Consider the following 115,751-nt stretch of genomic DNA (forward strand, 5'->3'; position numbering starts at 1 on the left):
TCTTCATGTTATGTATATCGATAGCCCTAAATACTGTTTTGCATGCCATAATAATGTCATTATTTGTGCCACAGGCTTTTGTCATTACACGAATGGTTATGTGAAAAATCATGATTATCTTCCAGTTGTTTAGGTTGTGCTAGGAGTATGTTCAACTATTATAAATATAATGAATTGGTAATGTTACATGTAAAATGACACTGATAATAGGAGATATTTGGTACACCTTTTAAGCTTTTAAGTTTTACACTTCATTTTAAGGTGTCATCGTTACAGTATAATTATATATTTAAGTACTGAGTAATAATTAACTATGTTGCTATAGGGTTAATGTAGGATTAGGTTTTATTTAAGGGTTAGTTGCATGTAATTGTGCATACTGTTATTACTATGTACATGTAACAAGGGCACTGTAAAACAAAGTATTACCAAGTTTTCATAATATATATTTTCATCATTTTAATAACTATTAACAATATATATATATATATATCTTTATATATATATATATATATATATATATATATATAATTTTATTTTACTAGCTACATGACAAAATAAATATAAAAAAAGTTTAAAATTCAAATACATTAATTTACTCACCCAAAACTGTAATATTTGTCACAAACAAACAACAACAACAACAACAACAACAACAAAATACATTTGAACAATACTGGTGCATCAAATTATTACTAAAATGAGAAGAGAAATCAGCTATGTGAATTCACCAACTGAAATTCTGAAGTTTAGCAGCAGCATGTTTTCTAGCATGTGGGGAAATAGCATGTAGGAGCCAAAAAATATTCCTTGCACTAATACTGCTGTGTCTTGACAATTTATGCCTTTTCTATTCCACTTTAGTCACAGTGGGGTCAACACTCAAACCACGTGAACATTATGTAATGGTGATAACATTAATATTACTAATATTATTATCAGTATTATTATACTTATTATAAGTCGAACCTTCATCTCATGGGGGTGCCTGCCTCACTTGATATAAGATCAATCACATAATTAGGATTTTTTAAAAATGTCTGTTTGCTATAACTCTTGCTTTGAAAATAAGAGATTATGTGACCAAATCCCTGGCAAACATTTTTCTTTTTCATTTAGAATGAGAATTGATTGGCTTTACCTCTGGTGTACGGCACTAGCACACATTCACCCAAATACTACTTTTGGCTTGTTTGGGGAGGAAAGTATCACAGGGAGCTAAAAAAAAAACAGTTACCGATAGTTCAATTAATTAATTGATTTTAAATGAGAACCCCTTATACAACCCCTTAACATGGCCTCAAACTGCTTTCACCAGTTGATAAATCTGTCAAAAACACACCTTCTTGCTGAAACATTTGCTAAGTTGGTGTTGTGCTGGTCACAGTTAGTAGAAGTGGGTGGATGGTTGTGGTTGAAACTTGTTTGGCTATTTCCCTACCATAAAGTAATGATTATGTAAGTGGAAAATTCAAGTTGTTTCAGATGTAGTATATGTGGTTACATTTTAATGACATTTTATGAAGACCAACTCTGGGACTTCAGTACAGCAATAGTATGCATTTTGGATGTCTTTCTTATAGCACATTCATTTTAGGTCTTGGAGTCTCTACTTAATGAGCAATCAGGTCTGATTATGCCGACATAAAACATGTTGTAAAGTGTTGGGCATACATCAGGACCAGGGTTAAGACCCACTGATTAAGAGTGTGTAAATAGAACAACAGATATCTCAAATAACTTTAACACTTGTCAAAATCACCTACCCATTGTTCACCTCTAGCTGATTGAAGTCCCCAGAGCTAAAGGAGAAAAACATAATTGATTAACAGTGTCAGTCCCAGGGAGCCTGCTTATCCTTTAGCAGACGTACCACTGGGGAGAGTTTAGCCTGAAGGCAGAGAGAGTAGGGCCACAAGGGCCCTTCTGAGGCCCCAGAGGAGCAGCAGTACAGAGAAAAGCATGACAAGAACACATGAAGCCTACTGTCCCTTCAGACTTAACAAGGTGGTGCTTCACATGAGCTCTACTATAAAGGGGACAGATGAACCACAGAAGTTCCAAAGTCCTTCACACATTATGTTTGACATGTTTTATGTTTCCCCACCCTTGTCCTGGAGGACACCCAGCAGTGCACATTACACATCTATTTAAGGTCATGGCGTCTGTGGTAATGAGGTGTTTGATTAAAGCAGGGATGTCCAATTCTGGTCCTGGATGGACATCTTCCTGCATGATTTAATTCCTACCGTAATTAAATATGTCTAAACCAGCTTAAAAAGATCTTCAAGATGATTAGAAACTTCCAGGCTGGTTGGGCCAAGTTCTGCAGGACATTCGCTCTCCAGGAGCAGGAATGAACACCCTTGGATTAGGGAGACGTGCAGTGTTAGGGGTACTCCAGAACCAGGGTTGGAGAAACAAAGTCTTCAAAATAATAATCATGCAATTCAAGATGGCATTCCTGGCCAAATAATTTTCATGTTGAATCAATACTATTCACAATTTACTGCACAAGTGCAGCTTAAGTCTGCCCTTATATATCCAAGTTGAAGAAATGGGGCAGGTCTCATGTTTGTCTTCTATGGACCCTGAATTCCCTCTCGAGAGTTGTTCTCCACAGATATGTTTTTGTGTACTCTGTGCACTTGTGTTTGTGCAGTGGCTCCCCTCCTTTGGGTATATGTAGAGGGATAACAGGAGAATCCTAGGGGGAGACACTATTTGCCATGTACACTCACCTAAAGGATTATTAGGAACACCATACTAATACTGTGTTTGACCCGCTTTCGCCTTCAGAACTGCCTTAATTCTATGTGGCATTGATTCAACAAGGGGCTGAAAGCATTCTTTAGAAATGTTGACCTACATTGATAGGATAGCATCTTGCAGTTGGTGGAGATTTGTGGGATGCACATTCAGGGCACAAAGCTCCCATTCCACCACATACCAAAGATGCTCTATTGGGTTGAGATCTGGTGACTGTGGGGGCCATTTCAGTACAGTGAACTCATTCTCATGTTCAAGAGACCAATTTGGACTTCCGGTTATGACGCGGTGCTGAGTGAACGCGATTCGAACTTCGCTACAAATACTGACTTCAATTTTATTCTAACCCAATAAATGCTGACATACTGATTCAATTTTAAATTTACGATAAATTTACGACAGTCCAATCTACGATTAGTGGGACTCCCTGAAAAAAAGAAGGAAATGATATGTGTGCCTTTCTAGAGAAATTACTCCCTGAGATCCTAGGCCCAGAAAACGTTCCTGGCCCCCTTGTAATAGAGAGAGCGCACCAAATCGTCAGATTCTCCGAAGATCGTTCTGACTCTCTGCCGAGAGCTGTGATAATGAAATTCCTAAACTATGCTGACAATGTCTGCACCCTGAAAGCAGCTCGAACAGCAGGCACCATAATGTTGGACAAAATAAAGCTTATGTTCTTTTCTGACGTGTCAGCTGAACTACACAAGAAACGGAAAAGTTTCGACACGGTGAAGAAGGATCTTCGCAATCTTAACTTCCCCGAATTGCGTTATGGCATCCTGCATCCAGCTACTTTGTGCATGACATACAAGGGAAAGCGCAACTTGTTCGAAAATTCTTCAGATGCCCAGTTTCTGCGAGATCTGAAAGACAAAGTTTAGCGGGAATTAAAGGAAGACGTTTCGCTTTGGGATCAGTTGCATGAACGTAAGCAAACTTATGGTTTACCACTGATGCTAATATATATTTTTCATGATGTTGGGTTGATATCTCGGACTGTTGCGGGCTCGTCTGACCAGCAGTCAAGCTGTTCCTCACCATGATAGGATCACAGGTGGACCGATGTAGTTCCATAATCAGGCTCTTTTGAGAAGACCTTGGGAAGTGTTTTGGGGAAGGGAGGAGAGGTGATAGTATTTCATTTAGGAAATACCTGATTGTTGGCCAGTTGGTCTGTTTGGCTGTATTTTGCTGTTACAATGTTGTTGCTTCCGGCTTTTTTGTTTTGTTTTTTTCCCTCTTTTTGTTCTCTTCTCTTACTTCAATAATAGTCTATATACTTACTTTTGTACTTTTTGCAAGAAGGGGAATATGCTGTATATACAATGATGGCTCCCTTATCTGATATTCATTTTACATCCTGAAATATTAGAGGTCTAAACTAAATTGTAAAGTTAAAACAAGTGATGAATAGAATTCAACAAATGAAAGCTAAAATAGTGTTCTTCCAAGAAACTCATTTAGCTCCAAGTGATGTGGCTATGGTAAGGAAGAGATGGCCAGGGCAAGTGTTTTCTGCCTCCTTTAATTTACAGTCAAGGGGAGTTATTACACTCATACATAAATCCATACCTTTACAAATAATTAACACTATCGAGGACCGACTTGGGAGGTATTTAAATATACCAAACTGAGATCCTTTCTGTTAGACTGAATTTAGTTCATGTTTATGGACCCAATGTGGATAATCCTATTTTTTACAGTAATCTATTTTTACTATTCGATGGACTACCAGGGCATTAGTTATAGGGGGAGATTTCAATTGTGCTTTATATCCAGAATAAAGCTCTCTCTCATGTACAAACCAGAATAGAGTTAAAACAGTATATATACGATTTCAATTTAATAGATATTTGGAGGAACAGACACACAGATAGTTTAACTTATTAAATAATAAGTTAAGCTAATCTAGTACATATAAAACATTTTCTCGTATTGACTATTTTCTTTTATCTACTAATCTGTATTATCTACTTGATATTTATTTATTTATTTATTTATTTATATGTATCTTATTTTACTTTATTTTATCTCTCTTTTTTTATCCAGTTATAATGAAAAATTGAATGGTTGTCCTAAACTGTATGACAGTTTTTTTTTAAATAAAAATTGTTGTTTAAAAAACAAACAAAAAACAGAGAGACCAATTTGAAATGATTCAAGCTTTGTGACATGGTGCATTATCCTGCTGGAAGTAGCTATCAGAGGATGGATACATGGTGGTCATAAAGGGATGGACATGGTCAGAAACAATGATCAGGCAGGCCGTAGCATTTAAACAATGCCCATTTGGCACTAAGGGGCCTAAAGTGTGCCAAGAAAACATTCCCCACACCATTACACCACCACCACCAGCCTGCACAGTGGTAACAAGGCATGATGGATCCATGTTCTCATTCTGTTTATGCCAAATTCTGACTCTACCAACTGAATGTCTCAACAGACATCGAGACTCATCAGACCCGGCGACATTTTTCCAGTCTTCAACTGTCCAATTTTGATGAGCTTGTGCAAATTGTAGCCTCTTTTCCCTATTTGTAGTGGAGGTGAGTGGTACCCGGTGGGGTCTTCTTCTGTTGTACCCCATCTGCCTCAAGGTTGTGGGTGTTGTGCCTTTGCTGTATACCTCGGTTGTAACAATTGGTTATTTCAGTCAAAGTTGCTCTTCTATCAGCTTGAATCAGTCGGCCCATTCTCCTCTGACCTCTAGCATCAACAAGGCATTTTCACCCACAGGACTGCCGCATACTGGATGTTTTTCCCTTTTCACACCATACTTTGTAAACCCTAGAAATGGTTGTGTGTGAAAATCCCAGTAACTGAGCAGATTGTGAAATACTCAGACCAGCCCATCTGGCACCAACAACCGTGCCATGCTCAAAATTGCTTAAATCCCCTTTTTTCCCCATTCTGACATTCAGTTTGGAGTTCAGGAGATTGTCTTGACCAGGACCACACCCCTAAATGCATTGAAGCAACTCCCATGTGATTGGTTGATTAGATATTTAATGAGAAATTGAACAGGCGTTCCTAATAATCCTTTAAGTGAGTGTATTGTCAGATCACAAAATTTTAGATGATCCATGAATTGACATTAAGATTAAATCTGCTCAGATGCCCTGTACCAAATACAACTAATTACCAATTCTGCTCCTTAATGACTAGCTTCCTGCACACTTTCCTGGAACCCTAGACCAACACATAAAGTAATCATGTAATTTTCAAGTAATCCTGAACAACTTAATTTGCTGACTGGGGTTTGATTGGAGTTGGAGCTAAACTCTGTGAGATAGTAGTGCTTCAGGAACATACCCCTGGTGAATACATTTTTCCTAAGTTTATGAAGCTTACAGCAGAGTTGCACATGCACAAATGCCTTTTTGGCCTTACCAACCAAAGTGAAGGGGCCTTCAGGGTAGCCAATACTGTATAGCTAGTTTCCTATACATTTAAAAGCTGCTTCAGATTAATGCAGATGTACTTTCCAGGTAACCATCTGGTTCAGGTGTGTTTGATTAGGGTGGGGGCTAAACCCTGAAACATATTCCTGTTCTGCAGCAGGATAGGATACCCCTGCCTCACTCAGAGGACATAAGTCAGGGGTGTCCATTCCAATCCTGCTCCTGAAAGGCCAATGTCCTACCCCAACACATCTATGTGGTTTCTAGTCAAGACTATGATTAGCTGGTTTAAGTATGCTTTATTGATATGCAGGACAGTGGCCCTCCAGGAGCAAGTTTGGTCACCCTTAACTTAAACAATTCACAATACAGACAAATTATATTTACATGTTAATATGTTCTTCTATCTTGCCCTTTTCTTCTTCTCCAGAATCTCAATCATTGGTTTCAGATACTCAGAATTAATGGAGGGTCGACTACGTCACGACTCAAGAACAAGTTATGTTCTTAAAAGCAACCTGCCCCCTTCTAACGTGACTACCGATTCAGTCAATGCGACGCACGTCTTCAGTGTGTTTGAAGGGTGCGAACAAATGGTGAGTGGTATCATTTTTGATCTAACTATACAATCCTTCAACGTAATCATAGGAATACCTGCCAACATCCTGGTCATAGCAAGCCTAATAAACACCCGGAATGAGCCTTCAACTTCTGACATCTTCCTGGGCTGCCTGGCTTTCATGGACGCCTACTTCGGATTCATGACTATAATAGCTTTCCTTAATCTCTACCACTGGAAGAGTGCTATGGGCTGGATGGCTCTGAAGTTCTCCTTTGGTGTCAAGGACACCAGCGGCCCGCTCTTCCTCTCGTGTGTCTGTCTGGATCGATTTATAGCCGTTCTCTTCCCCATCACATTCGGACAGTTAAAGGACATCAAATACAGGATCGGCCTGTCCATTGTGGTTCTTCTGCTCACGTTTGCTTATGCTTCAGCCAAAACCGTTGGTGGCCTGCCCAACTTTGAAAAGGTTTTCACTGGTGAGGTCTTGTTTGCTTTCACCTGGATGGTGGTGTGTAACATGGCCATCCTCTGGGCCCTGAAACGCTCACGAGGCTCTGGTAAAGATGAGATGCATCCTATGAAAAGAAAGGCGTTTAAGATGGTGCTGTCTATCTTGATCATCATCATGAGCAACTATCTTCCTCCGGTTGCTCTGTTCCCCTTTGAAGACCATTACCCACGTAAGATCTTCACTTGCTATGTGCAACCGGTGGGCTATGCCTTTTTAAACATCAGCAGCACTATCCAGCCCTTAACTTATTTGTCCCGCCTGGAGAAAGTACCATTCTTGCCTGAATCTTGTGTGAAGAAGTTAAGCTGCAAGAAACAAGACAAGCCAAAGGAATGACTTCTGCCTGAACTAATGTCTGAAACACTCAACTTAACACTGCATGTTAAGTTGAAATATTTAACATACTGGTGTAGCCTAGTAGTAATATTTCATAGCTCTTCGGTTTGCTATATAAAAATATATTCTATTATAAATTAAACTTGGATCTTTGTAGCAAAAATAATTTACATGTACATTTACATTTATTCACTTAGCAGACGCTTTTATCCAAAGGGAATTGCAAATGAGGTGAGCAATAGAAGCAACTAAACAAACAAGGGCAACAGCCTGCTAGTGCTGTAACAAGTCTCAGTTAATGGAGCGTACACATACAGCTAACAATCATATGAGAAAGGATTCAAAAACTTACACAGTATAGCTGTCTTCCAGTTGTTCAATGCTTCTCTTTTGTACTGGAGATTTTACACTATTTCATTTATGTCTTTGATGAATTGTAAGGCTGAATTTCGAATTCATTATGCCAATATGCATTGTTTGTAACTTCCAAGCTTTAACATATAACTATATTTTGTGAATCCTAAATAAAACATTCAGTTGTTCATTTAAAGAGTTGTGGCGCCACCATGTGTATCGGATAAAAATTGAATAAAGTTCTTTATGGGAAATTGTTTGTAATGGACCCTAGAAATAAATGTGTTCAAACATTTGTTTTTGTCATCCTTGACCAAATGTATCCTTAAAAGATGATCCCATGAGGTTTTGTTGCTCTGACTCATCCTAAGTTCATCCAGTGGTTTCCTCTTGTCTGCATCTCAGGTTTGTGTTGTTGGTTCAAGAGTTTTCACTGAAGTCAAGCAAAGCTTACAATTGGCCCAAGTCCACTGCTAGGGTATCCTGGCTCTCCTACTCATTGAACTCTAGGTTACAGGTGAGTTAAGATCTGAATAACATTCAAAACATGCACCCAATCAGGGCGATAAGATCTTACATGCAGTGATGTCATGCACCAAGTGACACCAGTGAGTCATGATAGTCTGGTGTACTAATATAGGGCTGTTTTCAAATCCTCATATAATATAAATTCTTATAATAAACAGAGCAAATATGCAGCTGAACACGTCCTGCAAAAGCGGAAATCAACACCATTTGTTAGGACAAATTAATATTTTGTAAAGCAGGCTAGATAAAAAAAAATCAATTCAATATTATTATTATTATTATTATTATTTTTATTTTTATTTTTTGTCTGTTGGAAGTTAGGGACAAAATCAAAATGATTGAGGAATTAGTTTTAATGTTTTTAATAGCAGTAAAGATAAGCTTGCATATCAATGTAAATTGTAAGACAAAGTCAGAGTCACATTAAAGGCACGTTTACCAGACAATGATGTACAAGTGCTAGTCATATAATATAATTATAATTAAAAAGTTTATTTATTTCACTAATTCCATTCAAAAAGTGAAACTTATATATTATATTAATTCATTACACAAAGACGGATATATTTCAAATGTTCACATGTAATTTTGATGATTATAACTGACAACAAATTCAATATCTCAGAAAATTAGACTATTACTTAAGGCCAACACAAATCACAAATACAGGATTTTTAGAAATCTTGGCCAACTGAAAATTATGAACATAAAAAGTATGTGCATGTACAGCACTCAATACTTAGTTGGGGCTCCTTTTGCCTGAATTACTGCACCAATGCGGCGTGGCATGGAGTCGATCAGTCTGTGGCACATAACTCAGGTGTTATGAGAGCCCAGGTTGCTCTTATAGTGACCTTCAGCTATTCTGCATTGTTGGGTCTGACATATCACATCTTCCTCTTCACAATATCCCATAGATTTCCTATGGGGTTAAGTTCAGGCGAGTTTGCTGGCCAATTAAGAACAGGGATACCATGGTCCTTAAACCAGCTCTAAAACTTCTTGGTCTATGGCTGTATTGACCATGGACCTCAGAAAACAGAAACACAGTGGACCTACACCAGCAGATGACATGGCACCCCAAACCATCACTGACTGCAGAACTTTCCCCTCCCTCTAAAAGGCCCCCAACATGCCATTGTTGTGTAAATAAATGTCCAAAACGCATAAAAGGTTTTCTGTTTTTTGTTGAAAATCCTCATTTCATAATTTTAAACGATACTTTCATGTAGACACCAACACAGGCTTGGATAGAATTCGCAAAGGATGCTTGCTTTGCGTGTAGAAGTATGGCATCAGCTTTTCTGTGAAGACATGTTTGAAAGTGAATAGAATTTCCTGACATGATGGCTTTGAAAAAATCACCTCCCCTCTGTCCCAGTTCAGCTGAACCAAGACCCTCTGCAGTTTGTCCTCCACTTTTAGAGCTGTTGGGGGTGATGCCATAGCCTTGTATTGCCCATCACGGAGGCAAATGGTCCAGAAGCCATTCTCTGGTCTCGCAGGTACTTCCTTATCTCTCTTCACTCGCTCGCTGGCCAAGCCCAGGATCCAGTCCTCATTGTCACCAACTTCAACCTCCCAACTGTGGCTTGCCGAGTTAAAGGCAGTGCAGCCCAGCACCTCTGCGCTGATATGGAAACGCTCAGGGTTACTGGGGAGCCCTTGGTTTGGGGTGCTATAGTGGAGACTGGTGAGGTCATCAGACAACGTCAAGCAAGGGTGGGCTGTGTTTGGGTCCAGAATTATTGGGCCTGACAAAAGAAGACATTGAAAACATGCAGTGAGCATGTTTACATATACTGATATGCTATCACTCCGAAAATCAGCTTGATTAAATTAACTTATTGTCCCGGCAATGCAAGTAAAGTGCAATATATGGATAAGACTGTATTAAAAAATTATGTTATTCCAAACTCAATTGTCATAAAAACTGAGTATTCCATTTGTAATGTGAGATTTGGTGTTACATAAATAAACAAGCAGAAGTATAACCCAGTTTTGTTTTGCCATTTGTACTTTTATTTTATGGCGATTTTATGCGGCATAATAACTTACTAATTACTTTTATTTGTCATTTACAGTTTTTTCTCTCTTTTTTTTGTCATTATATACTTTTCAATTGTGAACTCATGCGGGAACACACATAATCTTTGCATTTGGTTCTGTTCAAATCATGTAGGCTAAACAGTCTAATTTTACTTTAAAACAGAGAAATTCAATAAAGGGTGACAAATTTGGGACACATAATATTTGCATTTTATATATATATATATATATATATATATATATATATATATATATATATATATATATATATATATATATATATATATATATATATATATATATATATATATATATATATGTAAACTTTCTTCTTTTTTCTTCACCATGCACCTTTACTAGTTTGGAATTGAATTCTTTGAATGAATGTTTTGAGTCCAAGTTTGTTATAATTTCAATGTTGTTTGATCATGATTCAAACCATTCTTTTTTTATTATTATTATTTTTTTTTAATTTCTTTTAAAACCATCCTTTTTAGAGGATGTCTAATGTCATTTCATACATTCTGACACTTCTCCCAGATGAGCACATGCACATCAACCTGAGTGAGAGAATCAAAAGATATCTAGGGATAATGTCGTGATGTATTGAGTGTGTGTGTATATGTGTGTTTGTGTGACTCTTTAGCTCTGTCCACTGCACTCCACGAGTTTGGCTGTTTCAGAAAAGATCTGTACAGCATATCTGTCTTGTATAAATATGAAAAAACGAAAGACTCTTCAGAGATAGGAAAGTAGTACTAATCCATAGGTGCTCAAGATTAACATGAGACTGGCAGAAAATGTGTGTGTGTGTTAAGTACCTTTTATGTAGTTTGGTTTAATTAAAGCTGCTAATATGACATTACAAAATCCCAATATGCAGTATGTGGTCCTATCAGCCACGAAAGAACCAACTATAAATACTTATAACTTTGCAATTAACAAAGTTATTAACCCAAAAATATAAGTCAACCAATTAACCCAACGTAGGGTTTCAACATGTGTTTCCTCTCACATATAAAGGTTAATTTTTAGGCTATTCTTATCTGTGTCCTTCTGTACTTTAAAGAGGTTCTTACTGTAAGGTGCAACAGTCTGCATGCTCTCCCAGACCTTGTACTTTAGATTCCCAAGATACTTAGCTTCGTCCAACAATGATTTAGACACGCATTCTGGATCCTGCAATGTGGTCCATGTTCTGCAAAAAAAAAAATGAATCTTGCATTGTCAGTACAAGATCTTTGACCAAGAATGAATGCACCTCTTGATGAGAATAAATGTTATCCCCAACAAGAGGAGCATCAGTTTTTGTGCCAGATCTTCTATTGACAACGCAAGAATCCAGCACTCTGTAAAGTCTCATCTAGCAGATCCCAAAGACTTTCAATGCATTTAAGGTCCGGACTCAGTGGAGGAGTCAACTCATGTGTGAAAATTATTCTTCATTCTTTCACAGATTGAGTCGAATGAATCCTGACATTATCCTCCTGGGATATGGCTATGATGTGTCTTCCTACATGGTTGATTGAGAAATGAAAGCTACACACTCCATCAATTTAGGTTAGAAGAACTGTTGCCAAGCATATAACATACTATAAACAAAATGTTGATCCAATCATAGACTCTTAACCATTTGCCAAACAGTGACTTCTTTTATAAAGGTCTTATAGGTCACACACATAAAAAGGATGACATAGAGAACATATTTTTGTATTCTATATGATTCCCCTCGCGACCATTTTTAGGTTTGTGGCCCACAAGTTTCGCAGAACCATTGAATAAGAAGCAAAAGCAAAGACAAAAGGAGAAAGCAAAGAGGAAATGTAACAAAAAGAAAGCCATAGATATACTTACCCATCTACAGTTGCTTTGAAGTTCTGTAAAATATGAAGGCAAATGAATCAATGAAGGAACGAAAGAATAAGAAAATGTCATTCAAAAAGATGCAAATATTCTCACCTGCAGCAATGTTAACTCTTCCGCATTTATGGTTTGATCCATTGTCCTGATCATGTCTGTAAGAGATAATATCCTCCGTGCATTATCTTCATCTCTGTTCTTCACGGCTGCGACCCTCCGCTCTTCCTCCTCCTTTAGTGCTGATAACCTGCGCTCTTCCTCCTCATACAGAAACTGATGAAGCTTGAGAAACTCCTCCTTCATCTGTCTTTCAACCCGCTGAGTCTGATTCTAAAACAAATAACTGCCATTGAAGAAATCTACTGACTGACAAAAGGCACTAATCTGATTAAATCGGATATTTACCTTAATGTGCTCCAGAGTAAAGACTGAAGACTGCCTTGCTTTATTAAATACGTCCAGCTTATGCTGCAGTATCTTCATAGCAGCACACAATTTATCCTGTAAATGAAATATCTTTCTTAAAAGTAAAACCAATGATATATTCCTCAATGTAATATGTGTAAAACTGGAAAAAGATTTTGCTTTGGGCATCAAAAGTTAAAGGAAGTGTATGTAAGATTGTGGCCAAAACTGGTACTGCAGGCGTATACACATACAGTCCCTGACAAAAGTCTTGTCGCTTGTGTACAAATTGACCTAAAGTGCCGCTGAAATATATTTCTAATCAAGATTTTTTTACAAGAAATGGCTCATTTTAATCCCACCAGCTTTTGTGATAATGTTTCAGTGAAAAACTAAACTTTCAAAAAGTATTCTAATATTCACAGCTTGGTAAAGCCCATTGAGTCAATTTTTGCAAAGGCATAAGTGTTGTCACCTTGTCATATGAGCTTCCCCTGTGACTAATAATGGATCAATTAGGTCTCAAGTGTGTATAAAAAGAAACCCAGTATGCTAGACCTTCACATCAACTGCAACTAGACCTCTGCAAACATGCCTAAGATTCACCCAGAGACTAAAGTTTTGATTATCAAGAGGCTGAAGACCAGATCCACTGCTGATGTGGCAGACACCTTAAATGTGTCTCAGCTTCAAGTACAGAGGATAAAAAAAAGATTTGAAGAGACTGGAGACGTTTTTGACAAGCCCAGGTCAGGCAGACCCCGCAAGACAACTGCTCGAGAGGACCGTTTGTTGGCTCGAAAATCCAAGGCCAGCCCATTTTCCACTGCAGCAGAGCTCCACGAGACCTGGTCACCTGAAGTCCCTGTGTCAACCAGAACAGTTTGTCGGATTCTGTCTCGAAATGGCCTCCATGGTCGAATCAGTGCCCAGAAGCCAGCACTAAACAAAAGACAATTTAAAAACCGTGTGGCATTTGCCAAGGCCCACAGCCTGCTAAAAGGATGGACGCTGGAAAAGTGTCAGAAGGTGGATTTTCAGATGAATCTTCTGTTGAATTACACCACAGTCGCCGCAAATATTGCAGGAGACCTACTGGAGCCAGAATGGATCCGAGATTCACCCAGAAAACAGTGAAGTTTGGTGGCGGAAAAATCATGGTCTGGGGTTACATCCAGTATGGGGATGTGCGAGATCTGCAGGGTGGAAGGCAACATCAATAGTCTAAAATACCAAGAAATCTTAGCTACCTCTTATATTCCCAACCATAAAAGAGGCCAAATTCTGCAGCAGGACGGTGCTCCATTGCATACTTCCATCTCCACATCAAAGTTCCTCAAGGCGAAGAAGATCAAGATGCTCCAGGATTGGCCAGCCCAGTCACCAGACATGAACATCATTGAGCATATGTGGGGTAGGATGAAAGAGGACGCATGGAAGACGAAACCAAAGAATATTGATGAACTCTGGGAGGCATGTAAGACTGCTTTCTTAGCTATTCCTGATGACTTCATCAATAAATTGTATGAATCCTTGCTAAACCGAATGGATGCAGTCCTTCAAGCTCATGGAAGTCATACAAGATATTAAATTTGGATCTCACAGCACCACAACTTAATTTGCTGACATATTTTTGTATTTGCAGTAAATTTGTTCAATTTCTGTATAGGCGACAAAACTTTTGTCTTGCCAAAATTTGACCTTTCTGTCTTGATTAAATGATAAATATTTTTTCTGTGAAAATTATTTATTTCAGTGCATTAAACATCATTTGGGAGGGTTTTAGCTTTTCATATGAGCTATTTCTAACACCAATTGATTAATTAAAAGTCAGGTTAATATCAGGTATTTCTAGAAAATAGATAAGCGACAAGACTTTTGTCAGGGACTGTAGGTTTGTTGATGGACATACAATTGTTAATGCTGATGGTAAGGAAAAACAGTTGAAACATCTCATAATGTACTTCAAACTGAGTAGCGTCACTGAGATACGGCCTGCTCAAGTTGTCCTTGTGATGGAGGTTCGGATTGAATAATTAGTTCTCAATGTTTCATCATCGGACTCGCGAGCTCGGATTGATGTAGTAAAATCAAAGTCATCGATACTGTTTTTATGGACGTTTAGCTTCCAACAAGTGCTGTAAAGCGATAGAGCAATCACAACAGGCTGAGCCATCTGGCCAATCAGAGCACAGTAGCTCACAGAAAGAAGGAATTCAGAGAGATATTATGATAAAATTAAAGTTTTTTGAGCTTCAGAGCATGTAAGCCTGTTGTAGATGACCTCTTAAACAACATTAGGAAACTTTAATAATAGAGGCACATTAACTGAAAGCAACTTGCAAAAATATATCAGTGCCATTATTTTTTCTCAAAATGTACACCAGTAAAAACAATTTCTAAGACATATTTATAAAAGCTATTTAAATGTCCTAATTAAACTAGGGCTTAATCAGACTTATTAAAAAGTCTGCCTATAAAACCAAACCTCCTATATGGTTTGTTGCATTTAGCATTTAGCATATATATATATATATATATATATATATATATATATATATATTTTAAACACACATTTTAAAACAAGAGGGGACCGTTCATTTCAAGCTGTGGCACCTAGACTGTGGCACCTAGACTTCTGATTTTTTTTCACAACAGACCTATAACCCACCAGATGAGAACAACCGTTCCAGAAGAACTATAAACGACTTAAGCCAATCTTTTTCAATATAAGCTTCTCTTTCCAGCACTACCCTAATCCAACAGTGCAAGTAACCTTTGAAAGATTTATGTTACATTTTGGATGGAGTTGATCACATTTTCCCAGAATACAATGGGACGCATATGCCACAATGGGAACTCGAAGAAGGCGAATGCAGAAGGTGTTGTTTGAAAGCCTGCCATGATCTTTTTTTGGCCGAACACTGAGATCATGTCAAAGCAAACTTGATAAACAGCATTCTTGTGCTCTGCTGTTGTAAATCTTGAGAACAGCAACACAATGTAACACAGTTTGTCGAAACAATGTGGCTCTATCAAACTCTACCTTGCAGTCCGGAGCCGCCTCTTCCGTGGGAGAGCAGTCGTGACCTTTGTGCATTTTTGAGGCTTGGCACACCACGCAGATGGGCTCCTGATCCACCAGACAGAAGAGTTTGAGCTTTTCCCCATGTCTCCAGCACAGGGCGTTTGATCCAGACACACTGTCCTGGCTTCTTCCCAGCAGAAAAGCTTCACACAGGTTTTTGAGGGCCCGGTTTGAAAGAGGGCTTTTCTTGGAGGCTTTTCTCCTGCAGATGGGGCAGCTGCGAAAGACTGCGCTCTCCCAGAAGTGCTTCAGACAGCTCCTGCAGAAACTGTGGCTACATGGCAAAAGCACCGGATCCTGGAAGATCTCACAGCACACGGGACAGGAGAGGTCCTCTTCGGGAAGGCTTGCAGACATGTCCTTCAGCCGCAGGTACCGCTGTATTCTGGTTTTAAGAGGATGGCTTGTCGTCTGCGTTAGACATCTCAGTTGAAGCTTTACAGGTGTTCTGGTTTCATGGAGCACAGCGCTGATAATGTGTCTGTCTTGACATGCATCAGTAGAGAGGGAGGGGTCTGAGCACACTGAACTAGTATAACTAGAAGTGATTGTTGAATGATGTAGAGACGAGAGGGGACGGTATTGATACACATCCTACAGTTCCTGTAGTCTAATTTGAATAGTAGGTGTGGTTTCAATAGTCAAGTTTTGCTGCCCATATACATCACATTAAATCATTAAATACATTATTAATGCATATTAAAGGTTGGGGGGGGGGGGGGGGGTTCGCAGCGAAGCCATAGAAGAATGGTACCCCAAAAGAACCATTCTAGTGTAAAAAATGTTTTTAAAAATCCAAGCCTTATATAACTTTTTTGTATGTTAACCTTTTGTGTTCAGGTTCCATCATGGATGTTAAAGGTTATGAACCATCAATGCCAATAAAGGCATATTTTCTAATGAGTCTAAAATAAATATAAGCTTATATTTATGCATTATGCAAAACAATCATTCTAATAATCTAGATTGTAATTGTATAATTTATACAACATGGTAGTAAAAGTAAATCAGGGGACCTGTTACCACAACTTAAATAAATGCATGGTTGCAAAAAATCGAATGTATTGTTTTAATTAAACCTTTTAAGTTACAAACAATTATTTTGTAGAGTTCTGTTGACATAATAATGCTGAGGATTACATCAACTTAATATCGTCTGTAATTTAAACTCAAATTTCTACATTAATTGGCTTTTTTTAAAGTTAGGTTTTAGTAACTTAATGAAATTGTCTTGATCCCTTTGGAAATTAGGCAGTGGATTTCTAGTCCCCAGCATGCTTTGTATAGGAAAGGATAAGGAGAATAAATGTTAAAAATTAAGTTTTTTTGTTTGTTTGTTTTTTGTGAAGGGAAGACCTGTTAGTGTTTAACGCTGTTATGTTGGACATTTAAAAGAGTTTGTGTAATGTTAAAGTTTTTGTGGTTACTATTGTGCTGAAGCGATGCATGAAGGTAAAGAAAGCAATAACTGTGCTAATGCCAGTGATGACAAGCTATATCCTGTTTCTTAAATATACATGTTTAATAAGTTATGTTAGCATGTGCTGTAGCTGTTAATTTGAACTGAAATATATCAAATTAATTGTTCCCAGGGCTACAACTGTAGTAGTTATCAACTTTTAAAAAAATGTGTTTAGCATTATTAAGTTCCTCTAACTCAATGTAGCTTGTTTGGTGTATGTAAATTATCTTCTGTCTCCCTCACTTTGAGGGTTCAGCCAGTGGTGTCCAAAACCATTCAATCCCACATTGCACCGTCCGCAATAACGACTGTACAGCCGATGTACACTCAGTGGCTGTCCAACTTCATGCACTCGTTTTCATTCAGTCCTTCAAGTGAACTTAGTGGACTAAAGTAGGAAATAGTGAATGAGAGTTTAGGGGGCGATTTCAGATTCAGCCATGGTTTCACCGGGTTCTGGTCAGGTTCCGATACACTGGCAGCGTGGTACAGTTCTTCTTCTTCTTTTGGCTTTTCCCTTCAGGGGTCGCCACAGAGAATCATCTGCCTCCATCTAGTCCTATCCTATGTATCCTCTTCTCTCAGACCTACTACCTTCATGTCCTCCTTCACTACATCCATAAACCTCCTCTTTGGTCTTCCTCTTGACCTCCTGCCTGGCAGCTCTAACCTCAGCATCCTTTTACCGATATATTCACTCTCCCTCCTCTGAACATGTCCAAACCATCTCAACCTTGCCTCTCTAACCTTGTCTCCAAAAACATGTCAGCGTGGTACAGTTGATGACGTCATAACAGTAGCTCGACCTACAGTAGCTCGAGTTTGCCCTGGTTACGCCCACATGACACTGGCTAACTAGCAATATTGAAGTCTATATATTTTTATTCAACCACCTAGTTAAGATAACATTTGATGGAAAAACATTTAAAGGGGAAACATTTGGTGAACAAAACAAAAAATGTGATGTTGAGAACATGGCAGCTACAGTATTTGGGGGGGGGGGGGGGGGGGGGGGGTTCCCTAACATACAATGGCACTGTAAAATGAAGTGTAACCCTAATCGGTCTCTGTTGTGGTTATATACTTTATAATTGTATTGAGAAGCCATTTCTATTCAACTTAGCACTATTTTACAGACCCGTCTTTAAAAGTCAATGGTCCTTATAGAGAGTCGCCTATCCTCTCTGTCCAGCATCCTATCCGGAGTCTCCACGAGCTCAAGGTCCTCCTTCTCTCCTCCAGCCTTGGTTGCCATGGCGATGACGTCACCTTGCACCACACGTTCAGCCCAGTGACGGAGTTCTTCAGAGGCGGGAGTAACAGAGAGGCGAGCCGGGGAAAAGCAGCTCAATCCCTGAGTGTGCAGAAGAAGACAGCTTTCCAGCTTCCTGCGTCCACGCCAGTGTCCTACCTGCAACACCATGCGCGAGATTGTGCACCTGCAAGCCGGCCAGTGCGGCAACCAGATCGGAGCCAAGGTAAACTGCACAAATAAATGGCTTTTTCTGGGAACGGACGTCTCGGATTTGAACACGCACGCGATGCCATCCGAGGCGACCAGCCCGCCCTTAAAGAATCTTCCAGAAATGCATCGCAGTTCATGTAGATTCATTCTGCCGCTTTTATGAACTGCATGAAGGATCAGGGATGAGCTTTCATTGGGTGAGGACACATCTCATCCATTGTACGGTGAAGAATGAATGAAAGCGTTTATTATTTTTTTCTCTATTCTATAATCGTGCAATTATGACACATTTTTTACAGTCTTACTTTATACACCTTCAGGGTAATTTGTTTTTTTATGGCAATGCGATTGAATTGTTGGATTGGTTCCTCATATCGATGGTAGGCTAATGACCCACTTAACGTTCTAGGATCGGGGAATAAAATATTTTATTTTGATATTTAATATTTTGCAAGATATAGGCTATTCTATATTCAGAGATAAAATAACATCGCATTGATACATTCCTCGGCTTCATTGGAACCTGCAAAATTGACGTAATCCTCAAGATTCCAAACATAAATAAGAGATACACACACACACACATTATATGACTGATTCATATATATATATATATATATATATATATATATATATATATATATATATATATATATATATATATATATATATATATGCACGTGTTAATCATAAAGTTTTTTTAATTTCTTGCATAAAATTGTAACTACATATTTACCTATATTTACATTCTTGTTTTTAATATTTTGTTTTATATTTATATGATTCTTTACTCCATTTGTCTCCGTCTGCCTCTCCTCATCCCTCTCTCTCTCTGGCCTCCGCCCTGTTCTCTCTCTCTCTCTCTCTCTCTCTCTCTCTCTCTCTCTCTCTCTCTCTCTCTCTCTCTCTCTCTCTCTCTCTCTCTCTCTCTCTCTCTCTCTCTCTCTCAGTTCTGGGAGGTTATCAGCGATGAGCACGGCATTGATCCAACAGGAACATATCATGGAGACAGTGACCTGCAGCTAGACAGGATCAGTGTTTACTACAATGAGGCCTCGGGTATTATTATTATTTTTTTTAATATCATAAAGGTTACAGATGCAAGAATTCATCATCCTTATGAAACAATTGAATAAATATTATGATATTTGTCGACAGCCTAAATATTGTGGGATCCAAAAGCCTAAGACAACATTGAAAATCTGGGATGTAAACATAGCGGTTATCGCTAACTATAACTATTAAAATTAAATGAAATAAAAATATCTGATGAAAAAACTAAACTAATCGAAAGAAATGTCGCCAAGCTTGCCAACTTAAGTTCTAAAATTACTAATTGAAATAAAATTACGTATAAAAAACCTGAAATAATAATATACTGAGTTCCTATAATTACCCAGTGTGAAAGCCCCTATGATCATCAGTTTTCAACTGAATTTTTCACTTAAATCATTATGTTATTTGTAAAAATTTGTGTTCTCAGACTTTTAAAGCTTATTGTATGTGCAAGCAAGTGCCTGATCAGTAACCGACTGTATCTGTCTTTTTAGGAGGGAAGTACGTTCCCCGTGCCATCTTGGTGGACCTGGAGCCTGGCACGATGGATTCAGTTCGTTCTGGACCCTTTGGACAGATCTTCAGACCTGACAACTTTGTGTTTGGTAAGCATTCATCAAATGTTTTTTTTTTTTTTTTTTTCATTACCAGCACAATGATGGAAATAAGAAAAGTAATGACAAAAATTAAATTGAATCTAGTAGGAATGAACATGGTGCACAACATGGTATTGCTGTGAATGAGAGAAAGTCCAATGCAAAATATGATGAAATAAGCCCTGCCTTCTAAATAAAAGAGACAGTCTGCAAGTGGTAAAGTCATAGTGCCCTATCATACATCCGGCACATTGCGACGGCCATGTTCAGGTACATTGTTGGCTCGTTTCTATTTTGAAGCAACTGAAAACAACTGCACCATTGACCAACAAAAACCTGGTCTAAAGTCAATAGTGCAGTATTTTTTGTGTTATTTAAATAGCATGTTAGTAAAATGTGCCTATAACACAAAACATTGACTCATTAAGAGACTAGGTACAACCCTTTTGGACCATGAGCCTGGCACACCAATTTTTCCCCGTCATTAAACTAGCAAAAGCAGATACACCATTTGACTTAGATCATTAAAAATGGGGCCCATAGAAGCTCCAGTTCCTATAAAAACCTGGAGCGAGCTTAGGACTACACATGACCAAACTGATGTATACTTTGTTTCATGTTTATGTCAGTTTTTATTGCTGATTTGAAATGTTATTTCAATGAGTTTGTACAGCAGGTTAAGAGATTTCAGCATTCCCCCAGTCAGATAGAAAGGACATGGTTTTGGATGCCCAAAATGGCCGCCAGGAGGCGCACATCCTGATGTTGAGTTAGACATGTTCCTGGGTCAACATATTGTAACGACCGCTCTGAGACAGAAGGTAGGGGATCCAAATGCAGTGTTTAATGAATGAATGGGTAATCCACAAACATAGTCCAAGAACAGGCAAGAGGGCATAACAGGTAATCAGTCCAATAAAGCAGCCAAAACAGAAGGGACAGGCAAAAGGGTAATCCACAGAGAAGGCAAGAAATCCAAGACACATGAAACCAGGGAAACACTCAGAAATGCTGTTGTTACACAAACAAGACTTCACAGTATAAATATGCAGAGGTAATGAGGTAATGAACACAGGTGTAAACATTGAGTGCTAATGAGTCCGAGCAAAGGATTATGGGCAATGTAGTCTGTGAGAGAATGAAAGTCTGGGTTTGAGTGCCCTCTGGTGGTGATCACAGGCACTGGTGAATTGTGATATATTTTGTTGATCCTGAAACAACATTCCTGTCTGAAAATGGAATCCTAACCATATCCTTACCTCAAAACCTAGTCCAAGCCATAAGTTATCCCTAAAATGAGAGGGAAATTATGTGAGTAACACTGATGTAGCAGCACCAAACCCTGGTCGTAAAGATAAACTTGAGATGAACTCTCAAATCCAATTGGATGATTGGAGTGTTAATCCAGGGACATATTGCACTTGGTCAAATCAGCTTCACCGCAGGAGGCGTTCCAAATATGGCCGCAGGGTGAACTGCCTTTCCTCGAAAGGGACTGTCAATGCTCAATTCATATTTTAACGTTTGCAGGTCAGAGTGGTGCTGGAAACAACTGGGCCAAAGGTCACTACACAGAAGGAGCGGAGCTGGTGGACTCAGTACTTGATGTTGTCCGTAAGGAAGCAGAAAGCTGTGACTGCCTGCAAGGTTTTCAGCTCACACACTCTCTCGGCGGAGGCACCGGTTCCGGCATGGGAACCCTTCTCATCAGCAAGATCCGTGAGGAGTATCCCGACCGCATCATGAACACATTCAGCGTGGTGCCCTCGCCTAAGGTGTCCGACACCGTGGTGGAGCCTTATAATGCCACGCTGTCGGTCCACCAGCTCGTGGAGAACACAGACGAGACCTACTGCATCGACAACGAGGCTCTTTATGACATCTGCTTCCGCACGCTCAAGCTCACCACACCAACCTACGGTGACCTCAACCATCTCGTCTCCGCCACCATGAGCGGCGTGACAACCTGCCTCCGCTTCCCTGGCCAGCTCAACGCCGACCTTCGCAAACTGGCCGTCAACATGGTGCCCTTCCCACGTCTCCACTTTTTCATGCCCGGCTTCGCTCCCCTCACCAGTCGAGGCAGTCAGCAATACCGGTCGCTCTCAGTTCCTGAGCTCACGCAGCAGATGTTCGATGCCAAGAACATGATGGCCGCCTGCGACCCGCGTCACGGCCGCTACCTGACCGTGGCCGCCGTCTTCCGCGGGCGCATGTCCATGAAGGAGGTGGACGAGCAGATGCTGAACGTCCAAAACAAGAACAGCAGCTACTTCGTCGAGTGGATTCCCAACAACGTCAAGACCGCCGTCTGCGACATCCCACCACGCGGGCTCAAAATGGCAGCCACCTTCATCGGCAACAGCACGGCCATCCAGGAGCTCTTCAAGCGCATTTCCGAGCAGTTCACCGCTATGTTCCGCCGCAAAGCTTTCTTGCACTGGTACACCGGCGAGGGCATGGACGAGATGGAGTTCACCGAGGCAGAGAGCAACATGAACGACCTGGTGTCCGAGTACCAGCAGTACCAGGACGCCACCGCCGAAGAGGGCGAGTTCGAAGAGGAGGGCGAGGAGGAGGTCGCCTAAATCGCAACCACCTGCCAAAATAGTGTTCTACTCCATCCCCAGCATTATATCCTTCTCAACACAAATCAATGCTATCCATGACAATGAATGGTTTTTTACATTCACTATCCCTCAATGACAGTCTTGCCCCCACCAGTGACATTTTGAGGAATTGTGTACATTTGGTTTGGCTTTGTGTTTCTGAGTGTTGTGAATGCACGCCATCAAATCCCCTCACATTCAAGTGAAACGCAGGTGATTTTAACTGTGAAGCCTTCAGATTCCATAACGATGAAAATATTGTCAATGTCAATCAGAATAAAGGCTAATTCTACATCAGAAATGCTTGTTGTTTTTTTCTTTGAACGTCACAAAGATTTACCTGAATGTCTGATCTACATCACTGGATCTCAACCAGGTTGCCGTGGTAACTAAAATGTGTTCTTCAGAACACAATTAAAGCTGCAGTAGGGAGTTTTTCAGAAAACGTTGACTTTAAAAAGTAAAAAAAATATTTGAACAAGCACAACTCATAGGTCACTCCCCCTTGCTCTCTGTTGCGCTACAGCCCTTCCTCCACAGCTCCTCCCCCATCACAATGGAGCTTCCCGTGAATGTGCAGGCTAGTAAGCAACGATGACAGTTATAGTACATCCACTGTTATGGACGAAACATCAACAATATGATTTACATTGACTATGGCCTGCCCATACTTTTACTACAAACGTGGTCCTCATAAAACTACATATTTTGCAATACATGTAATGTAACTATATGATGTTGCACTATTTCTATAAGTAATAAGTAGCTAGTAAGATAATATAACGGTAACTAACGTTACAGTATGCAAGTAATTATTCTATCGATATGTAATATTTTTCCGTCAATACCATGTATGGTAAATACTGCAGATGTTGTTTTTGCTGTAGTAGTGGGCTATATATTTATGTTTGATATGAAGTATAGGGGTTCCCTTTACATCAAGTAGCAGTAGCAGCAGCAGTGAGACACGCTCCTGGTGTGAAAAGGCATAGAAATCGTCACGCGTATGACACGCAACAGAAACGCTCGTGGTGTGTCTCTGGCCTTAAGAGACTTTCAACTATAGACTGTATACTTTCAAGAGACTTTCGTTATCTGCGGTTCCACCCGCGTGTCACTCAGGCAGTGTGCAAGCTCTAACCTGTTAACATAGGAACCGATATAAAAACGGACACGCCAGGAAGCTGAGACGCTCAAACGTTTGCAGTGTTGTCGGCCTATAAAGTATGAAGATGTATCGTAAAAAAATAATTTTTAGAAAAGTTACCTACTGCCGCTTTAAAGATATTTTTATACTTTCTGACCCCACATAGACTGTAAAGACATTGTTAACTCCTTCACCGCCAGCGTTAACTTCATGCTTTTCTTTTTTATCAACACTTAAATATGGGTAAGTTTCATAAAAGCAACATTTTGAACAAAAGCTAAGATCAAGTTATTGTTAAAGACCACATCCAGATCAGATTCAGAGCGATGATCAAACATATATGGAGTAGATTGAGTCCATCAACACCCATAAATGCTGGTAAGCCTGATACAAATTGTGGTTTTTGCTCTATATGGCTAATTTTGCCCTTCATGACAACTGTAAGGGGATGCTTTTTTAAAAATTATAACTCATTTATTTACATTATATAAAGCCTTAAAGTTCTGCATAATTAAGGGCGTGGTCACTTTGATGGCAACGGCCAGCTCCTCTCTACTTTACACTTCAAAACTGCTCTTCAGAAATCCTATGGGTGACGTCACAGACACTACGTCTATATTTTTTTACAGTCTATGGTTTTACTGCATCTAAATATTAAAAAGTGGGCGCAATAAAAAGTCCCGGCTGAAACATCCTCCCTCACATCTCCCCCTCCCCCCTATTGACAGAAATGAGAGGGGGAGGGGGAGACGTGAGGGAGGATGTTTCAGCCGGGACTTTTTACTGCGCCGAGTCGAAGTACTCTCAGAAGTGCTATTCCGCCATACATTATAGTTCTCCTTTTAAATCCGCATGAAAAGTGCCACGTTTTATGTTATGTCACCATACTTGATCGTTCAACTATTCGTGTAACTGTATTTAAATTTGGTCACTTCTGACTTGATCTCTGTTTGGTACCATAGTGAATGAACTGGGCTTATTGGGCTAAGCTAAATGCTATCAGATCATCAGCGCACGTCAGAGAGAGAAGTGCACGCACTGAGACGAGAGAGGTATGTGTCAACTCATCTTAGTTAAGGGAATAACATAGTTTAATATGAAAAAGCAGTGAAGTATCCCTTTAAGAGTGGACAGCCTTGCACTGTAAAAAGTGAACAGTTGGATCAACTTAAAAAAATTATTTCAATTGGTAACACCTAAACATGTTAAGTTCTCTCAACTTAAATAATTACGTTTTATCAACTTACATTCAATGGGTCAATCACACTTATATTAATTGAGTTCATTGAGTTAATTGAGAAAATTGAGTTCATTCAACTTAATTTCATTTCATTCCTACTTCAATGTATTGGGTTTTCCCACAGTTGGATCAACTTAAAAAAATTACTTCAATTGGTAACACCTAAACACGGTAAGTTCTCTCAACTTAAATTATTACATTTTATCAATCACACTTATATTAATTGAGTTCATTCAACCCTATTATTTACATTAGTCTAACTGAATTTCATTCCATTCCAACTTAAATGTTTTAGTTTTTCCCACAGTTGGATAAACTTTAAAAAAATACTTCAATTGGTAACACCTAAACACGTTAAGTTCTCTCAACTTAAATTATAACATTTTATCAATCACACTTATATTAATTGAGTTCATTCAACCCTATTATTTACATTAGTCTAACTAAATTTCATTCCATTCCAACTTAAATGTTTTAGTTTTTCCTACAGTTGGATCAACTTAAAAAAAATACTTCAATTGGTAACCCTTAAAAAAAGTAAGTTTTCTCAACTTAAATAACTACATTCTATCAACTTAATTTCAATCACACAAGACTCAAATAGCTTTAGAAATATTTATTAACAATTCATTTTATTAAATTTAATTTCCCTTTTTACAAACTTTGAGAAATCATTACAAACTGTTCATATTTGTTGTGCAAATGAAACTTCCTGACACACTTAACATCCATTTCATTCCAGTCTTTTTGAAAAGTTGTCATTGCCTTTCAGGATTAAGCTAAAAACTGAGCCACTAATCTATCTATAAAAATAAATATAAACAGTGGTTATGCGAATAAATTAGCCACATAAATAAAAAGGGATACTTCACAAAAGGGATAGTTCACCAAAAAATGGTTCAAGTTGTTTCAAACCTGTATTTGTTTCTTCCTTCTGCTGAACACATTGGATGATGTGTTGAAGAATGTTGGTAACCAGACAGTTGACGGTACCCATTGACCTCCATAGCAGGGAAAAAAAAAAATACTCTGGAAGTCAATGGATACCGTCAACTGTCTGGTTACCAACATTCTTAAACACATATTTTGTGTTCAGCAGAAGAAAGAAACTCATACATGTTTGGAACAACATGAACCATTTTTGGATGAACTATCCCTTTAATATATTCTATGGAACCATTTCTACCAAGTGTATTGTGATAAGTGCTTTAGAATAGCTTACAGGCAATGCTCTAAACCATGTTAAAAAATCTAATTAAAAAATAAACAGATCATGGAAAATGTTTAACAGCAATGGGTGATTACCCTTTCACCAATCAACTACAGATTCAAACATACAACTAGATACTAGACAAACATATGAAACAAATGGATAATCTTACAAACATAAGAAAACAAATTAAACTAAACTAGATATTCTTTCAAACACAGACTAGACATAAGCACATTCAAACATTACTTCAAGTTCACTGTAGTCTACTGAAAAGACTACTTGACATCTTGTGCTAATGAAGCTGTAAGAGCACTTTCTGGAATGCCGTGAATATAAGCTCACCCTCGAAATCATCTCGTAGGTTATCCTAAAGTAGCGCACATAAAAATAAATTAAAAAACATTAAAAAAAAACATTTTGCTACCACAAATGTAACATTTTCTGAAAAATAAATCAAAATAGAATGTGGCCTTTCAACTCACAATGTATTCCTTGATAAGGTCTTGATTTCCCCCCAGGAAAAGGATGAGCCGGCGTTCTGACATGGAATCCAGAACCTCTGTGCTGAGTTTACTACATGAACAGCATAGGAGACTGCAAAAAAGAAAAGAAACTGTTGAATAAAGTCATTATTTTATTAAAATAAAATATTAAAAAAATATTTAGTTCACTTCAGAAATCAATTTCCTGATAATTTAGTCACCCCAAGATGTTCATGTCTTTTTTTTTTTTTGTCGAAAAGAAATTAAGGTTTTTGAGGAAAACATTCCAGGATTTTTCTCAATATAGTGGACTTCAATGGTTACCAATGGGTTAAAGGTCAAAATTGCAGTTTCAGCTAAGGTCTAATTGAGCCAAACCATCGTTATACGTTTTAACCACAAATGCTTGTTTTGCACTAGCTCTGTGTCTTCTCACATTATGTTATAGCGCTGTAAAGGTCATGCGTGACATAGGTGGAAGTACCGATCCAGTGTTTGCGAAACGGTAGTGCAAAGACTAAGTCAAATCCCCTGTCACCTAAAAAAAGAGGGTCAAACATCGCAAATTTTTTTCAAAGACAGATTGTTTCGTTAGATAAGACCCTTATTCCTTGTCTGGGAGCCATTTGAAGCTGCACTGACACTGCAGTTTGGATCGTCAACCTGTTGATCCCAGTGAAGTCCACTATATTGAGAAAAATTTGGCATGCTTTTAAAAAAAAAAACTTAATTTCGGCTGAAGTTACAAAGACATAAAGATCTTGGATGACATGGGAGTGAGTAAATTATCAAGAAATTAATTCTAAAGTGTACTCTTTAAAAATGCATCTGAATCAGTCATTGCTGGCATTTATAATTTAGTCCGATAATAAAACATACGTCAACAAATCATTTATTAGCTTTATACCCTAATACATTTAATCATTCTTGATTAAAGGGATAGTTTTGTTAAATTTACAGGCCATCCAAGATGCATAAAAGGTGACCTTTTTTCTTCAGTATATCAGTAAAGATTTTTTTAGCTGAAACCGCATTCCTCTGTGATTCATATAAATGCAAGTCAATGGCTACCGTCACTTTGAGAGTAAAAACAAAACAAAAAAACATGTGGACAAAAAAAAACAAAAAAACATGCAGACAAAAAAAAAAAAATACCCGGGGCTACTGACATCACATCGAGTCTTATAAAGTGAAACGATCAGTCTATGTAAGAAACTGAGCATTATTAACATGCAACATTGCCATGAACGTACTTAGGACTGTTTGCTGAGGCTGTTGATTACAGGTAATAATAGATTCAGTTTCCTGCATAGGCCGATCATTTTGCTTTATAAAACCTCAAAGAATCGCCAGGACCCACAGGTATTATTTTTGGTTTGCCTGTATGCATTTTTTTTTTTACAATTCTTTTTGACTTGCATTATATCAACATGGTCCACAGTTTCAGCTAAAAAACAACAACAACAACATATTTACTGTTCTACTGAAAGAAAGAAAAAAGTCACCTACATATTTTGGATAGGCTGAGGGTGGGTAAATTAACAGCATTTTTTATTTTATGACTGAACTATCCCTTTTAAATTGTCCATTTTGTTTGTGTGGTGATGACATTTCAAATTTCTATGCTATAAACAAGTATTTAGCAATTAAATGTTACTGAGACTAAAATAAGATTGTGCAGTTGATATTAATGTAACACACAGACGTACCTGATACAAGATTTTAAAAATTGCAGCAGTCTTCTCACGGGTTGCTCCTCCCTTTGAATGGATTACTCTGATTAGTTGATTCATGTACACGTCCAACTGGGCCAGGAACGTGTCTTCCAGTGGAACAGCCATAAGCCTATAGAACTCTGAATTGATCTAAAATCAGAAAGAAAGAAAAAAAAAAAACAGTCAACAACAGTCAAACTGATTATATCAATTCATAAAAGGTATTTAGCCAGTAAAACCAGAACTTTAAATTATTTTTTCAATACCTTGAAATGTCTGAAAAGCACAGGCCACCTCGCCTTGAAATCCCTGACACTGGCCTCCTGCATCACTACCTCCTGCTATCTGTAAGCAAACGAAAGAGACATTTTGTTCTTGACAACCTTTTAATTTTTCCTTTTTTTTCCAGCCTCTGTTAAAAGTTCAAGTCTGTGGCTGCTTAAGCTTTCAGCAAGTTAACAGACACCTCTACACACACCTGTCAATAATGTTAGATAACACAAGATGGAATTTACTCATACATATCCAACATTAGTAATTCATATCATCAACTATATAAGAAATGATAAATTACTTACCATGTAATATTATAGCAAAGTGTCATCAGTTGTCAAACATTAAGACTTTCGGTCCTAAGAGGAGAAAAAGTAATTGTCAACAATTGTAGTTTGTAAGTGAAAAAATGGTTTGCTACAGGTCAAGGAAGTTAATTAATTAGATGTGGAAATACTAATATTTCTACTAAAAAACCCTGAAAATTTGTCTGGGTGTAACACCATGAGGTAGGCAAATGAACGGCGCTAGTGTTAGGCACAATGACGTTCATCACAGGCTGAATCAGAAATCGCCTCCTATACCCTCAAATAGGGCATTATTTGAAATGACAGTCCTTTGTAGTGGTGTCCGAAACCATAGTGGAAGTTACTGACTGAGTGCACTCATTTAATTCCACCGCAATAACGAGTGTAAGTTAACTTACAGCCGGTGTCACAAACGGATGTCCGACTTCACATCATAATTTTGCCCGAAAAAGTGACGTTTCAAAGACAGATAAAAGAACAGACAAACATTACTTTAAAAGCAAACTCAATATTATACTGCAGGAATTCAAATTCGAGCATTTTGTCCCGCTCCGCGAGCACTTCCTGCCCACAGCATTTCCACTAACTTAACGTTAACTTTTTCTCGCGCGGCACAGACGGTTAAGGAGGCATCAATTAAAAAATATATATTTCATACACATACTCCCAAGATCCAAACTGAACACATTTATATAAGACAAACGAGTAACTTAAGTTACAACATATTGTTACATAGAACATACTCAGAAACGCTATATCGCAAACGTACGTTCAAAAGTTCGGTTAATTTAGATTTCATTAGAATTTATGTTCACAGACAACATCAATTAACTCATAAACAACTAAAACACACGTCCACAAGGTACATTTTCGAGTATAGTAATTAAAACAAACTTCCAACCTACCTTTTTCATTCGAGTCCCGAGAGGGAAAAAAATGGCGGCCGAACAGAACATTTTCCAATTTTCAGACAGGCTCGTGCGTCATGACGTCAGAAAAAAACGTCTGACGCGGGTGTCCTTAAAGGGAAATCTTACTTTGGGTGAAAGTGACATTTTAAAGGGAAATCATACTTTGGGTGAAAGTGACATTTTAAAGGGAAATCATACTTTGGGTGAAAGTGACATTTTAAAGGGAAATCATACTTTGGGTGAAAGTGACATTTTGAATCTATCTGAATTTCTATGCGTTCAAGTTGAAAGAGTGTACAATTATACTTTGAGTGAAAGTGAGATTTTGAATCTATCTGAATTTCTATGTGTTTAAGTTGAAAAAGTGTACAATAATCCATTACAATTAGGAAAGCAGAAATACCAAGTAAATAGACTCAAATAGTTGTAGTAATTCAACTTTCACCCAGGTTCACTTTTTACAGTGTGAAGTCATAAGGGTTGAGAACCTCTTTAGATTTAAATGAACATAGTGTCCTTTGTCATTCAAATATCATTGTTGCCATTTTACGAATCCATATTAATCTCTGTGGCTCATGGCGACACATTGATGTCTTAAGACACGAAACAATTGGTTTCGAGCAACAGGGTTTAATATGGATTCATATGTCTGTTTTTTACACTCATAAAAATACACCCCATTGACATGCATTATACGAGCATTGGATGGAGTCAAAAATCTTCATTTGTGTTCTACTGAAGAAACAAACACACCTACATCTTGGATGCCCTGGGGGTAAGCAGATAATCAATTATTATTTTTTTGGGGTGAACTATCCCTTTAAATCAAGTGAAAAAGCCTTAGCCACCACTAGAGAGCAGTGTTCCTGAAAACAACCTACTGAACAGGTCTCCCTCTGATCTAGTCCTACAAGTCTTGCTTTGTTCTCATGCAAGCAAATCTGAGAAAAATCTTAAGCAATGCTGTCTAATTGCTATAGGCTTCCTAGAAATACACTCCTCCATGCACACCCACATATTTTTGGAAGTGTCAGCAATCATATGACATTTATGTCATATTATAAAGCCTCAAAATAGCCTACACCTTTCCAGCTATATTCCAGAGATATTTAACAGATATCTTAACCAGGCCTTGTTATCCACCATATTTTTTAAAGAGGAAATCTGATTCTTCTGATGTATTAGCCTCTATAGGTAATTATCCAGAGGAATAACATGGTAAAGTAAAATTATATGCACTACAAACCAGTGTGTTTATGATTACGATCCTATGATAACAAATACCAGTTTGCAACATCATGCAGTGTAACAGACTGTTTATGTACACCTTAAACAACTGAAAAAGGCTGACATCGGAAACCTTTAACATTCAAATAAAAAATTGGCCGTTAATAAAACATATAATTACGGTTATGGCTTCCGATGTTTCAATACAGCGTTCCGCAATATAGAAACAGCCACAACATAAACACACATTCATGATATCACAGCACAGCTCCCAAAGAGAGTCAGAAGAGAGTCAGGGCTATATATATATATATATATATATATATATATATATATATATATATATATATATATATATATATATATATATATATATATATATTCAGCAGAAGGATAACACTTAATAGCTGAATAAAACATGTTTTAATAAAAGTGTGTGTCGTGTCCTCAACATTTTTGATTTTTTAATGTAGAGTAACAGCAAAGGCACCCAATTCCATGCTGAATTTTAAATATAGTAATTTTGTTAAAACAACCCTTTATCCATGATTATATTCGCAATATAGCGTAACCTCCCATGCCTTTTTGCTTTCGAATAAACTGCACGTTTTATTGATTTCTAAAAAGCTGGAATTCGAAAAGGCATTCAAGTTAAATAGCATGCATGAAATATTTCAGTGTAAACATTCACGCTATCATTAAAGAATCAAAAATGATTCCAAGTACAATTCATTGTTGCATTGATAAAATGTTCGGAAAATTAATATTAGATTCAAAAAGGCAGATACAGAAATGTAAGTGAAACGAATGCAGCTACTGAAATAATGTGAAATGATCAAAGTGGTTTCAACGTAAAATCATCCTATATTGTGAGCAAATGGATCTCAATAAATATTTAAAGGTGTAGTGTGCAAAATCTAGTGCCAGGAAACAGACATCCTCCCCCTCCCCAGCTTCTATTATTCTGTCAAACAAATATTGATGCTTGTTAAATGGATAGTTCACCTGAAAATGAAAATTAGCCCATGTCATACACCTAGACACCATGACTCAAAGGTAAGTAAATCATGGGCTAATTTAACTTTTTGGGTAAATGGACTGCATTTATATAGATGGACTGCATTTATATAGCGCCTTTATCCAAAGCGCTTTACATTTTTGCATTTTTGGGTGAACTATCGCTTTAAGTCTGGCCAAAGATAATACTATGAATGGGAGAAAGTGAAATCCACAATATGGCGAAATAAGTCACGCCTTCTAAATAAACGAGCCAATTGATAAAGAAATAGTCAGTGTTCCGAGATGTGTGTGCACATGCGCGTAGACTGGTCCAGCCCGAAAAATGATTTTTTAATGTGTCATGATTTGAGTGTTTAGAAACTAAATTTATGAGATCAGATTTCATTGGTGATCTCAAAGATGGCCACCAAGACAAAAGACTAGGGACATTGGTCTGGCCCTTTTCTGGATGCAAAAACAAACATATTACACTTTTGTACCACTAGGGGTGCAGATATTACACACTTCACCTTTACACAACACATATCTTAACACTACATACACATATCAGCATTTGTATGCTTAAAGGAACAATTAAAACACAGCACAAACTGAGAAGAGCTATCCGTCTAAAATAAGAATATCAATGCTAGAGAGGAGCACATGCAGATCTGTACTGTGAAATATGTTGCCTTTTGGAGAGAGTAGTTTTCCTTCAAGTTTCTTCCAAGTAGTCAGACTTGCTTTGTTTCAGTTTGTGCCTTTAGAAACAGTGCTTAGTTAATGTATATCCTTTTAACCATTCTGGAATTGAGTCATTATCGTCATGTGCTGCTGGTTAGATATAAACTAGTGTGTCAAATCAGTCTCTCCTCCTTGGGTAGTTTGAGGGCATCTGGCGTCTCTACACTACGGGTTCCTGTTTGCTCCTCTGCGCTGGGACGATACGTCCCCTCCGTCTGTCTCTTCTTCCTTACCACGCAGAACAGGAACAACAAAACCGCCGTCAAAATAGCCAACAGTCCCACGACCACAGTTGGTACAACAATGGCCACAATATTAAGGCTCTGGACAAAGAAAAGTAGTAAAAGAATGTTAATCCAAACTGAAGAAGTACTACTGCTTTAAACACTGACTTATTGAGATATTGTGGCATTGCGTATGTTTACATGCATCCTCATAATACAAGGGAACAAGATTTAGGCAATATTGTGATTAAACTTCATGTAAACACAATATTTAAAACAAATTAATGTGCCCGCCAGATGCAGCATTTTTGCTCATTTTCACAAAACTTTCATGGCTATGAATAGTTAGTTGTATGAATATCTAAACATGCATTACAATATACATTAAAAAAACAGAGCCTAATTAAAATAAATAATAATTATATATATATATATATATATATATATATATATATATATATATATATATATATATATATATATATATAGAGAGAGAGAGAGAGAGAGAGAGAGAGACATGTGAGTATATATGTATATATATATATATATATATATATATATATATACATACATGTGTAATTATATATATATATTATACACATATATTTCGTTTTTTATATTTTTTATAGTTTTTATAGTAACTATATAAATATATATATATATATATATATATATATATATATATATATATATATATATATATATATATATATATATATATATATATAGTTACTATAAAAACTATAAAAAACGAAATATATGTGTATAATATATATATATAATTACACATGTGACTATATACATGTAATTACTGACACATATAGTCTTCAGTGTCATGTGACATCCAGTCTATCAGATGATCCTTTAGAAATCATTCTAATAATCTGAGTGTTTGAAACAGTTCAGCTGCCTAATATATTTGATGAATAAAAGGTTCAAAAGAACTGCATTTATTCAAAATAAAAATATAAACATTTTCAAATAATATAAATCTCCTTTACTATAATTTTTTTTTATAACAATTTAACAAAATTATTGATTTATTACAAAAAAGAAAAAAAAACTGACCCGAAATTACTGACCAGTAGTGTATATTATTGTTACAAAATATTTCTATTTTTAAAACTTTTTTTTTTACTTTTTATTCATCAAAGTATTATAAAAAAGTATCACAGGTTATGAAAAAATATTAAGCAGCAGAACTGTTTCCAACTTTGAAAATGAATCTTCTGAAGGATCATGTGACACTGAAGACTGGAGGAATGATCCTGAAAATTCAGCTTTGCATCACAGAAATAAATGATCATTTAAAGTATAATAAATTGAAAACCAATTATTTTAAATTATTTTAATAATATATCACAATATTATTTTTTTCTCAATATTTTTTTTAATAAATGCAGGCTTGATGAGCAGAAGAAACTTCTTTCAAAAACATTACAAATAGTAATGTGTCCAAACTTTTGGCCTGTACTATATATATATATATATATATATATATATATATATATATATATATATATATATATATATATATATATATATATATATATATATATAGTACCAGATCAAACAATAATCAAAACATAAATGGAGTAGATTTAGTCAATCAACACCCCTAAAGCTTTAAAGTCCTGTAACTATCCCTGGGTCGATATTTCTTTCAGTAAAGTTGGCCAGTTTTCATTTAAATACTATTGATTGATGATCGCGCTATTTTACATGTGCATACAGAATGCTTCTATCGCTTGTTTCTGCTTCTTCGTCTGTGTTTTAATCTGGAGATCCTGTACTATTTCAGAAGATGTGTAACAGCACCCCCCTACCGTATAACAGTGAAAACATGGATTGGCGGGGAAATAGTTAAGCTCATGATCGTAGTAACCATAAATTCAGTAAAATGTGGCAAATGCCGAATTTTATACGCAATTATACAGGCACAAAAACACTTAATCAAACCTATTCCACTCTGACCAAAGTGCGCATGTGCTTGTAATGTATACAAATGCCAATTTATAAAACATAGTAGTAAAGATGGAGTCACAGTTTGGGCTGTTGAAGAAGCCGAGTTTATGTTGATGTTGTGCGAAGAATGTGATGGAGTATGGAGGTAATAATGGCGGTAAAAATAACCACAGTTCTTAGCGAATAATCAGAATAATGAAAATTGCATGTAAACAGGATTTAAGAGGTTTGTTCATGTCATGAAAACATCTTACTGTGATTAAGTCCTTACTCTGAAATAATCACATTATGTGTGCACATGTAAACATATAGTCACTGTCACTGCAAGGCATGCAATGAAGTTCTTGCCCAATTGTTTTGCATTTTAAATTAGTGATCAATAAAAGATTGTTTAGTTTCTGTGAAATTCAGAATTAAATTGAGCATCCTTTTTACATTCAATGCCTGAATTTAAGCTGAGTGTAAACTGAGGAAACAAGCAGGATTTGAGGACGTTGTAAAATTGACAGATTTATTTAACTGCTGTTGGTTAAAGGAATAGTTTACCCAAAAATGAAAATTAGCCCATGATTTACTCACCCTCATGTCATGCTAGGTGTTTATGACATTCTTCTTTCAGACTAATAAAATCAGAGTTTTATTAAAATGAACCGGCTCTTCAAAGCTTTATAATGGCAGTGAATTGTTGGGTCATTTTTGAAGTCCACAAAAATTCATCCATCCATCAAATAACTGCTCCACACGGCTCCGGGAGGTTAATAAAGGCCTTCTGAAGCGAGGTGGTGTGTTTGTGTAAGAAAAATTTCCATATTTAAAATTTTAAAGACTAAAATAACTAGCTTCCGGCAGTCAGTGGTACGCAAGTCAACTAAAAAAGTAATCCTTGACCCTTGAACCCTTGATGCATGTTTTTTGATGAACGCAGACGCACAAAGGACAGAGCAAAACAAAACACCTGTCATGAATTAGAAGTCTAAAATGAGAATTTTGTCGGAGGATGGGAGAGGATTTCGATATAAGAGAAGAGGGGCTTGGGTTTGTTGCCCAGCACTATCCACGATAGGCGATGCAATGCGTCAGGGTTTACTCTTTCACCCTAAGTCGACCACTGACCGCTCATTATTTTAGTCTATAAACTTTTATATATGGATATTTTTCTTGCACAAACGCGTCACTTCGCTTCAGAAGGCTTTTATTAACCCCGGAGACTTTTATAAAGGATGGATGCACTTTTATGGATTTCAAAAATGACACAACCATTCACTGGCATTATAAATCTTGGAAGAGCCGGGACATTTTTTTATATAACTCCAATGGTATTCATCTGAAAGAAGAATGACTTATACACCTAGGATGAATTGAGGATGAGTAAATCATCCTCCCCAATTCATTAAAAAAATACATTTTACAATGTATTCACATAGAAAACATTTTTTAAATAGTTTTAAAAATCACAATATTCTTTTGAGTTTTTTTTTATTTAAAAAAAAAATCAGTCTTGGTGAGTATAAGAGACTTCTTTCAAAAACTATTAATTCTTATGGACCTTAATTATGGACCGTAGTGAAAGACCAATTTATTTCCTAGAAAGCTCTATTTTACCCTATTTTTTTCAGATTCAATCTTTCATTCAGTCCTTTAGTTTGAGGCCAAATCAATTCAAATGTATTTATGATTATGAATGCTATGGAGCTCTGCACATGACATGCGGACAAAAATATATTTATTGTGGTCACAAATTAAGAATTGGTTCCCTTGATTTAGTAAATCATGATCAGATTGTAATAATTTGTTCCCTTTTTTGGTTTACCTAAAACAAGTGCACAATGTAGTAAATTATTATTTTTTTATTATTATTATATTTTGCACACAATTCACCTAAAACAAGGACACAAACCATGCTGACGTATTATTAAGTCATGGGAACTATTTGCTAGTATGTGGCTACATTACAATATACATATTATACACACAATTCCCCCATTGTCAGTGCAGGCCTCTGTAGTATTCAAAAGAAGGCCAATTCTGATATGCTGGATTTTGGGTCACCCTTATTCTTATTAAGCTAATGAAGAGAATATTCTCCAACAGTTAATCAGATACTTATAAAAGAAAACATCTTGACAGTTGATGCCCTTCAGGCTTATATATTGGAGAGAGGAAAGAAACCCTGGTACTCAAGGAATCTCTACTTACGTCATTACTTGGGCTTTGAGTTGTAAAGCCACTGGGCATTGTGGTGTTTTCCCCTGCAAATAGAAAACATTACAATCAGATGACAACTTATTGTACATATTATTAATTACGGTCTACACACTCTAATATGACTTTTAAATGCATCCTATGGGGGGCTCACAAATCTTCCATGGTCTCTCAATGATGGGTTTGCAGCTACAGGCGCTTTTAGTATCATTTCATTTTAGCTGAAGATTGTTGCGTTTTTGCTTTTAGTCGTGATTGTAACAATAGTTCTGGTTAGAGATGGAAGGCATTTAAAATTAGACTATTAAGAGCAAAATATGAGATAACATTGTAAATATAACAGAGATAAAATAATTGACTGTTTCTTTGAAGCCGGCCTCCGAATTGCAAAGGCCAGCTCTGCATCTGAGATGTTTGTTAGCATTACCGGTAAGTTCATCTACATCCTTTCGCACTCCTAAAAGTTGACAAAATACACTTTTAGCATACATACGTATTTTCCTTCTGGGAAAACTGAAATATTTAATGACTTATCTCACACATACAAATTGTTGTCTAGAGTGACAATGTCCCACCCATTAATCCCACACATTATAAGAAGCTATGAATGGTCACTATAAAATGAAGGACATTGGCTATTTTAAAAAATAGGGATGAGACTTCAGACAGGTCTCCCCCTCCTGTTTTAATGTCTACTCTACACAGGAAAGAAAACTGCTCTTGTCAAGTGATTACATGGTCTTTGAACATTTTGTGGTACTGTGTTACATGAATATCTCCATGAAAGGCCAATAGCTCTCCTAAGAATTGTGTAATTTGGTGATCCATACAGTGGAAATTGCTGTAAGCAAGTTAAGTCAGTTTCCATTAATAGTAATTTATTATTTTACAATCATCAAGTGTAATGATAAGGGAATTCTATAATATGGCATTTTCCATTAGTAAATGTTTTAGTATAAAATGTATGCAGCTAAACATTGCTGTTTATTACTATGCACGGTTATACTGTTGTACATAAGATGCCTTTTTAGCTATAGCACCAGTTCCTATATTGGTAAGCTCTTTCACAGCCTCAGAATTTCTATAAATGCCATTATACTTTATTATAGTGGTCTCCTTGTTTAAAATGAAAGAAGGACCAATAAAGTATCAACTCGTGCCCCATAATTAACCTCAATTCTCTAAGCAAAAACAAATCCCTCAAATAAAAAATCCTCAAATAATCTCAAAGTTTGGCAACATTGTAAAATCTCACTTTTTGATACATGTGATCATTGCACTTTGACAAACCATAATGTGCTTTCGAAGGTCAGAGAACAAGTAATGGTACAAAACAAGTTTTTAAATAAAAGGTACACTTGCAAAGTGGTGATTTAAACATTACGCGCCTATAGACTGAACCATAAAAAATATGGACGTGGTGTCACTTCTGGATAAAAGAAAATGGGCAAAAAGACGGGACGTGGGTGGAGCTAAGGTGAGGTGACGCAATGACAGCGGCTAAATGGCTATCCACCTGTCACTTAAAGTGGCAACGCCATTAATTATACAGAACTTTAAGGCTTTATGATGAAAAGGAAAGAGTAATTTAAAAAAAATCATCCCCCTCACAGTTGTCATGAAGGGCAAAATTAGCTGTAGAGACCAAAACCACAATTTGTATCAGGCTGTAAACATGTTTTTTCTGCTGTAAAGTTGGCCATTTTAACATGGAGCTTTATAAGATTCTGCTCCCTTCTGGAGCCTGACCCTAGTGGCCAGTCGATGAATTGCAGTTTGAGTTACTTCCTTATTGGCTTCAACAGAAACTGGGGGAGGTTGCCGCTTGGACTGAACACGTAACTCCAAGACATCACCATTTTCACAAATTCACATTTTTGTACTTTTTTTTGGACATTTTCCATTTTGCCCCAAAAAGTTGTTGTGTAAATGAACGGCCAAAACTCACAAAAAGTTTTGTTTTTAGTTGAAAACGGTGTTGTGTAAACGTCTAAAGATAATGTTTAAAAGCTATGACAGCACAAAAACATAAATACATAGAAGAAAGAGAAAGAAACAGGATAGAGAGAAAGAGGGAGGATACATATGAAAAAGCTAAAATGTTAATCATTGACAAGAGTAAATAATCCCTCAAGGACAACAGTGCAAAGATAACTTTAGAGAAGAAAAGGAACTTAGCAGGGCTGGTTTAAGCATGTGGTGGGTTTTTATTTTGAGAAATGTTTGTCCCTGTCTTTGTTTTGGAAGAATGTGCTAATGTTGCAATAAAGAAATTATGTAATGGATGTAATAATTTGAATGTCGTTGTTACACTGTAATTATACATTTAAATACAGATTAATATTAATTTACATTTAATCATTTAGCAGACGCTTTTTTCTAAAGCGACTTACAAAAAGGGGAGAGCACTAGAAGCAACTAAAACAAACAAGGGCAACAACACTTTATTTTAAGTTGTCATTGTTACAGTGTAATTATATATTTAACTACTGAGTAATATTAATTAACTACATGTGCTTATAGGTTTAGGGTAGGATTAGAATTCATTTAAGGGGTAATTTGCATCTAACTATGCATCATTTATAGTTATTAATATAGAAACTGCATGTAACATTAGTAACAATGACACTGTAAAATAGTTTTACCAAATAATGTCACAATAAATTATTCAATTTTGTGTATAGAAAATGTAGTTTCTTGTGACTCATAGTTTATGATTACACAGTTCTCAAAAAGTTTTGATTATTTTTTACATCATAATGGCGAGTATGCTTATGACCTCCCAACAATACCGTAAATGTTTTTGCAGAAAACAGACATGCTTGAGCTTGCCTGAAGTGCCTCAGAAACAAACTAGGACTAACTTAGTACAAGTTAGAGCAGTGTTACTCGGCTCGTGTTCAGATTAATCGGAGGCAGATCCATTCAGCTGTTTAAATGCAGTGAGCTTTAAGGGTGATTAATAATCCGGATACTCTCAAAGTTCAGTTTCGGACATGACTGCAGAGGTGGAGCGAGTGACTCACCCTGGGCCGAAACATTCCTGAGGAGCAGCAGCATAAAACTCCCTGCCAAAAGTCCAACCTGCCGTATCATCTGGATGGAGTCAATCTGCACCCCTACCCCCGACCAGAAGGGGCTGATGCTCCGGTTAGGGTGGAGCGAAGGTGATCAATAAATCATGTCTGAGATCAAAGAACAAAAATATAGTCCTATCTGCCTCTTGCGAGCTGCAAAAGAAGAGTAGAAACGTCTGTTGGGATCTGAAGTTGCTTGGCAAATGTGATTGTTCCTATTGTTTAAAACAGTCAAAACAGCCATTCATTTTCAGAGTGTAGAAAGGAACTATTTGTTTTATAAGTAACTTATTTAATTTAGCTCACTAATCTTTTTGGCTATGATCTCCTAAATTAAAAAACAAACAAACATCCAAATGCACTGATTCCTTCCAGTAGACGCCTTATTGTTTGCAGCCAATCTGTGTAAACTTGGATTTTAAAATGGTCAAGATTTTTCTGGTTAAAAATATACATTTGGTAACACTTTTACAATAAGGTTAAGTTAACGTGAACTGATAATGAACTGCACTTCTGCAGCATTTATTAATCGTTAATAATGTTAATTTCAACATTTACCAATACATTATTAAAATATTAGCTAATGCACTGTGAACTAACAAACAAACAGCTGCATTTTTATTAACTAAAGTTGACAAAGATGAACAAATACAGTAACAAATGTATTGCTCACGGACACAGGGTATAGAGGTACAACAGCTATCACTAGGGTAGTTCCCTTAAAAAGACATCTTTGTACCTTTTTTTACTCCTAAAAGGTACAAATACGTATCTTAAGTTAGGCTACTACTAAGAACCTTTTTGTGGTAAAACAAAAAACAAAACAAAAAAAGTACTAATTATGTCCTTTTAAGGGAGCTACGCCAGTGACAAGCTGTTGTACCTCTATAGGTACACCCTTTTTTCTCTGTGTTAATACATTAACTAATGAAACCTTGTTGTAAAGTGTACCAGATATTTAAGAGTTTGTATTGGACGTGTTTGATACTTAACAGCTGAGCCCTGGCCATATGTAGGCAAACAGAAAAAAATATATATTTCCATTTCTGTACATGTGACCTTTATCTAGCTCACGACATGCACATTCCTCCCACCTTATTTGCGTTGCTAAGGAAACATTCATCTATACGATACGATACACATAAACGAAAAAACAAACAAACTCATACCTGTGTGCCCACCTTCATAATCCACGATGTTTCCTGAAGTTTTTCTGGCTGTATGTGGACTATATGTCCAATAGATGTGACCGCAGGTCGCTTCCGCCTCACCTAACCGGTCAAATGAAGTATTTAAACCGAAACTAGCTCACACTCCGGCGTCCTGCTCATAATAAAACATTGTCCTTCGGTATCCTGCCCTTTCAAAGGTGGTCTTGTATTTACTAGAGTGTTGAGTGAATGCTCGAGCTGGGTTTGTCTTCTTCCTAAATTCTCATCGTCGATCACATGGTTCAGTGTCGTGTTACAACACCTGAATCCAGCTACTACCTGTGGCGCGAGACAGGCGCGCTATTGTGCGCCGAAATCCACCTGCGCACTGGAGCGATGCGCGTACTCGCGTCCTCTCTCAGTGACAACTTCACTGACGCACATCATATATGCCCTTACTAATTTTGATAATTTTATTTTACGGATGTCAAATGGTTTGCATTTATCCGACTGATTTGGGGTTTTCAGTTGAAGTTATTTTTATTTTTAGATGTTATTTATTACCTAAAATAAAACTAAATAGGACTAATAATAAATACATTCAATTCAATAAGCTCTCTTGCTCACACACATGATCAATACCTTCAGTTTGAAACGTCCTCTCGTTGTTGCGACCTCCAGTGGTAGCGAATGAACTTTTTAATCTTATAAGAAAAAAATTCTTGACATACCACACTTCTGTTAATCCCCTTTCTCCTTTTAGGAAAATTATTAACCACTTCGTGGCTGTAGTTTCGTTGATGGTCCACACACAGGGAAAACAATTAACATAAAACTTGCTCACTTTTGAGAAGTGCGACAAGTAAAAAGTACGACAACCACAACGAAAATAAAAATATAATACACAAATAGGCTATACAGTAGCCTATATTGATAATAATTCTCTATATTTACAGTCATACAGTGCAGAAAGTGGTTCACAAGTACACCATCCATGGTTAGCCTAAAGATGACCTGCGAATGTAGGGGAAATATTAATTAAATATTTTATTATTATTTTTCATTATTTTTTTTATATATTTTTTTTTCTTCATTTTTTTTCTTCATTTATCCCATCATATATATAGCCTATATATATATATATATATATATATATATATATATATATATATATATATATATATATATATATATATATCAGGCATAACATTATGACCATTATGACACAGTTAATTAGTTAATTAATTACCACTGACAGGCACCTGTTAGTGGGTGAGATATATTAGGCAGTAAGTGAACATTTTGACCTCAAACTGATGTGTTAGCAGCAGGAAAAATGGGCAACTGTAAGGATTTGTGCAAGTTTGATAAGGGCTAAATTGTGCAGTGGTCAGTAGGCTATCTTGCATGCACATCTCTTACTGGGGGAACACATGGCACCAGGATACACTATAAAGAAGGCAAACCGACAGAGGCAGTGTGATGCTTTGCAATGTTCTCCTGAGAAAACTTGGGTCCTGCCGCATCCATGTTATTCCCTGGTGGCTGTGGCCTCTTTCAGCAGGATAATGCACCCTGCCACAAAACAAAAATCAGGAATGGATCAGGAATGGTTTGAGGAGCACAACAACGAGTTTGAGGCATTGACCTGCAAATTCCCCAGATCTCAATCCAATCAAGCATCTGTTAGATGTGCTGAACAAACAAGTCTGACCCATGGAGGCCCCACCTTGCAACTTACAGGACTTAAAGGATCTGCTGCTAACATCTTAGTACCAGATGACACCACCTCCAGGGGTTAAGTGTAATCCATACCTTGATGGGTCAGGGCTGTTAATGGCTGTAAAAGAGGGAACAACACAATATTAGAAAGGTGATCATAATGTTATGCCTGATCTATCTATCTATCTATCTATCTATCTATCTATCTATCTATCTATCTATCTATCTATCTATCTATCTATCTATCTATCTATCTATCTATCTATCTATCTATCTATCTATCTATCTATCTATCTATCTATCTATCTATCTATCTATCTATCTATATAATTATTAATCATTTAAAATGCAGTAAACATTTATTTGTCTTACATGGACTGTTGAAAAACTGCTTTGTTATTAGATTTGTCAAATTTTTGAGCCAAATCTAAAAAACATACGGTGTGAATGTTATATGTGAATGTTTTTTTCATCCATATGTCTGAAAGCAAATACTTTCAAATCAAGAAAGAAACTTGATACACTGAATATTTGTGAATCATTTTTGTAATTTTGTCACTGTCCTCTGGTGTGACACAATCCTGATTTTAAATCAGGCAATTCCACTGACAACTTTAATTACTGTAAGGACCCCCTACAAGGTCATGTTACTGAAGCCCCCTGTGAGGCCCATGATGTGCACATGATACGATTTTGTCTTGTTTGTTGTCCTTTGGTGCTGGCAATACTCCCATATTCTTAATTGTTGCTATGTCACACCGTAGGACACATTTCAATACAAATTTTCAAAAAACAGTGAAATAATTGCCAAAGGGTACACACAGACACACACACCACACTGCTCTTTAAAAGTTTTTGAACAGTAAGATTTTTAATGTTTTTCTAACATTCAATTCTAACATTTCTAATTATTATCAATATTGAAAACATTGTGTAAAATAGTTTTTTTCAGGATACTTTGATTCTTACTGGTCCCAAGTTTTTGAATGGTATAATGTTGCAAAAGTTTTCTAATTTAGATAAATACTGCTTTTTAAAACTTTCCATTAATCAAATAACTTGTAATGTTGCTGTAATATCAGAAAAAAATAAACATTTCACAATATTATTTTTTTGCATTTTTAATCAAATAAATGCAGCTTATATATATATATATATATATATATATATATATATATATATATATATATATATATATATATATATATATATATATATAAGCTGCATTTCGAAAAATCTCATCGGAGGATGCGCTTTAACAGCTGTCACTTTTGTCCAATCAGCGTCCGTCAAATCCGGGACCTTTGGTTTTGCTGACCAATCAGCGCACAAACCAATCCTCTTCCCCCGACGCGTCTCTAGAGCTGTCTGAACAGTCTGGCGGGAGACAACTTGGCTCGTATTGTCTGTCAGTTTATGAACGGGGTTCGCGAAATACTAGTTGTTTTACGTCTACATATTACTCTAGATCATAATTTTGCGTTCTTTGTTCTTTTAATTTGGCAGGAGAGACAACACAGACTTCTTTATTGTGCTGCTTTAACAGTATTCTGTCTTAGGTATTGGGCTTTTACACATAACGTTACATTAGCTCGCAAGCTAACAAGTAAAGCCAAGGATTACAGAGTTTTACTTTAAAACGTCCATTGAGTATTTCAGTTAGTTCTCGGTTCATTGAGTTGTTTTGGTGTTAAATTGTAGCAATTCCCTTGTGACTGTAGTAGAGTTATGGCAAAAGTACAAGTGCTAAATGTAGCTGTCCTGGACAACCCAAGTCCATTTGGAAACCCGTTTCAATTCGAAATAACATTTGAGTGCATGGAGGATCTTCCAGAAGGTGAGTATTAAAGTTTTTAATTTAATTTTAATGGATTTTCTCAATGTCCTTTATTGGCTAGCTAGCTAACGCGCTAACTCCTCCAGATGACGTCAGAATGGCGGGTGATTGAAGCGTGCGTCCTTTATTCTTCTCAATTAAAGCCGAGTACAAATCAATACAAAATATATGTGTGTGCTTATGAGAAAAACATTTTGACATGCGTGAATACAGTTATATTATTATTATATGAACATTTCCAAATAACTAACTGCAATAATACATATTGATGGTGTTTATTACAACCTTCCACATTGGCAAATGCATTATTGCAATTCCACTGTGCCGTACGAAAGCCTTCATATGCAAAAATAATCCAGTCTAAATGTCAATATGAGAAGAGCATGTTTTTGGTTACTTTAAAAACTGCTCTTTTAATTACAACAATGGCATCACACACTACTGGTCAAAAGGTTGAACTGTATTATGCTCACCAAGGCTGCATTTATTTGATGATAAAATACTGTAAAAAACATTGTGAAATTTTACAGTTTAAAATACCTGTTTTCAATGTGAATATATTGTAAAATGTAATTTATTCCTGTGATCAAAGCTGAATTGTCAGCATTCAGCATCTCACATGATCTTTCACAAATCATTCTATGATATGATGATTTGATGCTCAAGACACATTTCTGATTATATCAGTGTTGAAAACATTTAATTAATTTATTCATTCATTTATTACATTTATATAGCGCTTTTCTAGGCACTCAAAGCGCTTTACATTGAAGGGAGAATATTTATACATTTTTGTGCTGCTTCATTTTTTTTCTTTTCTGTAAGCTGTGATTATATATTTATTTCAGAATTATTTTGAGGAATCAAGAAGTGCAAAAAACAGCATTTGTTTAAAAATTGGAATCTGTTGTAACATTATAATTGCTTACTGTCACTTTAGTTTTGATCAATATAATGCATTCTTGCTGATTACAAGTATTTTTTTTAATCTTACCCCAAACATTTAAATTGTTGTATATCATGGTTTCCACAATTTTAAGCAGAACAACTGATTTCTGAAGGATCATGTGACACTGAATATTTGCTGAAAATTCAGCATTATTAAAAAATATATTAAGATAGAAAAATATTATTGTTTTTAAATAAAAAAAAAACAATAATTGCAGCCTCAAAACATTAAGAAAAACACAACTTAATCATTGCAAACAACTGAACGATAGTGTATGTTTTCTGAATAGTTAAGGAAAATGTTATAATTGCATACTGTACGGGACAATCTGATGTTTTGCATTCTGTGTTCTAGATCTCGAATGGAAGATTATTTACGTTGGCTCAGCAGAAAGTGAGGAGTATGATCAGACTCTTGACTCTGTCCTGGTTGGTCCAGTTCCCGCAGGCAGACACATGTTTGTGTTTCAGGTCAGTAACTGTCATTATGAGTCACAAAGGATCTCTTAGGAGTTTAACAGCCATTTGTTCAAATTAACTTTAGTTAATTTCTTTGATTGCTTTGATTTTGATTTTAATATAATCTAGCACAACATTTCTTACAAATAATAAGATCAATTGGCAATATTTGGAAAGTAGAATGTCTGATTAATATACAAACTTCATCTTTAAATCATTTTTGTCCCCCCATTGACGAATGATGCTTCAAAAAATTCATAAAGAGATTGTAAAACCAATCCATATGAATCAAGGTGGTTTAGCCCTAATTTTCAGAGGAGACCATCACTTTATATGATGAACATATTGAATTTAGGCTTTTATTCACATATAAATATTGAAGAGCAAACATAAACAGGCTTAACTGATATTCACTTGACACGTGTGAACAAACCCTTATTGGTTCTTGCTGAAGCTCAAACGTGTTGTGTATTTGAGAATGAACCTGATTGGTTGCTGAAGCTCAAACATGCTGCGTAACACGAGAATTAATCTCATTGTTTCTTGCAGAAGTGATCAGCATTCGGCTTTGTTTACGGTTTGTATATCTGTAATCCTAGTTTCGGTTTCCCTTTTTGAATGAAGAATATAGACTATATATTATACGAAGGCACAGAATGCACATGCTAGTTTACAGTCGCATGTAGTCGACTGTAAAAGTATGTACTTTTGGTGAGTTCAAGCACAGCTTTTGCCTGAGATGCAGCCAAAGCGAACAGTCAGCTTTCGTCGCCACTAGTTCTTTTATGTCAAATATAAATTCACTCTACTCGCCTTCATGTTGATACTAACCTTCGCAACTTGTTTCCATGGAGCACAAGAGGTGTAGCAGAGTGAATTTTTTTTCTTCTGTGTGTTTGAAACTATAGTAGAGGTTCTTTCATAGATAACTAATTATGTAATGTTATTTTGTATTATTAAATGCACACACATAAATACAACTAATGCACTTGTAAATCCTGTAGTTACACCCAGGTAGAGTCATGCAAGTGTTCTAAGTAATTTTTGTCTTTTCTAATCAGGCAGAGGCTCCAAACCCCGCCCTCATACCTGAGAGTGATGCCGTGGGTGTTACTGTTGTTTTGATCACATGCACATACAGAGGGCAGGAGTTCATACGCATCGGATACTATGTTAACAATGAGTATACGGACACTGAGCTTCGTGAGAACCCGCCCAATAAACCTAACTATGGACAGGTGAGTGTACACATTACTTACAGACCAGTTAATGTGTGTCTTATATGAATCTGTCTGTGAAAAATCTACCGTTTTCTCTTTGAGAGAAACAAAAATATTGATGACTCATCTTGCACTCACATGCTCAATACAGATTGTTATCCAATCAAGTGATTTTTAGAATCCCACCCCTTAAAGTCAGCATAAAATAAAAATTGGCAGCTGTTTGTTACTATCTTTTCTCCAGCAACCAGTCACTCCACAACTGATTGAACTTGCATGCAGATTTTCCTCTGTTTAGTTTATAATACCCTCTTTTCAAATGAAGTCCTAAATTCCTTTTTTTTGTTTTGTTTGATAAGCAGTTTCACTGGATATACACAATCCCTATCACAATAGGGACAATTTTCTCTATTGTGACTTTAATACCATCTGTCTTGGACTAGCAATATCAAGTAGCAAACCATAATTCATGGCTGTCACATAAACAAAAATTTTGTTTTAAAAAGCTGTTTTAAAAACGGATGAGCCCCTTAATATGTCCTGCCCCAAAATGTCCTGTTTCATAGGAAATACGTCACCACAGAAAAGAATACTGTACTCATGTTTAATTTAGTTTTACTAAGAGCCACCTCTTTGCTAAGAGCCACCTCTTCAGGCCAGATTTACTAACAGCCGGCACCAGTGCAACCCCTCTTTGGGTGTTAAACTACTGTCAGAATTTAAAGACACAAAGTAAAAAAATGGCGCTGAAAAGGAGTGGACAGGGTTTTTTCTTCTTCTTTTTTTGCGGCTGACCTTATTACTTATGCATTTGTAGGACTTTTTCCCTTAGTACCTATTGTATGGTTTTGTCTTCTGTAACTGTTTTGGGAAATTTAACTTTCATTAATAAGCTAGTATTAGTTTTTGCTGAAGTATTGATAATTGTGAAATTTCACTGATATTTAAAATGACCCCATCGTGAAACAAGACTTTGAAAAGATCACCCACCAATAGGCCTGCGATGGTATCAAATTTCCATGTTGCGATTAATTGCTGAAGCTTTTATCACCGCATAAAGTATAATCACGATGTCCAAATATCCGTTTCATTTTCTTATGACATAAAGAACCAACCAAATACAATAAAGCAATGCACAAAAAATGTATAAAACAAAGTTTCAAACAGATTAAAGTGCAAAAGAATTATAAAGAACGATAGTTAGGCTATCACTTTATTTTACTGTCTCCCTAGTAGTTAATGCATTTGATACAAAGTTATTACTCTTTGATAAGGTCAGTTAAAAATGCAACTGTTAATGTTAGCTCAGGTCCATTTAATAATACAGTAATACAACTTTTGTTTTTAATAATATTAAATGTTGAAATTTAACTAAGATTAATAAATACTTTAGAACATTTTTTCATTGTCAGTTTGTTAAAGGGTTAGTTCACCCAAAAATGAAATTGATGTCATTAATGACTCACCCTAATGTCGTTCCACACCCGTAAGACCTCCGTTCATCCTCAGAACACAGTTTAAGATATTTTAGATTTTGGTCCCAGAGCATAATGCAGTCAATGCCCACTTCACTGTCCATGTCCAGAAAGGGAATAAAAACATCATCAAAGTAGTCCATATGTGACATCAGTTGGTTGATTAGAATCTCTTGAAGCATCGAAAACATTTTGGTCCAAAAATATCAAAAACTATGATTTTATTCAGCATTGTCTTCTCCTCCATTTGCCTCCAAAAAGAATCAAACGGTAATGAATCAGTGAATTGATCAATGATTTGGGTCGCCAATGTCACGTGATTTCAGCAGTTTGGCGCTTCAATGCTGAATAAAATCGTAGTTTTTGAAATTTTTGGACCAAAATGTATTTGCTCTTTGATGCAACACAGTGGTGGTGTTCATTTTAAACTGTAGATTGGTAAATATTCTTAAAATGTTTATTACCATAATCGAGCAGCCCTGTGACCCTAAGTGAGAAAAGGTCGCAAAAATAAGGAAAACAATGTGGGTTTATTAGTATTTCAGAGCTCATTTTTACCACCTGTAAGTGTTAAAATATGTGGGTAACAAACAAATTATAACCAAGAAATGTTATTTTGTGTCTGTAAATTGACCCACAAACGTGATCGGCGGTCAAAACGCATCAGTGTGTTGAAACTTTGCATGCATATTTATGACCCTAAATGAAAAAGAGGGGAATAAATAGAGGTTAACAAGCATTTCAGTCAACTCAAATATCAAAACGGGCCAAACTGAGTGTCTGAATATGCATTCAAACATCTTTCTTAATGTGCTTTCTCTCAGCTTCAGAGGAACATTCTGGCTTCCAATCCACGAGTAACCCGATTTCACATCAACTGGGAGGGATGTGCTGAGAAAATGGAGGATTCGGAGAACGTGGACCCCGCACCTAACGCCATGCTGCCGCCGTCTTGCGCCCCGGGAAAAGCACCTCCACTGGGACTGGTGCCAGACAACTCCATGGACTGTTTGTAGTGACGCAGGCTCCTGTGAATAATCCTCACATCTCAAGGCTCATCCATGAGCTCGGGTCAATCTGGACACTGTGGAGGAGAGGCGGGATTATTCAAACACATCAGAGAAAGAAAAAAAGGGTTCTCTAATTTTGTTACAGTTGTCACACCTGTTTGAAACAAATCAGCGGTGTGCAGAATATCCTCCGGTACGCAATAAACATGCTTGCTTTTCAGTTTGAAAAATGAACGGGGGGAGCTGGTGAGTCATGTATCTAAGACATGATTTGGGTATTAGGATGTGCTGCATCTAATGCCGTTTGATCCAAACCCGATCCATTCTCAAACCGAAAGGGAGTGGAAGATCAGCTCAGTAGATAATATGTCAGATGCATAATTGATTTAACAGACACAATCAGCAATACTTTTGTAGAAGTTTGCAGCTACTCTGGATGATATTTTTGTGGGTGGGACTGTATTATATATATTGTGTGTATGTATGTATGTATATAAATATATATATATGTCTTTTTGTATGCCAGTTCTCATTGAAATAAATGTTTTGTTATGTGATGATGCTCATTGAAGCCGTTTTACTTTGATTTGTGGTGTGCACAAGAGTGGATGCAGCTGTGCCGTGTTTTCATTCATAAAAAAGCTGTTGTGTTGCATTATGCAGGAGTGACAGAAGCTGCTTGCTTGTTGTTGCTTGGCAACATGGACTTTTGCAGCATCTGTGACAAGACCTCAAAGCATTTTTTTTTTTTTTTAATCTGTGTTCAATTAATATCAGTCCCCTCATGGGGTTTACTCCCCTTTATTTTATTGTACAGCATTATCAACGCAGTTGCTATGCACAGTAAAGCACGCAAAGGTGTGCATCACAAACCGACTCGTTTTCCGTCTCTTGCACGACGAATCTCTTCATTGCAACTTATCGCGCAAACCTGTTGCCGAAATGCAATGCTTCTATGACCTCACTGTGGTTGTTTTGCAGAAGACAGACCTCGTTTTAATATTCCATAGACGTAGTGCCTCAAATTCTGACCAACTTTCTAAAAATAGACCGTCTTGACGTCATACAGCCTATCACGGATTAGTCCAGCGGGAGGGGTCTGCGCGGCCATTTCGCTAACAAACACACCGCAGAGGATCATCAAAGGATTGTGAATGAAACCGAATCTGTACCGAGAGAGCAAAACACCGCGGTCGCTTACAAAGACGGAGAGTGAACAGAGAAACTTGTGTTATTGGAATGAAAATAGATGACGTTATTTGTCAGTTTGCGGGGGTGGGATAAAGTTCTACCGATAGTTATCAGTTGGCCAATCACCGCTCTCTCTGTGCTGGATTGCTGAGCTCTCGTCCAATTAGCTTCGGACTCTGCTAGCGCGTCATAAGCATAACGACCATTAGCCGTCGCGTAGGGGCGGGTCTCATTGAAGCAGGAGTTCCCTCTAGCTAGCTGTGGATAGAGGATTAATGGAGGGGGTCTGACTGTCGAATTATGCGAACTACATAGTGCACAAGACCGAATTGCTTTATCAACATAAACAAGCAAACGCTCACGCTTCCGAAAACGCACGGAGATTTCGGCGTGCTGCGACAGGAATCGCGCACGGACGGCGAAAACAAGGGCTTGTGTCGCTCAAGTCGAGGGCCTCGCTGAGGGTTAGCAGAGCGAGGAAGAGGAGCGAAAGAAGGAGAAGAAGACGGGCTCTTGGTACTATTTCGACTGACTGGACCTGACCCAGGAGAACTGAGAGACATTACCGAACCCGAAGCACAGCAATCGGACTGCTACTGTTAGCTAGCTAGCGCTCGCTCGCTAGCTAGCTAACCAACTTAACCAGCCACTATCAACCTCCAGACTGTATGTGATCTGACAGCATACTGTGATCCAGTGAGTTATGACCAGACATAGCTAGTGCGACGGCCGCAGAAATCGTATGATCATTAAGGGGACGGAGTCTGAAGACAGTTGGCGTAAAGAAAAGTCGATTTAGATCTGTTATACCTGGCCTGCAATCATGGGCAACGCGCCCACCGCCAAGAACAAGGGCAATGAGATGGAGAGCGGTAAGTGCTTGTGTGTTTACTTGAATTAGGCTGTGGCTCAAAGCAAAGTCTTCCTGGACTGATCATTGTCATTCATCTCCATTGAATGAATGACTAACGTGATCGGACTGACAGTATGGTTAAAGGGATAGTTCACCCAAAAATTACCAACCTGTCCATATAACGTTATTCTTATAACTTTCTTCCTGGAGCACAAAATTAGAGTTCCAAAAACACACTTCAGTTCATAATAACTTTTTATTTTATCCTTTTGATGTTGTTGTTGTTGATGAGAGCAACGTGATGGTTAAATAGATTTTTTTTGGTGTCACACTTTACATTAGGTGTCTTTAACTACTGTGTACTTGCATAAAATACTAATTTTGTTGATGTTGTAGATGATTAATTATAGCTGTAATTAAATGCAGGTATTAAAAATAATACAATAGTACAATGTAAAAAAAAACATGTATGTACACAAAAAGTGCTTTGTATCAAATGATTAATTTAAATGTTAGTTATGTAGTACGCTTAGTATAAACAGGGACCCAATTTTTCATTAAAGTCATGAAATTCAATATTGCAATAGTCTTTTCTTCTCTTTGTAACATACATCTGAGTGAAACAACTTCTTGAACGAGTAAAAATGTTGGACTGGGCTTATTAATAATAAATTGTCCATAGGCAATTGGTTTGGGTTTTTGGATGGCTCTGGTTTGCTATTGGTGGATCTCATGTGAGTGAAAGGTTGCCCCGCCCTCGTGCCAGTAAGCACATCATCAAAGAGATGAGCTGCAAGGAAGGGGACGTTATTTTGATTAAAGATTACAAGGATAGGGAATTTAAAAAATAATGATGTGCACATATTCATTTACAATAAACACTGCAATATTTCACCAGAAAACCTAATATGCTAGGATCCTGTATGATCTTCTAAACTTAATCGCTTTCACTGAATGTTAGATTAACATTCAGTGAAATGAGATGTTACATTTTCTTTGAGATGTTACATTTAAAAGAATACTTTACCCCAAAATGAGAATTACCCCATTATTTATTCATCCTCAACTGTATATGACTTTCTTCTTTCGGGTGAATACAAGAGTTATATTAAAAACTGTAATTGCTCTTCCAAGCTTTATAATGGGAGTGAATGGCTGCCCAAAATTTGAAGCCCAAAAAAGTGCATCCATTTATTATAAATATAATCCATGTGGCTCGAAGGGTTAATAAAAGCCCTCTGAAGCGAATCGATAGGTTTTTGTAAGAAAAATATCCATATTTAACATGTTATAAAGTAAAATATATTTAGCTTATTGAAACAAAACTGAATTAAAGCGGTGATAAGGTCGGACATAGCGTAAGCAGCAACTAAAATTCTTGGATTAGCCAGGACATTTAAAAATAAATAAAACCATTCATCTGAAAGAAGAATGTCATAAACACCTAGGATGACTTGAGGGTGAGTAAATAATGGGCTAATTTTCATTTTTGCGCGAACTGCCCCTTTAAGTTAGCCTGACAAGCCAGACCCACATCAAGATGTTTGGTCTGGAAACTCACCATAGACAGGGCTCAAACCGAGGGGCGGGATAAACGGTTGTCTTTCAAACTCCCTCTGCACGCGATAGGATAGCGCTACAACCAACCAGAGCAACGAAGGTGAAGCTGAGCTTGTTGATAGATTAAACATTCGCCGTATCCGGTCGGCTAAACTACGAACACATCTTCCCGCTCTTTGTTCTTTTCTCAGAGAAAAGCTTAACTCCTTCCAGAGTCGCGGTCAGAGCTGATTCGAAAGACCGCCGCCGTTCGCCAGTTTCTGTGTTAACTAGAAGCACGCAAACGCAACTCGGCCGTCGCCATTATGGCCCCGCCCGCCGACTCTATTCATGATGTGATTGGCCCGTCCAGATTGAGAGGAACAGCTCAGAAGGGTATTGAAAGTTCCTAGACGACACTTGCAGGCAAATTAAATTTGCTGCCGCTAGGGTGCGTCTAGATTTCTAGGCTAGCTTTAAGTGTGATTTGAAAACGAAAAAAATTTCTAATTCAGATTGTGCACTTCCTTTTCAACTAGTCATAATTTATTTAATAACCTCCTGATAAACACTAAAATCTGGATTTATAGGTGCTAGTTGTTATTATAGTGCTCTAAATCACTCAGTTTAGCATTACATTTGATACTGCAGAAATATGATAATGGATTTGCATTTTCTGCAATCCGCATGATGAGAAATGGCTGGTAAGAGTGATTCTAGGGAAGTGTTTTCAAGAATTCTTTCGTGTAAACACTTGAGATTTTTAGGAAGTTTTGGTCAAAATCTCCAGCCATCATCTTATAATGTTGCACAAGAACCTTTTAAGACACGTTTGTTGGTTGCAATGCTTGTCAGATGCTATATTATGCTATATATATCTAGAAACTTAAAGCAGGTCAAAATGTAGGCTTTTTTCTTTAGTTGATCCAAACACAGTTTCTTTCCCTCATATACAAAATTATATTTTAAAGTATAGTCAAGCTGCTCTTATCCATATAGTGAAATTAAATGAAGACTAGGGTTGTTGATCTCAATAAATGAAAAAAAAAAAAATTGTGTACTGTGCTAATTAATTGAGATTTCTTACAGCTCTTACAGGTTGTTGGCCTTGTCTGTTCCGTTGCTTCTATTACTCTCCCCTTTTTTTGTAAGTCGCTTTGGATAAAAGCGTCTGCTAAATGAAAATGTAAATGTCCAAAAGTAACACGAATCTTATGAATCTTCTTTATTCACTGATAATCTTCCTCTCCGTCACCGATCTCATTTAACAGGGGCTTTTTATGTCAAATTACTATTGGTTTTAGGATTTTAGAGGAATCCTTTTATTTTTAATATTTACAATTTGTGTGCTGTTGTGAACTAACCCTTTAACAGTTTAGCATTTCAGTTACTGTGTGTATAATCTCTAGTCCAGTGTTGTTAACAGACACCAGGTAGAAAGTAACAAAATTTACAGCAATAAACGCCAGCAAGATAGTCTTTTTATATGAGAAACCATAGACCGTTGTCTACAGATCAAGCATAATAGCAGGAACAATTAATCATCTTGGAGAGTTTCATCGTGTTGACTGTCGTAATCGAACGTGACACACAGTTTGAAAGCTGAATGGAGAGTGACTGAGCCGCAGCGGAGGGAAGCATGCATTGACGTGAACTTGAATTTAATGACTTAAATATTAATCTGTACTCACTTTAACTATGGGATGGCTTCAGATCACTTATAATATAGAGCACGAGTCGTTGATGATGCTTCATAATGTTTCTGTGCCTTTTGTGGGGCACTGGGGCTTAACAATAACACAGAATAGTATCGCATTTGGATCGGCCCTGCCTGACCGTTACACGATCTTGCAAATAATGGTGGATCGGTGCCGATACCGATCCTGAGTATTGGATCGGTGCATCCCTAGTTGTGCACCCACCTATAGGCGCATATCACTTATACACTCTTTAAATAACCAAAAAAATACTGTGTTTTTGTTAATGGCTCAGTCGTTTTCAGTTCAATATAGCAACATGCCAACAATGCGCCTGAACACACCTCGTTTTCAGACTAGCACGCCCTTGGGCGCACAATCGCATTTGCCATTTTAACGTGGCGCTCGGCATGAAAATGATAACTGCATCAGGCTAAAACTAGCAAAAACAACTTGCATTACATCTCGTCTCACATTGCGCCAGGTGTGTGATAGGGCCAAAGAACTGTATCTGTGTCTCTTGTAACTTGGCGGTAGGGCCCCGAGAGTGAGAACTGTATCTCTTGGAACTTGGTGTTAGTTTATTCGGCGGTTGAAGCTGCCATTAAACTATATTAAAGTCACGAACAGTCTTCATGGGTGCAGTTCTCTGCTTACAAATCAATTGAGTCCATCCCTCAATAAATTGAATTTATCTCTAAGTCGAATAGCCTGATGTCCTCGCCCATTTTAACTTCATAGCGTGGAGATGATTGCATATCTTACATGGAAGCAAGTTCCAGGAACGGCTGAGGGAAGGGGCCCTAATTCGGCAGCCGCAGTGGATTTCATGAGAATGGAATCTCTGACCCCAAGGGTCAAACCAGCAATAATTGTTTTTATGAGGGGGATGTGAGTGAAGAGGACCCGAAACATAAACACAAGCCTGCCATGAGTCTTCAGAGAGCACTTGGGAACCGATGCGAGAAGGAGGAGGAGGAGGTGATCTGGGCTGGTGGAGGCGGGGTCATATGATGCAGCCTGTGTGATCCAGCCAGCCTGGAGTGCTGATGCTGAACAGTCTCTTGAACATCATGTGATGGCCACTGTTGTTATGAACAAGACCACTTTGTGTGTGGCCTTCTGTCTGCATCTTCAGGCGATGTAATCTCTTCGCTTACTGTCGTCGTCTTGTTGGGAAAACTTTGCTTTGCTTCTGCCTTCTTGTGTGAGTTTTGCTTCACAGCATCAGATGTCTCCAGGACGTTCCTTCATTTTATAAGTGCTTTTTGCCTGCTAGGGATAGGTGGTATGATCATATTTGTATAAACTGCGACAGTAGAACTGTGTCACCTGGTAGAGACTTTGCTATTCAGTTCACCACGCTACTGACAACATAGCGAGAACTTAAAGGGGTACTTCAGCGCTGGGAAGATGAATCTGTATTTAAACTGGGTCATTAATGTAGTAGAAATGTGAAATTATGTTTGAATTTGGTGCTTTCTAGACTGAGAAAAGACAGAAAATGTATTTTTGTCTCATGGGGACGAAAGACTACAATTCCTAGAAAGCTTCGCTGCCCTGTGAGGCCATTCCCAAAGCTACCGTGACTGAGTTCAGAAAGTACAATTAAATACTGAACGTGTGTGTTCAATATAACGATCGAGTTGCCGCGTGAATCTCACACCAGACTCGGATTAGGAGTCCGATTACATTAAACGTCATAAATGAGCTAATGAGCTCTCGTGATGAGAGCTGAGGTATTCGCGACCACATTCGCGGCATACATTCACAACGCGTTTTCAGTTCATGCCTTTGGAAGCTTAACTTTCATAGAAATAAATTTGAGAAGTTAAAACACTTACATTGCTTAGCATCCGTTTAAATTAATGCTTGTAGCTGAGCTGTGCTGTAAGTGTGATCTCCATTCCCCATGCACGAGTTGAAAACATGCGGAAATGGCTCCCTCTGCTGGCTGTAGTCTTTAGCCTCTGGGCAAACATTCCAAAGATCAATTTGCGTCACGAGAGAAATTTTTCCAGAAATAAACTGCATAAATCTGTCATCTCAGGGGGATATAAGAGGGGGAGCACGATCATTTGAATATACTCCAGGGTTTCTACTGATACAAAGCCATATGTTAATCGCTGAAGTAACCCTTTAAAGGGACAGTTCACTCATAAATGAACATTTTCCAATGGTTTACTCTAGGGCTGTCAGTCTTACTCCAGTATCCCATTTGAATTTCATTCATTAGTTTTTTTAAATATTCAAATTATATTTGCATATTAAATGCTCAAATTTGACTTATTAATGTTTACTATGTATCTATATGAGTAGTCTATTTAAGTTTAAACATATTTGACAACGTATTACTTACACAAAAACAAGTAAATAAACTAATGGCCAAGATCGCAGACCCTATTCTCTCTTTCACCCTCACGCTCGCTGCGCATAACTGTTTAAATGAACAGACTTTGAGTGCTGATCAAGAGTTTTGTGCAAGCAATTTTAGGTTGCAACTCTTGTCCCAAATATAGTAGGCTTCATTCAGTGATTAAACAAATATTATTAATATTAATTTAAGTTTTACAGAATATTGAATGTTCCAAGCGAGCTGTGCTGTGGTAAACATGAAACGTTTCCCCCTGAACCCCATGGGCGTGCTCAGTCGCAAAGCAGACAGCCGCGCCTCTACTACCTCATTTTTTCCTGCTTTTTTTATTTTATTCGAATTTATCAAAATTTGTTTTTATTTAAATATTGGATATATATTCGAATTTAGAATATTTGTTGACAGCCCTAATTTACTCGCCCTCAAGCCATCCTATAGATGTATTTGATGTTCTTCTTTCAGACAAACACAATCGGAGTTAAAAATATCATTGCTCTTCCAAGCTTTATAATGGGAGTTAATGTCAGTCATGATTTCAAGTCCAAAAAAGTACATCCATCCATCCATCATAAAAGTGCTCCACAAGACTCTAGGGTATTACTGAAAGGCCTTCTGAAGTGAAGCCATGCATTTATGTTAGAAAAATATCCATATTTAAAAAATATCTAGCTTCCTGCAGACGGCCTACGCAAGTCGACTTCCGGCAAAAGAGTAACTCCCGAAGTGATGTAGGAGTAGTGTAAGCTTTGATACCTCTCGTGGTTCAAACAAATAGGGCTGGGCAAAAAAACTCAAGCTCCTCTGACATTTCTTTAAAAATACCCGTTTCAGACTGTCAGAAGCTAGTTATTTTAGTTTAGAAAGTTTAAGATGTAGATCTCCAGACTGGAACAAGCCTATGGACTTATCTAATTGCACAATTTAAAACCCAGTATTGCATTAAACAATCTCTTGTGGTCAAAATGGTCATTTAACTAGCGTTTTTTTTAAATTTGGCGGTATTGAATTAATATTTATCTAATTTAAAAATTAATTAAAATACATTTCTAAATTAAACGCTTTAACATTTATTCTGCAAAAGAAATAAATTGAAAAAATATGAAAATGCGGTAATCTATAAGGCGCTCGGTAATCTTATGTTTTTACAAGTTAACAATAATCGTACATTAGGGCTGTCGAAATCGATGCGCTAACAAAGAGTTAACGCAAAAATTATTTTAACGGCCCTAATTTTATTAACTCAGCGCACATTTTTTTGGTGTATCCCGTATTTGGAGAAATTGAGAGCAGCCATAGAAGTAAAGGAGGCAGCAGCAAACATTCATAGGGAAAGAAGAGGGTTAACAATAACATTACTATTCTGAAGCAAGGGAAGTTATAGTCTACATAACCTACCATATTTTCTGTTTAACTTTTATTAGACTCCAGGTTAAAAGAAAAGTCCTTTTTATTTACACTGAACACATTTTCTTCAGTCCGATGCGTGAATACACTGCAAGCTCCCTCTCGCTCAAAACCCGAGATAAATCATTAACACCATCACCACTTACAATAGTGTGTTTTATTTAACTAAATACATTACAATCGGCTAAAACGAATACACAGGTTACTTTTCTGAATGAGCATTCCTGCGTCTTTGTTTTTCACTGTTCACTGAGTTCACTGAATCGTGGCACAGTTCGGCGTGCACACACACACACACACAACATACCGGCATTTCAATAGATAGTGCGCAGCTCTTAAAAGGGCCACACTATATTCCTACTTGTCACAACCTCCTCCAGATAAGGTGTGGTTGTGGTGCACAGTCAGGTCTCTATGACCGCTTTCACATGACAAATTTTTCATATGAACTGTGCCCTGTTCTGAATTAAACTGCCAGTGTAAAAACTCCCTTTATGTATATTCTTAAAAGGAGAGAAATCCCTGCTTATTTTGAATTTTAAGCTTAGGCTTAAAGGGATAGTTCACCCAAAAATGAAATTGATGTCATTAATGACTCACCCAAATGTCGTTCCAAACCCGTAAGACCCATTCATCTTTAGAACACAGTTTAAGATATTTTATATTTAGTCAGAGAGCATATGCAAGTGTATGCACACTATACTGTCCATGTCCAGAAAGGGAATAAAAACATCATCAGAGTAGTCCATATGTGACATCAGTTAGTTCATTAGAGTCTCTTGAAGCATCGAAAATACATTTTGGTCCAAAAATAACAAAAACTACGACTTTATTCAGCATTGTCTTCTCTTTCGCGTTTGTGTTCAAACCTCAAATAAAGATTCAAACAGTTATTAATCAGTGAATCGATCAATGGTTCGGATCGCCAGTGTCACGTGATTTCAGCAGTTTCGCAATTTGACACGCAATCTGAATCGTGAATCATATTTTATATTATTTAACGATATATCGTTACACCCCTAGTTGCGATTAATCACAAGTTAACTCATGACAGTCATGTGATTAATCGCGATTCAATATTTTAATCGATCGACAGCCCTATTGTACATACAACACAGTAAAAACTACGTCATAGCAGGCAACTGAATATAGTGCAGCATAGATTGAAGTCAAGGGTTTAAAGTTTGTCGATTGCACGACTCCGAAGCTGAAAACTTGTCCGCGTTCAATTCACACGGAATAAACCATCATATTCCAAAATTTGTTTAAATGGTATAAATGCATGTTTGTTGACGATGCATTAGAAAGTATAATAGTTTGCCTTTGTGTTTCATGATGAATTGAAATAATCTCGATATAAAATCGCCAGAACTCACACCCCTAAGTAAATAATGGAAACCAAAGTTCTTTCTGAACAATTCATCACACAAACCATAATATGATCCAAAACATGAGTTTTGTGATCTGTTGAGCCAGTAGACATGTGCCGATTTTCGATTATGCGATTTATCACGATAATGAATATGCACGATATTGTTATCGTGGGCACTTTAAAATATCGTAAATAATAATTTATTAACAATTTATAATTTTTTTTATAATGCACTCAAGAATACTTTGCCCATCAACCCTATAAATGCTCAACACTGCTGTATTCTGCGTCAAAGGGACGCGCTCAGATATAAACAAGCCCAACGTGCGCTTGTACATGACTGAACCGGTGAAGGAGACGCGCTGCTGAAGTGCCGCTCAGTGACAGCAGAGGGCGCTGATAAACTGCAGAATGCACCGGTTACCCCGGAAACCAGCAAACAAACAAAAACTGTGTGTAGTTTTTAAAAAAGCCTTGTCACTACTCGATCCGTACCGGAAACACGATTTGTTCTGCGCATGCGCGAAAATGTTTCTACTTCCTGTTTGACATGGCAAAGCAATTTACGGCAGTTTTTTGAATTACCACTCGATCCGTACCGCGATAGTTTTTTATTTATTGCATAACTATAAATCAATACAAAATAATCAATAAAGAACAATGAATATGTGATTTTTGAAGAGTTGATAATAAATGTATCGTAAGAATGGAAGAAAACTAAATAAAACTTTGAGAATTGGGAAATTTCTTGTCCTCATGCTTACCTGGATTTAAACATAACATTAATCATAAGCAAATACTTTGCAGTTAGGTTTGAAATTAAGGTAGGTAGGCCTATCTTGCTTTGTCAATATAATATTTACCCATCATACAAATAAAATGTAAGACATCATCCAGCTCTTTACTTTCCTTAGTGACAGAAATATTACACAGTTGGTGAAATACAAGGGCTAATCATTTCCCATTAACCTTAATTGAATAATCACTAACAGTGATGAAGTTCCTTAAAAACTGATTTGTAGCCTACATTTAACATCTAGGATATCAAACCCTTGTAAAACTAGTAGAGGGATATTCAAATGCAAACTACAATTTGCTTTATAAGATGTGACCAAAAAACAACAAATTAGCAGCAAGTATTTGTAAGCTTAGTTGTTTTGATACCATATAGCCTAGTTAAATAAAATCTTTATAAGAATCTAAGTCTCCACATTTACGAGACCTCACTTGGAAAATACAAATGTAGACTATATATTCCAAGGTTATTATTATGTGGCACTAATTACATTGATTAAATAGTTTAGACTTGCTTGACCCCATTTGGGAAATTCAGATGTTTTTGTTTGCATTCAATATTTAATTTTTTTAATGAAAAATTTCATTTTTTCTACTTCAACATACTTGTCTACAATATGTCTGCATTTAAGAAACACACGGGACAATTTATTTATATCAAAAAAATGTTTCCTGAGATGGACCCCCTTTGCTCCTTTTGTGGAGTGGAAGATGAGTCTGTCCCTCACCTTTTTGGGATTGTATTCATGCAGTTACTTTTTTTTTTTTTTTTTTTCGAAGAAATTTAGTTTGTTTGTACGTATTTCTCTCTCAGACCATTTTTATTTGGAATTTAAGGATGTCCCATTTGTATTTTTTTTTTTTGTATAACTCTGACAATAGTCTTAAAGACAAGTTTTTTTTTCCTTATAGATCTATTTATTTTTCTAGCTACTTTTTTTTTTTTTTATACACAAGTGCAAATTATTTTGTCTGTTAAACCTTTCTTTATTATTTGTTTGTTTGTTTAATTCATTTTGCTGCCTCGGTCTATTGTTTATATTTGTTTTGTTGTTGTTGTTGAATCCTTTTTGAACTGTGGCTGTTTGCTTTTGTATTTGTTCAATAAAAATATTATAATAATATATATTTTTTAAAAGTGACACCGTTGTCGCAAAAAAACTTTGGCGATGACAGGAAGTGACGGCAAAAGTACGTTTTCGCGCAAGCGCAGAACAAATCGTGTTGCCGGTACGGATCGAGTAGTGACAAGCCATTCGTTTTTGTAATCTCAATGTTGTTCATCACAGCACCAAATACTCAATACTCAATACTTAAAGACTTAATAGGCTATTTATTTTCAAACTTAAACATTTTTATGTTTTAATCTGGACTACAACATGCCCTAATGATTAGAACTGTTCTAATTATTTGTTATTGTTCAGTAAAACTTTGAGACATACGACTTCATTAGTTAATTCATTATTAATAATAAAAATAATAATAATAATAAATTTTATTTATAATGCACTTTATATTAAACAAAATCTCAGTGCTACAGAATTAAAAAACAATCAACTTATTACCAAACTGACAATGAAAAATACTTTTAAAGAATTAATCATTCTAAGTAATGTTAATTTCTTAGTTACTGTTTAATAACATTAAAATCAAAATAACTTTTTAAATGTACTCAAGATAAAACTAACAATGATCAGTTGACTAACTGACTTAACTAACTTAACTAACTTTAACAAAAACATTATACTTTCTGTACCAAATGTAGCTTGCTCAATCTTAGTTAATGCATTAAATAATGAGACCTGATTGTATTTTGTAAGCCTACCTGTTTTTCTTTATAGCCTAATTCTTTTGCAATTTAATCTGTTTGAAAATTGTACTTTTACAGCTCTGAAAAATATCAAGAGACCACTTAACATTGATTTCTCAATGAGGGGTCTCTTAATTTTTTTCCCAGAGCTGTATATATTTTTGGTGCATTATTGTATTTAAACATTCAGTTATTTTTGTTCTTACAAAAATAGTTCTTAAAGCTGTTATGCTATGGCAACACTTTTTTTTGCAACTTATTTCAATATCATGATAATATCGTATATCGTGATAAAACTTCAGCAATTAATCGCAACATGAAAAATTGATATCGGCACATACCTATGAGCCAGTATGCTGTACTTAATCTAAACTATATACATAAAAAACAAAACAAAAACAGCCTGTATAGTTGTTGTGCATGCAGCTTTTATGCATTGACGTGAACTCCCAGGAATTGAAGTTTAGATATTTGTTTTTTGGAGACCCAAAGACACTAAAGTATTTTGATGCATTTAAAACCAATCTTTTTGCTGAAAAATTGCTTTAGAAGTACACGTGCTATTTCTATGTTAGCCATTATGAATATCTAAAATGTGCATTTAGCATGATCATTTCGACCTGTTTGCCACATGTATGGCAAAGAGTGGCATGAAGGTCCACAGAAAAAAAACAGAAAAGAAGGCATGCTTGAATTAAATGACCTCAAGCAGAGTGAATGACTCGTATTATTTGTTTATTTTCCATGCTCTATAGATTTTCTTTTTAAACCTAAATGTTGATGTTGGGAAAAAGTTGAAGTACATGTTGTCAACTATGCAGTATACAATTTCTCTGCCTTAGATTTGAAGCACGGATTCATCCAAAGTCGAGAACCTTTCGAGCTTAGCATGCATCCGGCATAGTTGGTGTCGGTGAAACAGATATGTGTGAAATGGATCTCAGTGGCATGCTGCTGCTAGAATCTATGTGTGAAGAGAGGATTTCTATTTGCATGTGACTGCATGTCATTTGAATATGCTTGATACATTCGGTTGCAAAAATGGAGTGTTTTTTTTTCTTTCGCGGTGGGCTTTTGCCCTCGCTCCCCTGGTTGGAATGGGGGACTTTGTTCACGGCATGCTTCACATCCCTATCTGCTCCAGCGCCGGTGGACTGCCCTGATCCCCAGAGACAGGTGCTGGCTGCAATCTGGGGCCATGAGCCGGGGAGGGCCATATTTCACGGACAAGAGGGCGACATGGCAGACAGCGCTGTGGATCAGATCAAGGTACAACAGTAAGGGTTAACGCTAAGGTGGGCTGTGGTGGAAACAGAAGTCCCTGACTGTTCAAGGACGCCCACGGGAGGAAACTGGGTGTGTGACCCCGGCACAGGAAGGCAAGGAAACGGAGAAGGTTCAGCCCTGCCTGCCTGCCTGCCTGCCCGCCCTGAATCCCGAATCGGAGAGGTCAAGACAGAAGAGTCTCGTACAAGAAGGGACCCTAACTTCTAATTTGTTAAAAGAGTTTTGAAGCGCAGCTGTACAAGACGGATGCCTCTGCGCCACACTTACTTTCAAGGCTGTCTACAATGTCAGTTCTGCAGAGGTTGGCAGAGAGGCTGTTCCATCGGGCCGGTCCCTGTCTCGGAGACTCTAGCGGTGGGAAGGGTGGCTACTACCAGTCCGAGGATGAGTCTGAGGCCTCTTGTTGGAGTGAGTGAGTGACTGACTTGAGGCATTATGTTGGTTACAGCTGCTGGCACAGTGAGCGTTTGGATTTAACCGAAAGGCGTGGCTTGGCAAAGGGGCGGGAAACCTGCATGTCTAAAGGTCCTACTTCCTTAAGTGCTGGCCTGACTCTTAAGTGTGTGTGTGTTTGTGTGTGTGTGTGTGTGTGTGTAAGATTAACTGATAATCACTCAAATATTTCACCTTTGATTATGGATATTGGATATTAGATAGACTGTGCATCAACCAGTCTACCATTAGAGGTCAACTGAGGATAAACAGTTTCTTTTTAGACTTTAAGTAAATATTGTTTAAAATAATTCTTACATTTTCAGAAAATGTATTTCATTACTATTATACAATGCAATGTTCTTTTTTCAGATTACCCTTTTCTTTGGATATTAATATTGCCCTTTGAAAACCCATATTGCCTGACCACAAATTGCATAGATTTCTCATATTGGGAAGATATAAGTTGTTGTAATCTAAAGTCATGTGTGATATGGCGATTGAGTTTAAATTAGCACCTCTTGGTGTGCTTCGTGGATTAATGTGGAACTGCCGACACGCACATCCAGGGTACAAAGCCCTTTTTATTCATCTTCTAATGTTTGTGCTGTTGCCTGGCGTTGGCTGCGTCATACAGGAGTTCCAGGGAAGCTGGCTGTCCGTCTCCTGGAAACGTCAGTGTATCCCGCTTTGTTGGGGTCCCAGTGTTCTGCTGTTCCTCCCAGTCTGAATTATGAACTAATGCTAACGCCATTACCTGTTCATGCAACACTTACTAGAAGTGTAAAACGAAAATCATACCGTTCTCCACCCACGGCAACGCACTTGCACCATGGTTCATCTTAATAAGTTCATCTATAAAATGGTTTGTTGAAAATGTCACGTAAAACAGTTCGGCTTATCCATCACTTTCTAGCTTTCCAATACTTTAAAACAGTACAAAACTCTTTGTAAACTTTGTTCAATAGAAATGCAGCATTTATGCCGCCATCGCAGAGAGAGACCTGAACAGCACACTTTGCTATTTGTGTTTAAACTAAACGCATTTAAAGGAACTTTATGTAAGAAATCTATTTCAATTAATCATAAAATGGCCCTGATATGTCACTAGACATTAAGAAATCATGTTCATTTCAAATACTTCTATCACTGACAACAGTAGTCCGGCCAGGATATTGTCATTTAAAAGTTGTTGTTGCAGCCCTCAACTGATGTTGATGATGTCATGTTGTGTTTTGGCCTGAAGCTCCGCCCTCCACCTATCTACCAATCACGAAGTCAGTAGTGTTTGGGCATCCGGGTTGCCAGATCTGCTCTAGTGACCATAGCTGCAGCTACAAACGTTCCTGTGGGATTCTGCAACCTATCTGGCAACCTTGAGTCAGGGGGGAGGGGGATACACCGCTCCAGGGCTGTCATTTAAAAAAAAAACAATCGAATTCGAACAGATATCAAATATCAAGCAATGTATTCGAATATATATATAAGGACGCCCACTCAAAAGTAATCCGGTCAGGTCGTTTACATGGTGAAATGTTTTGATTGATCGATTCATGAAAAGTTTTATTCCACCCATCTTAAAACGATTACAATTTCATTCACTTTGGGCATTTTTATTACGATTGAGGTGTTGATATGGAGCATTTTCTTTCAGATTGGACTTTTAAACCGATTACAGTGCTCCATGTAAACGCACCCGACTGTAAAAAATTGTGCTACATGGCACTTTAAAAACCGGATCATAGTTTATTTATAGTTCGATTACGGATATTTCACGTCATGTTCGTATGCATATTCGAATAAAAAGTGACAACCCTACACCGCTCTTTAGTAATTTGAAAGTGAATGCAGTACCAGTTTTGGCCACAGTCTTATTTCCTTTAAGCCATTCCAATATGAACTATTTGAATTGCCTGAAAAACCAACCTTATGTAAGGTAGTCAAGGCAAGTTTATTTGTATAGCGCACACACAGTGGCAATTCAAAGTGCTTTACATAGAAATGAATTAAAATAGGGATAAAATATGCATAAGAAATAAGAATACCATGTGTAAGAATAAAAATAAATATTAAGATAATTAAAATGGTTGCAAAAATCATTTAAAAATAAAATGGTGAGACATAGATCCTTATCTGCCTGATTCTAAATTTGGGTACCCCTATGTGTGATTGAAGAGATGGGCCAGGTTTGCAGTGTCTCCTGGACATTACAAGACCGGCTCCTGTAGAGCACGTTACCTTTGTCCCGCAGGGCCTCCCCTTTCTTGAGTCTGCTGCTCTTGACTGAATAGCTTTTGTAACTTTTTAATAATGATTCATTTAATTTATACAGTCAAGAGGATGTGCAGTGTTATTTTGCATTTGATTACTTTTTTTCGATTTCTGTACCTGGAAACTACTGTTAATGCCTGAAACGCACTGTTTATTTGATTTTTGTTGGTGCTGTTGCTTGTATTTGGTTATTTGTTCTTATTTTCTTTCTTTCCTTCCCTGACAAAATCACATACCAAACATGACCCTTAAGCCATGAGTAACTTGAACCATTACACCCCTAGCGCTTACCCACCCGCAAACAACTGTTGGGTGAAACTTATTGAAAGTCTGCCAATTGCACTACAAGCACTTCATTTGTGGTTTGACATGTTTACCAGGTGGATTCTTCATAGCTTCTTTTAAATCACTCAAAGTTTTCTTTGGTCAACTGCTCTCTTCTCCCTGACACTTTAAAAGGCTCAACTTTAAAAAAAAAAAACCAACCAGGGAAGTAAAATACCTTAACTAACTTTGTATCCACAAAGTCAACCTGTGGAAGCAAGCCAAGTATCTGAGAGCTGAAAAGAGATTATACCTAGACTAGAGCAGTACCTATAGTCTAGAGAAATGAGGTCATGTAGAGACTTACCAAAGGTGTCACTGTCGCTTGAGTCTCCACCTGGTCAGGGTGGCTGGATCTGGCTCAGTCTTTAAATCCATCTGTCGCTGACTCTTCCTGTGCCTCTGCCTCACTCTCGCAGTGACACTGCATTTAGAGTGAAATGCCAGGCCTGAGGCTGCATGATCTGCAAATGGGTGCTGTTTTCATGTGTTTGCGTGTTTTTGTTTACCAGCGGCAGTCCTGAAGTCGATGCACCACTAGCCGACCCCCTTTGGTATGCGTCAGAGCGAGCTACAGCAGCCGAGGGCCACACTGATTGATCTGACCAATCAATTGTGGACTATGTCCACTAGAGGACAATGCCCGTGTTTGAAGGACCAACGGGATGCACTTTAAGCCATACCCCTTATGTCCACTTTATTTTTCCACATGCTAGAGTCTGTTCAAACTTAATTTCTCCACTTTTAATAATAGCCTACCATTCCTTTGCTGCTATAAGTTGACAGGAACTGCCACCCTGTCTTTTTATTGTCCATGTAACTCATTAGATGCGACATTGCTCTTATAGGTTTGTCCCTCCCCTTAGCGACCAGGTCCCTATTTGGATCAATCTAGTGCGTGTGTTTGTGTATGTGCTTGCATTTTAGGAGTGTGTGTTCCACTTGAGGGTGAATGGAATGGCACTGTGTACAGAATAAATATTGATACAACCGAGGCATGAGGCCGATTGATTTACCAGGGTGATGTCCGCACAGTGAAGCTGCCGAAAGCGAGGGCTTTAGTTCAGCATTCGACGCTCGGGGAAGAGCAGGAACAGAAGACCGAATCATCAGCCGCGCTTGAAGACGAAAGTTGTGTTGAACGTACACCTGTAGCTTTGAGCTAAAGTGGATGCGAGGGTCAGGTGCGCCGGGACCTCTTGGGAAGAGGCGTAGGGCTATGAGCCTGATACTGTGAGGAAGAGGCGAAAGGAGGAACCGTCTCGGCAGGGCCCATGTGTGACCGAAAAAGCTCCAGAAGGCATGGTGGGAAGCGGGAATCTCGTTCTTCAGGAGAATCTCGTTCTTCAGGAGGATCAGTGGAGGGAGGGGGTGGTGGTGGTGGAGGAGGAGTGGAGGGTCCCACGCTCCTAGTGGACGGTAAGGGCACGGCTAACTTTGTGTGGGAATCGGTTGTTTCCCTTCGGTAGTTATGGCACCCGCTTGTCAGGGAAGCCAGTACAAAAGCAAGGATCATATCCTGAGCCATTTATAAAAATGCGGCAGGGCTATTTTTATGCGTGGCTGATGTGATTCTTTGATTTTTCTTTCTGGTTGTTTGTGCGGCGTAGCTGTTGAGGTCTGACCTTTTGTTTTAAATCTGTTTCGAACACCTTTTGTTGTTTTATTAAGTGTTGGATAAGCATTGAGTTTAGGTGAACTTTGGACACCACGTCCATTTGCCTGTCTCTATCTTCTACTGTAGTTCCTCTACAGGTTATCTAAATGAAGTAGAATATGACCCGTGTGTGTGTGTGTGTGTGTTTGTGTGTGTGTGTGGTCCCATCAGCCGCTGCTTGTGTGAGAGAGAGAACTCCTGAATCTCTCAGAGATAATAAGGCAGGGGAATTGACGGGAAGTTGTGGGGTGAGGCTTTTTCTCTCTGGCTCTGCCTGGAGCATGTGGGTCGGAGATAATGGCAGTAACCTTGCTTTACGCCGTCTCCTCGTTTCACCGCTTAGAGAGCTTGTTTAATGCCTTTACTTTTGGATTTTAAAAGCTTTGTGCTTTGGGAATGTTTCATGAGGGTGTCATAGTAGGGTCCTCGATGCCTGCAATCTCACTACGTTGCAAAAGTTGGATCTTCTCAGTGGCAGTGACAGCTTGCATTTCCCCAGAGTGAGCGCTGGTGGTGTGGAATGAGGAAGAGCCAGTAATCTGAAAGTTCCCACACAGCCTCGTAAGAAGATGGAAAACTTGCTCAAAAGCATTTGTGTAACTTCATTAGTGCACTCATCAGATTTCTGATTTCTTTCTCGCTATTTTTTTTTTAAGCAAAAATTATGATTCTGCGGGTTGGAAGGAGGGTGGCGGGTGGGGTTCACACAATGCGCACAGCGAGAGAGATATGAAGTGAGAAAGCCAGTAGATATTGATTTGGGTCTGAGCTCTTGTTCTGTCATAGTGGGCTCAGGAAGTATTAGATAACATGAGCTCAGTCGATGTGGTTTTAACAACAGTGGAAATTAGAACAGGCCTTACCACGAACAGGCAATGAGAGTGATTGCCACAGGCTCTGAACACACAACAAACATGATGAAAAAAGGAAGTGGCCAATACTGTGGGGACCAAAGTTTAGAGTTGGTTTGTTTTTGTTTTTTGTTGTTGGCAGAGAACTTAAAGCCAATTTGTATATAATGGAGACGCTAGTGTAGCCTTGTACTGGAAGTTGATTAGCTTTCAACTAATCTGGAAAGCTTTCCAGCATTAAACAAAATGAAAACAACCTACAATGTATGTGGAAAGCGCCACAGATATGCAGAATTTCACTGATTTATACCATAGATCAACATAAAAAATGTGAAAAGAATGTTGGAATGCCTATTGCTGAAATTACAAACATTTATTTATAATATTTTATGTATAAAGTACTTTAAAGGTAGCCTGGTTTTACCAGACTCTCTTACGTTTCATTTGTACATAGAGTCTGGCCACTCTCCATTGACAAGGGTTTATTTCCGCGAAGGCGGGCACCCTGTTGAGGTTTAAAACTATTGGATCTGCCCTGAGCCACTCTGGATCTGCCATAACCAATCGCTAACGTTTGGTCGTGACGTATGTCATGTGCCCTTCGCCTGTTTCACTCATGGAAATCCGACAAAATAAAAGTGCACATGTGCATGCCACCTTAGTGATAAAACTATAGGATAAAACCTAAAACTCGTGCATTCGGATTGTGATTTATTCACGCCACGGTGGAGAGGAGAGTTTTGTGATCAGGAACGCGGCGCTCACGCGGTCCGTAACATCATTGTATGCTGTAAATAAAATGTCATATGCTTGGTATGATGATAAATGCTGCTATAAATAACGGACCAATTCAAATATTTAAGTGTTTTTATTTTAATTTGTTTGAGCGGTGATGAAATGTATTGCTCTTCTGAATACTTACCAGCATTTTAAGGAAATACAAGTCTATAAATGCATCCTAATAACAGCAAAGCAACCGTATGGTGTTCTGCAGTGGTCAAAAATGATTATAAACGGTGAATTTTGAAGTGATATATTGTTGAAAACTCAGAGATGTGGATTCGGACAGCTATTACATCACCACATGACCTTGCGTTTGTCAAAAGAAGTAGGTAACTCGGCCGGGGATTTTTCCGCGGGTGGTGAGAGACGGATGGCAATAAAATAACTGACCAGTCCCTGTAACTTAAATGATGGCGATACCTTCCGACCCCACGAGAAACAGTTACCGTCCGAATAGCTTCAGCCAACTCCTTCATCACTAACGAAGCGATGTGGAAAATCACACTTTTCCCGAATTTACCCTGTTGGAGGGCCACAACATCATGCCCACCAACAAACCCCAGCAAAGACTGTTATTACTCCGGCTTTAACTTCTGGATATTCGGCAGTGGTGCCACAACGGAATTAATGGTTTTGTTCGCAACTTTCTCAGCCGCCATTGCTGAACTACATCTCAAACTAGCGCACGGCATCAACGTCATCATTCTCAGCCACTCCCTCTGTTCGCTGATTGGACCGGTAAAAATTTGTTCGGAGAAAACCTAAGACTACACAGCAGTCCCAGACGTAGTACTGAAGGAAAATGAAAATTGAGCGGAAGTACGTAGGAGGGCAGAGCCAGGCTACTTTAAAGGGTTAGTTTGTAAACATTATTGATAGTATTTTATTATGTATAAAGTACTTTAAAGGGTTAGTTCAACCAAAAATTGTGTAAAAAAAACTATTCTCGTCACTTCATAAAATTATTGTAGAGCCACTGAAGTGAGATGAGCTTTGTGGGAGTGCCTTTATGGGTCTTGAGAGAGGAAATGACTTTGGTGTCAATGGAAGCCTTTCTGAGCCAACGGATTTCAACAAAAATATGTTCATTTGTTTTCCAACGATGAAGGGAGGTCTTAGGGGTGTCGAATGACATTAGGGTAGGTAATTAATGAGAGAATTTTCGTTTTTGGGTGAACTACCCCTTTAAGGTCAAATATGTAATTTTTTTCGACGCTAGAAGTCGGTTATTCAAAACAAAGGCGTAGCTTGATGACACCTTGATTTTGCGGAGTTTTTATTACGCTGCATCCACATCTTCACTATCCACTTCTTCTGCTCAAATGGGGTAACGCGGAGCTGTTTTATCATATTAAATACATTTGAGTGTGTGGAAGGTTATGTTATAATACTACTCAGTGTGTTGGCTCGACGGCTACTATGAGACACTTCATTTTATGAGATGTTCACACTGCTGTGAACGGTATTCGCAGAAAACAAAGAAAACGAGATGTAACCAATAAGACTGACTGTGTTGAGCGGTATAACAATTAGTTTTCTCTCTATGAATGTACCCAAACAGTTGCTCACCTGTCTAATAAAACACAGAATATATTAAAGTGTCTTTGGTGTTTTCATGGTTTCTACTAAATAAAACCGGATATCGAGGGTAACATGGGTATGAAGTGATTGATAGGCGACGCACGAACAAGATTTGTGTCCTGGTTAAAATTGCTTATTTCTCTGGATTTAAATATTCTTGGAAACATTTGTGATAGTGCAAGTACACAAGTCAACAAAATATTGCTGTAGTGGTTTTGGGATATTTTAATCCAAATATTGTGCCTTTAATGCACTAATGTACGCTACTGAGAATAATGGGGACGTTAAAAAAATTAAATAAAAATATTTACAGTGAAATGTGACCTGTTTTCATGAGATTCACTTTGTGTACAGTAGTAGTTCTCAGCAGTCTTCCCAGACAGCACAGCGGACTGAAATGCTGCAAGTTGCGGTCATAAATAAGGGTAGACCAGCAACTCTGGACTTTAATGTGTTTTAGAGGCTGTAAAACGTTGATTTTGGCAGCCATACTGCTATAACCACCTCTACATGTTTTTACATGTCCTACTTGTGTTAACAGTGCTAACATTTTAACAGGTTCATAAGGTAGTGTCCCCCTTTAGACGTTTGCTTAGGACATTAGCATGTCCCTGAGTGCAACATGGCACATGTTGTTCTGTTGTGCACATAATCACTAATCACATTATTTCCCCTTTTCTCTCCCTACAGTTAAGGAGTTTCTCGCTAAAGCCAAAGAAGATTTCCTAAAGAAATGGGAGAACCCAGCACAGGTCAGTTAATCCCATTTTCTGCACAATCACTTTGTCAGCCAGTGAGCTATTGTGAGATGGTGTGCGCCCCCTTCTGGACACAAGGTGAACTGACTTGCAGTTTGTTTCACAACTTGTATGTACTTGATGAGTTTGCAACTTTTGTACTTGATACCCTGAGGAAATAATAAAAGGACATTTTGATATAAAAGTAAAATAATGACCACACGAACAGTCAGTCAAATTAGCTAAATGTATCCATTTGTTGTTCTTTAATCCTCTCAATGTACAGAATACTGCATCTCTCGACCATTTTGAGAGGTTGAAGACTCTGGGCACTGGCTCGTTTGGGCGAGTCATGCTAGTCAAGCACAAAGAATCAGGCCAGCATTTTGCCATGAAGATCCTTGACAAACAGAAGGTAAGACAGTCTCACAGGAATCATCGCTGAAATGTGTGTGTGTACAGATTTGGCAGTACTTGGGAGGGTCAAATTTCCTCATTTATATAGTGATATATTATGACCAGTTTTACAAGTAATGCGAGTTACATAATCAATAGGGCTGATAAAATAAAGATTTCTCGATTTTAATCAATCCTCATTTTTACGAACCGTTATGGACCTTTAATCCCAAGAATCAATTAGTCATCCTTTTTCCAGTTGATGCATGAATGGAACATTGTAGCTCTCCTCCCATCCAATAAATCTTAGGGCTTTGTTAATGTTTCAAATTTCAAAATTTGTGTTCGCGAGATCGATCTGACTCGACTCAAGTTATGACAGGCACCCTTTAAATAGTCATATTTCTACTCCAGTTCTTTTTTCCAAGTTCAATTTAATATTATAACTTTATTATTATAAAAAACATAATTGAGTGTAATTTAAGTGTTTGTATACAAATCAGTTAATTTTTAACCTCCAATATTATAGCTGGCTAATGTAGCACCAACTGACTCCCATAAGCCCCTTTCACACTGCACGTCGGACCCGCAATATTCCCGGAACATTCCCGGGTCGCCTTCTGTGTAAAAGCAACCACGTCCCGGAATTGATTACCGAATTCGACCCGGGTCGGGCACCTAGTAATATTGCGGTATTCGACCCGGGACGAGCGCTGTGTGAACAAAAGCCGAAACTAATGCCGCAACGTGTACGTAGTTATCGTGCGACACCTAGAGCTTGTTTTTTCAATAATACAACCCTGCAGTGCCAGAAGAGCTAGTCTGTGTTTTAAACGCAGAGAGTGTTCGTATACAAAAGAAACTCAAATTAAACAAGCAGAAATGTGCGCAAACTGGACACAAGTCGAGACCACGGAGCTCCTTACTATATTTTCCTGGATAATTTGCCATGTATTCTACCTGATATATATCCAAAATAATCGATATCGAATTGTGGAATTTGTTAATACCCAGCCCTAGTAATCAAACACGATGGTCATTGTAGTTCTAGACTAGATGTGAGCATGCCTTCACTAATTATTTTGCACTTTTAAATTGGCGTATATTTCTGAACTTTTTGGTTGTCAAAAAAAACAAAACAAAAAAACATGCAAGCCCTGCCCCGGTGGGAATAAGTAATGAATTACTCAAAAGTAAATGTAATGCATTGCTTTCCTTAAAAAGTGACCAAGTAACACAATTAGTTACTTTTTGTAGGTAGTAGAGCAATATTGTAACATTAACTTTTCCCAACACAGATTATGACCACCAATATTGGCCTAGTTATAAAAAGTTAAAAAGTTAAAAAGGCTTATAAATTGTCCAAAACATGTTTTTATTCAAATCTAGTGTTTTGCACATGTTTTTATTCAAATCTAGTGTTTTGCACATGTTTTTTGATGGCTAGGTTTAGAGGTAAGGTTTGGGTTAGGCTAATCTCATTAACATGATGTAAAATCAAAGGAAGTATCAATCAATGGATCTATGCAGTGTCCTCACCTGTATAGTGAAACAAACGTGTGTGTATGTGTGTGTTTGTTGGAGTTAATTTCCTTCTGTCTTTCAGGTAGTGAAACTGAAACAGATAGAACACACACTGAATGAGAAACGCATCCTGCAGGCTGTCAGCTTCCCATTCCTGGTGCGATTGGAGCACTCATTCAAGGTACTGTGTGTGTGTGTGTGTGTGTGTGTGTGTGTGTGTGTGTGTGTGTGTGTGTGTGTGTGTGTGTTTGTTTGTGTTTTTCTATCCTGGTGGGGACTTCAGCTTGAATGCACACTGTCTCATGGAGAAAATGCAGAAGGTTTTGTGTGATGGGTAGGTTTAGGGGTAGCCTAAGAGTGTGTGTTAGGAGGGTTAGAGTTAGGATTTGAAGAAGCACTAGATAAAGTCCATTAAAAAGAATGTGGCCAGTGAGTTTTTTGAGCTTTTTTTCTGCAAGGATGCATTAAATTGATCCAAAATAACAGAGAAGACCCAATAATGTTAAACATATTTTTATTTCCAGTAATTACATTTCCAATAACTTTCTACTCATCAAAAGAATCCTGGAAAAAATGCATCTACAAAAATATGAAGCTGTTTTCAACGGTGATGATAATCATAAATGTTGCATCAAATCATGTCAATGGGATTTCTGAAGGATCATGTGACGCTGAAGACTGAATTAGTGATGCTGAAAATACAGCTTTGATCACAGGGATAAATTATGGTTTAAAATATATTCAAATAATTTTTAATTATTTCACAATATTACTCAATATTATTCAAAAATAGTTTTTGATCAGCCTTGGTGAACGTAAGAGATCTACAATTAAAAATACTTCTGAACCCAAACTTAACTGTGTGTGTGTGTGTATCTGTATCTAAACAGTTTTGTACTCTTCTGTTTCGTGTATTCTCTACTCAGGATAACACTAACCTGTATATGGTAATGGAGTATGTTCCTGGAGGAGAAATGTTCTCTCACTTGCGTAGAATTGGCCGGTTCAGGTGAGTTTTTTATATGCATATCACTCCATCCAGGCTTTAATTTGTAGCTAGTTTAAATAAGTGAAGCATTTATTCTGCTTTTGATTTATTACAGCTATGTATTGTTGTTTTCTACTATTTTTAGTGATTGTAGAAATGTAAGCACAGTAATATATTGATGTACTACAAATTGAACCACATCATCAATATGATGACACGCAAAACTGCATCATACTCAAAATACTACCGGATTATCTGCAAAGTTCAAAGATTTATTGGTCAAATGTGCAATGCTGACAAGTGAAATGTGTTGCTACATTTTGCAGTAAATCTTGCGTAACTACAGACTACATGGACTGGATCCACTGAGGTCCAGTGTCAGTCTCAGATGGTCAACATCGAGGTTAACTTGTGACTTGCTAAACCTTTGAAATGTATTTAGAGTTTCTTTCCGGAGGCACTTTGTAGCAACAAGCTTCTAATACCTTAATTTTGGTCAGTTGAAATATGTGATATTAGATACTTTACGCCAGTCTGACTAAATTTCTCTGCCAATACTAATTCCTATTAAATCCCTTATATATTCCCTCTTCTCTAACTTTTATTTCTTTGCTCTCAATGCCTGGTCATTTTGCTGTCCAAGATGCTTGCTGAGGATGACAAAGCTTGAATGCTGTTTTTGTTTTCGGACGTGAGTGTGATTTCGGTCGTGATTGGTCGCGATTCTGGTTAATGAGATATAATGCGTGGAGAGGGATACATGGATTGCATTTATAAATGGACTGTTAAGTGTGAAAGATGAAAACATTGTTACAATGGATAAAGTAATTGCAGTCACATTGCTTTTTTGTTTTGGGGGTTCTCCTACGGTTTCTTTGAAACGGGCCTCTGAATTTTGCACATAAGGTAGTTTACATAAACACTTCATGACTTCAAATTTATTCAAACATACATATATAATTAAGTGTAAATAAGCTTCTTACTATTTGTAACTGAACATTGGATGACTTTCCTGAGGTAAATGCAACTTTAAGTTACATTGTTCACAGTTGACGTTTTTCCGCGGTTGAGGAACTGATTGAGCGATTACATTAGACATTTCAGCAAGTTCCTTCTGATCATCAAGCATGTTTTTCAAGATATAATTTATATTAAAGGGGGGGGGGTGAAATGCTGTTTCATGCATACTGAGCTTTTTACACTGTTAAAGACTTGGATTCCCATCCTAAACATAGACAAAGTTTCAAAAACTAATGTTGGACGTTTGATGGAGTATTTCTGTGTCAAAAATACTCCTTCCGGTTTCTCACAAGTTTCGGCGAGTTTTTTTAGAGTATGGGTCTACTTGACATTAATAAGAGCGGAAGGTCCTTGTATGGGCCGTACGGGCTCTTCTCCCGGTAGGGTGCGCGCGCGCGTGACTAGAGCGAGAGAGGAAATGCACGCCGTAAACACTCTCTCAGATGCAGATCCAGTCGTCCGTGAACACTTATGTCGCGCCGCGCTTCTCTTTATTCCTATGGGTGACGTCGAGCGACTTCAACGCTTCAGCACAGCATTCCGGGAAGGCAGCACTGCATTTGAACCGATTTGAACGCAGAAATGACGGGAAGCTTCACAGCGTCGTTTTAGTCGCGTCGCAAAGTGGATTTACACGCCACTGCTGTCAGGACTTCACCAAATCATACCAAAGAAGTGTGTTTTTGACGGAGCAGTCCCAGTGATAAAGGTTCGGTCCTGCTTTGGAAGCAGCCGGTGAGTAAAACTGCTTCAAATGTCTGTGCTGTTGGCTATCGTCGCGTGAGTAAACATCAGTAAACGACACGATCCCGTGCTTCGTCATTCAAATGCGCTAACGGTTACTCCATTGTTGTTCTCTGTATAACGTTACAGTATTCTGACGTGCAAAACCGTTTTGCTTGCTACTTCTAAGGTCTAGTCGCATACAATAGTCCATAAACCGAATCATGTCCTCATACACTGCGAGTAAACACACAGAAATGTGGAGAGGCCATTAAATACAGTAACTTACATACCACAGAGACGGACGTCCTGATGTTGCCGTTTCTCCTGTTCAATTTATTTCAGCCTCAGATTTGATTCTGGATCATTATCTGTATTAGCTGAGATAGATGGGCTTCTCCACGCTTGAGGACGTCACCTCTTTGCGCGCTTGTCATTCTTTAGCTCCGCCCACACGATACGCCTCCAGGCGCTCGGTTTTTTCCGGAAAGACTCGGTACAGCCTATATTTCTTTTATAAATATGATAAAACTAAAGACTTTTCGGAGATATGAAGGATGCAATACTACTCTATAGGTACTCAAGATTGACATGAGATTGACTGAAACTGAATGTTTCACCCCCCCTTTAACGTGGAAGAAATGACTTAAACTACGGCGCTACAGCAATCTGTCACGTTTCATTTAAGAGCGTCAAATGTTTGTGATAAAATGGACAGAATTTGAAAGCTGAGACTTTTTCTTATTAGAAGCAGGGCTGTACATTAACTTTTTTTTACACATCGCACTGGTGCTACAGAGGTTGAACAAGTATGACGCGTGCGTTAGATTTCATAATACAACCACAAGTAGGTAGCACAGTTTGTCGCTTAAATGGACATGTGACTGACAAAAGCACTAATAATGTCTCATACAGGGCACGCAAAAGCCAACCCTTAACAAGAAAACTTTTCAGACAAACATTTTCTTTCTTTGCCCAAAATGGCTGCAGAAGCAAAAAACGTATTGCCTATCAGCGTCGGTTTTGTTTATTCAACCTCACAACCTCAATTCAACCTCACGATAACATTAAACTTAAGTTAAATTCAATTTAAAGGTGCTCTAAGCGATCCTAGGTGGAGTAACTTCTCAACGTTCAAAGAGTTGTGAAAAACAGAGGCTAGCTAGACCCTTCCTCCTCCTCCCCTCCCCTCCATGCTTCCTGAAACTGTCACTTGAATGTCGACTTGGAAGCCAATTTCCGAGTTCTCGCTCCCTTTCGAATGATTTCCGATGTAAATTCGGGACTTTGCGTGTTCCTTCTCCTTTTCCCTTTACGTTGCAAGTTGTTCATCAGAACGTTGTCTCTTCGGCCATGTCAGAATCTTATTTTTCGAACTTCCCTCTTTATGCTTCTCTCTTCTACACACTTCATGTGCACACACACTAACCCCAAACCTCCACCCCCAAATCATTCTTAAGTTATTGGCTAGGGCCCTGTTTATTATGTTTCGTTGTCCAGACTGCCCAAGTTTGTTTTTGATGCCGTTTGTGGAGCTTGTGCTGACTACAGAGACCGTTTGTGTTCAGGGGACAGGCAGCTAGCGAATAGTGACGAGATGTTTACTGTATGTGACACAAACATGCAAAATCGCTTATAGCACCTTTAAAGAAGATCTTCAATTCTCATTTTCATTTATAGAGAGTGCATAGTTAACTATTTCTGCCACCTGTTGACAAACAAGCACTTTTAAAATGACAACCAGTAGATGGGTGCAGAGGACCACTCATTGGCTCATTTGCCATAGTTATTTTCACAGATTATTAAATTACTTGTAGCAAACTTTAGTACTTTTATTGTTCTGAAGTTTGATGGCAAGTACAGGAAAATTCAAGAAGTCTCATGCCATTTAGATGAAGGAAACTTTTTTCATTAAGCCCGGCCCCCAACAGCCCAGAAGGGTTAACTACTGTGATAAACTTGAAAATACAAAATAAATAAGCAACTTAATTATAATTTAATTAATTATTTCTTTAACAGTAGAAACTGCTGAACATATTCGGCAAATACAGACTCGTTTTTGCACACTGAGCTATTTTGACATAGACTTGTCAGATGCTTTGTCCTCTCCGTTGCAATGGTTATCACTGTCAATCATAGCAGTTTCAGGAGGGACTCTGAAGACTTCACTCCCATAATTACATGTGTTTATCAGTAGCTGGTTGTATGTATGACCAACAAAAGTTTTCTTTAAATTATAAATGAATTATACAGGTGCTGGTCATATAATTAGAATATCCTCAAAAAGTTGATTTATTTAACTAATTCCATTCAAAAAGTGAATGTCAAGCCACTTCTATTGTGTGCACAATTTCCCTTCTTAAAAAGGAATATCGTCAAAAGGAGGCCATAACTGGATTCCACTCTTCTTTTATTGAATGTAATATGGTGGTATTGTCAGAGAACTGCACTATCAACAAAAGAAAGGTGAAAACCCTTCAACAGAAAAATACAAATCAATCAATCAATTGAAATAAACCCATTGTGTTGTTGTCAGTTCTTTCTAGGACTCAAATAATTTGCAACAAATTTAAACACCTTATGAGTACAGACTTTAACATGTATAAATTCAGGAAATTTACCTAAATACTAACCTTAAATATGTATGCAAAATCACATAAACATTTTTTTAATCTCCTTAATCACATGAATTTTAGAATTAATTAATACTTTTAACACAATTATCCCACAAATAAATAAACCACAAACAAGAAACCACAAAAAAAAACTATAATAAAATAATATTAATCTAATGCTACACACACTACATCTTGCATCAAATAAGCACATAATGAACAGCTTAAAGAAAACACACAAAATATCTCCGTGCTGAGCGCAAACGTACTCGCTGCATCAATGCTGATTAGACACCTGCTGCTTTACCAGCGTAACTTTCCTTCATTCACAGAAACGGATGCTTTAAAGTTCTCACGGCTGTCACTCCGTGATTTGATGATGTTTTCTCGGTGCACTTTCTCCGTGTCCCACTTCAAAGTTTGGCTGAGAGCTAGAGCGCTTGCGTCTCGCTGTTCAGATCGCTGCAGAGAATTTGAGCGTATCTGCTTCCTCTCACTGACTTCCTGTTTATTTCCTATTTCCGCTTCCTTTGCGCTAATTAGGAGAGGGACTACTCTTTTTAAAAATCATCTAGTTTGACTTGACAGTGAAACTTGTATATTATATTCATTCATTACACACAGACCGGTATATTTCAAATGTGTATTTATTTTAATTTTGATGATATTAACTGACAACTAAGGAAAATCCCAAATTCTGAATCTCCAAAAAAAAAAAAAGTAAATTGTGAAAAGGTTCAATATTGAAGACACCTGGTGCCACACTCTAATTAACTTGCAAATACCTTTAAATGGTCTTTCAGTCTAGTTCTCTAGGCTTCACAATCATGGAGAAGTCTGCTGATTTGACAGTTGTCTAAAAGACGACCATTGACACCATTGTCATTGGATAAGAGGCTGCTGTTCACAGAGCTCTGTGTCCAAGCACATTAATAGAGAGGGGAAGGAAAGGAAAAGATGTGGTAGAAACAAGCAATAGGGATAACCGTACCCTGAAGAGGATTGTGAAACAAAACCCATTCAAAAATATGAGGGAAATTCACAAAGAGTGGATGGCAGCTGGAGTCAGTGCTTCAACAACCAATACGCACAGACATATGCAAGACATTGGTTTTCAGCTGTCGCATTCCTTGGTCAAGCCACTCTTGAACAACAGACACTCTTGAACGTCAGAAGTGTCTTGTCTGGTCTAAAGACAAAAAGGACTGGACTGCTGCTGAGTGGTCCAAAGTTATGTTCTCTGATGAAAGTAAATTTTGCATTTCCTTTGGCAATCATGGTTCCAGAGTCTGGAGGAAGAGGCACACAATCCACATTGCTTGAGGTCCAGTGTAAAGTTTCCACAGTCAGTAATGGTTTGGGTTGCCGTGTCATCTGCTGGTGTTGGTCCACTGTGTTTTCTGAGGTCCAAGGTCAACGCAGCCGTATACCAGGAAGTTTTAGAGCACTTCTGGCTTCCTGCAGCTGACCAACTTTATGGAGATGCAGATTTCATTTTCCAACAGGACTTGGACCCAACAATGCAGAAGACTTAAAGGCAACTATCAGAGTATCAGAGCAACCTGGGTTCTCATAACACCTGAGCAGTGCCACAGACTAATCGACTCCATGCCACGCCGCATTGCTGGAGTAATTCAGGCAAAAGGAGCCCCAACTCAGTTTCACTTTCAGTTGGCCAAGATTTCTAAAATTCTTTTCTTTGTATTGGTAATCCTAATATTTGGGATTTTCCTTAGTTGTCAGTTATATTCATCAAATTGAAAAGAAATACAAGTTTCAAACAAGGTAATTAAAATTTTAATTTTTTTTTTTAACTTTTTGATGATATTCTAATTATATGACCAGCACCTGTATACTGTAGAAAGCGAGAAAAGAGAGTAACTTTAAACAAAACTTTAAACTTCACACTGCACAGGGAATTTCATTTGCATCATACTAAAGGTTTGTTTTTTGTGAGCAGATTTGTTGGTGTGCAGGTCTCAGCCAGTTAACCCCCGCTAAACAAATACTTTTGTTTTTGAAGGATATCAAGCGGGGTGCATGCGGCATCGACTAACACAACAAACGGCTGTGTTTTACACGCATGCAAAAAATGTATCGCATGCATGCTACTGTAGCAAATGAATTCTGTATAGACCATATTATTATATTTTAAAATAAATGTTGTGCAAGATGCTGCAAAAGGTCATACACATCCATCTAGTGTGTTTACATGGAAAAACATGACATTTTCTTCACAAAGTTGCAGTCACACTAAATTTTAATAGTGAGTAATAGTAGATCAATAGTGGCCAATAGTGAAAATATTTGACTTATACAGATTATTAGCAGATACATGCATTCCTACTATTATTTTTATATAGTAACTTATCAAATCGCATCAGTCAGTGATTGCAACACTGAAGTGGATTCCTTTGCATATTGCAAATCATTTTTCAGACAGTTTTTTTTTTGCTTGCATTTAAACGCTTTCTTTAAAAGATACAAAAAAATGCAGATAGCCAAAAGAATAGCTTGCAAGAATGCTTTAAAAAATACTCTTAGATTGTATATCCTCCTCATATTTTAATCATTATAAGCAAAAGTAGTTGCAGCCTAACATGTTCATTGTGTCTGCTTGACTGAATACGCGACGTTAACTATCCACATATTATATTATAGCTGTATATTACTGTTATTTTGACATTTATCTCAGATTTGACGAGAATATTTCCTTAATTGTAACCGTGAAACAAGCATTTTTTTTGCTTTGTAGATGAATTGTGAAAGTGCAGTACAACTACAATTCAGATTATGTTTGAAATGCTTTTTTTTTGTGGACATATGAGCACAGTTTTTGTTCTTTTGAAAATAAAATCAATCTGCAGTTCAGGTAATGAAATATTGTAGGGTAGTTGACATGACGTGTCAAACAGTGACAAGTGTCCTGACATGTAGGCCCTGTTTTAACTAAACCCATTCAAAATGATGTTTTTCTCATTCTTGAATAGTTACCATGCATGCAGGTCCCATGACCTCTGGATATTTACGTTTTGTCTATCTGTCTCTGTCCGGTGCAGTGAGCCTCATGCCCGATTCTACGCCGCCCAGATAGTTCTGACCTTTGAATACCTTCACTCGCTTGATCTTATCTACCGAGATCTGAAGCCTGAGAACCTGCTCATAGACCAGCAGGGATACATACAGGTAAACATGCAGGGTTTCAAATGAGTAATAGTAGCAACTCCAAGATTGTCGGATGCTAAAAACAGCTGACTTGTGTTTAAAGTGATAGTCAACCCAAAAAATGAAAATGTGATGTTTATCTGCTTACCCCCAGTGCATCCAAGATGTAGGTGTCTTTGTTTCTTCAGTAGAACACAAATGAAGATTTTTAACTCCATCACGCTATATTCAACAGCCTGAAGTTCATTTCACTTCCGGAAAGGTCAATACACACGCTCTGGCATCATGTATGAGATTCACTTCTGGCGTTGGCGTAAACTACGGCAGATCGTGTATACCGGAAGTGATGTCTTTACACGCACATGACACCAGAGCGTGTATATTGACCTTACCGGAAGTGTACCTTAGGGTTGTATTTGAGGTGAAAAAATTATATAAATATGGCTCGCTTTCTTGATTTCGAATTTTGTTGGATGCACCGGGGTAAGCAGATAAACATGAAACAAAGATGAACTATCTTTTTAAGACTATACAGGGGTTCACTGATGTATCGGATTCTCTTCATACACAGTGTTTATCGTCATTCTTCTTGTTCTTTTCTCAGGTAACAGATTTTGGTTTTGCAAAACGTGTAAAGGGCAGGACCTGGACACTGTGCGGCACGCCTGAGTACCTGGCGCCAGAAATCATCCTCAGTAAAGTTAGTAACAGTGCTGCTTTACTTGTTAGGGATTGGCTAGTCAATTCCAGCATAACCTTGCCTTCTTCTGCTCTCTCGTTCTCTTAGGGTTATAATAAAGCAGTGGACTGGTGGGCTCTGGGAGTGCTGATCTATGAGATGGCTGCTGGTTACCCTCCGTTCTTTGCTGACCAGCCCATTCAGATCTACGAGAAAATTGTCTCCGGGAAGGTGAGCACAGACATCAGTGCACAGGGATTATTCAGCACTGGATTTCATTCACACACGTGTCACTGTTGTTCATATAAACCAACTGTTTAAAGGGATAGTTTGCCCAAAAATTACAATTGTCATCATTTACTCACCCTTAAGTCGTTCCAGACCTTTATACATTTCTTTTTGCTGTACACAAAGAAAGGTATTTAAAAAAATGTTTGAAACCTAGCAGATCTCGTCTCCCTTTTGACTATCAAAGTATTTTTTCCCCTACTATGGCAGTCAAAAAGGGACTGGGATCTGCTTGGTTACAAATGGACTGCAAATGGTAAATGGACTGCATTTATATAGCGCTTTTATCCAAAGCGCTTTACATTTTTGCCTCACATTCACCCATTCATACACCGACGGCGATGTCAGCCATGTAAGGCGCCATCCAGCTCGTCGGGAGCAGCTGGGGTTAGGTGTCTTGCTCATGGACACTTCGACACTTGGTCAGGTGGAACCGGGGATTGAACCACCAACCTTCTGGTTTGTAGACAACCTACATGAACCACTGAGCCACTGCCGCCCATTCTTCAAACATTCTTCCAAAGATCTTCCTTTGTGTACATTCATTTTTGGATGAACTATCCCTTTAGAATAGTTCCTTGAAATAAAAGGTCAAATTAAATCTAAATATTAGTAGGAAAACTTAAAGGGATAGCTCACCCTAAAATGAAAGTTAAGTCTACATTTACTCACCCTGGTGTTGGGCTAATGCCGTTTGCTTTAAAAAAAAAAATGTATATGTCGAACTCTTGCTTGTCCATATTACGGCAGTGAATCTTGTTAAAAAAAGTTGCAGAAGTATCCCATGTGACACGTGCCTTTTAAAATTACTAAAAAAAACTGATGTAAAAATAAGTTAAACCTAACAAGTAATATTTTAAAAGAACAAAAAGTAATACATTATTTAAAATAAATTATTAAAAAGAAAAAGAAAACTCACAATTTGTGGTCAAATTGATTAATCACATCTAACATAAAAGTTGGTTTAAATAGTGTATATGTAAATATGTTTTAATACACTGATCAGCATTATGACCAATGGCAGGTGACGTGAATAACACTGATTATCTCTTTATCACGGCACCTGTTAGTGGGTGGGATACATAAGGCAGGAAGTGAATATTTTGTCCTTAAAGTTGATGTGTTAAAAGCAGGAAAAATGGAAAAACATTGAGTGAGTTTGACAAGTGCCAAACTGTGATGGCTAGATGACTGGGTCAGAGCATCTCCAAAACTTCAGCTTTTGTTGGGTGTTCATGGTCTGTAGTGGTCAGTATCCATCACAAGTAGTCCAAGGAAGGAACAGTGGAGAACCGGCGACAGGGCCAAGGCTCATTGATGCACATGGGGAGAGAAGACTGGGCTGTGTTTGGTCCGATCCAACAGATGAGCTACTGGAGCTAAAAATTGCTCAAGCTCATGTTAATTCTGGTTCTGATAGAAAGGTGTCAGAATAAACAGTGCATCGCAGTTTGTTGTGTATGGGGCTTTGTAGCAGCAGACCTTTCAGGGTGCCCATGCTGACCCCTGTCCATCGCTGACGAAGACAAGCCGGCGAAGGCAGTGTGAAGCTTTGGGCAATGTTCTGCTAGGAAACCCTGGGTCCTGCCATCCATCTGGATGTTACTTTCACACGTACCACCTACCTAAGCACTGTTGCAGACCATGTGCACCCTTTCATGGAAACAGTATTCCCTTGTGGCTGTGGCCTCTTTCAGCAGGATAATGTGCTGCCACAAAGCAAAAATGGTTCAGGAATGGTTTAAGAAGCACAACAACGAGTTTGTGGTGTGGACTTGGCCTCCAAATTCCCCAGATCTCAATCCAATTGAGCATCTGTTGGATGTGCTTACAAACAAGTCTGCTAACATCTTGGTGCCAGACTCCACAGCACACCTTCAGGGATCTAGTGGAGTCCATGTCTTGACGGGTCAGGGCTGTTTTGGCAGCAAGACGGGGACCAACACAATATTAGGAAGGTTGACTATATAATATATTGACTATATTATGCGGTGTGTATACTGTATGTATATATATATATTATGTTAGATGCAAATTATCACAATTAATTGATTTGACAGCATGAACTGTGTCAAGGTTTTCGATCCAGTTGCTGCCTTCTTTTGCAGCAGTTTCCTTTGGTTTTGTGGTTTGCGTGTGAGAGATGCTGTGCTCTGCACTGTAATACATTTAAAGGGGTACTTCAGCGCTGGGAAGATGAATCTGTATTTAAACTGGGTCATCAATGCAGTAGAAATGTGAAATTATTTTTGAATTTGGTGTCTTCTAGACTGAGAAAAGACAGAAAATGTATTTTTGTCCCATGGGGATGAAAGACTACAATTCCCAGAATGCTTCGCTGCCCTGTGAGGCCATTCCCAACACCACCAACTTCATTACTGTGACTGAGTTAGAGAAGTCACTACAATTAAAAACTGAACGTGTCTGTTCAATATAATGAGTGAGTCACCGCGCGAGTGTCACAGCCCTGAGCACTAACTGCACGAGTGATGAGAGCTGAGGGAGTCGCGACTACATTCGCGGCATACATTCACACAGGAGTTCAGTCTGGCACGCCTTTCAGTTCATGCCTTTGCAAGCTTAACTTTCATAGAAATGAATTTGAGAAGTTAAAAGACTTACATTGCTCACCATAGCTCCGTTTAAATGATCCTGTCTGCAAGCTGAGCTCTCCCTGCCAGCTGAGTGTAATCTCCCATCCCCCATGCGCAGATTTAAAACATGCGGAAATAGCTCCCTCTGCTGGCTGTAGTCTTTAGCCTCTGGGCAAACATTCCTCCTATGATGCAAAAATCGTCATTTTGCATCATAGGAGGAATTTTTCCAGAAATAAAATGCATAAATCTCTTGTCTCAGGGAGATATGAGGGGGGAAAGCACAATCATTTGAATATTCTCCAGGGTTTCTACTGATACAAAGCCATATGCTAATCGCTGAAGTAACCCTTTAAGTATTCAGTCACTGTCAGTTAATTAGGGTTTGATAGATAAACTGACGTGATGCTTTCACTTGTTTATTAAATAACATTGTGTCAATTGTGACAAGACTTTCTGGTGTTTCAGAAGTCAATGTGATGTGAATCCCAAGCACTGACAGTGTGTCTCAATCTTGCTCTAGGTCCGCTTTCCCTCGCATTTTAGCTCTGACCTGAAGGACCTGCTGAGGAACCTGCTGCAGGTAGATCTGACGAAGCGCTTCGGTAACCTCAAGAATGGCGTCAATGACATCAAGGGCCACAAATGGTTTGCAACCACAGACTGGATCGCAATCTACCAGAAGAAGGTACCTGAGTTCTTACAATGCTCTCACCTTTTCCTCAATCTTTGAATTCAACCTGATATCAAAATTGCCCCCGTTTTGTGATCAAATCATCAGTAGATGTTAATGCCCCGATATACTTTTTTTTGCTCTTTTTTTGTTCTTTGTTTGGGGGTATCAAGACGTTCAAATTACGTGAACAGTAGACTTGCTGCGATAGTCGTGTTACACAGTGTTCAGCCACACACTGGTTACATCACTTGCCCAACACGGCACACCCCCCACAGTTCAGTTAGAGCGCAAGACAATACAATTAAACTGAACACGTCGGCTCAATTCAGCATGAGACGAACGAGAGTCGAGGCACAGACCAACAGCAGGAGTCAGATTTTGGATTTAAGCAATAGTTTTTGGATTTAAACCCAATGCTAATAGGGAATCTGGACGTTAATGAGGAAATCTGTATCTGAGAAATATAAAGAATTAATTAAATGCAAAATCGAACAAAATGCAATTGACAAGCGTGTATTGACTCATGAATGCCGTACCGCGGGGGTCTGAAACTCGCAGCCCGCAGGATGATATTTTGTGGCCCCCTAGTTGACATCAAATTTTAGTGTTGGTGCGGCCTGCTCGTTGCTCTGAAAACCATTTTTGGTTGAAGTATCCCATAGTGCCTCATTCGTTGCGTGTGCCGCGCTTTATGCCTCACTTCGTGTGTGTGTGTATGAGAGAATTAGCTCGGCCCTCTCTCATGCAGTATAATTGGTTGACACCGCGTGATTGACATGAACAGAGGCTGATCAGACAGTTGAAATTAATGTGGTTTAATAGCGCTCAAATGGCCAAACAAATCAAAGTAGGCGGGATTCAGATTCTCTTTTGGCTTGCGCAGTCTACACACACACACACACACAGACGAGCGCATCAATCTATCGCGTAATGCCGTTGCGGAGAGAGACTATTCTTTACGGTGAAATCACAAAACTAAGTTGCACACACACAAATGCACACAAAATGCAACGTGTCCACGCTCTTAATATACAATAATTGATGAACATTTCAATGAAGAAAATTATATGAGCAGATTAGAACCGAGGAATGCGGCCCAGCCTGACCCAGAGTCTACCTCCAGTGGCCCCCTGGTAATTTGAGTTTGAGACCCCTGTGCTAAAGGCTGCTAAACGAAGTAGACTGCGCGATCTATCTAGCTTGTTAATCTAAAATGCATCTTTTGTTACATAATTTCTTACCTTGACCTTGATGTTTGCATTTCAAAGCCACCTCAACCTTCCTTAAAGGGTTAGTTCATCCAAAAATGAAATTTCTTTCATTAATGACTCTCCCTAATGTCGTTCCACAGCCGTAAGACCTCCGTTCATCCTCGGAACACAGTTTAAGATATTTTCTATTTAGTCCGAGGGCTTTCTGTCCTTTAAATGTAAGTGTATGCCCTGTCCACGTTCAGATGGTAATGAAAACATCATCAAAGTAGTCCATATGTGACATCAGTTGGTTAGTTAGACTCTTTTGAAGCATCAACAATACATTTTAGTCCAAACATAACAAAAACTTCGACTTTATTCAGCATTGTCTTCTCTTCAGTGTTCCTCAAATAAAGATTCAAACGGTCGTGGATCAGCAGATTGATTCATGATACATTTCATCAATGTCACGTTTCCCAGTTTGACACGTGATCTGAATCATGATTCATGATCATTTGAATCTTTATTGGACACTCCATTAGTTATTTTTAAGATGCCTTAAAGGTGCCCTAGAATGAAAAATTGAATTAACCTTGCCATAGTGAAATAATAAGAGTTCAGTACATGGACATCACATACTGTGAGTCTCAAACACCATTGCCTCCTATTTCTTATGTAAATCTCGTAAATCAAAAATTCAGAAAGAAAAAAAAAGTGCTTCTCAACATAAACCCAACCATGACGTAAGCGTTGGGGGGTCATTTATATGCACGCCCCAACATTTGCATCTGTCCAAACAAGCCGAATCTACTGATGGTAAACAAGACACTCGAAGATAGCAAAAACGTCTCTCATTAAACATGGTTGAGGTTTATTATAATCGGATACCACAACAAATCGTTTGTTTGTTCGGCCCATTTCAAGCAAGCATCGCTTAGCGTCTTAAACTGAAGAAAGGGGCAATTATATTCCTGCAAGCAGTAAGTAATTTATCCACTTATTGACTAGCTGTTTAAACAATTTCTGATTAAATTGAAAGTTTCTTAGAGAGACAGCATTGTCTAGATAACGCAAGATGCTTACAGTAACAATAGGAAACTCCAAGTACCATACAAAACTAAATAGTGTGTCTAATGACAAAGGGAAATATTATTTTGTATTACAAAATACAACTGTAGATACTTTGCTTAAATCGTTCACTCGATCCTTCTAGCAAACGTCACCTTTTCCACCATATAAGTTAAAACGATAGTCATTTGACAAGGCTATTCATTTAGTAAAAATATAAGTTATATATGTATATGTGTGAGAACTGAAGTACGGTGTTTCCTATGATGTTTTTGCCTATTTGTATTTCAGATTAGGCTACACCACAGTCACTGCGTAACCTTAGCCTACATTGTGACTAACGTTATATAAACATGCAATATCGGTGACGAAAAAAGACAAGTCTAAAATGTAGACTGAATGACACTTTAAGCAGAACATCTCAAATGGAGATTGATAAAATGCAGCTTACTTGTTTATTGTTGTTTTCAGATCGTCCGTGCGCGAGAAAGAGCTTGTGTGCATGTGGTTGCCAGATTGAACATGTTTAGGTAAAACCCGGAGTGTATACAGGTTTCTTTTCACAGAAAAGCTCTGTTTGGGGGATTTAATTACTAAAAACACCAAATAAACAAGTAAGCTGCATTTTATCAATCTCCATTTGAGATGTTCTGCTTAGTTTCATTTAGTTGGTCTGTTCTGTCAGGACTCACGAGCCGATTTACTGAACTGCTGTGAGCTGCTGAAATAAGCCAATCAGAGCAGAACTCTTCATTAATATTCATGACCCTTCCAAATAAGGCAAAAACAGAGCATTACATCCTAGGGACACTTTATAGGGTTGTAAATGGACCTGTAAAACTGTATCTGGACATTTTTTTTCCCCCTTAAATAAGCCACATACCCTCTATTTAGATATCAGAGAACAATTTAACATATTGTTTCAAATCATTCTAGGGCACCTTTAATGACATTTTTTGTGGCTCTTTTAAGTTAGGTTTGAGAGGAACAATGGACTTTAAATGGAGGGACAGAAATCCCTCAGGTTTCATAAATAATATCTTGATTTGTGTTTGGAAGTTAAACGAAAGACATGATGTTGAGTAGGCTACATGATGATAAACATTTGTGGTAGCCTACATTTGTAAATTTGTGTTTGGGTGAATTATACCTTATAAATAGGAATACTACTGCAAGTTAAGCCTTGGATAAAACAACTCCATAACTCGAATCATATTGTTTCCTACATATTGTCAAATTTGTATTGTTTAACAATATTTTTTTACACCCCTATAAATAAATAAATAAATAAATAAATAAATAAATAAATAAATAAATAAATAAATAAATAAATAAATAAATAAATAATGCGCTGACCCCGCTCTGTGATTTTATGATTTTTTATGATGCCAGTGTTATATATTTTATTCAGTTGGGTTCTTACAATATCCAAAATGTTTCCAACTATTTGTAAATTGAGAGAAAATTGCTATTTTAACCAAGGACCCGGGACGTCTGAGGGAGTCGCCTGTCAATTGCGTCATATCTGCGTTTCCACAGAAATTACCTGGAACAGTTTGCCCTAGGAAATTTCTCCCCCCAGACCTGTTGCCATCTGCATTTCCATCGCGGCTTACAGTACCGTGAAGATTAGGCGAATTAGTCCTGAGACGTAGGACTGTGCGCGACTTTCCAGTTCCCGTCGGATTTCGTCCTCCGCATACTGTATAAGCTTGATAAAGCCTGAACCTCGTCATTCCTTTTGTCGTATTTTTTTAAACTTCCTTGTTGATTCGAATAGCAAACCGCTCTTACTGCACACACACCGCAACAAACTTTCAGGTTGAAAAAGAAAAAGCTGCGTGAACTCAATGAATCAGCATGTTCACCGCCCAATTCCCAACCCCGAAAGTTGCTGAACTTTGAGAAAGTACTACCTCGCGAATAGGGTAGTTTTAAGGGGGGCATTTTTACCTGGAACTTCGTTTAGACCCTGGCTACCACCCCAAAGGTGGGGAAACTTCCTGCTGTGGAAATGGGGCTAAAGAGGATGGAGTCTCAAAACCACACCCACCTATTACACACTTACGGATGGTTGTTCGAAGGGGTTTAACAGTGAGCAAACTTTTCCAGAAAGTTTTGAACTCCCGTTACGAACTCCATTTTAACCTAATGAATGACGTTCGTGCTCGCCTGAAGTATATCGGGGCCTTTAGGTTATATATTTAATCAAAATGTAAAATAACCTTTTCTGCTAACTCATCTTTGTATATTTGTCTGTTTTCAGGTGGAGGCCCCCTTCATCCCCAAGTGCAAAGGCCCCGGGGACACCAGCAACTTCGACGACTACGAGGAAGAAGAAATCCGGGTCTCTTTCACAGAGAAATGTGGAAAGGAGTTTGCTGAATTTTAGAAGCAGCTGCAGTAGAGGAGAGGGATGGAGAGAAATTAGATGTGGGGCAACAGTGAGAAGAAAACGTTTTCCAGGGTGAGGTGATGGACTGGACTGAGCCTGTATGCGGTAACAACAACAACAACAACAACAACGACAACAACGTAGAGCCCTCACACGCGGATGGAGGGAGAAGATCAGAAAGTCCTGAGAGAGAGAGACGCCAGCAGTGTTGCCTTTTCAGATCCTTCGTCACTTGTTACTTGTCCATTTTCATGTTTTCCCTCTTGTTTGGTAGCCAGGGTCCATTGGGCAGAGATTCAGTCACTTCTCTATGACTGGCTGGCATGGGGATATTTGTGACTACTACTTTTCTTTTTTTTGTTTCTTTTTTTTTCTCCCCCAGAGATATAGAGGTTACTTTCTGGTACTGAATTTTGGCTTCTCCAGAGAAAATTCCCCCACTTTTTTTAATCAGCAGAGGTGTCCTTGCTCTGTAGTTCTCCACCCTGTCACATCTTGTTTACTTCCTGTGCACCTATTGGCACCCAATACCAAATCAATCCAACTCACACCGTTCAAGAGTTCTGGCTTTTTCTTTGAGATATCACACATTTCCCATTTGAATTTCAAGCGTCGCACCACCGTCCTTCAAATTTATCATCCACATGTTGATTGGGTACAATTTCCCACACTGCTCTGAGATCAGGCAGAATCAGCCGCTTAGTATGAAGATTGTTGATTTGGATCATCGCTCTCTCGATTATGTAGTGTATACCAAGCCAAAAGTGGCGTTCTGCGTGTCCTAAAAGCCCAGCTTGTCATACGATTAGAAAACTTGAAGCTCCAAATCCATGATTTTACACCCTGGCTTTGATTCAGAGATGAGTTTTGCAGGGAATAAATCAACACGAAATGGAAAAGTGAATGAATGCAGTGAATTGGCCAGGCACAAAGTCTTATATTAGGGCTGTTTGTTTTTAGAATTAAGCTTTTAAAGGAGGGCACTGTTTCTGTGGTTACACTCAGTGGTTTTTCTTATTATTATTCGATTCTTCCGTGTCACCTGCCAGTGACCAAACCCTTTTCTTTCTTTTTTTTTTTATCTTTACAGAAGACGTTTGAAAATTAGGTGGCTATTCAGTACGCTTTTACTTGCAAGGTCTTCACTAATCAATCTCCATTTCTGCTTCATATAAGCTTGTAGACTTCATTGTATCTTATTAAAGGGAAAGTTCGCCCCAAAATGCAAATGTCATTTACCCACGTTGTTCCAAACCCGAATGAACACAAAAGACGATATTATGAAAAATCCCCGATGGACCCGTAGTTTGGAGAAGGAGAAAAAAAATACTGTGGAAATCAATGGGGACCAGAAACCGTTTTGCTACTGACTCACAATTTATGTATATGATGATAAAATAAGGCTTTTTGGGGTGAACTATCCCTTTAAGACCAGTTAGTGAAGCTCCATTCGGCCTTGTGAAATATGGCCCAATGAATTGATCGATCTTGCTCTTTAACTCTGTAGGATGCAAGACAATCTGAATGCAAATGTCCCCATGGTTGTATTGTTGTTTAGTTTGCAGAGGTGTGCAATAATACGTAGTGTGTTGCAAAGGTTTTATTGCGTTATGCTCAGAGAGCTTCTCGTCAGTGAATATTTAATTAGGTGTTAAAGGTGAAGTGCGCCACTAGTGGCACCAAACGGAACTGCGGTCATGTTTGTTCGAGTAACCAAATGAAAAGGACATTAGATCGAATGGCTTGCTGCCTCTAGTGGCGCACAGATTTAAATGCGAGGCGGCAGTTATCGCTTATAGCTCGGTTTTGCTGGTGCCGCACTAGATGCTTCTCTTTCTAAACTGTGCGATTTTTGTTTTATTTTGTTTGTTTGTTTGTTTTTTGGGGTTTGTTTCTATTTTTTTTATGATGAGTAGCGTAACTTAATTTTGCCGAATGTTTGCGTACTACAGATTGGTGCCAGGTTCAGATGGTATTTAATGCAAGTCTTCGTACATCTTTTAATAATGGTAGCATCATTGAAGATGTCTGAAAAATTACCGTTCACTTACATTTCCCGCTCAGGAAATGTTACGTCACCGTAACACAGCCAAAACAGTTTCTGATCATTCGGGTACCTTTAGAAACCGTCGCAAGCAAAAGGCAGATGTTTGTATTTCACTGAACTTTGGGATAGGTTTTAGATTTTCTCTTCCTCACTCTTTTTTTCCCTGCATGCCTAGCAGTCGCTGGGACATTTACTCGCCCCATTTCTGGAGACTTCATAAAATGGGTGTAGAAACGGCTCCACTTGTTGCTGGAAAACAAAACAATCAGTGTTCAAAGGATGCTTCTGTACATTTCGGTTTGCCAGCAGGCTCTTCGGCACTGGTTTTGTGATGTTAGAAGCAACGTAAGACTATCTTCAACTGGTGCACTGAGTTCAAATGTACAGGTTTGCTTTTCATATGAGCTTCCCCCTTCCCTTTCCTTCCCTTTGAGCTTGATCGGAATAATGCGAAATAATAGCTCAAATGCACCTTTTTTTTTTTATTGTCAGAGCATGACATTCTTGGTGGTGTTCATATGTCATCTCTCCATGTCTGCCTGATTCTTGGGGCCCCGTCCCTCCCTTTCAAATACATGGATGTCACACATCCTCCAGTCTCTCACTCATCTGTTCACCGTCAATCATCTTTGTGTGTGTGCGTGTGTGTGTGCGCATCAGTCCATAATACAGTTTGCCTTTCTACACATCCAGTTTCATACACTCTTCTATTTGCTTTTTAAAAAAAAATCATGAAAACATTTGATTTACTTTTGCATATTTTCTAAGTGTATTTTCAATAACAGGAGTCTCTTTCCTCCCGACATGGGTATGGTGATGGTGTAGTCTATTGTACCTTTTCGGGAAACGATACTGTATATTCTCTGCCTTTAACAGTCTTAATTATTTTACCTTCTGGAGAAGTTGACGGATACCCGTACCGTAGGACACATCAAGTATGTTTAAAAAAAATAAAAAATACACAGAATAATATTTTGCAACATGTATCATTCCAATAAAGTTTTAATTGTTAAAATTACAATTATGTGGTGCCGTCTTGCGTGTTATTTTTCTGTTCATAACATTCAGCACAGAATACATATTTTATTTAGTGCTGGGCGATCAATCGTGATTATTTGCAACCAGAATAAACTTTGTTGATGTGTTGGTACTGTGCATAATTACTCCTTCAAGTATCATAGATAAATAACATTTTTCTTAAATACACACACACACACATTATGTGAACATAATGCGATTAATCAGTTGGCCAGCACTAATTTTATTATATTTGTATGTGACGCATACAATAGTCCCTTTAGATTTTTCATTGCTGTCTTGAAATCAGTTTCCTGCGAGTCTAGTAATTAAGTCACATGACATTTCGTCTCGAAATGACCTGGCAGCAGAGCTGAGCAGCCATGAGCAAAGATGGCGGATCACTTATGGCTTCCAGGTGCTTGCGAAACAGCATTCGACAGGAAATGTAAATCCTCGAGATGACACTACATTTGTTTAAAGGGTTAGTTCACCCAAAAATGAAAATTCTCTCATTAATTACTTACCCTAATGTCATCCCGTAAGACCTCAGTTCATCGTCGGAACACAAATGAAGATATTTGTGTTGAAATCCGATGGCTCAGACAGGCCTTCATTGACACCAATGTCATTTCCTCTCTCAAGACCCATAAAGGCACTAAAGACGTGTTACAAAGCCCATCTCACTACAGTGGTTCTACAATCATTTTATTAAGCGACGAGAATAGTTTTTGCGTGCAAAAAAACAACTAAACAACGATTTAAATAGTGATGGACCGATTTCAAAACAAAGATTTGAACGGTAATGAATCAGCGATTCATGATTCGGAATCATGACTCAATACGCTGATTCATAACCTTTCAAATCTTTGTTTTGAAATAGGACATCACTATACAAGTCGTTATTTCGTTTTTTTCAATGAAGGCCTGTCTGAGCCATCGGATTTCAACAAAAATATCTTCATTTTGTGTTCCGAAGATGAACGGAGGTCTAGCGGGTGTTGGACAACATTAGGGCAAGTAATTAATGGTATAATTTTCATTTTTACTATCCCTTTAAGTGTGCAGGATACTGCGCAACACTGTATCCCAGAATGCACTGCACGTTACTTGACCTTCCATTTCTAGTGTCACCAATAACCTGGAATTTCAGATCTAATCTTCTCTGATTGGCTTTCCAATTTAAGATGTGTAACTCAACATTTTAATGATTGTGGGATTATATTTGTTTGTCGCCTGAATAAAGTCAGCGTTAATTGGAACTTGAAATAGTCTTTTCTTCCCCTACGGTGAGGTATGTCCGAGTGGAATGACTTCTGGAAGGAGAAAAGGTGTAGGGCTGCTATTGGTGGATCTCATGCGAGTGAAAGGTTGCCCCGCCCTCACGCCGGTAAATGCATCATCAGAGAAGAGGTGAGCTGCAAAAGGAAGGGAAGGTGTTCTTATTAAAAATTAAAAGGGCACATGCATAAAAGAAAGAAAATGGTTTGCATGGATAAATCATGGATAATAAACAACATTCCATAAAACAGTTGATTTTGATTTCATTGTGCATAGGCTCATCTGACAACAATTTAGCATAATACTAAATGTTTATGGTTGCATAATGCCTTACTGTGTGCTAATATGCAGCTAATATGTTTGATTGGATCACCAAACATTAACATATTTTCACAAAATGGCATTTCAAGTGCCAAAGTTCTGAGATAACTGGCTTAAATAAACACGGAATGTGAACATTTAAAAGTTTTTAAATGTCTAAAATGCGTATTATTAAAGCAAAAACGAAAAAAACAATCAGCATGCTAGTGTTGTATTCCAAACACCTTCAAGCTACACGTAGAACAACAAAACACAACAAAGCCTCCTTAAAACTCCTAGTGGCGGGACGCGCAATTCGCGCATTCCACCTTAAGCGCTCAATGTGATCAACGCACGCGTACAGTATGTTTCCGTTTTTTTTTCCTTCTCCAGCGCGCTCGCACCGCGGCTCGAAAGACTGCGAGCGTCACGTCGAAGGCAACACTGACGCACTTCATCCACTCTATCAAGCTTGAAGCCCATTAGGAATAATGTCGAAGCCGTACCGCGAATGGATCCTGGGCTCCATAGACTCGCTGCGGTCGAGGAAAGCGCGACCGGACCTGGACAGAATTTGCAGAATGGTTAAAAGACGATACGGCTCGGACTGGGACCGAACCCGTTCAGAACTAGAGAAACTGATAGAGGAGCAAACGGTGCTGAAAGTCAACTATAAGGGCTCTGTGTCTTATCGCAACGCGGCAAAGGTGCTGAGAGGCAGGAGAAAAAACGAGCAGAGCAAGTGTGCGGTGAAACAGCCGTCCCTCGCGGACTGGAGCACCGGCGACAGCGCGCTGGGTCCCGTGGATGAGGATCACATGGAGGATATGGAAGTAAGTAAACCGAGCGCCGGCGCATAAAAAAAACAGCGACTGCGCTCCGACAAAAAAACATCACACGCGCAATGTCAAGCGCTGGTGTTTTATCACTAGTTTTATCACTAGTTCTGGCGCATTAAACATGAAAGCAAGTGCACGCACGCACGCACGCGCGCGCGGACTGGCGCAGACGGGGAGCGGCACGAACCCTCATGAGCGTCGGAAAATCGCCAACAATAGAAGCGCTTGATGTGCGAGGTCGGAGCGAGTTGTTGTTCGAGCGCAGAAAATCCAGTAACTCAACTTTAGCGATACAATCATTGTCGGTTGATCTAAACTAGCGGGGAAAGTCACCAAAACATCACGTATCAGCCGACTGACGCATTTCGCACAAGGAGCGACACTGGAGACAATTGCAATAGCGATTATTCACTACCGGGAGACCGCTATTGTACATGTCATAACAAAGTCAATATGACAATTTATAGGGATCATTGAAGCGCGACTCGTTGCACGGGCTGCTAGAGTATCCTTTATGTCCGTGCATGCGAAGTGCGAACAAGTCGTCAGTGCGGCTCGTGAACTTGCGCTGCTTGTGTATCGCGGGTTGATATGTGCACTGCGGTCAACGTTAGTTTTGGATGTTTTTTAAGGGGCGAAAATGTCGGCTATAGCCACGTTTAACATTGGCTTGCTTTGGGACGCGCTTGTCTCAGACGGGCAGCGCGCCTCAGAGCGAAGCGGGCGGGTTTATGAATATTGACTATGCTGCGTGATGTTCGCCTGTGGCGCTGCCTAATTAATATATATGAACTCACCACGTTTCTCTTTCAGGCCGCTGAGGAACCTCACGCAACTTAATATTCATGAGCCCGCCAGGCCGATTCGTTCTGATGCAGCTGGAGAATGTTACGCTACTTAATATTCATGAGCCCGCCAGGCCGATTCGTTCTGATGCAGCTGGAGAATGTTACGCTACTTAATATTCATGAGCCCGCCCCAGTTCACTCTGAAGGCGCGCTGCCTGCCGCCCGCCGGAGAAGAGAACCGCGAGTCCGAGTTAAGCGCTCCTCCGTTTAGCAAACTCACTCACTCCGTAATGTTACTCACACTGTATAAATAAGTTATTTAGATATGCTCACTGTTCTGTTATTAACGTTCCAAACACGATTGTGCCAAATGTCGCCAAAACGGGGTTTCAAAGTGGAACTTTATGCGAAAACGTACATTTCTGTCTGAACAAACTGTGCGCGCGGCCTTCAGATACCACTGAAGCTCGACTCGACGACTGTCAGATTTGCAGTTGGACGGATTTAGCAAAACGCAAAGAGCAGTTGTCGAAACATATTAGTTTAAATGTAAAATTCAGGCATTTCTAATCAGCATGCAGTCCTATTTAAAGCCACGGAATGCATGCTAATATGTTTTCTTTATTCCACCAGCTTGACTGCTTATGCCTTTTAGCCGGCTATTGAACATCCAGTGTTATTGCTCAGGACGGGTTGGGTTAAGTTGACATAATGGGACTGACATAATTAGTCTGCCATTTAATTGTTATAGGTGTTGTGTAAAAATGTAAACAAATTATAAAACACAATTCAAGAGCAGTGAATGGTTTTCTTTTCTTTTGTTTGATTAACATTAATGACTGCCTATATGGCTGCATTAACACTGCACGTCTTGATGCCCAATTCCGATTCGATAACTATATCTGATGTTTTTTTGTTTTTTTTTGAAGACCAGCTTGTATCTTTTAAAAGTGACTCGTATCTGATATCTGCTTTTACACTATATACTTAATGAAACAACCCAAGGTAGACGTACTGACCTGAAAAAGCTTAAAACAAAAACATAAAAAAGCTTAAAAAGAAGTAAAACAATGGACGTGAAAAAAATTATGATACATGCTCCATTGCGCCACTGAAAAGGGTCATGGTCACGGTCGGTCACAGTTGACAGAAATGTTGCTTTTTCAATGCTGTACGTCTCGCTGATGGGTATATCTGATCTGTCCGCTTATGCATTGCAATATGCATTGATCCAATATAAGGATAATTTCGCCCACTGTTAACTTTCATTTTAGACAAGACTGACTGTTTTTTTACACGAAAATGTGTGTATTTGACCGTTCAAGCCTAATAAGCCAGTAAACTGAATTCAGCGATTCCGATGTGTGCCACAGAAAGCCGCCTGTTTGTACCAATTTCAGTTCTCTTTCACAGTTTATTGTGCTTCTAATAACTCGTCATCAAGCATGTCAACACTTTTTCTTCTCATTCATTACCTATAGATAACCTATATAGAAAAATCTCTATCAATCGTCATATCGCCCAGCCCTACTCCACACCTTGAGAAAAAACAGTAATAAGCTGATTTGATACTCAAGAAACGGTGTTGAAAACGGTTGTGCTGCTTCATATTTTTCTTTCTTAAAAATTTGAATGTATTTACTTTATAAAAAGGAAAACTGTTGAAGCCTCAAGTTGCACTGGATGTGTTTGTCTAAAGCCTTGTTTAAACTTTCGCATGGCTGCGCAGCTCGAGCCTCCGCTAGCCTGCGCGCTTCTCCCCAAACGGACGAGGCGTTTATACGCTCGCCGTTGTACTTTTCTTTAAAACGACAGAGGGCGACTCAGAGTAATTGTTCTATAAGCCATCAGGAAAAAGCGTTGAGAAAAGGTGGGCTAAATGGGCTAAATGTACACAGGTGATGGTATTTATTTTAGTACACTTCACAAAAAACCACACTACAAAAGAATCATGTAAAACTCAGTAAACCTTGATATTATTACTTGTGACATGAGAAAAATATATATATGCACACATGTATACAGTTAAATTAACACTCTTAAATATTTCCTATTTTCACTAAACCTTTTAGTTTTGTGAATTGTATTATTATTATTTTATTAATCATGGATCTTTATTTAAAATGACTCATTTTGTAAATGTAAGCACCTAATTTGCATGTGCAAGTTGGTGCCGGTGTGATGATAATTATAATACACTTATTTTGTATAGCACCTTTAAAAGTTCCTTTCTCAAAGCACTTCACATTTAGCCTGACAAGCCAGACCCACATCAAGATGTTTGGTCTGGAAACTCACCATTGACAGGGCTCAATCCGAGGGGCGGATAAACGGTTGTCTTTTAAACTCCCTCTGCACGTGACAGGATAGCGCTACACCAACCAGAGCAACGAAGGTGAAACAGAGCTTGTTGATAGATTAAACATTCACCGTATCCGGTCAGCAAAACTCCGAACACATCTTCCCTTTTTAAGAATGACTTCAGTGCCGTTCTTTGTTCTTTTCTCAGAGAAAAGCTTAACTCCAAGTCTTCCAGAGTCGCGGTCAAAGCTGATTCGAAAGACCGCCGTTCGCCAGTTTCTGTGTTTACTAGAAGCACGCAAACGCAACTCGGCCGTCATTATGTTAAGCCCCGCCCACTGACTCTAGACACGATGTGATTGGCCCGGCAAGAGTTTGGCGATTATAGCTCAGAAGGGTATTGAGAGTTGCTAGACGACACTCGCGAGCAGATTAGATTTGCTGCCGCTACGGTGCGTCTAGATTTCTATATATATAATATAAGAAAAAAGTAAAATAAAAGTAAATCAACAAATAAAAATCAATTAAAATCAATCCTGAAAAAAAAAAATGTTTTAAGATGGGTTTTAAAACTGACTAAAGAATGTGCTTCCCTGATGTCAGACGAGAGAGAAATCCACAATTTGGGGGCCCTTGAGTGAAGCCGAGTTTTAGGAACGACTAAAAGCACCCTCTGAGAAGAACGCAGGTTGCAAACAGGCGTGTACGGTATTAAAAGCTCTGTTAAGTACTGAGAATCTCCAAACCATGCGATGCCTTATATGTTAACATCAGGACTTTGACTGAAAGCCAATGTAATGATTCCAAAACAGGTGTTATGTGATCAACTGCCCTAGCCCCAGATAAAATTCTAGCTGCAGAGTTTTGCAAATATTAAAGTTTGTTAATACAAGATTTGGAAACTCTGACAAGAAGGGCATTTACAATAATCTAACTGCGAGAAAACAAACTCGTTCATCAACCTTTCGGCAACAGAAAAAGAAAGCATAGGATGTAGACGTGCAATATTTCTGAGATAAAATAACGAAGTCTTAACAGTGTTCTGCACAAAAGGCTCAAACGACAAAGGGGAATCAAAAATAACTCCAAGATTTCTTATTTTACTTTGTGACTCCGAGGTAACACCATGAACAGACAGCGCCAAAGATCTAGCAGTGCGCAGTTGATGGGGAGAGCCAAGAATTATGACTTCTATTTTAGAAATATTCAGACAAAGGAAGTTCTCAGACATCCAAATCTTAATCTCTAAAATACAATGTGTCAGATGGGATAAGTCTACGTCTTGACCTGGTTTTGAATGGATGTAAATCTGGGTATCGTCAGCATAAAAATTATAGTTAAGGTCAAGAGATCTTAATAACTGACCGAATGGAAAAATATAAATGCTAAACAGCAAAGGACCAAAAATTGAGCCCTGGGGGACGCCAGTACTAACAGAACCCACATCTGATATGTGGCCATCCATAGACACAATGTGTCTGTGATCAAAAAACTAGGATCTAAACCAATCAAGAGCAGTCTCTGTTAAACCAAAGACAAATTCAAATCGACTAAGAAGTAGAGAAAGCTGAAAGAGTTAAATGATTGTGTAGTTGAAGCTATAGCACCCTCTAGGATTTTGCCAAAAATGAAAGATTTGATATTGGACGAAAATTGCTACGATTGTTTAAGTCGGAAGTTTGCTTTTTTGGAATAGGAGTGATAGCAGAAGTTTTAAGTGCTGCTGGCACAACACCAGTTGACAAGGATGAGACGTCATGCTCGACTAGATTCGCCTAGAACTCGTTCATCTTGGGATGCAGTGCCGCGCGCTGTTACAAAGAAAATGCACTGCACACTGCCAGGCGAAATGGGGTCTTACCTAACGCACACGACCGCCCACTCCGCGTTGACGTCATTTTTCCCCTGAGCACCCTCGCGCTTGTGCTGACGCGTTGAATATAAACAAGGCTTAACAGTGATCAAGTAAAATAAATACGATTTTTGTTTATTTATCTATCCTTTTTAGGACGAGATGTCGATGACAGCAGGATTGGACAGCAGTATGGATGAGGAGGGCGATGAGAGCAGTCTGGACGCCATGTGCGCTCAGAGCACCGCTGACTCGGGCATCAGCATGAGTCCCGTCACCAGCAGTAACACCAGTCTGCCTGTACCCTCACCCACATCCTCAAAGAACTCTCCCACCCATGATGCTCTGAGGCAGGACGCAGACAGCGCTGACACTCTGCCTGAGCACATACAGCCAGCAGCCCAGCAGGACACAGGTACTAACCAGCCTTTAAACTGAGACACTAATTCAAATACATCTGTTAAAATAAAAAAAATATTTTGAAACCGCACTGCAAAATAGCATGATAAAGTCGGCATGAAACGGAAGTCTTTTCTTTCCTATTGTGACGTATATCCGAGGGAAACAGCTTCTCGAACAAGAACAAATGTATGGAGGGATTTGATTTTGTCCATCAGAATTGATTGGATGGTTGTGGTTTGGTATTGGTGGATCTCACAGGTTGCCCGGCCCTCGCGCCAGTAAATGCATCATCAGAGAAGAGCTTTTGCTGCAAGAGGGAGGGGAAGATTTTTTGATTAAATATTATGAGGCTCATGAAAAAAAAGATGAGCACAGATAAATCATTTATATTAAACACTGCAATATTACTGCAAAAGAAACGGGAATTGTCCATTTTGATTTCATGATGAAACATAATTAACATTAGGATTTTGCTGGCAGCCTCAGATAAACTGAAGTCCCACTAGCCAAATGTTAGTCAGTAAACTTCATTTATACAATTGTTTGAGAATCAGAGGCCCTGGTATTAAGATGTGTTTTGTTCGATTGGATCACAAGGAGACAAGGAAGACACATTCCTGTTCACACCTGATGTTTTACAAATGAACGTGACCGGAGACGATAGAAAACCACTCAGAGACCATCAGCTTTCGTTTTTTTCTGCTCTGATAGCCACGAGATCACGCTGAACACTGTGAGTGTGTGTTAGAAATCAAAGAACACTGTGCTTGGTACGTTTTTCATCTTCAAACCAAACTTGGGTCTTTTAAATCCTGTGTGGCTGATAAGGTCAGTATCCTGAGAGTAGACGTCTTTTGTGGCTGTTCAAACACATCTGACCATATGAGCATTAACACTACGCAATCCCGTCAAATACTTTTTCGACTACCCCTGGAAGTGGTCGAAAGCTCAAAACATTTTAAAAACCCATTTACACCTGTATTTTGGATCGATCTTCAAAACACAAGTGAAGATATTTTTTATTTAATCCGAGAGCTCTCTGATCCCTCCATAGAGTGCAACGTTATTACCACTTTTAAGGCCCAGGTAGATAAAATATTGTCCATGTATGGTACAACATTAATTTTATGAAGTGATGAGAATACTTTTTGTGTCTATTAAATAGCTGTCTATGCAGGGGTCTCAGAGCTCTGGGATTTCATCCAAATTATCTTCATTTGTGTTCTGAAGATCAACAAAGGTCTTACAGGTTTTCATTTTTGGATGAACTAACCCTTTAATAATAGTAGGTGTAAACAGGGTTCACCCATTTAGCGGTCCAATCAAGATTTGCAGGATTTTTTTAATTTAATTTAATTTTTTAGCTTTTTGCATGCCTATTCTGTTACATAATGTACTTGTGTAAATCTAATATCAAGCATTATGAGGACCAGCAAATATTCACCCCAATAGTATTAGTAAAACTTAGTATTAGTAACTTACTGCAATACAGTGACAGGATAGTTGAACCTGTAGTGATCAATTTGTTTGGGCTTAGAATTATGGATTTTGATTAGCTTCGTATGACACAATATAAGCAAATCAAAATCATTTAGCTTATATTATGTCACACAAAGTCCCTAAAAGGACAGGAAAAGGATGAAGAAAAAAAAAAACATGAGACGGGAGGAAAAACGAGATGTCATTTCTTTTGAGTTCTTTGAAAAACATTTTTCGAATGGGACGCAAAAGCATTGACATCTCATTTTTCCTCCCATCTCGTATTTTTCCCTTCACCATGTCTTCAGGGCAGGGGTATTCAATTAAAGTTCCAAGAGATCCGATCTCTATATTTCTTTCCCAGCGGAAAAAAAACTTTTTTTGTACAGTATATTTCCATTGGGGCAGCCGTAGTACTTTGTAAAAGACAAAATCCTACTCACTCAAAATATAGGCCCCCGAGCCAAAGCAGTGATTGTCTAAGAATTTTTACCAAAAAATGACCAAAAAATGACCAAAAAAGTATATATTTCTTTCAACTGGATATGAATATAAAAGATCAGATGTTTAAATAGATTATTCATTTAATTTTTAATTTATTTTTTTACTTTTAGGCAGCTACGTGTATGGCACATAGAAGGGAAACAGGGAGGTGCCGGGTTTACCTCTTGAGAAAAGTTTGGACCATATTTATATTTTGGTTAAAGGAATAACCTACTTAAAAATAAACAATCTAATAATCAACTCTCATCATGAGCACAAAACAAAGTTAACTGGTTATTTTAAAGTTTCTTTGTCTTCCCTTGCCATCACTAAATATTTTTTCAATTTAATACATTTATTATGAAATGCTTATTAGGAAAAAAATGCTTATGTAAAACCTAAATGTATGGAAAAAAGAAGCACTTTATGTCTTTAGCGGAAGAGAGAAGCAACGTACACAGAAGGGACAGGGCTTGACTGAAGCTTATTTGATCTAGGTAAAAATATTAAAGGATGTAGCACTGAAAGATCAATACTTCAGTACTAAGATCAATAAAAAACATTACTTTACTAAAGCATAGAAATTCCATAATATGTTTGCAGATATGTAGGAAATATTGTTTCTCTGAAAAGCGAAGCTACAGCCAGCTATTCTACTTTGAAATGTGCGTTCTGTATCGGAATGTCCGTTTTTGTTTTGGTCTGATCATGCACATTACCAGTGTACAATATTATTTTGATACCACAGGTTGCCAGTTGGCGGAAAACAGAGCGTATTACAACCATATAGCCAGCAAACAAACTTGGTCAACGTTCACAGATTCTACCTGATTTACAAAGCCTCAGCATCCATCTAAAAATCTCTATGAATGGAAGCACATTAAAACATTCTACGTTCTTGTTCTGGTGAAACAATCTGTGTTTCTTGAATTTGTAGTAAAAGTTCGAAGAGACAAATATAAAATTAGACATTTTGACAGCGTAAAGTTACAACATGAATTGCATCCATTCAGTCTCTTACAATTCCCGCTCTTAATTCAGTATGCTTCACATTTTTTGTTTGCTGCAAATTGGGGCATTGCAATGCATGTCAGGGAGTTGGATAGAAATATCAGAGATAGCTGTTTAATCTGTCACCATCTTCCTTTTAATATTTGGTGAGAGTGACTGACCTCTGACAGAAGATTTCATCAAAAACTGTAATGTGAATGTGTAAGACTCTGGCCTAAAGAGATTTCAGCTGATGGTATTTGTCATTATGGCCCACAGGATCTGTGGAGTTCTTACAGCAGCCAGCTGCCATCTGTCTCTCCGCTCCTAAAGTCGAGGAGGAGCCGAGCATGGAGGAGAGCGTGGCCACCCCTGATCCAGTCATGCCGGTGAGCTCGTCCTTCCAGCTTCCAAACACAGCACATCTGCCATGTTCCTCTGTGTCTCTGTGTCATATTGTGTGTGTCTGTCTTCAGGACGAGGTGGTGATGGCAGATGGAGGGCCTCACACTGTCTCTGATCATACTGAGGAGGGTGAGAATTCTGTTCCCTTAACTTTCATAGCATATCAGGGACAGATTATTTTTCCATTTAAGGTGTAGTAAACGATTTCTGAGAAATGCTCTTGTACGTGGATCGGGTCTATAGACCGTAAAAAAATATGGACGACGCGACATCATCTGTTTCCGCTTAACAGAGTTGAAGCTTTCAGGCGGCCTGCACGGCGCTGACATCTTGAGACAGAGTCTGCGCAGTAGCGATTTCGGGACCGGAGTTGCGCAGTAAAGCACAGGAAGTAGAGCAGGAAGTACAGCTGCGATATCAAAAGCCCGCCCACACTCTAACATATGAAGAACAATTAATTATGTTGGTGTGAAATAAACAGTTATGAAAATGTAGAAATTAAAGCTAAATTTCCAATCTGCTCCCAAAAATCCCGAAAAAAAGTCAGTTTATAGTCAGTCATTATACATTAAAAACCAACCTTTTGAGACAAATTGCCATGGAAAACCACATGAATGGCGCTACGGGATTTTAAACAACTTTGCGCTTGTGCGCGACCCCCGTCTGTTTGGTAACTAATGTTAATATTCTCTTAATATTCAACGTTAATAGCATAAACAATGTGCAGCGCCGCTGCATGTCAACATAGTTGCTTTTTTCTAGGTGAACTGGAAATACCAAACTAAATTTTGGGGTGGCACCCAGGGTGGCCAGTCAGGTGTCAGGGGTGTTCAGTGGCTTGCTCTGCCACTGGTGTCCAGTCATTATGGGGGAGAGCGGTCCAATCGACAGACTGTAGAAAGAGAGATGCTTGAGAGACATTACAAAATAGAAAAGCTCAGAGGATTATCACTGGAAACAAAAGGGTTTTGATCAGGCAAGAGCTTTAGGACCCACATTATTATTAGAAAAGCTTTCCAGCACTGGAGAGTGAAGCAGGAAGTCCTGAAAACGGACGGAGAGGTTGCGTTGTTTTTGCTCTGTATGTAAGTAACATTAGTTTTGCTCTTTCACAGCACAGATACGATGTTGTTGTAATGTTAGCTCTAGAAACTGGACGGTTTTGAGTGTCATTGTTTGTCTGGAGCTGCCGGCTGACTTTATTTTTTGCTAAGCATTGTTTTGATTCACTTCAGCTATGATTAAAAAAAACGTCCAATATTACATATTACAATATTATATATATATCGGCAGTGTTTCTCAGAAATCGCTTAATGCTCCTTTAAGTGCCAATATTTGCCCCCTGGAAGTTTTTTTTTCTTTTTCCTTTGCAAGGGTAATTGTATGTTTATCTTATTGAATGTATCTGTTGTCTTTTTTTATGTGTATCTTGTTTATGTCAAAGACATTTAACCAATTATATGTATTTATACTAATGCATAATGTATAGACTACATGAAGTATATAAATTAAAAACATTAACTCATTAGGGTTGCAGTTTTATTACAAAAATCATTACTGTTGATTACTGCTCTTGATATTGTAAAATGATTATTAATGACAATTAATGGAATACAGAAACTGTTTTTGTGTTTAAGGACACAGCTCGTCATATTCCTAGGCTACACAGATAAAATTTGTTTAGTAGCATGAAAAACAAATGTTTATTCAAACTAGGAATAAAGTGAGTCAGTCTGCGTTCACACTAAACACATTTACCTGTGACTATTGTAAACACCTCTGATTCGCCATTGCTTTCAAATGCTCAACAGAAATACGTGTGATTAGTTGTGATGCAAAAAAAAAAAAAAAAAAATGCGTAAAAAATAAATCTGATGCAACTTGAGCAGATCTAAATGTATTGTCACAATCAACACTGTTTAATCACGACAGTCATGATAGGTTTAGTTTATTTGTGCAGCTGCTTTTTTTTGCCCCCTATCCTGATTTTGGGGGCTATTTTAGTGACATTTTTGCCCCAAATCCCAGTTAATTTCCAAACCTGCACCATATATGTATATCAACTCATTGTACATTTATATTTTTTCTTTCTTTATTTTTTGTGCTGTCACAGGTGAAATGTGCAATAAGGAACTCAAGAGCATGACAGAGGAAGAAACGGATAACAATGGAGGGATGAGTAATGGAAAGTGAGTGAAAGTTTAAATTCTCTTTCTGTCTTTTGCAATAAACACTGAAATAGTGAGACTTAAAGCGCTAGTGTTTTATTTCTGTGCTTCAAACGCAACTGGCACCATTGGTTAATATGTTGTTGTTATGGTATGGAGATGCCATGTGTGAATTGCTTAGGTGTTAAGAAGTTTTTGTTCATTCTCAGTGATGTGGTAAAAGAAGAATTTAGGCAGGACCCTTTGCTTTGGACCGTGGCCGATGTGGCTCATTACTTCACGTCTGTGGGTTTCCCTGAGCAGGCGCTGGCTTTCAGGACACAGGTTAGTGGTGTGGTCAAACAAACCTGTTAAAAACATGTGCTTGTTGTATTTTAACCCAAAATCAAAAAAAAAAGATTAAAAAAATCCTAATTTTATGATAATTAATTACAATTCCCCTCTAATTGATGTTACTTTAATGCCGGAAAAATGCTCAAGACATTTATTTAATTTATGCTGACTTTAGTTTTTAAATAGTTATTTCCAGAAAATAACTTGATTATTAATATTAATAATTAGGAGTAAACAAGTAACATTAGCATGTAGCCCTCAAATATTGTTCCATTAAGGAAACATTGCATTAAACCGACTTAAATGAAAAGTTAATCATAGAATGAAAAACAAAGAAACGCATTACAGGTAACAGACTTAATGCACAGATCTATTTTGGCATGCCATTTTTTTTTTTTTGTCCTGTCGCTTGCTATTCTCATCACTATTCCAGATTCAGCCATGCATTTTTAGTATGGTTGTCACTAATACAACTTTGCAGTGTACTTTTATTTAAATTATGAATGGGTTATATACAGAAAGCGAGCAATGAGTTCTAAAAAAAATCGGTCTATGCTGCACGATGAATCTCTTATTGACATATTGTTTTGTTAATTTATGAGTATTCTTGTTGTTTGATGTGATGAGTGAGTGAGTGATAAATGAGTGAATGTTCTACAAAGTACACTGCACACACTCACACCTCAAGCTGTCATATCTAGTTACTTGTTTACCTTCATCTCTCCTTGCAGTCTTTTTACATTTTTTGTTGTACAGAAAGCTTGTATTTTGTATTCTATTTTTAATGCAATTTCTGATATTGTTTTTTTTAAACTTTATTTACTTTTAAATAACTACATTTGATCAATGTAATTTAAGCACATTCTTCACCTTTTTCCTTGAAATTAAATTTAAAATAACTGTCTACCGACTACGGAAGCTTATTGCATTCACTTGAGAGAAAAAAATCTACTCTGTTTTTCTGAATTAATGACTTAATTATCTCAGAATTATGAGAATTTTTCATGAATCATTTTTTTTGCTCTGTTTTTCTGAATTAATGACTTAATTCTTTCTTGAAAAAATAAATAAATAATTTGTTCTGTTTTTCTGAATTAATGAGATCCCTCAAAATCCTGCCAAGAGCTCTATTTTAGCTGGATTGCATGGAAGTAAACATGTCCCGCCTTTCAAATTTGTGCAGACAGCCGATCTCATGAAAATTCGAATAAATAGTAGTATAAATAAGTGTGCAATCTTGCGGAATGTATACGCTAAAATGAGTTTTGGTGTGCATATGGTACACAGTTTTTTACGTGCTTATGATACGCACTTTATGGCATATTATACGTACGAACCCCCCATCCCACCATCCCCAACCTACCCAAGAGCATGTCATATGCACGCACGCGAAAAGACTGTGTAGCACGTGCATTATCTCAGTAAACATTCCACACAATATACATTCCAGACGATATACATTAGACACAATTTCACACTCGTAATATTGATACGCATTACTATGTGATCGTGTTAAGATGATGCATCTGAAATGCATTCAGGCTGGCTACGTGGTGACACAAAAGACAATCAGGCAATTGTTGAAAATACTGGATCCCCATGGAGTGCAATAGCAATGTCAAGCAGATCAGAATGTTCATTTCTGCTGTCTTGAGCTGTCTGCACAAAGTTGATGCACTAAAAACAATACAATTTTTATTACTTAAAGACAATGTCTCAAACCCAAAGTAAAATAAATCCGGATTAAATTTGAAAGGTGGGACATGTTTACTTCCATGCAATCCAGCTAAAATAGAGCTCTTGGCAGGATTTTGAGGGATCTCATTAATTCAGAAAAACAGAGCAAAAAAATTTGTATTTATGAAAAATTATCTCATAATTCAGAGATAATTAAGTCATTAATTCAGAAAAACAGCAACAAAAAAAATTATTCATGAAAAATGATCTCATAATTCTGAGATAATTAAGTCATTAATTCAGAAAAACTGAGTAGATTTTTTTTTCTCAAGTGAATGCAATAAGCTTCCGTACGTAACCGACCTCTTGTGGAGAGAAACACGAACAAAAGCATGATATTTCATGACTATTGCACTAGATGGCCTCTGTATATAACAAATAAACTGTTCCACTATGGAGTTACTATTCTGACTCAATTCTGCGCGCGCAAGATCATATTTTGAGTGCGCAAAAGGGCATTTCACGTGCGCGTGAACTGAGTTTTGCGGAGAAATGTTCGTCTCGCAAATATGAAAGTATTTCGAGCGAACGAAAATACATTTTGCATTTAAAATAAGCTTATTTAGATGTGCCCCGACGTTATATTTCACATGTGCAACGTCTAGTTTGCTTGTGCTCAGATACCCGCTCTGACTGCTCGACGGCTCGCTTGCTCAACACAACTCAATGTTATAATATGACACAATTCCAGCCAATCAGAGATGAGACTGCTAAATTCTGATAGGCTGGCTTAACAGCCTCTCACAAGACTGCTCCCTGCAATTACTCTACAGCGGACAAGGAAATATACACGGAAAATCTAATTATAATGTCTTTGACATTAATTTCCAAGTTCAAATGTCTACCATTTGACAAACACACATAAGTATCTTATTTTTTCTAAATTAATATCAAATCGTATCAAGTAAATAATAGTTCTTACTGATCTTCAATTTATTTTTAAGTTATTTAGGGTCTCTAATGTTACACATTTTCAGAAAAAAAAAATGGACAGACTTTTTGCCTATATTAATTAATGAATGTGAACAAAACAGCCTCAGAATATTAAAAATAAAAGCCATCAAATAAACATAGAAATGCAATGTAAAAACAGTAAATAATAATAAATATACTTCATATCCTTGAATTTATTTAAACAAGCAAAAAAAACTTTCATGTTTTACATACTATTTAGGATGTATATTGTGCACATTGGAATGCAGGCTTGTTTTTCCTCATTGAAAAATAAATAAATAAATAAATAAATAAATAACGAAAATAACTAAAAATTGTTATTTGGGTAACCATTACATACATACAACATTAAGTGAAGATATTGGTTTTGACCCAGAAACTACTTTGTGGTTTACACACCCAAGATTTTCACATACTGTTATATTTGCGTCATTGTTACCCACATAACTAGGTATTTTTTGCAGTGAGGAAGAACAAGCCTGCTAATTTTACATACTATTTGGGTAGGTTAGTATGCCCAATGAAATCAATGTGCATACTAACCTACCCAAATAGTATGTAAAATTAGTAATTCAGTCTATATTTTACAGTATTGTACAGTATAAATCTTGTGACAATGCATAGTCTATTCAACATCTGTCAGTGTGTGCGCGCCCGCCGATCTGTTTGTGACTTGTGTAGGTGAGTTTGTGTGCGCATGTATGTTTGAGTGTGTTTTAAGTACAATTACAAAGCAATTCATTGGTTTTGTTTAACTCTGAAACAATTTTCGAGTTGCGTTTTGGTAAAAATAGCTACGGGTAACGCCAGCTGATTGAGGAGTGCCACCATTCTACGTCATCAACCTAGAACGCAAACAAAATGGTGCCGCCCATGGTCCAAATATAAAATCGATTTGTTTAAATAACGTAGATCTTTCATGGGTTTTCTACTACATATTTCAGTAAGAGACATCGTTTATGTTATATTAAGCCATGCAAGTCTCAACACCAGGGGATCCCTTTAAAAAAAATTAAGATCTTACTGAGCCCAAACCTTGGAACACTACTACTGTCCATGAAGTGGATCTGAAGTAACCCTTGTATCTTCCAACAGGAAATAGATGGGAAGTCCTTACTGCTGATGCAGCGCAGTGACGTGTTGACTGGTCTGTCGATCAGACTCGGCCCAGCTCTCAAAATCTATGAGAATCATGTGAAGGTACTGCAGCGAAGCCACTTTCAAGAGGACAGCCGCCTCGTCTCATAGCCAATCAGACTGAAATGCTCCTGTTCAGAGCACTGGCCATGAAACGAGGGGACACTTTAACTCTTCAAGACTTGATTTGCACAATCCTCCTCAGTCGATCTTCTCTTCTTCCTGGTGAGGACATGCCGCATGACTCAGCCCTGCAGTCTGTTCTTCTGTTATGTTCTGTCGGCGTCCGTCTGTCCGTCCCTCACAGGGCTGATGGGACCATTCATCTTAGTACAAGTGTTATTTTTTTATTTCTATGGTGGAGCTTTTCATTCACCGGTGTTTTTTCCTCATGTTTTTTGTCAGATATAATTTACAGTGTAGCAATATTGTATAAACGTTGTTCTTGTCCAATTAAATGTACGATGTTCAGCGCTGTTTTACAGCAGTCTTTAAATAGACATGCAAAATTAGGAAATAAATTCCAGTTTCAGAATCTGAAACTGCATTTGTGGCATCGATCTTTTTCTCCTATGTATCGCGCCTGCCCAGCAGAGACCTGGAGTGAGTAACTACTTATGTTTTCAACCACCTGTTTTCATGTGAATTTTGGGATATCACATGAAAACACGCTGGATGGAAATGCCAAGATGTGCATAAAAAATTTCCTCAATTGAAGTGGATACTTTTTTTATCCGATAAGAAAATGTGCATAAACTAAGACGGAAACAAATTGACTTTTTAAATGCTGTGTTCACGACCATGTCATAATTCCGTGATAAGACTGCGGCTTCTACTCTAAGCTGTTCAACGTCTAAATGAATCTGTAACGGTCAGGTGGTATAAGCTCTAAGAACATTTCATACGTAATTATAAGTTCTACAAGCACATGAAGGCTTTTTACAGTTCAGAATGGTTACGGCAATTATGACATGCATGAACACACCTATTCTCAGGTTACAAGTTGTAATTGCGAGTTTGGTCAGCGCACTTGGAGATGCAAGTCATTTATGATATAGAAGAGCTTATTCCAGCAACTTCCATTTTTATAACTGATATTTTGTTCTCTTGAACACATGGGATGGGAATACTGCTTTATTCACAAATGCTTTATGCGATATTTCAAGTGTACGCATACGTTACATTCGCAACTTTGCTTGGAAACTTAAATAATGATGCTCTTATTCCAGCACTGCACAGCAAAGTCATTTACTGTGAGAGAAGCATTCATATCGGATATAATAGTGTAAGCATATTTGATTGTGATTCAGGCAGCCGAATCTCACATAAGTCCAGGTCGCATTTCAGCTGAAAGTCAAAAGAAAAACGTAAGAAATAACACTACAGTTCAAAAGTTTAGGATCAGTAAGATTTCGTTTTTTAAGAAAGTAATACTTTTATTCAACAAGGCTGCATTAAATTGATCACAAGTAACAGTAGTCATTTATAATGTTACAAAACTTTTATACTTTTTAATTTTATATTCATGAAAAAAATGCATCCACAAAAAAATTAAGCAGCTTAGCTGTTTTCAACGTTGATAATAATCAGAAATGTTTCTTGAGCGTTCAAATAATTTCTGAAGGATCATGTGACACTGAGGACTGGAGTAATGATGCTGAAAATACAGCTTTGATCACAGGAATAAATTACGTTACAATATACACTATATTGCCAAAAGTTTTGGGACATCTGCCTTTACATGCACATGAACTTTAATGACATGCTATTCCTAATCCATATGGATAATTTAATATGGAGTTGGCCCACCCTTTGCAGTTATAACCGCTTCAACTCTTCTGGGAAGGCTTTCCACAAGTTTTAGGAGTGTGTTTGTGGGAATTTTTGACCATTCTTCTAGAAGCGCATTTGTGAGGTCAGGCACTGATGTTGGACGAGAAAGCCTGGGTCACAGTCTCTGCTCTAATTTATCCCAAAAGTGTTCTAGCAGGTTGAGGTCAGAATTCTTTGCAGGCCAGTCAAGTTTCTCCACACCAATCTTGCTCATCTATGTTATTATGGGTTTTGCTTTATCTATCCATAAACTTTTCCTACGAAGTTAGGAGCATGACATTTTCCCAAGTGTCTTGGTGTGCTAAAGCATTAAGAGTTCCTTTCACTGGAACTAAGGGGGCCAAGACCCAACCTCTTAAAAACAACATAACACTAATCCCCCCTCCACCAAACCTTACACTTGGCACAATGCAGTCTGGCAAGTACCAGTTTACTGGCAACCACCAAACCCAGACTCGTCCATCGGATTGCCAGAAGCATGATTTGTCACTCTAAAACACACATCTCCACTGCTCTG

At 38.0% G+C, this 115,751-nt stretch overlaps 7 protein-coding genes and 2 long non-coding RNA genes across 15 annotated transcripts in view; 5 read left to right on the top strand and 4 right to left on the bottom strand.

Annotated features, from left to right (window-relative positions):
* The window catches only part of LOC137055034 (G-protein coupled receptor 183), a 7,892-nt gene extending 68 nt beyond the window's left edge, over nt 1-7,824 (top strand). Inside the window, exon 2 of the mRNA XM_067429054.1 lies at nt 6,604-7,824. Within this exon, the coding sequence (XP_067285155.1) occupies nt 6,638-7,585 (948 nt within the window). The 5' untranslated portion in view covers nt 6,604-6,637 and the 3' untranslated portion in view covers nt 7,586-7,824. The remainder of the gene's footprint in view (nt 1-6,603) is intronic.
* A 1,044-nt stretch (nt 7,825-8,868) lies between these two features.
* Nucleotides 8,869-16,354, bottom strand: LOC137045912 (nuclear factor 7, brain). The gene is made up of 6 exons (XM_067422890.1): nt 15,828-16,354; nt 12,782-12,877; nt 12,476-12,706; nt 12,371-12,393; nt 11,596-11,714; nt 8,869-10,221 (listed from the first exon to the last, which is right to left on the bottom strand). Exons 1-6 carry the CDS (start codon nt 16,224-16,226, stop codon nt 9,692-9,694), a joined length of 1,398 nt encoding a protein of 465 aa, XP_067278991.1. The 5' UTR covers nt 16,227-16,354; the 3' UTR covers nt 8,869-9,691.
* Nucleotides 16,355-18,606: 2,252 nt separating this feature from the next.
* On the top strand, nt 18,607-23,358 carry tubb4bl (tubulin, beta 4B class IVb-like). Of its 2 annotated transcripts, none has more exons than XM_067422903.1 (4): nt 18,607-18,809; nt 19,747-19,855; nt 20,347-20,457; nt 21,979-23,358. In XM_067422903.1, exons 1-4 carry the CDS (start codon nt 18,753-18,755, stop codon nt 23,034-23,036), a joined length of 1,335 nt encoding a protein of 444 aa, XP_067279004.1. In that variant the 5' UTR covers nt 18,607-18,752; the 3' UTR covers nt 23,037-23,358. The 2 variants fall into 2 exon arrangements, with proteins under 2 accessions (XP_067279004.1, XP_067279012.1); XM_067422911.1 differs by lacking the exon at nt 18,607-18,809 and adding an exon at nt 18,844-18,993.
* A 3,151-nt stretch (nt 23,359-26,509) lies between these two features.
* LOC137055050 (uncharacterized) lies at nt 26,510-30,754 on the bottom strand. The gene is made up of 6 exons (XR_010899973.1): nt 30,341-30,754; nt 29,433-29,486; nt 29,121-29,199; nt 28,849-29,004; nt 27,140-27,251; nt 26,510-27,024 (listed from the first exon to the last, which is right to left on the bottom strand). It is a non-coding gene; the product is annotated as an uncharacterized lncRNA (long non-coding RNA).
* A 1,192-nt stretch (nt 30,755-31,946) lies between these two features.
* crb3a (crumbs homolog 3a) lies at nt 31,947-42,964 on the bottom strand. Of its 3 annotated transcripts, none has more exons than XM_067422943.1 (4): nt 41,966-42,964; nt 40,734-40,937; nt 37,702-37,754; nt 31,947-33,639 (listed from the first exon to the last, which is right to left on the bottom strand). In XM_067422943.1, exons 2-4 carry the CDS (start codon nt 40,801-40,803, stop codon nt 33,430-33,432), a joined length of 333 nt encoding a protein of 110 aa, XP_067279044.1. In that variant the 5' UTR covers nt 40,804-40,937; nt 41,966-42,964; the 3' UTR covers nt 31,947-33,429. The 3 variants fall into 3 exon arrangements, with proteins under 3 accessions (XP_067279044.1, XP_067279025.1, XP_067279035.1); XM_067422924.1 differs by having other exon boundaries at nt 41,954-42,964; XM_067422934.1 differs by lacking the exon at nt 41,966-42,964 and having other exon boundaries at nt 40,734-41,937.
* Nucleotides 42,965-43,165: 201 nt separating this feature from the next.
* Nucleotides 43,166-50,487, bottom strand: LOC137046009 (uncharacterized). Its single transcript, XR_010898892.1, has 3 exons — nt 49,588-50,487; nt 43,677-43,775; nt 43,166-43,510 (listed from the first exon to the last, which is right to left on the bottom strand). It is a non-coding gene; the product is annotated as an uncharacterized lncRNA (long non-coding RNA).
* Nucleotides 44,968-51,172, top strand: asf1ba (anti-silencing function 1Ba histone chaperone). The gene is made up of 4 exons (XM_067423060.1): nt 44,968-45,494; nt 46,798-46,913; nt 47,963-48,139; nt 50,421-51,172. The coding sequence occupies exons 1-4, from the start codon at nt 45,386-45,388 to the stop codon at nt 50,610-50,612; spliced, it is 594 nt and encodes a 197-aa protein (XP_067279161.1). The 5' UTR covers nt 44,968-45,385; the 3' UTR covers nt 50,613-51,172.
* A 533-nt stretch (nt 51,173-51,705) lies between these two features.
* Nucleotides 51,706-95,956, top strand: prkacaa (protein kinase, cAMP-dependent, catalytic, alpha, genome duplicate a). 2 transcript variants are annotated; one of them, XM_067423047.1, is made up of 10 exons: nt 51,706-52,669; nt 73,518-73,579; nt 73,851-73,979; nt 75,567-75,665; nt 76,411-76,493; nt 83,890-84,016; nt 84,600-84,695; nt 84,783-84,905; nt 88,080-88,244; nt 92,760-95,956. In XM_067423047.1, exons 1-10 carry the CDS (start codon nt 52,621-52,623, stop codon nt 92,883-92,885), a joined length of 1,059 nt encoding a protein of 352 aa, XP_067279148.1. In that variant the 5' UTR covers nt 51,706-52,620; the 3' UTR covers nt 92,886-95,956. The 2 variants fall into 2 exon arrangements, with proteins under 2 accessions (XP_067279148.1, XP_067279139.1); XM_067423038.1 differs by lacking the exon at nt 51,706-52,669 and adding an exon at nt 68,986-69,374.
* Nucleotides 95,957-97,869: 1,913 nt separating this feature from the next.
* On the top strand, nt 97,870-113,959 carry samd1a (sterile alpha motif domain containing 1a). 3 transcript variants are annotated; one of them, XM_067422956.1, is made up of 7 exons: nt 97,870-98,366; nt 103,470-103,728; nt 106,947-107,056; nt 107,144-107,201; nt 109,186-109,261; nt 109,450-109,564; nt 113,360-113,959. In XM_067422956.1, the coding sequence occupies exons 1-7, from the start codon at nt 98,025-98,027 to the stop codon at nt 113,510-113,512; spliced, it is 1,113 nt and encodes a 370-aa protein (XP_067279057.1). In that variant the 5' UTR covers nt 97,870-98,024; the 3' UTR covers nt 113,513-113,959. The 3 variants fall into 3 exon arrangements, with proteins under 3 accessions (XP_067279057.1, XP_067279073.1, XP_067279068.1); XM_067422972.1 differs by lacking the exon at nt 97,870-98,366 and adding an exon at nt 98,586-98,609; XM_067422967.1 differs by lacking the exon at nt 97,870-98,366 and adding an exon at nt 99,264-99,410.
* Nucleotides 113,960-115,751: the final 1,792 nt, after the last annotated feature.

The sequence above is a fragment of the Pseudorasbora parva genome, chromosome 2 (assembly GCF_024679245.1).
Source record: "Pseudorasbora parva isolate DD20220531a chromosome 2, ASM2467924v1, whole genome shotgun sequence".
Classification (NCBI taxonomy): Eukaryota; Metazoa; Chordata; class Actinopteri; order Cypriniformes; family Gobionidae; genus Pseudorasbora; species Pseudorasbora parva.

Bases quoted from the DNA above. Each gene is read 5' to 3' on its own strand.
- samd1a (XM_067422956.1), top strand. From the start codon at position 98,025: ATGTCGAAGCCGTACCGCGAATGGATCCTGGGCTCCATAGACTCGCTG. The intron at 103,729-106,946 runs GTACTAACCAGC...TATGGCCCACAG, and splicing joins AGCAGCCCAGCAGGACACAG to GATCTGTGGAGTTCTTACAG. The intron at 107,202-109,185 runs GTGAGAATTCTG...GTGCTGTCACAG, and splicing joins CTCTGATCATACTGAGGAGG to GTGAAATGTGCAATAAGGAA.
- tubb4bl (XM_067422903.1), top strand. From the start codon at position 18,753: ATGCGCGAGATTGTGCACCTGCAAGCCGGCCAGTGCGGCAACCAGATC. The intron at 18,810-19,746 runs GTAAACTGCACA...TCTCTCTCTCAG, and splicing joins GCAACCAGATCGGAGCCAAG to TTCTGGGAGGTTATCAGCGA. The intron at 19,856-20,346 runs GTATTATTATTA...CTGTCTTTTTAG, and splicing joins TTACTACAATGAGGCCTCGG to GAGGGAAGTACGTTCCCCGT.
- asf1ba (XM_067423060.1), top strand. From the start codon at position 45,386: ATGGCAAAAGTACAAGTGCTAAATGTAGCTGTCCTGGACAACCCAAGT. The intron at 46,914-47,962 runs GTCAGTAACTGT...TTTTCTAATCAG, and splicing joins GACACATGTTTGTGTTTCAG to GCAGAGGCTCCAAACCCCGC. The intron at 48,140-50,420 runs GTGAGTGTACAC...GCTTTCTCTCAG, and splicing joins ATAAACCTAACTATGGACAG to CTTCAGAGGAACATTCTGGC.
- prkacaa (XM_067423038.1), top strand. From the start codon at position 69,230: ATGTGTGACCGAAAAAGCTCCAGAAGGCATGGTGGGAAGCGGGAATCT. The intron at 76,494-83,889 runs GTGAGTTTTTTA...TGTCCGGTGCAG, and splicing joins CGTAGAATTGGCCGGTTCAG to TGAGCCTCATGCCCGATTCT. The intron at 88,245-92,759 runs GTACCTGAGTTC...GTCTGTTTTCAG, and splicing joins TCGCAATCTACCAGAAGAAG to GTGGAGGCCCCCTTCATCCC.
- crb3a (XM_067422943.1), bottom strand. From the start codon at position 40,803: ATGATACGGCAGGTTGGACTTTTGGCAGGGAGTTTTATGCTGCTGCTC. The intron at 37,755-40,733 runs GTGAGTCACTCG...TTCTATTTGCAG, and splicing joins CAGGAATGTTTCGGCCCAGG to GGGAAAACACCACAATGCCC. The intron at 33,640-37,701 runs GTAAGTAGAGAT...TTCTTTGTCCAG, and splicing joins CTCAAAGCCCAAGTAATGAC to AGCCTTAATATTGTGGCCAT.
- LOC137045912 (XM_067422890.1), bottom strand. From the start codon at position 16,226: ATGTCTGCAAGCCTTCCCGAAGAGGACCTCTCCTGTCCCGTGTGCTGT. The intron at 12,878-15,827 runs GTAGAGTTTGAT...TTTCATTTACAG, and splicing joins AGGCGGCTCCGGACTGCAAG to GATAAATTGTGTGCTGCTAT. The intron at 12,707-12,781 runs GTAAATATCCGA...TATTTGTTTTAG, and splicing joins TTACTCTGGAGCACATTAAG to AATCAGACTCAGCGGGTTGA.